Below are 144179 nucleotides of genomic sequence, written 5' to 3' on the forward strand. Positions count from 1 at the left end.
TGCAGTGAGGTGAGCTGAGATCACTCCACTACACTCCAGCCTGGGCGACAGAGCGAGACTCTGTCTCAAAAAAAAAAAAAAAACACAAAACACCAAAAAATACAAAAACAAAAAACATTACCTTCCAGATTGGTATGGTGGCTCATGCCTGTAATCCCAGCACTTTCGGGGGCCACGTTGGGCGGATTATGGTCAGGAGCTCGAGACCAGCCTGGCCAATATAGTGAAACCCCATCTCTACTAAAAATACAAAAATCAGCTGGGTGGGTGTGGTGGTGCACACCTGTAGTCTCAGCTACTCGGGAGGCTGAGGCAGAAGAATCACTTGAAGCCGAGAGGCAGAGGTTGCAGTGAGCCGAGATCGTGCCACTGCACTCCAGCCTAGGCGACACTGTGAGATTCTGTCTCAAAAAAAAAAAAAAAGAGGTTCTTGGCCAGGGATAGTGGTTCATGCCTGTAATCCCAGAACTTTGGGAGGCCAAAGTAAAAAGATCACTTGGGGCCAGAAGTTCAAGACCAACCTGACCAACACGGCAAGACTCCATCTCTAAAAATTAAAAAAATAAATTAAAAAGGTTCTAGGTAATCTTTTTGTATATTCTCAATTCTTAACACTAAAGAGTTGTGTTATCCCTTGATACAGATTAAGGCCTCAAGGTTTAGATAAGTTCACAAAGTTTGTAAATAATAAGGTAAACTTTAAATCCACACCTGAACTTAAGTTTGCCTTTAGACAACACTGCCTCCTCAAGTTCATGTGGAAACAGGCTAAAAGTTTTATCCTATGAAGTATGCAATTGTAGATTCTAAATACTAATCAAAGGATGGAATGAATACCATCAGAGGAGTCAGTGGCTCCAGAATAGCACCCATGTGTTAAAAATGTTTTCCTTATGTCAGAATAAACCTGAATGGGCAATCAATCTTAAGTTATAACTGAGGTACAGAGGGGTATTTTATCTAGAGAAAAACACAAGACCAGGTTTATTTCATACAATGTTATTCACACATTTTTCATTTTCTAATTTATACATAATATACAAAGAAGTGAAGTTAACATTATTTCATATGAACCAATAAGAGCCAGGACTTAGACAAACTGGTCCAGAAACAATCCCTATCAAAAGGAGACACTCAAGAGTAAAGCCTAGGTAGTTTCTGCCCAATTGTTTCTATATTCTGAAATGTGATTTTCAGATTTTAACAAAATTTCATGCGAACTTACTAAAAGGTAAAAATTGGGGTGGGCACCCAAAATGGCGGACTGTAAAATTTCTACAAGAAAGGTATTTTTGTAGAGCAGGCCTGAAAGTACTGGGAAGATTGGGTTGTCAGCACTGGGACACATGGGAATATCAGGACGCCAAGGAGAGGGTTTAGTTTCTCAATGTAGTATCTCTACTTGTCATTTTCTAAAATTGCAGATAATGCCTGTGCCAACAGAGGGCAAGGATGAAGGAAGACTAAGAATTCAACTGTACAAAGACAGGAAAACCACTACCAATCTCCAACATGACAGCTATGATCCTGAAACCATGGGCTGATACTGAGAACAAAAGTTCGACATGGGCTGAAATACTCTGAGGTTGGTAATGTAGGAAAAAGTGAGAGAGTGGCTTTGTGTGGGTTTTAAAAAAATGAAACACACACAAGGCGTTGCTGCAGTGACTGGGACAGGCTGATGACCCAGTGTGACCATGAGAAGGAACGGAGACAAGTGTTTGGATTTAATGGCCTCACCAAGGAATGTTGGGTTAGAAAACTAAAATAACTAAACACCAAACATGAAAAAGTATGCCTGGCATCCCCAAACTTTATGCCATTATTTTTAGGTTCATAATATGAATAACTAAGTGATAAAACCTTTAGATTCCATATTGTGCTCAGAAGATTGCTTTTCTTCTGCAGATCTCTAGTAAAAAAGATTTCTTCCATATTCAGCTGACAGAGATAGCATGTTCATTTTAGTTTTCAGCACTAAACATAACTGGGTCAACATAAATGTTTATACAAAATACTGACTTCAACAAAATACAAAGCACTTTCTTTATCTTTCAGAAACTGAATATACACAGCAAGTTTTTTTCCAAAATATTTTCATAGGCAAAGGATTAAAAACGATTTTAATTATACACATATGGTCACAATTTTGCCTTAAAAAGATTGTTGGGAAATGTACATAAGGCCGCTTGTAAATGTACATCGTGTTACTGTTATGTCTTATGTCCAGAGAAAAAAATGTTATCATACAGATTTGCTCTTACTTGGGAGTAGGCTATTCAAAAATACAGTACTCTTCTGTACAAAGAAAAAAGTCACATCACATTTAATAAGATGAAAAAAGCATTGGCCTCCATGGTAACCAAATATCTCAGTCCAATACTTTCTATTATGCACAATACCCTGACTTCAATTGAAAGTGATCCAAATTCTAGCATGTCCATATTAACAGTCAACAACTATGTTATAAAACAAAATGATCTCACAATAATAAAAAGAAAGCTGGTTCATACTTCTGAAACCATATAAAGATAAAAAATTTTTAAAAAATCACTCTCGATTTGGAGAAATAAATTTACATTATACAACACTATATTGCCAGGTCAAAGAGGGCAGGGACGTAAATGTACACTAAAATGCAAATGTATCCCAAAGAGATAAAACAAATTCCATTTACAGCATGAAGGTTTACAAATGTACACCTGTACAACCAAGGAAAGCATCACTACTAAATTAGCAAGGCTTTTATAATAAACATTGAAACAAGATTTCCTTTCAAAGTGTAAACTTACATCTATTACTACACACACAATGCATATATTTATAGAAAGCAAAAAGAGCTATCTGAATATGTAATCATGCTTAAATGCTGAGCTATCAAATTCACTTTTCAGTGGCCCCTTTTCATCTCTATCTGGTTCCTACTTTCTGCCTCTATGAAAAAGCAAAATAAAGCTCAACACTTCCTCAACAAGTCTGTAATTCTATAAGCAAAACAAAATACAAATTTCCACTCTTTCTCATTGCAAACCAAACTGAAAAGTTAATAAGTGACTTAACTTTTCATTTAGTGCACTAAATTGGAAATGTCACCATGATTTTGTATTTCTTAACTCTTACAACAATTACATATGTAAGTATATACAATATTTCTGTACATTGCCAGAGACATTTTAGGGCAGTAATTGTATTAAAACCACATCTACTGTAAATAATGTTAAGTTCTTTTCATCTCAAACCACTTTATTCTTGTCTTACTTGCTCGTTATTTGCATGATAGTTTGTGAATTATCAAAATACAACTTAACTTTTTAAAATATTAATATTATTTATGCAGTTGATTGTTAATCTGTTATAAAAGGTTTCACGCAAAGGAAAAAAATAAGGACTATAATTCTATATACATCTCTATAAACCTGTTGTGCTATGGGGTTGTAGACCTACCAGACTGTGAGCCAGTTTATTAAAAGAATACTGTACTTTTTCCTTTAAAAACTATTTTTGTGACTTTACAAGGTAAAAATTTACAAAATATGTGACAGCTTTTTATTTTTGATACAGTTACATCATATACAGGCATTCTGTGCTTTGCCAGCAATCCAATCTGATAGGTCTCCACTCAGGGCTGAATATAATTTATAATTCATCCCCCACCCCCCAAATATACACAAGAACCTTAAAAAATTTACAAATGGATGAATAAAGTCAATAAATAGTTTTGCTTTAAAAAAAAAATTGAAGATTCATAGTTGAGTTGTGTTTTGATAATTCACACACAAAAAAAATTCTTTTCACATGGTTAAATTATCTTCTTTCTCGTGCTCCTGTAATTTACAGCATTCCATTTGGTGGTCCTCCAATAGGTCCTAGGTCCGGGCTATTCTTCAAATAATACTTTTCCAACTTGGCCAATATATGCTTCCCGTATGTGTATTTGCGCAAAGTAGTAATGTGAGGTCGAATCTGAAAAACAAATAATCTGCTTAGAAAATGTAAGTCATTTTAGTTTCTGATTTCTTAAAAAAGCACCCCCAATTTTGGGTAATTTAGAGGAATAATTGCAATTAAAAAAAATTTAAGTCCAAAGAAAGCCACTTTTTGCAAAAGCAGTTGTGATCCGCTCAATCCCTCCAAACATCTGTTCTCAAAATTGTTCAATGAATAAAACACTACATCTAACTATGTCACATGGAAACAGGCAGAGGCCCCAAATATAGCAAGTTACCCCGTAATTCCACAACCAGGAATTTATTCTACCAAAACAATTACAAAGAGACTTTTGTACAAAGCACTACTGATAACAAACAATTAGGGACAATCCAAATATAATAAATATGATACCAGTCAAATAATGTAGCTGTTAAAAATAAGATTGCAATTTTTTATATTCATTAGTTTACAGCAGAAACACTGAATTAAAAGATAAGTAGACACTTAGAGGCCAGTACTTTGGGAGGGTAAGGTGGGAGGATCACCTGAGCCCAGGACTTTGAGACCAAACTGGGCAACACAGTGAGACCCCATCTCTACAAAATATAAACAGAACTATGAGCGTGCATGCCTGTAGTCTCAGTTACTAAGGAGACTAAAGTGGGAGGATGGCTTGAGCCAGGAGGCTGAGGCTAGAGTCAGCCGAGATCACACCACTGTACTCCAGCCTGTGCAACAGAGACCCTGTCTTGAAAGAACAGAAGAAAAAGAAAGGAAAACTTACATCAAGTTGAAGAATGAATTTTAAAAATCAGAAGGCCAAAACACTTTTATAGATGGAAGGAATCCTAAGATATCATTTTTCTCTCTATATGAGGAGAGGATCAAAGGGGTTATGTAATTCGCTCCATGTTTTGTAAATGAATACATTAAGATCAAGAGTATTCAAAATAAGTGTTTCTTTCAGTGTTCTTTATAACAATGTTTTCCTGCTGCAATTACTAATTTCTTAAAAAATTACTAGATTCTAGGAGGAGGATACAGAGAGGAAACAGCTTAAAGGGAAACAATTATGAGTTAGTGCTACCCCCCACAACATAAACACAAAATTCTACTTGCACTGGCATGAACACAGACCACCGTAGCCTCAACCTCCAGGACTCAGGCCATCCTCCCATCTCAGCAGCCTGAGTAGCTGGGACCACACGCATGTTTATCATTATACTCAGCTAATTTTTCAATTTTTTGTAGAGATGGGGGTCTGTTGCCCAGACTGGTCTTGAACTCCTGGGCTCAAGCGATCTCTCACCACAGGCTCCCAAGTAGCTAGGACTAAAGGCTTGCACTATGATGCTTGTCTAACTTTTTTTTTTTTTTTTTTTTTTAAGAGGCAGGATCTTGCCACGTTGCTCAGGCTGGTCTCGAATTCCTAGACTCAAGTGATCTTGTCACCTCAGCCTCCCAATCTGCTGGAATTACAGGCAAAAGCCACCATGCCTGGCGTGATAACCTTAAGAATAAAAATGGAAACCATACCAATATATCTGCCAAAGGATATCCATCAATTTTAATTTTTTCCTCCAGTTACAAAGTACAGGAGGAAATGAAAGCCCAAGGAGGTTAAATGTGTAGCCTAAACATAAAGACAAAGAAAGTTATCTGAGTGTTATATCCGGTTATTACCTTGTGCATGATTATCTTTCTTTGAGCAGGTTCAGCCATATCAATCATCTTTTGAACCACATAATTGGCATACTGGTCCTTCATCATGGTGTATAAGGCACTGTGAGGACCATCATTCTGGCAGCAAACCTCGTCAATCAGTAAAGCTCTCTCAGCACGGGAGGCATGAGTAACACACTTTTCTACTACATTGCTAAAAATTAAAGCAGATAAACAAAGCTTTGTTATTTTTTTCTTTACAGCAAAATTTCCTTGACTTTTGAAAGAATTTTCTCCAATGCACGATAAAACGGAAGTCAGGATGGGATTCTCTTATGATTACTTTTATTTTATTTTGTTCTTTTTTTTGAGACAGGGTCTTGTTCTGTCACCCAGGCTGGAGTGCAGTGATGCTATCACCGCTCACTGCAGCCTTGACCTCCCTTGCTCAAGTGATTCTCCCACCTCAGTTTCCCTCACAGCTGAGACTACAGGCATGTGCCACCATGCCTGGATAATTTTTTGTAGAGCAAGGATTTCCTTCTATGTTGCCCAGGATGATCTCAAATTCCTGGGCTCAAGCGATCCTCCTGCCTCTATCTCCCAAAGTGCTGGCTGGGATTTACACGTGTGAGACACTGCACCCGGCCAACTACTTTTATAATAGAAATTGGTATCACGGAACGACCTACATAATTTTGACATCCACAAGTTTAATTATGGGTCTCTTAAAATTGTACTTCAAAAAAAGGAAACCAGATCATTAAAGCTGTGAGGTTTTCTTTTTTTTTTTTTTTTTGAGGCCGAGTCTCGCTCTGTCGCCCAGGCTGGAGTGCAGTGGCACGATCTCGGCTCACTGCAAGCTCCGCCTCCCGGGTTCCCGCCATTCTCCTGCCTCAGCCTCCCGAGTAGCTGGGACTACAGGCGCCGCCACCACGCCCGGCTAATTTTTTTTTTTTTTGTATTTTTAGTAGAGACGGGGTTTCACCGTGTTAGCCAGGATGGTCTCGATCTCCTGACCTCGTGATCCGCCCGTCTCGGCCTCCCAAAGTGCTGGGATTACAGGCTTGAGCCACCGCGCCCGGCCAAGCTGTGAGGTTTTCAAGAACATGTACTAAATAAATCTGCATTTCCGGTGTTGGGAAAAATTATTTTCCAAATACAGATTTCAAAAATGAACATACATGGGCAAAACAAATTTGTTACTTTTTTTTTTTTTAAAATAAAAGCAATGTTCTATAGATGCATTTTAGTGACACCAAAAAAAAAAAAAAAAAAAAAAAAGACTATAGTTTAATGCTACGCTCTACATGTATTTCTGTGATAACTAATAAAAGTCAATGAATTGAAAGAATTGACCCCTGAAATTACAACGTATCCCAATACCTGGCAAATTTGTGTTGACTCAGGGCTAAAACCTTTCCTCTGATTTCGGAAACAATTTTGCTCTTGTCTTCAGGTCGACCGTGTTCCAGTACATGCTGAATAACATAATTGCCATACTGATCCTAAGACAGATATTTAAAAATTACTTTCCCCAAGTCATTCCTTAAGAATGATTATTCTTTAAAGACATGTTAACCATTTCGTCTAAAAATCCAGTAGTATAGTTAGGAGAATACAACTGGCTTTTGTCTCACTCTTTCTATAGTGTGTTTAATAACAAACTATATTTCTTTTAAAAATTAAAACAAGTTCCAAAAATATATAAACATTTCAAATTATTAGGTAATGTATACCTGTACCAACTGCTCTGTATGTTGGTGGAGTTCTTCTAAGATAGGTAAGGTCTGTTCTGCAGTGCAATGTTCTAGGATGCGCTGAATTACCCTACAGCCATAAGGATGAGTTGAAAGCACAAATACCTGAGGACAATTAGAAGAATTAAAATTTGTATTCTCTGACATTTTTGCACAGTTCTATGAAGCAGACTGTTTTTTTTCTTTTTGACACCTCAAAGTAATGTAAAATAGAAGGGTGATGAACTCATATTTAATATGACTACCACCATGTTAGCAAAGACTGGAGAGTGGGGACAGGGAGCACCCCATTTAGGAGCTGAAGATATTTTGATCAAAAGGAATCTAATCAGAACTTTACCTGAACCTGAGTTTATGTAACAATGGGAATGAATGGGTGAAAAGAGAAAGGGTAGTTTAGCATTAAGAAATATTAATTACTAGGGTATTAGTTACAAATTGCTATATGTTTTCTGTCTTATTATACAGTCTTAAGTCTTTCTCCAAACCTCCTTCCCTTCTCTGAGAAAACCTGATAACACTGTTGGGTATAAATAAAAAATAATTCTAACAGTGATTACTTTTACTTCTTGAAGTAATGTGATTAAACTCTTATTTCTGTTTTGTAGCTTCAGAAAAATGAAGCTATCTACTGACTATGAAAGAGGAAGACATTAACGTACATTTACTGTTTTGTATCCTATTTTTGTATACAAGTGCTGGGTATTATCTAGTGACTTACGAAAAATGTGTTGATACTCAAAATTTTAAAATAATGCCCTGCTAACAAATTATAAGCCAAAACTCAAACATACTTGTCCCTTGAAAGCATCAATGATGAACTGCAGTGACTGTGGCTGAACACATTCGATACATTTTTGTACAACATGGTTTCCATTCTGATCTTTCACACATTTGAGCACATGACCATCCAGCTCCTTTACCATTTCACTCTGCAAAAGACAGGATGTTATTTAAATAATTACCTAAAACGAGAAAATACTAGTATATTTTATCTCAGTATTAAAAAAAATATTAAAAATAGTACTGAGATGGGAACAAAAATATATTTAAACATTATTTCCTGTTTGTCATGAGTTTAAATATTTTTCTCTTGCAGTATAATTAGCAGAAACCATTGAAAAGTGAAAATTACTAAAACATACTGCAGGATTACAATGTAAATGATCTACGTTGAAACAACGTAGTGATGCTGAATTTGCTGTATTTAAACTGTCTTCACCGTGTAAATCATCTGTTAGTATTTATCGGTGGTAACTAACATGACTAATCCAGAATTCTACACTTTTGCCTTACTTAGTACCACCTCCACCACCAAAACAATTATTTTTAATGGCTGAGTGAGTTTATCAAATACATAGAAAAGGGTAAGAAGTTGATGACTACTTATGGGCTATGTGATTTTTACATAGTACCTCAATAATTCCCTAAGGGAAGAATTAATGTCAGACTTCTTTGTTCTTTTATAAAATGCTGTTATAATAAAGTGCTTAGGGGCAGGTGAGGTGGCTCACACCTGTAATCCCAGCATTTTGGGAGCCTGAGGCTGGTGCATCACCTGAGCTCAGGAGTCTGAGACCAGTCGTGCGACATGGTCCCGGCCACTACCAAAAATACAAAAAACTAGCTAGGTGTGGTGGCGCATGACTGTGGTCCCAGCTACTTGGGCGGCTGAGGTGGGAATTCCTTGAGCCTGGGAGGCAGACGTTGCAGTGAGTTGAGACTGTGCCACTGCACTCCAACCTAGATGACACAGTGTGACTCCGTCCCAAAAACAAAACAAAAAAACTGTAAAACTTCATATAGCTTTTAATATTGATAAAATAATCTGTGTGCCTTATTAGAGCAATAAAAAATAGTACTGTGGAGAAATGGAGTACACATACTCAGTCTAAAGGTATTCACATTTAAAATATCTTTCACCCACAGGACTTTCAACTACATTTTGAAGCAACTGCGGTGAATCCTGTTAAGTCAAGCTATAATACAGATGTTTAATTACGAACTAAAATCACTGGGTGCGATAGCTCATGCCTGTAATTCCACTCCTTTGGGAGGCTGAGGTGGGTGGATCACTTGAGGCCAGGAGTTCAAGACCAGCCTCGCCTTCATGGCGAAACCCCATCTCTATTAAAAAAATACAAAAATTAGTCAGGTGTGGTGGCTCACGCCTGTGGTCCCAGCTACTCGGGAGGCTGAGGCACGAGAATCAATTGAACCCAGGAGGCAGAAGTTCCAGTGAGCCGAGGTCGTGCCACTGTACTCCAGCCTGGGTGATAGAGTGAGAGACTGTCTCAAAACAAAACAAAACAAAAAAGCCTAAAATGGACTAAATTACAAAATAAAACATGCTTAAGAATCCAAAGGCTGGCGAGGTGGCTCACGCCTGTAATCCCAGCACTTTGGGAGGCCAAGGTGGGTGGATCACAAGGTCAGGAGTTCAAGACTAGGCTGGGCCAACATGGTGAAACCTCCTCTCTACTAAAAATACAAAAATTAGCTGGGTGTGGTGGCGCGTGTCTGTAATACCAGCTACTTGGGAGGCTGAGGCAAGAGAATCGCTTGAACCTGGGAGGTGGAGGTTGTAGCGAGCCAAGATTGCGCCACTGTACTCCAGCCTGGGAGACAGAGCGAGACTCCATCTCAAGGGGAAAGAAAAAAAAAAGGAATCCAAATACTGTTATTCATTAACTGTATCAACAAAGACTTACTCCTAATGCTTTTATTTTTAAATATCAGACATTTAAAAAATATCTATGCCAATTAGAAACTTGTGGCAGAAGTTTCTAAGCTTTTAAATAATTAAATGTGTTTATATTTCTCCATTGTCACATACCTTAAAATTACTGTAAAACTCAGAATTTCCTTTGGAGGAATAATAGTATTTTCTCACAGATTTTAATGCAGTGATGAATATATACACATATATAGCCATCCATCCATATATTACTATTTATTGAAATTTACTTTTATTGTATGAGTCAAAGACAATCTCTTTCCAAACTTAAACTACCATTATCTTTTAAGAAATAATTATATCCTTCAGTCTTATGCTTTCATTGTAATAAATAAAGCATATAGTCAGAAAACTGTACTGATTTGGGGCTATAAATTTCTTATTAAAAGTCTGTTTAATCTTATACAATAACCCCACTCATTAGTGTTGCTTCAGTGTATTTTAAAAATCTGGTGGATCAACATTTATCTTCATCCCCTACTCTCAATATTCTTGTCTATTTCAAATGATTTAAAGCATTATTTTGATCAATAATTCCTTTATTAATGTAAAATATTTAGACTTTCCATCCAATAACACAGAATATTTCTCATTTAATTTATGTGTTCTCGTTTTTCTCAAAAAATTATACCTTTTTAAAGAGAATTCTTAAGTTACTTTTTTGCTGGGCTATATATTTACTTAAAAAAATTTTCATATATATAAATAAAACTGACATATAGTAATGCTATTGGTTTCAAAAATTTTCTTATAATAGAAACATTAGACACCATCAAAATATACACTGGAAAATAGTAACATGCATTCTCACATTGCAGAAAATCAAGTAAGCAAGTAGTAATAAAAACACTCATCATTTAACATTCTGCTTGCCACATAGGTGCTAAAATATCTTCATTTAGAAATTATCTACTTTGTGACTTCTAATTAGTAGTGTGCTATTTAGGACACAGTAACAATATTTTAGTCTAGTTGTGGAAATATTTAAGTCATTTTACTTCAAGATTATTGTAAGATTAAAAATGTAATAATTTAAAAATTGAATAAAATAATACAAAAATTTTGTCTTAACTTACAATTACCTGCTGGTCAGAAGAAATAGATTCTAATGCTTTCTGAATAACGCGGCAGCCATACATCTGCAAGGCTAAGGGTAGAACATGACCACGAATACGAGTAGCCAGGGCTAGTTTTTGATCCAGACTCCCAAACTGACAGAAAAGATATAACATTAATAACAAGTGACCTTAATATTGCTTTGTTGAACTTGAGTAAGGCAGTGTTTGCAGTCTATTCAATCTATTAGTAATTATGCAGGGCAGGGGCTTTAAGGTAGAAGCTAATTAAGATAGACCAGGAGATGTTTGCAATAATAATTTCATTACTTTTTTGGGTTAAGTCTTACTACAATTTCCTTCTTACTAATATGTTAACTACCTTTTAAAGTAACACTTTTAAAGTGAACATTTTTACAAAACCCTTCATCTTTAATATATAACTTTCTTAGCCACATATTGACCACCAAAACTCTCACCCAGATAATCATCAAACTACATTCTGATATGATTGAGGAAAAAAACTTTTAAGTCAAGCTACAACACAGATGTTTATAGATTTAAAAATTGGCTAAACTGTAAAATAACACATATCTATAAATCTAAAGACTGTAGTGTTATTCATTAACTACTTCATCAAAGAGTGACTACCAATGCTTTATATTTTCAAATATGAATTGGGATTAAAAGGAAATTTTCATTTAAAGTGGTTCATGTTAACATTTTTTTGTGACAAACTATGTCATTTGAACCATTTCTAGCTAGGTGATTCAGTAGCATTAATTATATTCACATTGTTGTGCAACCACCATCACTATCTGTTTCCAAATCTTTTCCGTGGCCTCAAACACAAATGCTGTATCCATTAAACGGTAACTTTCTAAACCCTTCTTCCTCTAGGCCCAGTAAGCCCTAATCTTCTTTATGCCACTATTAGTTATTCCAGACATTTCATACTGGTAGATCAGTATCAATGTTTGTCTTTTTGTGTGTGGCTTATTTCATTTAAGTTAGTATATTCAAGGTCCATCCATGTTGTAGTATGTATCAGAACATCATTCCTTTTTATGGCGGAATAATATTCTACAATGTACACATATACCACTTGTATTTATCTATCTGTTGATGGATGCTTGCTTGGGCTGTTTCCGTCTTTTGGCTATTGTGAATAATGATGCAATGTATACTGGTGTTCAAGTTCCTGTTTTCAATTCATTCTGGTATACCCCTAGGAGTACAATTGCTGGGTTGTATGGTAATTCAATATTTAATTTTGAGAAACTGCCAAAGTGTTTTCCATAGCAGCTACACCATTTTACATTTCCACCAGCAATTTATGAGGGCTCTAATTTCTCCATATCCTCATCCACATTTGTTATTTTCTGATTTTATGTTTTTTGATTACAGCCATCTTAGTAGGTATAAAGTGCTATCTCATTGTGAGACTGATCTGCATTTCCCTGATTAGTAAGGATGTTGAGTGTCTTTTCATGGCCTATTTGGCCTTTTGTATTATTTTACATAGAGAAATGTCTGCGCAAGTCTTTTGTCCATTTGTCATTTGGGTTGTCTTTTTGTTGTTGACTTTTAGGAGTTCATTATATATTCTGGATAAAATGTTTATCAGATATATAATTTGTAAATACCTTATCCCTGGCTTATTATCTTTTTTATATGAAAATGATTTTAACCAACTTTCAGAGCTTTTCTTAATATCAAGTATACAACAGCTGGATGGGTGGATATACAAATATGCATGAATCCTTACCTCAAAAAACTTCTGTATAACATAGTTGCCAAAAACATCAGTCATTAATTGATAGGCTGCTTGCAGAATTTCATTAAATACCATCTGTCGCTCAGCTGGAGTAGCTCTCTCTAACTTTTGCTGTATGAATCTACATGGGGAAAAATTTTAATATGATAATATGTTTTTTAACTCTTACTTGAGTATTATACCCTACCCTTCCACATATATGCACTGCAAGTTATTTCCAGAAATATTAACATACTTTATATAGTGGACAGCTAACTTACAGCAAAAAGGACAAAAGTTATATAGCATTTCTTTGTAACACTTTATCTACTAGAGTGACAAAAAACTTGGATTTTTATCTTTCCTAGGTTAGTTTGGTTACATTATAATCAATAAGAAAATTACATACATTTTGCTGTTTATTCATTCATTTTTTGTAATATACCAATGTATTACTAAACATCTAACTTTTAGAACATAATAAATGAAACTCTTAGAAGTAAAATTCTTCCAACATGAATGAATTCCTAACCAAGATAGCCATTCTGGGTGATACAAGGCTCATTTGTTACTCTGAAGGAACTGCCAACTAGTCATGCGTTGCTTAACGACATTTCAATTGACAATGAGCCACATATACAATGGTGGTCCCATAAGATTATAATGGAGATAAATTCCTATTGGGTAGGAACTGTCATAACATCATAGTACAATACATTACTCAGGTGTTCATGATGACATAACCCTACTGCACTGTCAGTTTATAAAATCATAGTATGGCTGGGTGCAAGTGGCTTACCCATGTTATCTCAGCACTCTGGGAGGCCGAGGTGGCCGGATCACCTGAGGTCAGGAGTTCGAGACCAGCCTGGCCAACATGGTGAAACCCTGTCTCTACCAAAAATATAAAAATTAGTCTGGCATGGTGGCAGATGCCTGTAAGCCCAGCTACTCAGGAGGTTGAGGCAGGAGAATCACCTGAACCCAGGAGGCAGAGGCTGCAGTGAGCCAAGATCATGTCATTGCACTCCAGTCTGGGTGACAGAGTGAGACTCCGTCTCCCAAAAAAAAAAAAAAAAAAGTATAATACATACAATTGTGTACAGTGCATATCTGATAATAAACAACTGAGTTACTGGTTTGTGTATTTAGTATACTTTTTATTGTTATTTTAGAGCGTGCTCCTACTTGTTTAAAAAAAAAAAAAAAAAAAAAGCAAAACACCCTCAGGTAGATCCTTCAGAAAGTATTCCAGAAAAAGGCACTGTTATCATAGGAGATGACAGCTCCATGGGTGTTGCTGCTAAAGATCTCCTAGTGGAAGAAGACATGGAGTTAGAAGAGAGTGATATTGATGATCTTTACTCTTTATAGGCTAATGTGTGCATTTGTGTCTTAGTTCTTAACAAAAAGTTTAAAAAACCGATAAAAAGAAAAAGTCTCATAGAATAAGCATATAAAGGAAACATCTTTGTACGGCTGTACAATGTGTTTCTGTTCTAAGCTAAGTGTTATTACAAGAGTCAGTAAGTTAGCTCAAATGTTACAGTAAACTCAGCCTGGGCAACATAGTGAGACCCTGTCTCTACAAAAAAATTTTAAGTAATTAGCCAGGTGTGATGGTGCGTGCCTGCAGTCCCAGCTAGTCGGAAGGCTTAGCTGGGAGGACTGCTTGAGCCCAGGAGGTTGAGGCTGCAGTGAGTGATGATCATACCACTGTATTCCAGCCTGGGCAACAGAGTAAGACTCTGTCTCAAAGTGGGGAGAAGTTACATTAGGGTTAATTTATTATTGAAGAAAAAAAGTTTTAAATAAATTCAGTGTAGTTGAAGTGTACAGTACAGTGTTTATAAAGTCTAGAGGAGTGCAGAGTAACATCCTATGCCTTCACATATACTCACAACTGACTCACTCACTCACTCACCCACCCACCCAGAGCAACTTCCAGTCCTGCAAGCTTCATTCACAGTAAGTGCCCTACACAGGTATATGATTTTTAAATCTTTTACACTATAGTTTTGCTGTATCTTTTCTGTTTATTATGCTTAGGTATACAAACACCATTGTTACAAACGCCTACATTATTTAGTACAGTAACATGCTGTACAGATTTGTAGCCTAGGCGCAATATACACAGTAGGTGTGTAGTAGGTACACTCTGTAATGTTCACACAACAACACATTTTCTAGAATGTATCCCCATCGTTAAGTGATGCATGACTATATAGAGAGACAAAATTTGTATGCCATCTAATCTAAAACGACTTAAAAACTTGAGGTTTACCTTAAAGCTATAAAAAGAGAAAATATCTTAAATTTATTAAACGTGCTACAATTCTATTTTCCTTTCTAAGCTATCTTGACAATGTTCACTCAGATGTATCTCTCATGTATCACATTCGTTTTAATGTAAAAAGGCACCAAATTTTCCTATAACAAATGTGAAATATTTCAACCTAAGCCAAGTCACACTGAATACCAACCTATAATGCAGCACAAAGGCATTTAACATTGCTTGCTGTATTTTTTAAACACACGAGGGTCACTTAAGCCCACAAATGTAATACAGAGCTGATGTAATCAAAATAACCCAATGAAGGGGGCCCTGCTATATTCTCATCATAACAATATTCACACTATAAAAAACCGGAAAACTATAAAAAATTAAAACCTGTATTTTTATAATTTATCCCAACATGAAAGAAAAAACATATAATCCAAACTGAATTTTAGCTCTTAAAAGCTGCCAATTTTAATGCAGACTAGGCTAAGGATAGTTCAGAAAAATTTAAGCTTTTATAAGGTAGCAGTTTCCAAAGCAAAAATGAAGTGAGAAATATCATAATCACCTACCTAGAACCATGCTGGTCTTGAGAAAACTCAACTATATGTCCAATCAAGTCTCTAAGTTGAAGGTTCGGGAAGCGGTTGTTTCTGAAATCTTCCAATAATCTACTGCGGCCAGAAGGCATAATATCAGACCTATTATACCGAAGCCGGGAAGGAGGAAAGAGCTGGCTGCTGGAGCTAAATAGACTGGAAGTGCTTGAAGCACTTCGATATTTTGCTTCTGCTCCAGGTGCTGCAGAGATATATCGACCACTACCATTTGTCAGTCCTCCTACAACAAAGCAGCTATGGTCAGCAAGTATTTTTGACAAGTTATTCCTCAAATAAAATTTACTTTAGCTACAAATTCAGTCAATAAAGAAATATTTCCCCCCACTAATTCCTACTTGTTATGAAAGAAAATTAAAATTGGGAGGGGAAAATCTCACCCATATACCTCATGTATGTGGCTATATGATAAAGAGACTAGAAAACATGAGAAAAATAAGTATTTGTTTTTCAGCAGCTTAGTTTAGAACTTAATTATATGATCTAGTGTCATATGCACTCTTATCAATGCCAGAACACTGAAACCACCAACAAAATTTTCAGTTACATTAACAAGCAAGTTTAAATTGCTAGCAAACTTACATTTTAAGCCACTGAAATAGACTGAAATTCATTAACATTATTAACACAATAACACTGACTGTTAAATCTGTACTTTTTGCATTCGGTCATATATACTTCCATGTAAAGATAAATCAATTATTAGTTAAACCACGGATGGTATGAACTTTAAAAAGCCACAATATTAGGTAATAAATCTAAATTATACACTATTTTAAGATTTAAAATTTTTTATTTAAAATATTTGACATAAGGTCGGGCATGGTGGCTCATGCCTGTAATCCCAGCACTTTGGAAGGTCGAGGAGGGCAGATCGTGAGGTCAGGAGTTCGAGACCAGCCTGGCCAACATGGTGAAACCCTGTCTTTACTGAAAATACAAAAATTACTCAGGTGTGGCGGCGGGCGCCTGTAATCCCAGCTACTTGGGAGGCTGAGGCAGGAGAACTGCTTGAACTCAGGAGGCGGAGGTTGCAGTGAACCAAGATCACACCACTGCACTCCAGCCTGGGTGACACAGCAACACTCTGTCTCAAAAAAAAAAAAAAAAAAATATATATATATAATATAAAATGTATTTTAATATATAGTTATATATGAGAATGACATAAAGCCACTATTTCACAAACCAGAGTATTAATCAACAGCAGTTATTATTCCTAGAGCCTTATCATTTACAAATGAATAAAAAACATCTTTAACTTATGTTCCATTCCAAGAAAGAAAATCAAAGAGCAGTCAATAGAAATAAAAATAAATACATGCAGGAAATTTTTAAAATTACAATTAACAGTTTAAAAGTACTTGACAGTGTCCTTTTAAAAAAGAAAAATGTATAGATAGTTGTACAATACACATTAGTGGAGTTCAGAAAAACAAAATGCACTACCAGCATCATGCTATTATTATATGCAAACTCTATGCAGAGTAGTACTATATATATGCAATCCAGGCCACAGGGTAGAGATGGTCCCAAGGACACACTGTCAGTGCAAAGCTAAATGGAAGTATTAGAGGTTGAAAAGAACTACAAGGACAGAGAGCAGTAAAATAGTCAAATCCTGGAGGGTAAATTGGGTTAGAACATTCCACTTTCACTTTCTGCCCCTATTGTCCTAACTTTACTTTTCTTCATTGAACTTCCCATTACATAGCATAACATGCATTTATTTATTTGAATCCCCAGTACCATCTCCAATACAAGAGCCATAAAATTACATTAATCTACATGCTAGCTACCTGGTGCCTAGAACAATGTCTAGACCAGCCTGACCAACATGGTGAAACCCCATCTCTACTAAAAATACACAAAAAATTAGCCGGGCGTGGTGGCGTGCACCTGTAATCCCAGCTACTCAGGAGGCTGAGGCAGGAGAATCGCTTGAACCCAGGACACGGAGGTTGCAGTGAGCAGACTGTACCACCGCACTCCAGGCTGGGTACCAGAGCGAGACTGTCTCCAAAAAAAAAACAAAAAAAAAAAATAGTATGTAATTTAACAAGCTATCTTACACACCAAAATCTCTAAGATCAAATTCTTGTTTGGTCTAGTTATATATAACTATCTCAGCACCCATTTATGATATTCAAAACGCTCAAGAGTTCAGTGTTTCAATACGGTCTCAAGACTGCCAGTCTTTCCGCTTCCATTATTTGTTTACATATTTCCAACTGTTCATAATAACTGATCACTAGCCCATCTGATTCTTTATAATTGGGTCCTTATCACATCCTGCACAGCCACTGGGTTTTCTCTAGCATCCTTGTCCTTTCTGAAGGGCAGGGGTGCTTTTCTTATCATTTCAATCTGGTTAAAATTTTTTTTTCTTAATCAGCTGACTTTCAGATTCACCAATCCATTTTTATACACACCAACTGTATTTTTCCTTTCAAAGGATGTCACTTTATGATAAAAACCTACAGAATCCGGATACAGTATATGCTCTAAGATCTTCAACCTAGTTTTCAAGTCATTACTCCAAACCTATTTTTCACACAAATTTCTTAGTAGTACCCTAACTGTTCATACCCCCCGCCCACTTACTCGTTACTATTTCTTATCATTACCTCAAACATACCCTTAATGCATTAAAGATTTTCGACACCAAATTCAAAACACATACTCACCCCAGGAAATGAAGAAGCCGGTTTCATTTGGTACCTTCCAAATATCCTGCCAATAAGCAACAGGAATTTCTCCCATATCTAGGTATTCTTTGATTTAAATTCTATCAGCTCCTAACAACAGAACTCCTGTGCACATGGTTCACAATATCTATCTAATACTACACTGTCTTGAATTTTAAAAAACCTTAGACATTCAGTTCTACAAGACTAAGTGGTCTTCTCATACACGAAATTCACAAATTTGGTGGCTCACGCCTATAATTCCAGCATTTTTGGGAGGCTGAGGCAGGCATATAGCTTGAGGTCAGGAGTTTGAGACCAGCTTGGGCAACATGGCAAAACCCCATCTCTACAAAAAATACAAAAATTAGCCAGGAGTGGTGGTGTGTGCCTGTAGTCCCAGCTACTTGGGGAGGGTGAGGTAGGGAGGATCGCTTGAGCCTGGGAGGCAGAGGTTGCAGTGAGATGAGACTGTGCCACTGCACTCCAGCCTGGACAACAAAGCGAGACCTTGTCTCAAAAACAAGACAAAACAACAACCCCCACCTGCCCCCCAGCAAAACAAACAAAAAAACAAAAAAAGAAAAGAGAAAAAAAATATTATTCTCCAGAAACTAATTCACTTTCACCCAGGGAAGCATATCTTTTCTCTTATAAATAAGTAAGTATGTAAAACCCAATTTAAAACATACATTAGACATCTTAAATTTCGTTATCTAAATATTGAAAGCAGGTCATCTAAAATATCTGGAGATTGAGGGACATTCTATAAAACAGGCCTATACCCTTTAAAAATGTCAAGGTCATAAAAAACAGAAATAGTTCAAGAAAAGAGCAGTGATGAAAGTAATCTGTGATCCTCAATTTGACAATGGACCCCCAAAATCAATCTCCCTTTCTCTTTCTTATAAAGGTAATCAGTGAGGTAAGTAGCAAAGTTAGAATAAAGTTGGCTGTTTGATTAGTGGTTTATCAGTGTTAATTTCCTGACTTTAGTAATTGTGGTTTTATATGAAAACATATACTTACTGTCAACAAACATACACTAATGTATTTGAGTAAGGGACATCATGCCTGCAACTTCCTTTTTTTTTTGAGACAGGGTATCACTCTGTTGCCCAGGCTGGAGTGCAGTGACGCAATCTTGGCTCACTGCAATCTCTGCTTCCTGGGTTCAAGCGATTCTCCTGCCTCAGCCTCATGAGTAGCTGGGATTACAGGTGCGCACCACCATGCCTGGCTTGATTTTTGTATTTTTTTAGTAGAAACGGGGTTTCACCATGTTGGCTAGACTGGTCTCAAACTCCTGACCTCAAGTGATCCGCCCACCTTGGCCTCCAAAAGTGCTGAGATTACAGAGGTGAGCCACCACGCCGGCCCACCTGCAACCTCCTTTCAAAAGTAAGCCCAAATAGTGTTGTGGATGAGGGGAAGAAGACAGGGAGAGAGAATCATACAGCCAATGTGATAAAAGTGGCAACATCTGGAAAACGTGGGTGAAGGGTATAGTTTTGCAATTTTCCCATTAGTTTCAAATTATCCCAGAAATAGTTAAAAACACACACACAAACAGATCATCATATTCATACTTCTGCTGCCGGTAGTCTAAAAGCAGTTATCTTCTGCACCAAAAGTATTAAAGAGATAAGGTCTTTTCATCTCATCATTCAGTCCCCACTACCATTCATGACTGTTTAATCACTATCTGCCTAAGAGTGTATATAGGACATGTAGATCAGTACTATAATTTCACAGATGAGGTCACTATGGTCCAATGGTCCAAAAGGTATGGGACATGCAGCTAGTCAGCCAAGACCCTTAGGCCAGAGCTTATCTCACATGACAGTGTGCCAATCTTCTGTGCTATTTACATCTTTCATGTTCATTCATGAGAACTTTAAAATAAAGGCAAACACAATTTTATTAGTAGAAATAACATGACTTTACAGGTTTTCATAATTTCTGAGAAGTCTGTTTTAGAATCCTTCCCTATTAAGTATCACAAGTCAAAGAGTATTAAAAAATACAGTTGTCTTTCAGTATGCATGGGGGATTGGTTCCAGGACGCACACAAAATACCAAAAATCTGTGGAAGCTGAACTCCAGCAGTTTGGCCCTATGTCACCTATGGATATGAACGGCAAGACCTCCGTATCTACAGGTTCCGCCTCCTAACCAAGGATGCAGAATCTGTGGAGATAAGGCAGGTCCTCTGCGGGGCAGGGGGTAGTGGGAGAGACTGTAAGTGAAATAACCACAAAATAATTAAATCTATCTAGCCTTCATTTTTCATTGTTTTCTACCCTCTGGGATTGGAAAGACAGCTACTCAATCTATCAGGCCTGTATATTCTTCTAAGAATAGAGATTCCTGGCCCTTACTTAAAACATACATAATTACTCCTTCTGGATAAATTAAAAAAAAAAAAATCTACCTGAAAGATATTCTGATATAAGAGTATGGGGACTAATTAATTAGAATAAAAATAATTTAATGTTTCATTTTACAACAGATTTTCAACTACTAATTGCAAATAAAAATGAAAATAAGTATGCCCCACGCGGTGGCTCAGGTCTGTAATCCCAGCACTTTGGGAGGCGGAGGTGGGCGGATCACTTGAGGATGAGTTCAAGACCAGCCTGGCCAACGTGGTGAAACCCCGTCTCCACTATATATATATATATATATTAGCTGGGTGTGGTGGCGTACGCCTGTAGTCCCAGCTACTTGGGAGGCTGAGACAGGAGAATTGCTTGAACCCAGGAGGCAAAGGTTACAGTGAGCAGAGACTACACCACTGCACTCTAGCTTGGGCAACAGAGCAAGACTCTAAAATAAGGGGGGGGCGTTCCTGAAAAGGATACAACTACACATAGGCTACTAGGTAAGAGTTTATTTCAGAAGCCAAGGCTCTGGAAATCACAATAAATGGAAAGATGATAGCTGCAGTAGCCAAAGAATCAAAGATACAGAAGGAGTAGCTGGGAACGTCTAAAATGAGGACAGAGTATTGTATAGCATTTAGCTACTTCTACTCCAAAAAGAGGGCAACTTAGTACTTTTAGTTCAGTATTTTCTGATTACTTTTCAAAACTATATGCATGTTGCTTGGCTTTAGTGGGAAAACTTAAAAGTAAAGTGGGGGAAGACGGAACAGTGCTTCTCAATATGCACACCAATCACCCAGGGATCTTGAAATGTTTCTAAATCCCCACAGTTGGTACTACATGCTAGTCCTTAAACGTCCATGGCATATAGTAATTAACTATTTTGTTGAAAAAGAAAAAGGCAACTATCTGTGAGCCTAGCCCACATTGTTATCTGCACATTAATATGGTCGTGTATACAATAACTTTTTAAAAGGTAGCTACCATTTGTTGAAGATTTTGTGTTGGATACTGTGATATGCAAATTTTGCGTAAAATGCTGTACTGTGTTGTAGCCTCCAAAAAGTCAAGTTTTTATAAATGTTGTAAGCCATCCAACTGAGGACAAAAATTTTTTCTATTATGTGGCTCAAAGTTCTTCCAGCTTCTATCCCATTACTTAACTGGCTAAGACTTTGGATTCAGACTTGGGAAATCAGGCGGCAAACGGGACAACAGTCCCTCACCAAATACATATTCAAGTTTTAACCCCCTATACCTGTGAATGTGACGTTCTTTGGGAAAAGTGTCTTTGACTAGTGTCTTTATAAGAAATGGAAAATTTAGAGATGCATGGGGAGAATGCCATGTGATGACGGACACTGATACTGGAGTGACGTATCTATAAGCCAAGGAACATCAAAGATGGCCAGCAACTACCACCAAAACCTAGGAAGAGACAGAAAGGGTTGTCCCCTAGATCCTTTGGAGCATGGTCATGCTGACATCTTGATTTCAGATGTACAGTCTTCAGAACTGAGTTGAATAAATTTCTATTGTTTGAAGCCACCTAGTTGTAGTCATTTGTTACAGCAGTCCTAGGAAACTAATACAAATGTCACTTTGTTTTCTTTGATTCAAGAAAATCAATCATATATTAGCTTGAATTTTTTTTATTTTTTTTTAAAAGAGACAGAGTATGGCTCTGCCACCCAGGCTGGAGTGCAGTTGCACGATGTTGGCTCACTGCAGAGACCTCTGTCTCTGGGTTCCAGCAACTCTCCTGCCTCAGCCTCCAGATAGCTGCAACCACAGGCGCATGCTGTCATGCCCAGGTAACTGTTTTGTATTTTAGTGGAGACGGGGTTTCATCATGTTGCCCAGGCTGGTATCGAACTCCTGAGCTCAGGCAATCCACCCGTCTTGGCCTCCCAACGTGCTAGGATTAAAAGTGTGAGCTACCGTGCCCAGCCTAGCTGGAATACTTAATGTCATATACATTTAATATAGTTCGTGTACACAGAGTGAATGCTAAAATAAAAATATAAAACAAGGTACAGATAGGTAACATTTCTTTCCAGATTAATATACAAATGACTCAAATCTATGGGGCAATTTCATTTTTTTCCCTTCAGAATTTAAAATTTTTTGTGTGTCTATCGCATTTAAAGTATAAATCGTTTTTTTATGTTTCTGAAATTGGCAGGTGGTTGCACTATTATTTTATGATACATCATTTGTAACACTGCTGTATGAGAATGCTATCCTCTTAACAGCCTATGAGGCAGACATACCGCCATTTTACTTGTGAGACAACAGCTTAGAGAAGCTAAATAACTTATCCAAGAAAGCACAGCTAATAATTAGGCTGAATTTTTGTTTACCATTATGTCTAAAAATTTCACGTAAAGTTGTCAGTCATACTCTGCTATGCTTCCTGGAAAATGTTTACTCTCACATGCCATTCATAAGTCTGCAAAATGACTGAAGCTACATGAGGTATACACTGAATAAAATTTTAATACTTATTATTAATTACACATTTGCCATATAAAGACAAAAAAATTTTATTGGAGGAAAGACTAAGACTACAACGAGTTTAAAAAAACAAAGTAGGCATATATAAAAGTATAATCTTCCACATCATTTTAATAGGCTAATATAAAAATATAAACATGTCAAACATACTACCTTAAAATTGTTAATTTTATGACAATATGCAAAACAACAGTAGATGCAAATGACAAGCCAAGTGCTCTAAAATATAAAATAAAAATCTGTTGTTTCCATTTCTATTGCTTGTGATTCTTTTCTATAAGCAATTTAAAAAAATCTTACCTTTTATTATAGTCTCTACTGGTTAAACTTAAAAAAATAAAGGGCAGACTATCACCATAGAAGGTATTTAATAATCTTCCCTCATTCATCAAGGAGCATTTAAACAGACTAAGTGATAACATACTTAGTTAACATAACATACAGTCTTCAGACTAGTTATGACATCATTTCAATCAATAACCCACCCTGTCAATTTCCATTACACTATCAAAAGGGGGTAATGTTGTATAGTTTCAAAAATTGCCTCATTTTTTATCTTTAGTGAAAACTACCTCTCTTGTGACTGATGGACATGAGAACATTTTTAAAAACTTACCCTTAACCCCGCAAAAGACAGTAGTAGTGGGGTAAGTTCGAGTAGCCTAATAGGAACCTGTTGGTTTTTCCCTGAATATGTCATATAACCCTGTCAGATGTGGCCTAAATTCTTTTCTTTGTTACATTTGGTAACAAGTTAATAAACGAGCAAGCCATATCTGAATTTCCTTTTAAATATTCCAGCTGAGATTTCAAGGCCAGTTGCCTTTCTAATTGGAGTGAAGAAAAATTATAGGAGCTGGGATTGTTTTCCTTAAACCATAATTACTAAGGATTTATGCAATCCTAAAGCTTGCTTCAAAAGTTATGAATACTGGAATAAATTCTGATCCTACACAAACATTATGGGTACATTTATTATCTCTCTTGATGGGGTCATTGTGGTGGTGGGAAGAAGGCTGAAGAACTGGGAAGGTAAAAAACAAACACACACACAAAACAAAAACTCCACACAACTGACTGTCAAAACTTTGTTTTCATAGTGCAATGTTCTAAAGAGCATGATCCTGGCACACTGAACAAAGAAAACACTGATTGAGAACAGCCAAATAATGCTTTAATATAGTAATCTATGTATGATACCAAGTATTTTTTAAAAAGGAAATGTCCTTACTCAATAATAAATTCATCAATAAAACAAATAAACAAAACCGCTTGAATTCAATTACCCAAACATTCAGTGAAATCTGAGTATTTTTAGTTGTAGAAAAAGGCCTGGGCTTTCTTGTTTCTAATTTAGTGGAGAAAATAAACCTAGAAACAATTCTATTGTAATCCAATGTATGCTAACTTTGGTTCAAAAAACCCATAAAGGAAAATAATTCCAATGAAATCACTATGTTTCTATAGAATTATTAAATACAGTGAAATAAGACAAGAACATTAAAATCATTATACTGTAACTGCTGTTTTTGTCTGTATTTACCACAAAGCTACAAACGCGATGACAGTGAATAAGGATGGTGTTTCTTCTCCTAGTCAAGCAGAGGCTGGCTTCAATATTGTATTGAACATAGGTATTCAATATTGAATAAGTAAAAATTTTAATCACATAAAAATTCTAAAAAGGAGTCTAATAAAACTACAGAAAAGATAAAATAGCAATTACTTTCAGTAATTAGAAATAAAATAAAAACTTGCTATTTATATCCTATTTACAGTATTTTTAAATATTACAAATAAGATTCTTTTTTTTTTCTTTTTTTTTGAGACAGGGTCTCGGATCTGTCCTGCCCAGGTTGGAATGCAGTGGCACAACGTTGGCTTACTGCAACCTCCATCTCCTGGGCTCAAGCAATCCTCCCACTTCAGCTTCTCAAGTGACATGGACTACAGGCACATGCCACCACACCCAGCTAATGTTTGTAATTTTATTAGGCTGGTCTCAAACTCCTGAGCTCAAGCAATCCCCCTGCCTCAGCCTCCCAAAATGCTGGGACTATAGGTGTGAGCCACTGTACCTAAGATTCTTATCTGATCAGTTTTAACTTAAAATTAGTAATGAAATATTTATAAGACCCTTAAAATAGTATTTAATTTGGATTAAAGATCAATTATTAGCAAGCGAAAAACCACAAAGAAGCCAATACACTGACATTTGAACTCACTTTTTCCACAAAGTCACAACAGGTTAAATTATATTTTACTACAATTTTATAAAAAGTTTACAAAGATGTGAAACATAGGAAACATGGTCCTTTTAATTTATTCAGATAGGTATTAGAAATAAAAGCATCCTGGGCTGGGCACGGTGGCTCACGAGGTCAGGAGATCGAGACCATCCTGGCTAACATGGTGAGATCCGTCTCTACTAAAAAATACAAAAAATTAGCCGGGTGTGGTGGTGGGCACCTGTAGTCCCAGCTACTCGTGAGGCTGAGGCAGGAGAATGGCATGAACCCGGGAGGCAGAGGTTGCAGTGAGCCAAAATCACACCATTGCACTCCAGCCTGGGGGACAGAGCAAGACTTTGTCTCAAAAATAAAAAAAAAAAAAAATAAAAAATAAATAGAAAAGCATCCTTTGAGAAGCAGTACAACATCTGGAGTAAGCCAGATAAATGTGGCCTCAAAATTTTGGCTCTGCCTCTTACTAACTTCATGAATATATGTCATGTAATTTCTTTGAGAATAAAGTGTGTTTGTGTGCATATGTGTATGTGTGGTGTGAAACAAGTCAAAGTTCATTCCCCCTCATTTGGATATTCAACTACTCCTGCCCAAGTCACTGAAACACCCATTCTTCTCATATAAGCTGCAGCAGCAACTTGGTCATTACGGATCTAAATGAGTAGGTCTATTTCTGGATGCACTACTCTGTTCCGCTGTTCTATTTATTTATCCTTGTGCCAACAGTTTTAGTTATTGTAGCCTTCTAAGTTCTGGTATCTGGCAGTATTAAGTTTTCTAACTTTGCTTTTCAAAATTGTCTTCACTACTTTTGCTTCTGCTTTTCCATTTTCATTTTTTGCATCAGCTTATCATTTTTTTTTAAACCTAATTTTATTGATAGCATTCAATGTTTAGATCAACTAGAAGAAAGCTGGTATCTTTATAATAGGGAGTCTTTCAACCTAAAATACGGTATATCCTTCCATTTATTTAAGTCATCTGTAACTTCCGTCAGCATTTTATAGTTTATAATGTAAAGGATCTTGCCCTTCTTCCACTGGATCCATTCCTAGGTATATCGCAACAGAACAACTCCAGTGAAAATATTCTCTACATATAAGAAACAATTTTTCAATGCCATTCCAAGAGATATATGCTACTTTCATTTTTATGTTATTTGGCTAACACTGCAAATCTCTCATGAAGCACATCTGCCTGTATTTTAAAGGATACTTTTTGATCCTTAGGGTGCATTATAAGCATGGTGGAATGGTGTAAATTACAGGTGAATTCTTGGTAGATTAAAAGAATTTTTTATTTGATTTTTTGAGACGGAGTCTCGCTCTGTTGCCCAGGCTGGAGTGCAATGGCGTGATCTCGGCTCACTGCAAGCTCCGCCTCCCGGGTTCACACCATTCTCCTGCCTCAGCCTCCCAAGTAGCTGGGACTACAGGCGCCAGCCACCACGTCTGGCTAATTTTTTGTATTTTTAGTAGAGACGAGGTTTCACCATTCACAGGATGGTCTCGATCTCCTGACCTTGTGACCCACCCGCCTCGGCCTTCCAAAGTGCTGGAATTATAGGCATGAGCCACCGCGCCCGGCCGATTAAAAGAATATTAAGAGTAACTACAAATTACTTCAAGTCAGTGTCTCCATGTGGAGGCTACTGAAAATTTCAGTGGGACGAACTATTTTTGTGCTGATTATGCAAAGTATAACATCTGGCTGCCAGGCATTTAATGCCAATGGAATCCCCACAAGCATTGTAATGAGCAAAAACTGTTGCTGCACATTTGCAAACTGTTCACATCCTTCTGAAGTCTACTACTAGGCATTTTAAACAAGTGCCCCAAGTGATTCTGATGCCAAAACACAGAATCGGATCAAGTATTTTCTAGTCTTAAGTTTGTGATTATCTTAACTAAGTAAATTAACTGGTGAAAACTTTCTAAGAAGTTAGAACCACAATGTCACTGATGTTATTAAAGGATAATAAATAAAAAATTAGTAACCCAAAAGAAGTACAACCAAGATGAAGACATTTTTATACAGAAAACCAAACATCACAAATTCTTCCATACAACTAGTAATATAATTTCTCCATAACATATTTCCTACTCATCAGCAAATAAATTACTTCTAGGTCTACCAAAAGGTTGTAGCTGCTTTTCAATTTATATTAACACGAGAACCTGTAAGATTCTGTTGAGAGTAGAATCTTATAGAATTCTGCTCTATACACAGTCCCTAAATTGCCTGCCTTAGATTAACAAGTATTCTTATTTCAAATAAGAAGTAGTACAAATATAACATGTGCTTAGACAAGTATTTTTATCTAAATCTCAAGAATAACTAAACTGAGACAGGAATCTAAAAAGCTGGTAATCCTATACATACTTTAACCAAAGAAAAGCTTAATTTATACCATCATAATGAGGTAATCATTAGATTCTGAGAGGCTAATTAGAATAAGTTATTTATATACTTCATAAAATTGTTCAGTTCCCTATAGAATAACATAATGGAAAAAGGAAGAATAGTATCAGGAGTCAGAATTGGATGCTTAGCCTTAATTCTGTTATTTACTGGTTTGGGAAAGTCTCTTAATCAATTGATCTTTAATTTCTTCATCTTTAATGAACAAACCACTCTGACAGTCTATGCCAACAATTAGGATGAAATGAAATAATGAATATGAAGGTGCTTTAAAAAAAAACTATCAAATGCTATTCAGTTACAGAGAACTGTAATTGATAAAGGATAACAGTATTTTCAGTGAATGCTTCAAATAATTCATACTGTTTTCTGCTTTCATTAATGATTATATGTGAAACTCAGAAAAATGGCAGGTGACCTTACTAATTTTACTTCTCTGAATATTTTATTATAAGAGAAGCACAGGACTACGTCTGCCAAAGGCCAGCAATTGTAACAGAATGATTCTAAAAATTTACAATATCTTGCCTGTTACTAAAATTTTCTGTAATTGGAAGAAAAGACAGGTTATGAAATTTTATTATCCACAGCAAACTAAAGCACAGCCATTTACTTGCTGAATACATGACATTCTTCAGACTAGATAGTCCCCTTTCTTTTTTATTTTTATTTATTTATGAGATGGAGTCTTGCTCTGTCGCCCAGGCTGGAGTGCAGTGGCGCCATCTCGGCTCACTGCAAGCTCTGCCTCCTGGGTTCACGCCATTCTCCTGCCTCAGCCTCCCCAGCAGCTGGGACTACAGGTGCACGCTGCCATGCCTGGCTACTTTTTTTGTATTTTTTTAGTAGAGACGGGGTTTCACTGTGTTAGCCAGGATGGTCTTGATCTCCTGACCTCATGATCCTGCCACCTCAGCCTCCCAAAGTGCTGGGATTACAGGCATGAGCCACCGCCCCTGACGATAGTCCCCTTTAAATACATTTTACTGAGTTCAAAGCCCACGTTACACTTTAGCACCCTTTTTTCTTAAGGAAAAAATAGCCAGTTCAAAAATGAAGAGGTACAGGGCAAGAAGCCATTAGTTTGTCAAAATCTAAGTTACATAACAAAAATACGAACACTGCTTTATACCTAATAAGTTCCACATCAATCAAATTACTATGAGCATAAAGATTGGAGTTAAAAAAATTATCAACACTGTATTTTAAAAGTTTATTAGAAGAAAAAGAAGGAAAACAAGGAAAGAACTAGCCGGCTAGCTCCAGGTAGAAAAATAAGGCAATACTAGAAATAGTTAATGTTCTCCATAAGGAGTGAAGTATCTCAAAAAAAAAAAAAAAAAAAAAAAAAAAAAAAAAGTTGACTTCTATCCTAGACAATGATGTATAAAACAACTGTAGGTAGACTGCCCCCCTCCTATAGATTAATACAACATGAGAAAATAACTCAATATTTAATATTGAACCTGAAGCCCAGAATTTTATATTGTTCTTTGCATTTCAGGGTAAAACCTAATCTCAAAATTATTCTCTCTCCAAGTTGTTGTCAACATGAAAACCAATAAAAAGGGGCTCCAAGGGGCCAAAGAAGGTGTAATTTTAGAATCAAAAATAGATATAAAATTGATGTCTTACACTGCAATGAACTGAAACATACCAATTATCCCCAACATCAACCCATTTGTAGATAACAAGGAGAATAAAAACACGAGTCACCTTTAAAGGTTGCTGGGCATCAAAGTTATTCTGAAAGTAAAGGAAAGAATCATGCATTCTTCTGACTCTTACATGAACTATCTTTCAGGGTAACGGATGAGGGATAGTTGTTATTCTTTACAGAAAAGTTCCAGATAATAAATGAATAAAGAATGACACAATTAACACATCACCATTTTGCAACCTCTGAAAAAAAAAGATGATCAAAGGCTGCCAAAACCATTAGGTGGATCAGGCTGGTCATCTCACAATGGAGACAACCAGACACGTGTCTCCTGATACGGTACAACAAAAAGTAACAGAACCCCATGTTGTCAAAATAAACCAGCCAACTCATAAACTATCTGACCAAGCCTCTAGATCAAATTCCAGTTTACAGGAAAGAGATATAGGAACATTTTAAATACCACCATGGGGAAGCAATCAGCAAAGTCAAGAGTGTGGGAAAACCAATAGGACAAAGTTTCTTCATCAAATAAATGGAAAGGGGAAAAAAAGATGAAGAAAAAACAATTACACATTAAGACATATCAAACAAACGCAATGTATGAACCTTATTTTGACTGTGATTCAAACGGAACAATTGTTAAAGACATTTAAGTCAATTAAGGAGATTAGAGTTAATAAGAAATTATTTAAAAATATGAGATATACTGTAGTTATTGTTTTAGAAATAGAACCTCAGATATCACACAATAAAAAATGGAAGAATAAAATTTTTTCATGCGTCTAACTTTATTAGAATAAGCAACAGAGTTGCAAATTTGAACAAGTGTTTTAGATTTTAATGAAAAAATCAACACCCCAGAACTATGCACTGAAATTCTTACACTTCAATCAAAAAGTGATTACTAGTCATCCTGCTAAAAATACATGTGTTGGTTACGTGCCTATCTTAAAAAATGAAAAAAAAATTTTTTTTGGAAGACAGCAGAGAATGTTGCTACTGGGCATTTTCTGTGAATCTCAAATAACTAACACTAACAAAGGAACATACTTTGGGGATGCAGATCTCAAGCTTTACATGTAACTGTAATGGTTCTAACATTCACATCTTAAAATCTCCCAGGAAAATAACCTGGAATTAATTCCAACCAATTCTAATGAGAATTGAGAGAACTTATCTCTATCTTATGATTTCATATTCTTGATATGTGAGATCAGTAAAATTACTTAAAAATATGCAAATTCCATTTCCATAGGTCTTTTATACCATCAGCCTTGAGACTTGCTTCATAAATAAATTCACTTCATGGGTACATAATTAAAATACTTTTCTTTTTTTTATTGGACAGCATGAAAGTCTTGCATCATGATCCATTCATAGGGAGGTGCAGAGTAGATTATTTCCATGAATAGTATGCAAAGAGAACATTTATGAAATCCTTCAAGTTATTTTCAACCTGGTATGGGTCTATTCGTTGCTAACAATGTTGCCAGTCATACTACCACTAAAGCTATGGGAAATTGGGGGTCACAAAAAGAAAATAACACAGATAATTACTAATTTCAATCAGAGGTGTATTAAAACAGCATATTTCAAGCTGAAGCTATGTTAGTCTACAATGCAGAACTGCTGGCCCAGTGGTGATTATTTCCCACAACTGACCAGAATTCCTTCCCTAAGCATCTATTAGGCTGGTTTCTTTACAACCTAAAGAAAGAGAAGCACATATCTAGACTGCTCTTTAATCACAGAGACATCTAAAAAGTCACTTATATCCGATTTCTAAGCAAGCTATGTAGAACCTATTTACTGCCATTTATACAGGCACTAAAGCACAACACAGCAGTAAGAGCTGAACAAGAATCTGATTTGAAACTTACCTATGAAAAGATGACAGGACATGACAAATAAAATCTTAACAATAAAACAGAAAACTATTATGATAGATCTAATCTTAGGTTTATTATGTTCCAAATTTTTGTGTCCATTTCATAGGCATGTCTTATGAAGGGGGGATGCCTGAGCAGTAATAACAGAAATCAGGAGCTGAGCAGCTCCTGCGACTAAGAATAGATGATAAATGAAGAACGGTATTAGGCTAAAGACTGGTAAATCTACACATCTAGTGCTGCAAAGTGGATCTTAGCACTCCATCTGAATAGATTAATTGGTTGTATATGTTCAGTATCCCCCAAAATCCTCAAATGAGCAAAGGCCCAGAATTTGGGGTGGAGGACCAGAGTCTTTAAAAAAGAAATCTAGTCCACTGTGTGTGCAATAATGTAAATCAAAATGAACAGTGCAACAGATACCTTTGTTACATGGACATTTATTGTATTAACAAGTTTTTTTTTTTTTAATAGCTATACCCATGTTAATTGGAGGGGGTGGTCAAACATGATCACTAACTTACAGTACATCTGCTTACAGTAGCAACATTACTTTTTAAAACACAAGCTGATTTAAATCTTTCCAAATACGTAAAAGCTGTCAATAGAATCCCTCAGTTTCAGCTGAATAACTAGAATTATAAAAATTCAAAATAAAGTTTAAAAAATAATTTCTTTGACAAGATAGGGATTCATACACAGCCTCTGATGTCCAAAGCCCTTCAAAACGTATTATCTGCATGGATAAATACTTCCTGGGGAAGGAAAAAAGGTAACCACCAATTTAATTATTTGGGGGTGGGAACAATTTTAATATACAAATATAAACAAAGTTCTCAATGCTCCAACTTCAGGGGTACAACAAGCCTAAAACATTTTTAACATATCCAAAAGAGAAGTATATGGCCTAAGCCCATAAGCTTCCTTAAGTGACAAATATACTAAATTCAAATTCACTGAAATAATTCTCTGGTAAAATGGCCAAGCATTGAAAGACCAAAGCAAAAACCAGTGTACTAACCTAGTTCAGTAGCTATGTAACTAATGTTTTTCTTATGGTGTGCAAATCTTTTGAGAGTGAAATTTCTCTTTCACTATTATGTTTAAATAGTTGACTTTTCAGATGCTCTAAAACACACAAATCAAAAGCACAGACAAGAAAAAACACACCATTATATTTCATAAAAGAAACATAAGAAACAATGGGGGGGGTCTTTACCTTATTGTACATTAGACCCTCACTTTTAATTTTCATGAAAGGAGAACTTTTTCAAAAGACTAATATCTAAAAGCAAAAGCAATTTGGCATGTTTTATCCAACATTAAATATTTTACATATATTATAAACACACACACAAACACACATACATGTATACATACAAATAAAAAGGGTTTTGGTTTTTTTTTTACCTAAATGCAAACTGGATGAGGATCCATGTGATGAAAGTGATGGCGGTGGCGTAAGTGAATGTCCTGGAGTTTGGCTTGGCAGAGGCATGCCTATTGGACTTGGAGAGGAGGAAAATCCCAGACTATTGTAAAATGGTTGCCCTATGGGTGCTAGGCTGCTACTAGATCTTTTGTACAAGTCAGAGCTAGTAGATAGAGACTCTCTCCTTGTGGCACTACTACTTGCAGAACTGCCAACTGAAGAAGAAATAAAAAAAACCCTAATTACATACAGTGTTAACTGAATAAAACCTATCCCCAACTCTCGCTGGGCAATAACAGAAGTGATCACAATAATTATTTTTAGAAACATTTTGGAGAAGATAATTACTGTGATAACTATATATACTAACTTATTAATCATAAAAGGGTATAAATGCACCCCAATAAAGAACCAAATACTTAACAGAGCAGTCATATGTTTCATTATTTCACACATATTTACCACTGACACACCTGATTACTGTGCTTTAATACCCTGGTATGATTTATAAACCCTGGAATTGCAAGTTGTCTGCATTAGGACACGCTAGAGATTAAATTCCATTAAGTTTAAATTCTGGTAGTATCCTCATCTCTGGAACCTGCTTCTTAGACGTTAACTCAATGCCAAGAAAAGATTATATGAATAAATAAAATATTAGTACATTTCCTTCACCATTCATATGTAATTTGTCGTCTAGCTGTGTTCAAAACACAGCCCTTTAAGTCCATATTGGCCCGAATATTGATCAGTTGTGAAATACAGAGAGCAGCTAACTCAACAGTATTTTTCATACTACACATTCTCCCTTGTTCTCCAACTACATTACAAAATAACTCAACTTTTAGAAAATTAATAGCACTCATTGTTATCAAACCAAAGACATGCTTTCACTTATCCCACAGGACTCTTCCACTCCTAAGATGCTAGTACTGCCTCCTGAGTCCCTTACTCAAGGCTGATCAGGTTTTTGTCATTAGACAATACACAATTTCTCTTACTTCACATCCCTTAATACACTGCATACCGAATTTTTACTTAATACCAAATGTAACTATTATCCTTCTAATCCTTTTTCCTTTTATAGTGCAGAAAATAAAGGCCATGTAGGTCCTGGTGAGCTATACATGCTTAGAAAAGCTAATTAAGATCTGGCTGTTAATCAACACCTGTCTGGATAATCAAATTCCACTGCATGCATCTCTAAGGGCTGTCCAAAACTCTCAGTTCTCAAGTCTCATTTAAAGCCCATATATTCAAGTATGTTTCCTTCCTATTTCTAAGCACTAGCCTCTTTTAACTGAATAACTTTTACATCTAAGAAAATTTCAAACCACATTTCTGAACCTGCCAAATACATTTTTAAATGACAAGCTCTATATTCGGACCAATATGGCAATGCTTTCCAAGGAATCTGTAAGTTTCTATTAATCTTATTTAACCACAAGTCATATATAAGTAGGTCATACAGGGTATAAAGAAAAAAATTAAGGAGTGTACATCATGGGTAGACCAAGGTAAGAGTATAATACAGACAGAAAACTTAATTACGTTGGTTTTGCCACATTCAAAATTCTATAGAGGGGTAAAAAGAAAAAACACAAAAACACAGGCTTATGCTACCACATTAGGCAAAAGATTATAATGCTATTCAACCTTTTATACCAGCCAATGCAGTTTCTGAGACTGACCATGTTTGGTTGAAAATTTTACATTTTAAGATATCATAGTAAGAAAATACTAGAGGTGTCTATATGCATTTTTATTGCAAAAATGTATTATAAGCACATGTAATAAAACAGCTATTTTTGAGTTGGTTTTGGCAAAACTGGCAATGTATGCTACATTAACTATGCTAATTTAAAAGGACACTGTCAAAGTGATTTTTCTAAAATATGGCTACATTTTAAATTCCTATTTATTTCAGAAAACAATTTGACAATGAAAAAGACAACAGCTCTCTAATGAGAGCAGCATTATTCCCCTGACAAATAATCCAATAAACCAGTTTTGACATATGCAATATTATTTTCCTCCAAAAAGGAAAAGCCAAGCCAAACATTTAAAAATAATTCAGAAATAACCTTAAACATAAAGAAGCTGGCTCTTTAAGTTTTACTATATGCCTAAATTATCTCCAACAGTATGACTATGAGATATGAAACAAAGTGTACCTAAAATATCTAAGAGGGTAGACGGACTGCTAATCATTCATTGACTGTGGAAAAAAAGGCTAAATTATAAACTTTCAATTGTAACAACTCTTTAAAAAAATAACAGGTCATAGAAAAGATGCTTTAAATTATATGTTACGACGTTTAGGCTTCTTGGCCAACTGTATCATAAAATGGGGTATTTAACACTGTTAAACATTAATAATTTCATCACAAAGGTAAGAGAATGATTGTGTATGTTACTTATATATGTGCATACAGGCACACAACCACATTATGTTTTAGAGTTCATATAAGTATGTAATTGCCATAATGTGAAAAGGCAGTGGGCAAAGCTGTAAGAGTCCATATGCATAGCACTTGAATAAACTCCCACAAAATGCCCAAGAGAAGGGAGATGATGGACTCTTTACTGGCATTCAGGGGTGGCAATCACTAATGCTCTCTAAAGCAAGGTAAAATGAAGCTCTTACAGATTGGAGTCAGAATTGAGTAAGCCATGCTTGTAAATAACTGAGGCGTGAAGGTTAGTTTTGGGGAAACGGCATCTGTAGGGGACAAAATGTTCATGTCAATTCTTGAAAGGGGGAAAGAGCCTTACCTAAGAAACAAATGGAAATTTGAAAGAACTGAGTAGGAGCCTAGAAATCTGTACCAGACCATCAGTGACATAGTACGTGAGAAAGGAAACATGGGGTTTAATCAATGCTCTTTTTTTTCTGAATTATTTAGGGCCTACAATTTATAATTTAGAAACTATTTCCACAAGTTTTTTATGTTACTTGTTCTTCCAGTTTTCCTCAGAATATTTAGGATTCTTTGGAGAAAATGTCCCAATTGTGTTAGAAACAAGGAATGAGTACTATGGGAGTGCGTGAGGTGGACAAAGAGATACACAACTCCAAAAGCAATGAAAAAACTCAAGTACAAAAATGAAAAGATTTAACAATCCCCATGTTCACTGGATTTTCCCTCAGAAATTCTTATGAGCAGCCTTTATATAATTTTGTGTCAGTCAAATATGACATTCACTTATTGTATTTCATGACAATAAATGAAGAAAGATTCTGCCATCTAAAAGTTTATGGCTGTTCTAGACCATCCTTCCTGTATATATGAATGATAAAAGTTCAGAAGACACTCCCCTAGAAAACTGGCAAGCATTGTTAATAATGCCTGGCATGTGTTAGTTCTGCCATTTTCCACACCAGAAAAGAATATAATTTGATGTGGTAAGAAAAGAGATGAGAAACAGATATTAAGGACTGTAGCAAGTTATGTTATAGAAACAGAAAATCTCTTGAGGTCCAAATAGCCCTATCCTCATGAAGAAAAGGCTGCCAACTGCACCAATAGAACTGGGTCAGCTGTTTTTTCCGTAATGTTTCCTGAGTACTGTGGAAAACTCACAGAATACACCAAGTGTATCAACAAGAAGTCAACGTGGGACTCTTCTGATTTCACTTAGTTCTTCCTCTACCACAGGATCCAGGAACCAGTTTGACTGGGTCAATTATTTAGTGAAGCTATTTAAAATTTTGATTTCTTAAGTGTCATATAAAGCTAAGATACATGAATAGATACCCTTTTTAAGTAAATTTTTAGTGACAAAGGCTAACTTATTTAACCTAAAAAAAGATAACCATACTGGTAGTTTCTTAGGGGATTCTGTTGAGAACATTTCATTATTTATACACACACATATGTATTTTTTTATATCAGGCCAAATTTTAAAACTGTAATAAACTACCAGCATTTAATAAGAATAAACCATCTAATAAGCACACAAAGATAACTGCTTTAAAATACCAAAAATTTAAGATGGCAAAATATTTACCTCCACAAACATTAACATTATGTAGTGAATGAAGATGAGCTAATAATTAGTGAATAATATATTGACCCAAATAACCTTACTAAAACAAAAATTACAGTAATCAATTCCTAGAGCCAGGGAAAAAGGAAATGTATTACATGAGTTAAGAATAGGCTGCTTGTAATGAGTTAAACATTGGTGAGTGTTAAAAAGATTTGCAGGATACTTTTTTCCCTACAAAATTAAACCAGTAGTCCAATACTTTATTCCTGTCCTTCCTATACTACATGCTATTATTGCTTATTTTAATGTTAAACACACTCATATACCTCTTCCACTTAGCAGAGTATGCTCATCGTAAAAAAAAACTTACCTGATGAACCAAATCCACTGAGGGCTGAGCCTATAGCAGCACCCAAAGAGTTACCACTTCCAAAGCCAAGAGATGTACTTCCAGGTTGACCAGGTCCATGAGAAAATAAAGAACTACTCTGGGAGCTATTAGTCAAAGAACTGCTTCCATAAAATGAATTAGATTGCAGATTAGTGCTTGGCTGCTGTTGCTGCTGCTGCTGCGGTGGCTGAGTGCCAATTGGCCGAAACAGACCATTTGTGCTGCCTGTAAGGCTACTTGCAGTTCCTCCAGCTGCTGCTGCCGCTGCTGTAAAATAAATTTCAGATACTTCTTTAAACCAGCCAGGAAATTATTCTGTATTTAAAAAACGAGATCTCAACACCAGAAAAATATTATCCTAAAAATGTCAGTTACACTTACCAGCTTGTGCTGCTGCTGAACTAATTAAAACAGGTGTTGGAGCCATTAACCGAACTGGAGTTCCAAGGCCAGTCCTTGCTCCAGGGCCAACCACTAAGGCACCAGTCTGATCATAATAGGCAGTTGGAGCTAATACTTGATAGCCTAAATAAAATAAATGTTCACTAATGAAAGCACTTATTACAAAAACATGCATATTTTTTTTCCCCTGCATTTGTATTTTTCAACTAGAAAACACAGCTATTTGTATTATTACTATAAAATCCTCAGTTAATACAGGCAATGCAACACATTTGACAAGGTCTTACTAAATATATGAAAAAGTAATAGACTGTCATTAAACACTTTTTCTCTAAATTTTACTTAGGGGCCACAAAATGAAGAGGTATTTTCCTTAATATAGAAACTACAGGCTATGAAAGAAGGGCTGATATTAGAAAAAAATACCACCATTTAGTCCTTCGAAGAGGAAGGATTAAAAAAACTGGGAATAGCAAGGTAGAACACTGTATGAAATGTTTACTATGCAATTTCATTGAAGTTCAAAACCAAGTGCCTTATTACCAGCATTCCCTTAGATTTTCATTTATAACCATCTCTTTAAAAACTTAAGCCAAACATTCTATTTGTGAAGATTCTCAAGCTAGAGTTTAATTAAAAATCACACAGGCTTTAGTTTTACTGTAGCCTTAAGCACAAGGTAGGTAAATCTGCAATCTTCACAACTAGTGGAGAATAAAGTTAACTTTTTAGCAGACTTTCTCAATGGAGATTCCCTGTTGAACCAAAAACACAGAAAATGATTTAAGTAAGTATTTTGTTAATTCTCCTCAGGATGATATATAACAAGCATCACTCTGGAATCATAGGAGAGAAGTTAACTATATACACTGTGGACACTTTAGAATAATAAGAATAAGGCTTTATTCTTTTCTGGAACTCAGCTGAGAAAGGTTGCCTCATAAAGCAAAAAAACTGAGGCCCAATAACCTTACAACTATCAGCAAAAAATGTACTAGCAACTGTTTTTTCCCTTAAAGAGTGCTGTCTTGCTCTGTTGTCTAGGCTGGAGCATAGTGGCATAATCATAGCTCACTGCTGCCTCGAACTCCTGGGCTTACATGATTCTGCTGCCTCAGCATCCTAAGTGGCTGGGACTACAGGTACACGCCACCAGGCCTGGCTAATTTCTTATTTTCTATAGAAATAGGGCCTCACTATGTTGCCTAGCCTAGTCTTTAATTTCTGGGCCACCGATCCTCCCGCCTCAGCCTCCCAACTGTGTCTGGCCCTTTAAGAAGTTTTTAAAAACACACACTATATTGAAATACATTCCAACATCAATTTTAGTCTTATTTTGTTAACACTATGCAGAAATCAGAGTTATAGTAAAATTAGTGATAATACAGCATGAGCGTTTTATTGCCTTTAAACACAGTAGGCTAAGTTCAGCTCAAATATAATAAACAACGCTCAGATAAACACTTTACCTGTAAGACTGAAACTTCCACATGCATATGTTGTTTTCAGTAAATACAGTAATTCTGACCAAGAATAAGCATTAGCATGCTACTAATAAAACATCCACATTACTAGTAAATTTCAAGATGTATATACCAGTCAATAGTCTTAACTAGTATTTGTGGTCTAGTCCTAAATCCAAGGCACACAAAAAATATTCTTGTTCAAAAACATTGTCATTTACTTAACATCTGATTTTGAATGAAAAATAAAAGTAAATCCATTTGGACATTTGGCTATGAACACTCTACTGACAAATCAAACAGCACTTAACTGCTACTTAACTAAATTTTGCATATATAAATTCCCAGAGACAAAATAACCCACAGTCAACTCATCTCTGAAGGCCTGTTCATTTACCTTCTAAATCTTTCTCAAATCTATCCATTCTTGTGATGATTACTTTCCTGTCCAACCAGATTATATGGTCTGCCCTTGCTCTTTTGTTCCGTGTCTATAACACATTCCCCACAGAGACTGTGGTCTGAGATTGATATTAAAAGATATCAATCCACACTCTTGCTCCAAACCTTCCAAAGGGTTTGAAATGAAAAGCAAAACTCTGAATATGGCCCACAACGTGATCTGGTTGGTTCCTGGCTGTCTTTCTAGTTTTACCTGGTATCCAAGTACCTATTTTATGTTTTGGGAAAAATGGGGGTTCAAACTCCTCAGAGGCACCATGCTTCCCCTCAGCACAGGGGTTTGGTGCATTCTGTTCCTTTGTCACAGAATATTTTTTCCCACTCTCATTCTGTACATAGCTTAATTTTTCATTAATTCATCAATTTGACAAATATTTATCAAGTGGCTACCACATGCCAGGCCCTATTCTAGGTACTGGGATAAAGCAAGGAAAAATAAGGAAAAATATCCTTAAAGGGGATTATTTTCTGCTTCAAGTGAGATAAATGAAAAATAAGTAAAAAGGTACGTTAGACAGTTTTACATATTAAAAGGAGAGAAAAATCAGACAGGGAAAGTGGAGAGAAGTTATTGGGCAGTGACAATAGTGTTAATAATTCGAAGCTGAGGGTCCTGAAGAATCTCCATAACAAGATGACATACGAGGAAAAATCTAAACTGAGAGAACTAGTGAAGCAGATATCTATAGGAAGACATTTCCAAACAGAAGGAACAGAAAGTAAGCCAGTACGACTGGAAGAGAGACAGAGGGAAGAGTAAGACAGGCAACAAGGGGCCAGATCCTTACAGGTCACTATAATAACTTGAGCTTTTACTTTGACTTCAGGCAGGAAACCATTAGTTTTTAGGAGAGGAGTGAATTACTTTGACGTTTCTTACTTCATTTACTTCAGTTACTGAAGTAACATGGTATGTTTGGATAACTTCAGTTACTTCATTTACTTCAGTTACTGCGTAGAGAGAGGACTCCACAGGGGAGAAAAAAGGGACAAGAAGATATGTGAGAACCCAGATGGAAAGCTAATCCAGAGAAGTAATTAGGACCAAGTCAAAATAGAAGTGATGGTAGAAAGGTAGCTGAATTTGGAGAGCCCTCAAGATTTGCTGAGATTAGACGTGGAATGTGAGGAAAAAAGGAATCAAGGATTCCCATTATTTTTTGGCCTAAGAATTATAAGAACAGAGTTTCTATTTATGATAAAGATGGACATCATAATTTATCCAGTGTACATTTTCTAATTTACTATCATGAGATTGTTCCTAATAGCTAATGACCGTTTAATTTTCCTATTATTGGTTATTTATGCCTTCTCTGTTTTGATGAGTCTCTGAGGTTATCGACTTTATTGTCTTTTCAAAGAGGTGGTTAACTTCACTGTCTTTTCAAAGTAATTTCTGGGATAATTATTTTGTTTGTTCTCTATCTCATTCACATCAGCTCCCATTTTTATTATGTACTTCCTTCTACATTCTTTGGTTTCATTCTCTTTTTTTTTCTTTTTAGTTTCTGGATAAATGCTTATCTCATTCATTTCCAGCCTAATGTTCTAATGTAATCATTAAAACCTATATATTCTCTTATGTTCTGTTTTTGTTCTAATCTAGAAGTTTAAATATGTAGCATTTTCACTATAATTCCATTCAAAAGCTGCTAATTTCCATTGAATTATTGTTTTATCTATGGCCATACAACCCTGATCATGCCTGATCTCGTCTGAATTATCTTTTTGCTACTGAGAAAGTCTGTGACTAAGGTTAGGTGAATGTATCAAGAGTGGGAAAAGGAAAAAAAAAAAGACGTAGGGAAGAATGATATAGAAAGACAAGACATGGGGAATTGAAAAACAAAAACTAAAAAACACGGTCCTCATACTCAAGAATTATGCAATCTAGCAGAGAAGGAAACACACTCCTTAATTCTAAAATGCCACTGACTTTAACATATGACATAGATCTAACAACTTCCCTTCAGAGTAACAAAACTCTCTAACTTTAAGACATTTCCCATCTACAATCACATTAAAGTAAGTGTTGTAGAATGGTGAAAATAAACCACAAATAGCTAAATGAAATGCAAGGCATACAGAAGTACTAAAGAAAGGTGCGAGTAATACGCCAAAGAGAGCAGACAAGGGAATAATTATCAATGAATGAGCACCGGGAAAGATTGAGGAAAGCTTCATGAAAGGGACCATATTAAGATGAGAAGGAAAGTTAATCATAAAATGTCTATGGGCTGAAATTTTAAAAAACAAACACTATATACACCAATTTTGTTTAAAATTTATAAAGGGGTATTTTAAGCTAGAAAAAAAAAAAAGGAACATGAGCTAGGACTAGAGTCATAGAAGTGCATGGTATGTTTGGATAACAGTATATGGTCTAGTGCATTAAAGCACAGGACTATAAAGGAATTCGAGACATTTGGTAGGCCTATAATCTCAGCACTTTGGGAGGCCAAGGCAGGAAAATTGCTTGAGGCCAGGAGTTCAAGACCAGTCTGGCAACACAGACACCGCCTCTATAAAAATAAAAATGACCATGAGGCAGAATGGTAGAGAATTGGTAAGTCATTGGATGTGGAGGCATAGAAGAAAACCAATAGTTACAGATAACTTTGAGGTTGAAGCTAAGAGTTTCTAGTTCTAAAGAATAGTAGAGTTAAGTGAAACAAGGTAAACAGTAGACAGGAACATTTGGAAATGTGAGTTCATTTTCTGATATTTTCAATTTGAAGAGTGCCTGCAACATAAAAGTAGAAATGTTTGGTACAAGGACAGACATGTATGTATTAGGTGTTCAGAAAAGAATTCAAGATGCAGATGTAAACTCACAGGGTTGACAGTTGAAAGGATTAATGAAAATATACTCTCCTAAGGAATAAGCGTAAAGGATCTCCATTTTTCCTATCTGAAACCAAAATTCAAAGAGGAAAATAACTTGGGCATGGTTACACAATAGCTATGTGGTGGAAATACAGCAAATCTAACTCTGAAGAAGGTAGCCATTAAGTCAGACTGTCTTTTATATTTAAGGATATATATAGAGGAAGCAGAGACTAATAAAAAAGCAATGAGAGGTGAAAAGGCTACCAGTGAAATACCACTCAGCAGAAAGGAGTTACAAAGAGTTGGACAGAGTCAACAGGGTGAACTGCAACAAACTGAGCATAAAAAGATACAGAGGAAATTATAGTTTGTAACTGTCTCTAACTTATATTAGAGACACTACAAAGGAATTATGGAGGCAGAATTTAAAAGAGGTATGGGGCAGAGTATAAATTTTGACTAATAGTCCATGAGAGAAGCAGAGTAGAGATAAAGCTTTTTAGGACTGAACAGGCAGAACAGCACAGTGGGTTGAAACGAAGGACTGGGAGGGGGAAAGACTTAAGATTCAAGATAGAAAAACAATAGCACACAAGATAAAGCAGAAGAGTTAAGAACAGGACAGTAACTAGGGATCTGATAAAGTACTGAAGAAAGCTAGAAAGAAGAGTTAAAGTATGAGCCCTGAAGGAACATCGATTTTCTCAAGTGAGCCCTTTTTAGTATACACATTAGCTTTATAACTATGTAACTATTTGGATATGGAAAACGAGAATTATTTCATCGTCACAGTCTGGGCAGAATGAAGTAAAGAAGGCATCAAAGAAAGTTTTAGTGTGAAGGGATGATGTGAACAGCCCAAAAGTCACAGAAACATACAAATACAAATTCTAGTAAGGCCCTTCTTATGAGAGTGGTTTTTACATTTATATTTCTAAAAAGGGTAGGGCTGCGTGCAATGGCTCAGGCCTGTAATCCCAGCATTTGGGAGGCCAAGGTGGGCAGATCACAAGGTCAGGAGTTCAAGACCATCCTGGCCAACATGGTGAAACCCTATGCCTACTAAAAAGACAAAAATTAGTTGGGCTGGTGGCAAGTGCCTGTAATCCCAGCTACTTGGGATGCTGAGGTTGCAGTGAGCCAAGACTGTGCCACTGCACTCCAGCCTGGTGACAGAGAAGCCCCTTCTCTATTAAAATTACGAAGTTGGGCATGATGGCACGCACCTATGAAGTCCCACCTACTCAGGAGGCTGAGGAAGAGGAATCGCTTGAACCCGGGAGGCAGAGGTTGCAGTAAGCCAAGACTGCATGCACCACAGCACTCCAGCCTGGGCGACAGAGCGAGACTCTGTCTCAAAAAAAAAAAAAAAAAAAATTTACCTATTTTCATCATCACTCAAAAGATATAATCAACTGTTTTTAGACAAATATAGAACAAAAAGTTGCTTTTTTCTAGAATTACTAACAGAATTCACTGTTGAACAGCAGCAAAAGAGAGGAAAAAAGAGCTTTCTCAAAGAAGGGAAAGAAGAAATATGAATATAAAACTAAATTGTAAGATTGAAATTAACAAAATTAAGAGCAAAATACTTTGATTTTATTTGCTCAGTGGCTCATGCCTGTAATCCCAGCACTTTGGGAGCCCAAGGCAGGTGGATCACTTGAGGTTAGGAGTTTCAGACCAGCCTGGCCAACAAAGTGAAACCCTGTCTCAACAAAAAAATACAAAATTTAGCCGGACATGGTGGTGTGTCCCTGTAATCCCAGCTACTCGGGAGGCTGAGGCACAAGAATTGCTTGAACCTGGGAGGCGGATGTTGCACTGAGCTGAGATTGTGCCACTGCACTCCAGCCTGGGTGACAGAGTGAGACTCCATGTTAATAAAAAAAAGAAGAAGAAGAAGAAATAAAACTATGAGCTGAATATAAAGAGCAAAGGTATTTATAAGAAATGAGTAATAGGGCCAGCATCAAGAGCCTAGGAGGATCAATGGGTTATAGGACACAGCAAATACATGCAGGCCAGAGGCACTCTCTTAATTCCAGGTTCCACAGAGAAACTAGTTAAGCAGGAAAAATTGTTGTACTCCATAACTCCTCTCCCCGTTCTACATATAGCTGAAACCTAAGAAGAACCTAAAATAGTCTTAGTGGCCCTCAAAAACTCCCAGCTCACTTCTTTTCAGCCCAACATCCATGTGCCTAAAACAACTTCAGCTTTACAGTCCACTTCTCAAAAGTCTGCTTTTGCCAAGGTCTCTAATCCACAATGACTCCATGACAGTAGAGTCCAGGAAGCAAAAATATATGGCTGGCGTATAAAAAATAAAATAATGAGAATGCCACCCACTGTACTATCATTTCTACTTCAGGGACAGCATGATGAAAATCTTCTCTTTATCCCGTGAACCACACAAGATGATAAATTCAGATCTTAGAATTCCAGAGAGGAATAAATGTAACTGAAATAGAAATCCTTCAAACAACATACCAAAGTATCTACAAGTACTTAATATATAAAAGAAACTCTCAATCATGCAAGTCATTTTTTCCAATACACTGAACATATTTCTTAAATGATCTGAATAGAAAAGTAAACTGCATTACGATTAAATGGAAATTGGAACTCAAATATTATTAATAAGTAACCCACTGATATAGGGACAACCACTGATATACCAAACGTGAAAAAAAGCATACTTAAATCTTCAGAAAAGAATGGCAAGTTATGCCTTATCTGTTGATATTCAAATATAGCTTTAAAGTTTAAAAACAAGTGCTGCATTTTTTTTCTTAGAAAACAACCTTCCTTCCTCCATTATTATTAGTGATCGTTTCACAAAAAAAGTACTTTGTTGCCCTTTCCCAAAAGTTGTACAGTAGCAATAGGTAGAAATTTTATACTGTCATTTTTTTATACTAGGCTTTCATAGACACATTATCGACATTGTTGCTATTAAGTTATAAATAATAGCTTTAAATGCTATAAATGGGCTAAACAAAATTAAACAGGGTTCAAAGTAAAAAACATTTGCTGCAAACTCTTCTGGTATTAACAACTATTCTTACAAGGCAGGAGTGGCAAATAGGTTCTGTCTTGCATACCAACTCTCAACAACTGTTTTACTTCTTGAAGCAATATACTAAAAATTCTGGGTTAGGTTTAGATAGATGTTATAAAAAATGGCTGCATTGAGAATTCTGATACATATTTGCCATTCCTGTCATTGACTCTCACAATCAATACTGATTTCAATTATTAGCATCTGAGTTCTAAATATTTCGTTATAGGTTGGCAAGATTTTAAATACAGTTTGATTTTTTTTCAGTCTTCAGTGTGAGTACCTACACTTAACATTTTAAATCTATTCAAATTTCCACAAATGACCAATTGTATACCTGGCATGCCAGTAGCAAGACCCTGACCAAAAGCCAAAGTTGGATTTGCTGCTGCAGCTGCCGCAAGTGATTCTGCTTGCTGCCCTTGCTGACCCTGATTGGGAGTAAGAGGACGCTGACCTGCTCCAGCACGGAGAACCTACAAAGGTAAAACGATTTTCTTAAAATCAATATAAAATAATGGATAAGTAAATTTATCTTGGACAACTGTGTATTTATTACAAACAGCATTTGGATATTCTTTAAACATTTACATGCAAGGAAATGTAGATTTAGCATGAAAAATCACAAAATACATTAACATCAAAAACAATAACTAGCTCTTAACAGCTAGAACAATCTATAAAGCAACATGGGAGGTTACAGAAAATCTTTGGTTAATAACTATTTCTAATATTCGTGTTCTTTAACAAGGTAGTTTTTTTAAAAAAATAAATAATGAGCTTTTATTATTCTCAACAACAGAGAAGACTCCAGACTGTCTTCCACCTGAACTGAATCCACACTGTGGAGGGCACAAGCTGTGTCTGGGCCTGGAAGACACGCCTCAGAGATTCCCTCAGTCCTGCCACCTTGTGGAAGATTTTTCAAAAGAATGAATGGTAAACTCATGTGACCAGCAGGGAAGACAACATGGAAGAAACTTTCCTGCCTAAAATCAGCCTCCGTCCAGAGCTAGCACATGGAAGGAGACACTCCTTCTCCTGGGGTCACATCTTCACCAGAAGGCGGGTGGGAGCTCACTGCTGTGAGCCACATATCCTCCTCTCTCGGCCTCTCTATGCTGGTACTTTATCTGACTGCATCTTCCTCTGTTCCTTGGCTACAGTGTTTAATTCTTGAGAAGAGAATGTTGAACAAGTCAAGTCCTTGTCACCCTTAGTCAGAACTCTCATTTGACTTGGAAGATTTGTGCTTCCATTTTTTCTTCTCCTTCTTCCTTTTCTTATGCTTTTCTTTCCTCTTCTTATGCTTTTCTTTCCTCCTCTTTTTCTTGTGTTTCTCTTTATTTCAGAGGAACTGGAGCTGCTCCCATCTTCATCTGAGGTAGAATCCTCCAGTAACTGTTTTAACTGCTGTATCCTTACATCCTTTTCATGTCTTTTATTGCCTCGTATGATGCCATACATGGGATCTCCATGTGCTGCTCTGAACTGTTCTAACTTTTGGTTGCCTTTGATTAAAAAAGGGCATTCTTTGTCGCCGTTTGGTGACCATACCATTTGCAACGCCAACCCAAGCATCCTTTAATCTTGTTGCTTTAGGAATGAATTTTCCATCATCAAGAAATTTTGAAGCAATCCAAAGAAAAGTAACTTCTTAACTTTGATTTCTTTCCCCAGTGGCATCCAAAGTCCCAAAGTCCTTTAGTTGGTGTGTGAGCCAGAAATTCCCTGTCATGTTCATTGCCTGGTACATCTGGTATGCAGTCTCCTGGCTTAGTCTCATCTTCCTTGATAAGCCCAGGAGGAGGTTTTTTTCATAAAAGGACTCCAAGTGCATGAACTGCGTTGTGCCACTTTTGCTCCCGGCGCCACTGTCCCGCAACTTGCCCAGGAGGTGGCCAAAATCCTGGCCTCGGCCACTTGATCCCCGCCTCCCCGCGGCTGGCCCCACGTCAGTGCACCAAGCCCCCAGAGCTCAGTGCTGTAAGACCTGTTGCTAACAGTCGGTAGTTGTTTTTTTTTTTTTTTTTTTAAAGATTTGTTTGGGAGTAGGAAGAATGGCAGAATCTTAAAGACTTTAAAATTAGATTTTTTTCTTTTTTTTATCCTTTGTTTTGAGACGAAGTCTCGCTCTGTCACATAGGCTGGAGTGCAATGGCATGATCTCAGCTCACTGCAACCTCTACCTCCTGGATTCAAGTGATTTTCCCACCTCAGCCTCTCCAGTAGCTGGGACACGCCACCACACCTGGCTAAGTTTTTGTATTTTTAGTAGAGATGGGGTTTCACCATTTTGGCCAGGCTGGTCTCAAACTCCTGACCTCTGCACCCGGCCTAAAATTAGATTTTATTAAAATTATTTTCTAGGCTGGGCACGGTGGCTCACATCTGTAATCCCAGCACTCTGGGAGGCCAAGGCGGGTGGATCACCTGAGCTCAGGAGTTCAAGACCAGCCTGACCAACATGGAGAAACCCCGTCTCTACTAAAAACACAAAATTAGCCAGGCATGATGGCAAGCACCTGTAATCCCAACTACCTGGGAGGCTGAGGCAGGAGAATTGCTTGAACCCAGGAGGCGGAGGTTGTGGTGAACTGAGGTCACTCCATTGCACTCCAGCCTGGGCGACAAGAGTGAAACTCCATCTCAAAAAAAAAAAAAAAAAAAAAAAAAATTTTCTAAGGCTGAAAACGGAAATATGAAAAGATTCGGCAAATAAAGTATGAATTTGTTACGAGACTGCTGTAGACTAAATCAAGTTTTCAGGATTCAGAAGCCTTAATAAGAGTAAAAGCTGCTTTTAAACATAATATTTTAAAAAGAACACAAGATTGTATCAAAACAAGGTGAAAACTTAGTCTGGTCAAGGTTTGCTATTCTGGAATACATAGCTGTTGTAGCAATCATATACAAGCATGATAAACTTAATCATTAATTTTACACTACTCAGGACAAGAGGGAGTCATTTTAAGTCCCTCTCTGTAAGAATCAAACACAGGTGTATATATTTTAAGCTAATGTGACATTACGTTTGTCCAGAGATACAGATTAAAAAATAATTTATTAAACAATGAAGTGATATGATGTCCAAGGACTGAGCCAAAAACAGCTTCAACAGAGCATCTTATTTAGAATCAAAATACATTAGCTGAGGGCGGTGGCTCATGCCTGTAATCCCAGCACTTTGGAAGGCTGAGGTGGGTTGATTACTTGAGGCCGGGAGTTCAAGACCAGCCTGGCCAACATGGTGATACCCCATCTCTAATAAAAATAGAAGAAATTAGCTGGGTGTGGTGGTGCACACCTGTAATCTCAGCTACTTGGGAGACTGAGGTATGAGAGTCGCTTGAGCCCGAGGTGGAAGTTGCAGTGAACCGAGATCATGCTACTACACTCCAGCCTAGGCGACAGAGTAAGACTGTCAAAAAAATAAATAAAAATAAATAAATAAATAAATAAATAAATAAATAAATAACATATATTAAAGGAAATTCAGAATAAAGTTTAACTGCCAAGTAATACCATGGTGCTTCTTTGGTATAAATATAATGAATGTGACAGCCAGAATCCTGATATATAGTGTTTTTAGATTTATCAAGTTAGTTCCTTTGAAAAAGGCTGAAATTTTAAAGATATAAACATCTTTATTTTTCTAGAAATTAAAGCTAACCTTTAGTCAAAATATATTATCATTTCTTGCTTAAAAATATAAAATACCTACTAATCTCTTTTTACTGGTCAGAAACACGTTAACATTTAAAATTGTAATTTAAATACCTGGAAAAATATGGAAGAATAATTATATTGATAGGAACATTATTAACATACTAATAAGTGAGGAAAAGAAATTTAGAAACTGCTAGATTTCAAGATCGCAAAATAACAGAAACACAGAAACTGAATACAGCCTAATCTTTTAAATTCATAAAATAGTGAGTAGGAAAAAAAAAATCCCACGCATAAATACTTGTGTATCAACTATATGCCAGGTGTCATGTTACCCAGTGAGGAAACATAAGTCGAAAAACACAAATCTTAAACATTAGGGGCTCAAAGAATTTCAAAGAATACTTGGTATTACTTTACAGAAGGAAGGCCTACCTGTTGCTGTCCAGGCTGAGCTTGTGATGCTGCTTGCTGATTGGCTGTGTTATTTGCCGCAGCTGCAGCTTGCTGCTGAAATAAGTTGGCTGGATACACCCCCCATGGAACGCCGTAATACTGAGGTGGAACCACTGCTGGACCTGAACCCCACACCCGACCCCCGAAAAAAAAGTTACTAGATTTTACAGAGACATGAGGTTAGTTACCTATGAGACATGAGGTTAGTTACCTATCATTAGATTATAAAAGGGGGCAGAAAGAAGACTTAGAGAAGAACACGTCTTTATAATAAAAAACAAAGTATTGATGGGTGACAGCAATGGTCTTAAAAGGAAAAGATGAGAATCCAACCTCAAGGCTACCAATAAACTGATAGGACACTTAACCATCTATCCAACATTTAACAAATGCCAATTTTTGGGTCTGACACTACACAGATAAGATATTCAGAGAACACAGCTTCCATAAAACTAAGAGTTTTTAAATGCTCAATTCATTACTTCTCTCAGAATTTTGACTACTGAGATAAGATTACAAAATAATTTTTAAATATTTTACTTTCCAATCTATAACACAAAACTGAGGAATATTCTGGTACCAAGCATCCTACAATGGTAATTGAATTGAAAACCTTAAAATTTAAAATATTTTTCATATTTCGCAGTTAGTCACAATTCTCACAGAACAATTGCAAATTATAAGAAAACAAATGAGACGTCAGCATTTATGTGGCAGGAAAATGAAACCGAGTCAAGACAAGAAAGCACTAGATAATACAAGCACAAAGAAAAACAGAAGGCAAACTAGGAAAATAAGAATAAATTGTTCCTGCTCTAGTCTACTTTATTCAAGATAATATTTGATTCCTGGAGAGTAAATAGTTTATGTACAAAAAGCTTCACCATTAAAATAATGAATAAAATGTCATGATTCCTGACTTACATAACAAACATGTCCTAAAATGTTATCAGTGGAATTTTAGGACATCTTTATTTGTATTAATATATTTTTAAAAGTCAAACTCTCGGTTTCACGTTGCATTCAAAGGGGAAAAAAGCCCAGTATATTTGACTGAATCACTAAAATAGAAAGTTTTTATTTCTATAGATAGCCAGGTAAGCTGAACCTGAAATGAGGACTATTAAAACACTGCATAGACTTTACAAAAAAAGGATACATTGTACAAATAAAATAAAGATACACTAAAATAATAAAAGGGTACACTGTAAAAATAAAACAATGAAAAGGATACATTTTAAAAATAAAATAAAAAGGATACCTTGTAAAAATGAAAGGATACATTGCAAAAAATAAAAGTTTTGTAAACTCTATTAATGACATCTACCTAGAAACTCATCCAACCTAGCCAGAAGCCTGAATTTATTAACATGCTGAAATTATAATATTTTGGATACACTGGGACAAATTAAAGAGTATTATTGAACATAATTTTATTGTTTTTTACTTTTATAATGTGGCTACTACAAAATCTTAAACTACATTTTCTGGCTCACATTGTATTTCTATTGGACAATGCTGGTCCTAGAAAACCTAAGTCCAAAATACATAGAATACTTATACACAAACTAAATGATCTCTTAAAGTTACTTCTATCAGACCCCCAGTTTAGTGGTTCTCTGTATTATACCAACACTTTACGTACTAACATCCAGTTAAATGGCACCAGAAAAGCTCACATCCTTATAGAATCACATCCAAGTCCACACCAAAAGCTAATGAATGACAGTTTAGTTTCATTCTGGTAGCTCAGATATCAAGTATAAATGTGAAATTTCTTCCCCATTTTTTAAAACAAGATCTTGACTTTAAAAGTAAGTCTCCTAGGAAAAGACTGACTGTCAGAAGTAAATTTCAAACTGATTAGTGACAGTATTTCAGTGAAGATATCGCTCAAAGCCAAAAAAAAAACCAGCCACAGCCTCAAGTTTTGAAGTCAGCCTATTAGCAGACTCATTCCAATAAACAAAATTCTAAGGCAGACATCAACCTATTCTTGCCTGTATAATCAATATAAACAATGCCTCAAGACTAACTCATTTCTGTCTTTGTAGCCACCTCCACCTAAAACGAACTCTTCCCAACAACCCTAAGATCAGCCAATTGCTTTGTTCAAATAAGACTGTGTCTGATCAGCACACAACTTTTCCTTACTTACACAGACAATAAATACAGCTTTTTTGTTGTTGTTTTTGTTTTTAGACAGTCTCACTCTGTCGCCCTGGCTGGGCGCTTTGGCATCCCAAAGAGCTAGGATTACAGGTGTGAGCCACTGCATCTGGACAGCTTTGGCTTTTATTTCAGATTCTGAGTGATAGTCTCAGGCTGGGCAGTTTTTAGTAAGTTCTTTCTAACTTGATCCAAACGTTTTGTCCCCCAGCTTGTTTGTACATTTTAGCATTGCTCGAGAAATTCTAGATACATATTTTCTCAAAATTACCATATCTGTTTAGCTTACTCTATTCTATCCCTGACCTATATATGCAGGACACCTACCTTTATTTTATTTTCTGAGAAGTAATTTTACTTTGCATTGTCTCTGTGGGTAATGGGGTTGGTCATTAAAATGGAGATTCATGGTTGACAATAGATTTCTAAAACTATAAAGCTGAAATGTAAGCCAATTACGTACAGGAGGAAAAGTTATTGCGTAAGCGTTTCCCTGAAGCATTACAATTGAAAAATAATACTAACTTCCTGGAAACTTTAGTTTATTCTGGATAATGTTTCAGTTTTTCTCAGAAATTTCAAATTGCCCAAATAGATAAAAATAAAGCTTACACCCAAAACTAAATACATTGAAAAGTAGCCATAATAAAGATAAACGAACAGTATGTTACCTGCTAATGTAGCTGCTGCAGCCAATCCTGCTGCAGTATATGGATCGGTTCCTGGAGGAGCAGCACTAATAATGTATGGATTTGGCACAAATGCAGCTGGAGCAAGGCCTGCTGAGAATACACCAGCTATATTTTAAAAGGGGAGAAACAATAAACAACAATGTGAAGTATGATTTTTTTCATTAGATAAAAACATTTCTACTCTGAATCTGGTGTGGAATGGGGACGGGGAGTAGAGTGGGCATAATGGTTACATTTTCACTAAGTGACCTTGGGCATGTACCACTAATTCTAAAGTTTTCATTTAAGAAACAGCTGTTTTACAGAATTGCTATGAGAATTAAATGTAATACCAATTATGACATAACTGTACTGTCTCTAGGGGTATGTTATAGAAAATAAAAATATAAATTCAAAAATAAAAAGTAAATGACTGCACAGTACTAGCACGAGACTGGTACAAAATAAATGTGAGAGCTAGAACTGCTACTGGTAAATAGTAGCTTTTCACTCAATCTTATAAAGTCACATTATGAGGCAGGGGTTCAGTGAGGCAGGAATATACAATCTGCCCTCACAAAGCATTCCATCTGTTGAGAAAAACAGGTATATTAGCAAACAGAATATAGCATATTAAGTGCTCTGGGCACAGAGAGGAGGAACATCTAATAAACTTTGGAAGGGGCGAGTAAAATGAATGAGGTATAGTGTAAGATAAAATAAAACTGGAGCTATAACCATCATGAAGACCAATGAAGAGCTTCCTGGCTCATGCTAAGTAGTTTGGACTTTACCCTACAGTCAATAGGGAAACAAGAAAGAGCTGAAAGGCCAGTTACACTCACTTTTGAGTGTAACATATGTTCACCATATGAATTTAGTAAAGGCTGAAAAAGATCTAAAAATATATATTTGCAGTACTCATTCAAGAGAGAAGAAACTCTCAGATGTTGAGGAATTACTGTGTAGGTCTTTCAACCATAGCTACTGGAAAAAATTACTTCACGAGATCCTGTCTCAAAAATAAATAAAAAATAATAGGCCAAGTGTGGTGGCTCGTCATGCTTGTAATTCCAGCGCTTTGGGAGGCCAAGGCGGGTGGAACAACTGAGGTCAGGAGTTCAAGACCAGCCTGGCCAACATGGTGAAACCCCGTCTCTACTAAAAATACAAAAAAATTAGCCGGGAGTGGTGACAGACGCCTGTAATCCCAGCTACTCAGGAGGCTGAGGCAGCAGAATCACTTGAACCCGGGAGGCAGAGGTTGCAGTGAGACGAGATCACACTACTGTACTCCAGTCTGGGCAAGAGGGTGAGACTCCATCTCAAAAAAATAAAATAATAATAATAATAATAAAAAATAATAATAGTAATATTTTTAAAAAGTATTCAAAAGGAAAATATATCTTACTAGGCCTTAAAATCAAAATTCAGGCTCCTGAAGGGGGGCACGCCCAGGGAGGGCATGGAAGCTCCGCACCCCTTCCTCCATACCTCGCCATACCCAGCAGCTCTGTACACCTGTATCCTTTACAGTATCTTTCGTAATAAACCAGTAAAAGTAGGTGTACTGTGAGGCACTCCAGCAAATCAAACCCAAAGAGGGGTTTGTGGGAACTCCAACTTGAAGCCAGTCGGTCAGACGTTCTGGAGGCCCAGACTTGCGACTAGTGTTGTGTTGGGGGTGGAAAGCAGTCTTGGAGACTGAGGCCTCAACTTCTGGAATCTGACACTGTCTCTGGGTAGACAGCGTTGGAACTGTATTAGAGGACACCCAGCTGGTGTCTCCTGTTTCGTGTGTGGAGAAAACCACCCACACATGGGTCACAGAAGTAAGTCTATGTTGTCACGGCTTGAGAGTAGAGGAAAAACAAGGTTTTAGGCCAGGCATGGTGGCTCACACCTGTGATCCCAGGACTTTGGGAGGCCGAGGTAGGCGGATCACTTGAGGCCAGGAGTTCAAGAGCGGCCTGGCCAACAGTGAAACCCTGTCTCTATTAAAAATATAAAAATTAGCTGGGTGTGGTAGTGCATGCCTGTAATCCCAGCTACTCAGGAAGCTGAGGCATGAGAATTGCTTGAATCCAGGAAGTGGAGGTTGCAGTGAGCCAAGATCACACCACTGCACTCCAGCCGGGCCAACAGTGTAAGACTCTGTCTCCTAAATAAATAACAACAACATAGTTTTAGAGTTTTCCCTACACAAAATCATTGTCTATAGCCTATTTAATTAAAAAAAATACAAGCCTCAACACTGATTTCATGTCTAGGCACAACACAGTCATTTAAGAAACCTGCTTTTATCTATGAAAAGAGTCAAACTCGGTGAATTATTTGAAGAGATTTATTCTGAGCCAAATATGAGGGCTCTAGGTACATTTTAAAATTTTCTGGTTGACAAATTGGTTGAGTTTATCTAAAGACCTGGGATCAACAGAAAGGAAATACTTGGGTTGCGATAAGAGGTTGTGGAACCAAAATTTTATCATTCAGATGAATCCTCCAGGTAGCAGGCTTCAGAGAATAGACTCTGTTCCTTATCAGACTTAAGGTCTGCGTTGACATTAATGCTGGAGAGGTATAATGAAGCATGTCCAACTCCCACTTCCCATCATAACCTGAACCAGTCTTTCAGGTTAAATTTTTTTTTTTTCCCCCGAGACGGGGAGTTTTGCTCTCGTTGCCCAGGTTGGAGTGCAGTAGCATGATCTTGGCTCACCGCAACCTCTGCCTCCCGGGTTCCAGTGATTCTCCTGCCTCAGCCTCCCAAGTAGCTGGGATTACAGGCATGTGCCACCACACCTGGCTAATTTTGTATTTTTAGTAGAGACGGGGTTTCTCCATGTTGGTCAGGCTGGTGGCGAACTCCCGACCTCAGATGATCTGCCTGCCTCGGCCTCCCAAAGTGCTGGGATTACAGGCGTGAACCATTGCACCCAGCCTCAAGTTAAATTTTAAGAGCACCCTGGCCAAGGAAGAAGTCCATTCAGATGGTTGCTGCGGGCTTTAGAATTGTATTTTGGTTTATACTTCTTATGAAGAAAATATGAGTTAAACCATGAGTTCAATAAAATCCTTTCATTTTAAAGTCATGTGTTGAGTCCTATTTTTAACTATGCCTAGGTCAAAAAGGTTGCAAGATTCCACTCAGGTTAGTGAAAATAAATCTCCCCAAAATCACCAAGCCAAAAAGAAAAGTTAAGCTGGGAACTGCATTGGGCAAATCCTGCCTCCCATTCTATTCCTAAATAAGATAGCTATAAAGATTGAAAGAGAGAGAAAAAAGCTACATATCTGCCTCACAGTTTGCCCGCAAGAAAATTCCTCATGGACAAAGGACAGGCAGAGCTCAAGGTCATCCCTCTGCTTACATGAGAAAAAAGCATATCTGATTTTTTCACTAAGCCAGACTAACGCGTGATTATTCCTGTAAATTGTGCATTCAGTGAAAAACTCATCAGAAACTCAAAAGAATGCAATCATTTGTCTCTTATTTACCTATGCCTTGGTAGCCTCCACCCAGCTTCCAGTTGTTCCATATTTCCGGACCAAACCAATGTACATCTTAGGCATACTGACTGGTATCTCATGTCTCCCTAAAATGTGTAAAACTAAGTTGTGCCCCAACCACCTTGGGCACATGTTGTCAGGACCTCCTGAGGCTGTGACATGGGTATGTTCTTAAACTTGGCAAAATAAACTTTCTAAACTGATTGAGACCTGTCTCGGGTATCTTTTGGTTTGCAGCTTCATCTATCATGAATTATCTTTAGCACAAAAGTAGAAAACAATGTATTAGGATTCCTGTTCTACTTATACCACTAAAAAATCTAAAAGTCAGGATAATTTAATATTTTATAGTTTTATGATAAAAAGATTGTTATTAAAAATTCAAATACTGGAAGATATAAAGAGGAAACTGAAAATCCTCATGTAACCTTTCCTGATATGTATACATACTTTTAAATGCTTACATACTCATACATTTTATACTCTAATCTATAACAGTACTTTAATACACTTTTTCACCTACTAATTAATCCTAAATCTGTCTATAGATACATACCTAGCTCATTTTTTTTTTTTTTTTTTTTTTTTTTTTGAGACAAGGTCTTGCTCTGTCATCCAGGCTTGGAGTGCAGTGGCATAATCATCGCTAATTTCAGCCTTCACCTCCCAGGCTCAAGTGATCCTCCCACCTCAGTCTCCTAAGTAGCTGGGACCACAGGTACGCACTACCATACCTGGCTAATTTTTTTAGAGACAGGGTTTCACCATATTGCCCAAGCTGGTCTCAAACTCCTGGGCTCAAGCGATCTACCCTCCTTGACCTCCCCACAATATTGGGATTACAGGCATGAGCCACTGTGCCCAGCCACTCATTCTTTTTAATGGCTACATATTATGTACTCTTCTGTATAGAAGGAACATGATATTATCAGTCTACTACCTTTACATATTTAGATGGTTCATAATCTTTCGCTATAAACAAATAATGCTATTATCCCTTTAGATACACAGGTGTGTACATTACTATATCCTTACAAAAATTTACTTCAATGAACAAAAACAAGTTCTCTTTTTTAAGACATGATGTCTCACTATGTTGCAGAGTTCATGCTGGTCTCGAACTCCTAGGCTCAACTGATGTTCCCGCCTCAACCTCCAGTAGCGGAGAATAAAAGCAGGTGCCACCACATCTGACTTTTCTGTTTTTGTCATATAAATTATTGATCCACTTTTCTAGATTATTTTCCAGGAAAACTGTAGCAGTTTAGATTCCAAAAGTATGAGTGCCACTTACACTCCTGCCAAAACAGAATATTATCAAACATTTTGAAGACTCGCCAACCTAATAGGTAAATTAAAAATTAAATCTTTTATGCTTTTGTTTTTCTCATTAAAAATTTCAATCCATTAGGAATGAGACCCAATAATCCCCACAAGCTATTTTCCAAATAATCATTCTTTTGGCATTGATTTGAAATTCATCTCACCACTCTACCCTAAACAAGCAAGCATGCACACACAGATCTATTTCAAAGTAATCTTGTTCAATGATCTACTCATGTATTTTGAGTCCAGTACCACACTATTTTAAGTCATAAGTAATAATTGTTTTTAAAAATTCAAACTGTGCTCCAAAAAGTTAAAGAAAGCAGTGATTAATGAAAATTCAAAGTAATCTTGTTCAATGATCTACTCATATATTTCGAGTCCAATATCACACTATTTTAATCGTCATTAGTAATAATTGTTTTAAAAAACTGAAACTGCGCTCCAAAAAGTTAAAGCAGTGATTAATGAAAATTCCTGAGTTTGCAGGATGGCAGATATGAAAAGAATGAATTTGTAGAAAGAAATGCAGAAACTCTCTGCTTATAAGATAACACAACTGGCTGACATCAGTTAAAACCAACATGGCCGACTGCAGTCTGTGCAGAACAAGCTTGCTGACATCACAGCCCAAATTTCCACCATGTTTCATACTAACTCTCCTGCAATCTGCACATGCGACCCATCAGGAGGCATGAAGAGATAGCTGTGCATGCTAAGGACTTTCCAGGCCTCCCTTTTCTTCCACCAATCACTAAATAATCTCAAAATCCACCCCCTAAGGCCTTTTTAATAAAAATTACTCCCTTAAAGCCAGCACAGAAAGATAAAATTGAGCTGGACTCCTGTCTCCTTGTTGGTTGACCTACAAAAAAAGCTTTTCTTTTCTCAAAAACCTGGTCGACAGCATTGCCTTCTACTGCATCAGGCAGTGAGCCCTTTTGCTCGGAAACAGTATGGTTGAGCAAGTCCTCCTCTTCCACTTTAATTTTAGTTTTCCATTAATTTTCTAGTTTTTCTGGGAGGATTGCTTGAGCCTGGGAGGTCGAGGCTGCAATCAGCCATGATCATGCCACTGCACTCCAAGCCTGGGTGACAGAAAAGTACCATTTACTTTTCTGAGACAAACATCAAAATCAAGCTTTCAAGTTTAAAAAAAAACAACCTGCTGGGATTCTGACCAAAAGTATATTAAATACACACATTAATTTAGGGAAAACTGACATTTTTATAATGCTGAGTTTTGCCCAGAAAAAATCACGTGTCTCCATTTATTCAAGACTTCTGGGAAAGTTTACAGTTTTCTTTACAAATACTTTGTACATTTTTACTTACTCCCTAATTCATTCCATAGCTTTTCATTTCTCCTTTATATATCCCACGTCTTCATTACCACAGGGAATTTCAGTGTTCTGGGCGACCAACTACGTTTTATTTCCTAATTCATTTAGTGGTAGGTGATAGCCAATAATGCAGCTCACCTAGAACTATTTTTTCAATGACTTATTTACAAGACCATGAAATGGCTCCTTTTCACAGCAGTCTGTTAAGACTTTTGATGATCTCTGATGGCTCACACATCCTTTATCTCTTAAGGTTCGAAATACACTCTTATGTTCTTTGCACAACTTTAAAGTTCCCTTCCCTATCTTAGAACCCTGCGACATGTTTTCTGGCTCATCTTTCTTGTTTGTACTGTCATTTTCGTTTGGAACATTATCTTACATGAGAGTTTCTTGTGCACTCAATTGTCCATTATGTGGTATCAGAATTATTGCCTCAACTACATACTACAGGATCAAATCTCCAAGCCAAGTCTTTTATTAGCTGGAGGAGTTCTTACATGGTTACTATAACTCAAACCCCAATGCCTGTACTGCATAGGCCCATTTTGGTTTGTTTATTCCTCTTCTAGCCATCTGCAGGTCACCTGGCTTTATTCCCAATTTACCCCCATATGGATTCTCCCTCAACTCCTCGTACTCTAGGAACTCCACAATCAACTACACAACCCTGCCTTTTTGTTTTCATTCTATCCTATCTATTATTTCTATCTGGTCGAGTACATGGGTTAAGCCTGTGTCTTACCTATTTTTGTACAAACTAGCTAAGAATAGTTTTAGTATTTTTAAATGGTTCAAAAAAATAAAATTCAAACACATGAAAATTATTTCAAATTCTTATTTCAGTACCTATAAGTGAAGTTTTACTGGAACACAGCAATATTTATGCATCATCTAATGACCATTTTCATGCTTTACCAGCACAGTGGAGTGGTCGTGACTGAACCCATATGGGATGCAAAGCTTTAAATATTCAACAGCCCTTTGTAGAGAAGACATTTGTCGACTCACACTCTAAAAATTTTCCACATATAGTCACTGTGCATTTAAAATGTGACTAGTTTGAGATCAGCTATATTCAAAGCTGACTTGAGATCAGCTATATTTCAAAAACAATATGAAGAAAAGAATGCAAAAATTCTCATCAGTAAGTTCCATACTGATTATATTTTGCAATATTTTGGATACGAGCTAAATAAAATATTCAAATTAATTTCATCTATTTTTAATTTTTAAAAATGCGATTACTAAATAACTGCAAATTATATGGTACATATTATACATTTTTCTATTGACTACTCCTTTTCTAAATGAGCTACTGGCCACCTAACAGGTGACCAGGCAAACCTGGATCAAAAAGATTGTCAACAATGAATACGCTTAACTGTGGAATTGAGTTAAAATGTGGGGTCAATTTTGATAAATTATGCTTTCTAGGTTTTCAAATTTATTTATATTAGGTTTCACACACAAAAAAGTTCTGCCACATCTTTAAAGATTACTTGTCCAGTATTATTAAAATACCCTAAGGCATTAAAACAAAAGAGAAATAGCTGGGCTGGGTGCAGTGGCTCATGTCTATAATCTCAGCACTTTGGGAGGCCAAGTCAGTGGATTACTTGAACCCAGGAGTTTGAGACCAGCCTGGGCAATAGGGTGAATCCCCATCTCTACAAAAAATGCACCAGGCATCGTTGGTCCAGCCTATAGTCCCAAGCTACCTTGGAGGCTGAGATGAAAGGATTGCTTCAGCCTAGGAAGTTGAGGCTGTGCCACTGCACTCCAGTCTGGGTGACAGTAAGACGCTGTGTTGGGCCGGGGGGGGAGAAAGACCTATCTAAAATTATTTTTGTGAAGCAAGAATGCTGACACCAAAAAATGTGAAAAACCTGCAAATACAGAGACTAATTTCAGCTAACTATATAGATGCAAAAATCCTAAATGAAATACTAGCAAATTAAAAGGGTAATGTTAAAAGAAATAATAATTGTTATATACAAGTCTTTTTATTCCAAGAATGGGAAGATGATTCAACTATTTTAAATTATCATTCATGAAATCTGATATATGGTACTTGAGTTTTCATAGATAACACTTTAAAGCTACAATGAAAGACAGGAAGAAAGTCATTTACGATAACAAAACATAAAATAAACTTAAAATATGCAAACCCATGTAAGAAAAATTTTAAAGTACTCAAATGACACTACAGTAAACTTGAACAAAAATAAAGACACATCATGCCCTGGACAAGAATACTTGATGTCAGCAGGGCACGGTGGCTTACGCCTCTAATCCCAGCACTTTAGGAGGTTGAGGTGGGTGGATCACTTGAGCTCAGGACCAGCCTGGGCAACATGGTGAAACCCTGTCTCTACAAAAAATTAGCCAGGTGTGGTGGCGTGCACCTGTGGTCCCAGCTACTCGGGAGGCTGAGGTGAAAGGATCACTTGAGCCCAGAAGGCAATAGTTGCAGTGAGCCAAGACTGCACCACTGCACTCCAGGCTGGGTGAAACAGTGAGACCCCTTGTCAAAAAAACAACAAGAACAACAACGACAACAAAAGCTGATGCTTGATGTCATAAAGATGTCAAATTTCCCTAAGTAAACTACAAAATTTAACCCTATCTTCTGGAAGTAGATAAGCTAATTTTGAAGTTCATACAAAAAAGCAAATAAGCAAGAACCAAAAACTTAAAACTCCAAAAAAAGAAGAGTAATAGATGTTTAGCCTGCCAAATATTATAACATAAAGCCTCAAGAAATAAAAACTGTTGTGCTATCCATGAATAGACAGGAATCAGTACATTTCTAACATAAGAGGACAAATGAGGGATAAAGGGGGTGGGGAAAAAAAGAGGAAAGAGAGAGGGAAAAAGAGGAATGAAACAGGGCCAGAGTACATGCTATAATTGGCACTCATATATATATGTGGACTTGTTTTTGTTTTCTGAGCGGAGTCTATCTCTGTCACCTAGGCTGGAATGCAGTGGTGCAATCTTGGCTCACTGCAGACTCTGCCTCCCAAGTTCAAGCAATTCTCCTGCCTCAGACACCCAAGTAGCTGGGATTACAGACTCCCACTGCCATGCCCAGCTAATTTTTCTAATTTTGCAGAGACAGGGTTTTACCACGTTGGCCAGGCTGGTCTCGAACTCCTGACCTCAGGCGATCCACCTGCGTCGGCCTCCCAAAGTGCTGGGATTAAAGGAGGGCACCACCGTGCAGCCTGACATTTTTGATGAAAACAAAAAATAGGCCAGACATGGCGACTCACACCTGCAATCCCAGCACTTTGAGAGGCCAAGGGGGGGGTTGATCACCTGAGATCAGGAGTTCGAGACCAGCCTGGCCAACATGGTAAAATCCCCGTCTCTACTAAAAATACAAACATTAGCCAGGTGTGGTGGCAGGCACCTGTGATCCCAGCTACTCAGAAGGCTGAGGCAAGAGAATCTCTTGAACCCAGGAGGTGGAGGCTGCAGTGAGCCGAGACGGCGCCACTGTATTCCAGCCTGGGTGAGAGTGAGACTCTGTCTCCAAAACAAACAAACAAACAAAAAAAACCGAAAAATAAAAATTAGGGCTTACGAAGCCTTACTGCACTAACATGGAACAATATGACATTAAGGAAAGAGAACCCCCTTCCACAGACTGATGTTGAATAGTATTCATACAAACTTACCCAAAATCAGACCGGCTTTTATAAAAATGGTTACACAAATCTACACGTGATAAACAATATCATATTACTGTTTTTGATACTGTACTATAATTATTTAAGTGTAGCCATTAGGGGAAACTGGGTAAAGGGTATAGGGAAATTATTCCCATATTATTACTGTGGGAGGTAGGGGGGAGACCCAGTACAGACAACATAATGTACCAAGCTTAAATACTAGCAGATTAAAAGTCAAAGACCAAATAACTTCGTGGAAAAAAATATTTTACGAAAAAATTTAAATGAACATACTGACTTGATAATGGACACAAATAACTAAATTTGAATTTCCAGGTGTTTGACTTTCTCAACTTCACATTGGAGAAAAACTTACGTGATGACAACTTTTATAAAATTACAGATTTTTATTTAATTTAACTAGTGATGCAAATAATAATCAGAAACAATTCCCTAGTTAATGAATACCTTTGTCATACAACCTATTACTTGTTGATCTCAGATGTTTCAAAAAGTAACAAAACTTCACCAATCAGTAAATGAGAAGTGAAACATCCTAGATATTTTAACAAGACTTTGGTCAAAATGACGAAGACTCACCTATATGTGGCTGCTGAGCTGCTGCTAATGCATATTGCTGCTGTTGAGCTGCAGTTAACTGCTGAACTGTTAGTGCATTAGTCCTCTGAAAGAGCTATTAGGGAAAATATTTAACACAAAGATTAGTGTCAAAATCTTTCATTTCTAATTAGAAATCTGAATAAAACATTTTAAACTTTTTTTTTTGGGGGGGGGAGCACTTTCTCAAATACAAGGACACTTTAATCAATAAAACATTTAGTACTCAAACACTCCTACCATTCTTTCAATGCCACATAGCACTTCAGGCTAAACCAGTATATAACTAAGAGGACCTTCTTAAAGAAAGAGCATGCTTTTACCTGCTGCTGGGAATTGTAGTCAAAAAGGCCTACAGTAGCTCCTGAAGAGTCCATTGGTACCTGATTACCAGGATAGTCAAACTGTAAGGATTCCAGACCAACTTGTTCCATGGCATCCAGATTCTGAGTTTCAGGATTTGAAAATTCTTCAACAAGTGGTTTATTAGCTGTAGGATTAGGAAGAGGCCCCAGTCCTTCTGAGGGATTAGTATTGGGGCCCAAGCGCTCAACTACTTCAGTTGGAGAGGCTTGACGACTTCCAGGAGTACGACTACATAAAGAAAACAGAAAAGCCTTATAAATAAAAGTAACAAGTCAAATGGTGAAATGGGAAAATAGAAAAATCATGAAGAACAAATGGTTATAAAATACAGTGAATAAGGCATTCTGGGTCACTATGCCATCTTATTGCATTTTTTTCTATTTAATATAACTTTCCTCTTAAGAGCTGGCATGATTTGAGGATTTTAAAAATATTATTAATGATTACTCTCTTCAATCTGAATAACAAAAAGATATAACGCAATTTTACAGATTAGAAAAACTGGCCAGTATCACAACTTAGGCTTATACTACCTGAAATCTCTGTCTCAAGTCATACTCACAAAGAACAGTGTATAAACAGCAGATTATTAAGTGGCAAATACGAAAAAGCTCAAAACCAAAACCTACTTACCATACTGCTGCCCTGCCCCGCCAACACATAATTTTGCCATAACATCCTGCTTAATAATACTTAAGAAAAAAATTTGGCCATAAGAGATCATTATGGTCTTCATTATTTAAGGGGCCAAAATGTGGGATGCAACAGGAAAAGGGTACCATACATGGTAAGTCAAAAGGCTGACTCCTGACTTCGTCTTTTAAATATGATTTTGAGCAAGCCATGTCATCTTTCAAGCAGCAGTTTTCTTACTTAAGAGATGACCTTTTGATTCCAACTAATAAGAACAAAAGAAACTATTTGTGAAAGTCCTCTATGAAAGCCCTCTAAAGACAATGTTTATTATACCAAATAGTTCAGTTGAAACCATCAGAAAGATATGGAAATGTATGACATTTATCAAAAATTAAGTATACACAACAAGAAAAGGATCTTTCTACATAAAAAATAGAAAAAGGGACCTTACTACTATATGGCCTCCTTAATTTTCACCAGGAATTAATTAACACTGGACTAAATTTTAAGTACTGGCTTCTCTTTTTACTAACCACCTTCATGGTCTAAACTTACATTTCTAGCTCATGACCAATCCTCATTTATAGCTTATCTTATACATAAATATTTTATATAGGATCCTTTCCTTTGTAAGAAAGAGTTTATTGTTCAGAGTAACTATGCATTCAACAGGATATTCAAGCACGAGTACATTAAGTAAATGGCACTGTTCTACCTGGCTTTTAATGCCAGTTGCTACATCTATCTAACTCTTCCCAACTTCAGGTGGTCTGGATTGGAATAAATTTGCTAACATATAGTTTACAAAGCAATTTCTTGATTACAAGAATTGTTCTCTATAGGTATGTAAGCAAACTTAACATTTCATTTAAACATCAACCATTTTGTCCTTGCAAAATCAGATTTCAAACTCCTTTCCCTTTAAACCACACCTAATTTTGTATGTGAACATTCCAAAGGCTCATTTTGCATTTGGAACATATGGAAAGAAAAAACTAAAAGGATTTTCTTTAAAATCAGCCAATTTTTCTTTAAAAAAGTAAGTGTCCAATAGTTATGTTATTGATTTCTGTTATACTCCAATAATGTACATATTGATGACATATCAGTTAATGTAGAAATTAATGATGTGCTGGCATAGTGACCATATGACCACAGCTGTTGATTGTGTTAATACATTTTAACACTGTCAAGTAATAACTAATACTGTATCTAAAATAATTAGTAATTTAAAACACATATCTAAAACTTAATGGAATAAAATTAGAATGCTAATAAATGTAAAATCCACATTAATATTTCAGGGGAGAAGTATAACCTCTCACACAAAGTAACTCATATAAAACAAAAATAGAGGACATTATGAAAAAAAGTAATGCTATCAGTGGTGCTATTTTCTTGCTATAGTTAATGGTGTATTAACACTTCAATTATAAATGTATACTCTGAAGGGTTTATCATCAACTGAATTTTAAATGCATTTCCTTAACTAAAACTTAGATTAGGTAATAGTGAAGAACAAACTCAGAATAAAGTTCTAAATCTGAATAACATTAAATGTATTTCTTGTCAAAAGAGGTTTACTGGTTTTGGATGCTTTTTTGCACTCAGAACAGATAGAAATGGCACTGTTTTTAAGAAGCATTGTTACTTTGCTTTTGATAATAAAAGGCAATAAATGTAAAAGAATACCACCCACCATATACCTAATACTCTTTTATGTAAGATTCCACGGTCAGAGGACCTCAAAGAAACAGCTCATTTTCAGATACAGGCTCCAAAGCACCTCATTATTGAAATATTACAGAAAATCAATACAAAGAAACAACTCCCTAATATGTAGATAAAGGTATACTAAGACCAAAGGCTAAAGTACTTATTTAACTGCCATAAAAAGACAATAAAAAGCTACATAAAAAGACAACAAAAAGCTATAATATAAAAAATTATGAGCTTAAAGCTAACTTTTAAAAGTTTCTAATATGCTTCCCACTTGCGATTTGCAGGAATAATCTTAAGTACTAGCACAAACTCATATATTGTAAGAAAGATTACTACTCCTAAGATAATTTTGTCTCCTCTTTTCTAAGATTAAAAGTTAAATGGGAGGCAGGGCATAAATACTCAGAAGGAAGAAAACTCCACTGAAAGGTGCTCAAAAGCACTCCCAAGAGGGAAAAAAAAATCAGAGTAAACCTACACTTCACTAAAATTTAACAGAAAGCAAAAAGTTCAAATTTGGACTATTATATTAACAGAAAAGTAAGTGCAGCTTCTAACATTACTCCTTCAACAGAATGCACTGTTTCAGAGGCTGGTTTGAATATTATTTTTTTTAAATGGTTCATAATCACAAATTTTCTTTATAGTAAAAAAATAAAATTTGTCCAGATTAACACAAAGTTCAAAGGAAATAAACCTAAATGATGAAAATGTCTAAATCAGTCACATCAACTAATAGTAGTAATCCCTAAAAAGATACGCTTTTCTTCTTGAGAAAGTTAAAATCTTACTTAAAATCTTTGCAATCGGCATCCATTCCATTTGGCAAACCTCTGCCATTTATTTTAGAATCATCATCATCTCCTTGTTTAAGATCTCTGTTTTGGTCCTCCTCAAATGGAGAAGCCTTGCCTTTTTGATCTCCTTTCTCAGGTCCATCTGTTTCAGCATCTCTAGTGCCCTGAGGAAAAAGAATCTGTTTGATTCTGAATATTTAATAGAACACAAAAATAAAAGGCACCATAAGGTGACCTAACACTACACTACAGTGCATGTAAACAATAAAAGCATTGAATCTTATTTAATTTAGTAGTCAATTAATTCATCAAAGGCCCAAAAATTGAGTACAAACTAGTTATTTATAACAGAAGGGCTAAGGCAACCTTAACTATAGCGGTGCTGGAAAAGCAGTTAACACCACAAACTAGATTAAAATAATGCGTAGAAGATTTTGTTTAGCTACTTTCACATCAAGCACTACCAGGAATAAGCAATTTTAATTTTGCAGATTATGTTTTAAAATTAGTATGATTTGACTTCTGTAACATGGTTCAAATCATACATATTTCCAATGGTTCTATCATTTCACCTTCTTCAAGTGGCTAAGCAGAAAAATAGCAATAATAGTTACAAAATTTCCCTTAGCTATAGGAAGGGCACAGAAAAATAAACTGAATTAAAAATAAAAAGTAATGTAACCAAATAACTCTCAAGTAAATATTAAATATTTCTTTATTCAAAATACTTACAAAATTTCCCTTCCTAAATCGAGAATCCAATTTATCAGCAGGAGAAGAACTTAATACATATTCTACCATGCTCACACCAAGGCCTCCACTTTCTGATCGCGGAGACAGTATTGCATTTACTTCACTGTTTCCATGAAAACCCTGTCCAGATCTTCTCTGTACCATAATAGGCTGGGACATTGAATGGTCTGTTTGGAAGAAAAAATACAATTACATACATGTACTTTTAAGTTAAACAAAATGTAGTTACACAAATTAATATACTGAAGAAAAATCAGCACATTGCTTTATTTTCAATGTTATTACTATAATCTTTAAAGTTCTTCATAGGACACAAACAAATGGAAGAACATTCCATGCTCATGGCTAGGAAGAATCAGTATTGTGAAAATGGCCACACTACCCAAGGTAATTTATAGATTCAATGCTATCCCCATCAGGCTACCACTGACTTTCTTCATAAAATTAGATAAAACTACTTTAAATTTCATATGAAACCATAAAAGAGCCCATACAGCCAAGACAATACTAAGCAAAAAGAACAAAGCTGGAGGCATCACGCTACCTGACTTCAAACTATACTACAAGGCTACAGTAACCAAAACAGCACGGTACTGGTACCAAAACAGATATATAGACCAATGGAACAGAACAGAGGCCTCAAAAATAACACATCTATAGCCATCTGATCTTTGACAAATCTGACAAAAACAAGAAATGGGGAAAGGATTCCCTATTTAATAAATGGTGCTAGGAAAATTGGCTAGCCATATGTAGAAAGCTGAAACTGGATCCCTTCCTTACAACTTATACAAAAATTAACTCAAGATGGATTAAAGACTTACATGTAAGACCTAAAACCATAAAAACCCCAGAAGAAAACCTAGGCAATACCATTCAGGACGTAGGCATGGGCAAAGACTTCATGACTAAAACACCAAAAGCAATGGCAACAAAAGCCAAAATTGGCAAATGGGATCTAATTAAACTAACGAGCTTCTGCACAGCAAAATAAACTATCATCTGAGTGAACAGGCAGCCAACAGAATGGAGGAAAATTTTTGCAATCTATCCATTCAACAAAGGGCTAATACCCAGAATCTACAAAAAACTTAAATAAATTTGAAAGAAAAAAACACCCCATCAAAAAGTGGGTGAAAGATATAATCAGATACTTCTCAAAAGAAGACATTTATGCAGCCAACAGATATATGAAAAAATGCTCATCACCACTGGTCATCAGAGAACTGCAAATCAAAACAACAATGAGAAACCATCTCACGCAAGTTAGAATGGCGAGCACTAAAAAGTCAGTAAACAATAGATGGTAGAGAGGATATGGAGAAATAGGAACGCTTTTACACTGTTGGTGGCAGTGTAAATGAGTTCAACCATTGTGGAAGACAGTGTGGCGATTCCTCAAGGATCTAGAACCAGAAATATCATTTGACTCAGTAATCTCATTACTGGGTATATACCCAAAGGATTACAAATCATGCTATTATAAAAACACATGCACATATATGTTTATTGCAGCAACCCAAATGTCCATGAATAATAGGCTGGATAAAGAAAACGTGGCACACAGACACCATGGAATACTATGCAGCCATAAAAAAGGATGAGTTGATGTCCTTTGCAGGGACATGGATGAAGCTGGAAACCATCATTCTCAGCAAAATACCACAAGGACAGAAAACCCAACACTGCATGTTCTCACTCATAAGTAGGAGTTGAACAATGAGAACACATGGACCCAGGGAGGGGAACATCACACACCTGGGCCTGTTGGGGGTTGCGGGGCTGGAGGAGGGATAGCGTTAGAAGAAATACCTAATGTAAATGACGAGTTGATGGGTGCAGCAAACCAACATGGCACATGTATACCTATGTAATAAACCTGTGCTTTGTGCACGTGTACCCTAGAACTTAAAGAATAATAATAATAATAAAAAGATAAAAAATAAATAAAAAGCTCTCCATCTGGTTGAGACTAACTGGCTGGAGCACATATCTTGAAAATACAGATGGAAAGAGCCATTTGGCAATAAACAGATAAAAACCTATGTTAAGAACAGTACAACCAAAAAGGTCAATAAAGGTAGACATAGTACCCAAAGGATACTACCTGAAGGATCAGTTGCTTATAAACATCATTTTAAAAAGTTAACCTTCTTTTGACAATTTATAACGATTCATAACATAAACCTTCAGGGATAAAACCTAGAAGAGGCTGGACAGCAGGGGCTCATACCTGTTATCCCAGCACTTCGGGAAGCTGAGGAGGATCACTTGAGCAGAGGAGTTTAAGACTAGCATGGGAAACATGTTGAGTTCCCATCTCTACCAAAAGTTTAAAAATTAGCCAAGCATGGCAGCACAGGTCTGTAGTCCCAGCTACTCAGGAGCTGAGAGCTGAGGTGGGAAGATTACTTGAACCCAGGAGGTTGAGGCTGCAGTGAGCCATGTTCACACCACTGCACTCCGCTCTGGGTGACAGAGTGAGATTCTGTCTCAAAAAAAAAAAAAAAAAAAAAAATTGCCAGAGGCAGTCACTCACTCCTGTAATCAGTACTTTGGGAGACTGAGGCAGGTGGACTGCTTGAGCTCAGGAGTTCAAGACCAGCCTGGACAAAAAGGCGAAACCCCATCTCTACTGAGAATACAAAAATTAGCTGGACATGGTGACAGGCACTTAATAGTCCCAGCTACTAAGGAGGCTGATGAGGTGAAAGGATCGCCTGAGCCAGGGAGGTCAAGGCTTTGGTAGGCCTTGATTGTGCCACTGCACTCCAGCCTGGGTGACACAGGAGACTCTGCTCCTCACTGCAAATAAACAAATTAAAATAATAAAATAAAATAAACTTTCAATTTGGCAGAAACACTTCTCAAGTTCACAGTTATGCACTGCATAGAACAGAACTCATGACTGTAACGCTATAATCACAAATGAGTAAGTCCGGAAAAATCAGTAATACTACAGAATTTTCTATTCTTGTTTTTAAAAAAAACTAAATTATCTTCTAGCTTAAAAGTTTTCCATTTATTTTAAAACAAAATTATTCATTTGATATATTTTTTTCTCCATACTTTTGGAATGAAAAGTAAAGGTAGTATTTAAGATCTGAGAGTTAATGGAATACAAATACAGTAACACATTTGAGGCAACATTCAAACAGTTTTTGCTGGAAACTTTTTTGAAAGAACCCATAAGCTACCAGCTACCTCTGGATTGTTTGTGACAGGTATAATACTCAATATTTAAACTATTGAGGCTGAAATTTCATACTGGTAGCCAGTCATCATTTTATTAACTGTAACAATTTTGAAATGATTGCCATGTTTGTTAAACCAAATCAAAACATTTCCATTTCAGTATCTGCATCCATAAGAGATTAGTCATTATATCCTCTCTTTCAATCATTCATCCATTCATTATACAGTTGAAACATTGATTCATTCTCTTGTATGCGAAGCAATGACCTATATCTGAGGAATCCGAGAACAAAACAGTCTGTTCTCAAGAGTATAGGTTTAATAAAAGGCAATTAGAATAGAATAAAAGAGCTTCAACCAAAATATAATCCATGACACCATGAGATCTGAAAGATGGGCATTCAAGTCCAACAGAGCTTAAAGTAAAAAGTAAAATTTAAGAAAAAAAAAAAGGAAAAATAAGAAAGATGGGCATCAATCCTTCCAAGTCTTAGAATCAATGCCACCAAAGGAAGTGTGCTTCCTTTTTTTTTTTTTTTTTTTTTTTTTTAGTGGGAAGGTGCAGGGTCTTACTATATTGCCCAGCTGGTCTCAAACTCGTGGCCTCAAGCATCTGCCAGCCTTGATCTCCTAAAGTGCTGTAATTATAGATGGAAGTGATATTTCAGCTGATAATGAAGGGTTAAAAAAAAGGTAACCAATGGGGAGGTGGGAGTGACAGGACATTTCAGTTACAGAAACCAGAAAGTTCAAATGCCAAGAAGTGCTGGAGAACATAATGAACCTGATAATCACAAGTAATGTGGTTCTGCTGAGAGGGAGTATGTCAAGTCTCCTGCAGTCATAGAAAGAGACTCTCTTAGAAAGACAATTCCTTGAGAACAAGAAGGTGTTATGCATATTTCTATGTGTCTGGCATTCAATAAATGTTCGCTAGGTAAACAAAATTCCATTCATTTCTAATTTTCTCATGGTTTCTAGTAAAAGACAAACACTCATCTTCAAAATGTTATGAGAGTTGGGAGAAGAGGGGCACAAAAAATTGAAATCATAAATTTCACGGTTTCCCTATCATCTATCTTCAAATAATCTCTCTTTGTCATGCTGTGCTCAGGATGCTTTGCTTTTCAACACCTCAAAAAATCTTTGGTTGGCTGGGCACAGTGGCTCATGCCTTTAATCACAGCACTTTGGGAGGCTAAGGCAGGCAGATTGTTTGAGCTCCTCAGGAGTTCGAGACCAGCCTCGGCAACATGGTGAAACCCCATCTCTACCAAAAATATAAAAATTAGCCAGCCTTATAAGCTGGTCTTAGGGAAAAAAAAGAAGATAAAAGATTTTAAAAATCTTTGGTTCTCATTCTGGTAAATAAGTTGTGCATTCAACTTTCAAATCATGTCCATCAACCAAGTTATCGAGCACACATGCTCTCAGCAAGAAATATGCCTTTTGTAGCAAAGATATATCCCAGTCCAAATTACTAAATATTTAAAATTATGAGTCTAACCTAATATAGGTTAATTCTAATTCAGAAAAATAAAGGACAAGGGACCCTTGAGGACAAGCGTCATATCATTTATCTTTATATTCTCCAAACCTGGCATATTATGCATCACATATTAGTTGAACTCAAAGGAAATTTACAATATTTTAAGAAAATTTCTGTCTAAATTACTTGTTGCCAACATTTGCAACCTACTTTGTTGAAATCACCACATTTTCCAGACCTTAACCTTTTAGATTTTAGCTTTTTGGCAATTATTTTAACAGTAATGAAATGAAACACCATATAGAAGCATTAAATCTTCTAATATATTTTCATGATTTAGAGAATAAGAAAATATCTCGTGATTAATACTGAAAAAATAATGATAATTGGGTAATTATCATGCAAAAATTTGTTTTCATTATTACTTTGGTCATTCTGCAGAGCTTAAGCAAACTGTATTAACTTAAATAAAAAAAGGAAAATATTTGTAAACTACATGATCTAGCTGGACACCTCTCAGATTTTACTAACTAGAAACATTTTAAAATATAATCAGTAAAAAGATATGCTAACTACTTTAACACAACTATGGGCCGAACAAGGTGGCTCACGCCTGAGGCAGGAGGATCACTTGAAGGCAGAAGTTCCGAGACCAGCCTGGGCAACATAGTGAGACCCCATCTCTAAAAAAAAAAAAAAAAAAAAAAAAAGTTTTAAAAACTAGCCAGACCTGGCCAGGCATGATGGCTCATGCCCTAATCCCAGCACTTTGGGAGGCTGAGGCGGGCAGATCACCTGAGGTAAGATTTCAAGACCAGCCTGGCCAACATGGTGAAACCCCGTCTCTACTAAAAATACGAAAATTAGCAGGGTGTGGTGGCAGGCACCTATTATCCCAGCTACTCAGGAGGCTGAGGCAGGAGAATCACTTGAACCTGGGAGGCAGAGTTTGCAGTGAGCCAAGATTGGGCCACTGCACTCCAGCCTGGGCGACAGACAGAACGAGACTTCGTCTCAGGGAAAAAAAAATAAAGAAAAATTAGCCAGATGTGATGGTGTGAGCCTGTAGTCCTAGCTACTCGGGAGGAGGACGTGGAAGGATCTTTTTGGCCCAAAAGTTTGAGACAGCAGCGAGCTAAGATCGTGCCACTGCACACCAGCCTAGGCAACAGAGCAACACCCTCTTAAAAAGAAAAAAAAGCATTTAACTATGATCTTTAATTTGCCAACACTGTCACTCCTGCATGTTATACTCCTTATACACCAGCTAATTTTCCCTTAACAGTTTCTTAGACCTAAGCCTCTCCCCATTACTTATGAAGTCGAAATCAAAATATTTAAAGATCTGCTCCCTTTCTGGGAGCTCTATCTTACCAAGACAGTCTACTACTTCCTTCCTGGGTGTGGCAGATATCTAATAAAGCTAGGCTGACCTGCAATTAAATAAATCAGTCACGATCATCTAGCACAAATTAAGACTAAAAATTTCTATGGTTAATCTATCCTCCATTTTAAATGAAAATTCAGAATTTTATTATTTTTAAACTTTTATTCTAGATTCGGGGGGGTACATGTGCAGGTTTGTTATATAGGTAAATTCATGTCACAGGGGTTTGGTGTATAGATTATTTCATTACTCAGGTACTAAAAATAGTACCTGACAGGTATTTTTTCTGATCCTCTCCCTCCATCCTCTACTCTCAAGGAGGCCTCCATGTCTGTTGTTCTCCTCTTTGTGTCCCTGTGTTCTTGTTATTTAGCTCCCATCTAATAAGTGAGAACAAGCGGTATTTGATTTTCTGTTCCTTTGTTAGTTTGCTAAAGGTAATGGTCTCCAGCCCCATCCATGTTGCTGCAAAGGACATTATCTCACAACTTTTTTTCATGGCTGCGTAGTGTTCCATGGTGCATATGTACCAGATTTTCTTTATCCAGCCTACTGTTGATGGCCATTTAGATTTTTCCATGGTTTTGCTATTATGGAATAGTGCTGCTACGAACATACACGTATGTGTCTTATGGTAGCACAATTTATATTCCTTGGGGTATATACCCAAAAATGGGATTGCTGAATTGAATAATTTTATTTTTACTTCTCTGAGGAATTGACACAATGCTTTCCACAACGGCTAAACTAATTTACATTCCCACTACTAGTGTATAAGTGGTCCTTTTTCACCACAACCTCACGAGCATCTTGTTCTTTAATAGCCACAGAATTTTACGATCAATTAAAAAAAAAAACCCTTAATAAAATCTTACTGTGACAAATACTTCTAAAATTACATTTCTTAGCTGCCATTAAGAAAATGTGCATAGGGCTGGGTGTGGTGGCTCACGCCTATAATCTCAGCACTTTGGGAGGCCAAGGCAGGAGAAGTTCATGAGCTCAGTTATTTGAGACCAGCCTGGGCAACACAGCGAAACTCTACAAAAAGGCAAAAATTTGGAGACTCTGTCTGGAAAAAAAAAAAAAAGGTGCATATGACTTATAAAATGCTAAATATATTCATAATTCATATACCAGTAACTTACGAGAAGTTCCCCATGCAGTCTCTCTCCATTCATCATCCCCAAGAAATATGCCTTTTTGTCCATCTTTTGTTGAATCATCAGGTTCCCAAAACTTTTTGGTAGGCAAAAGCTATTTGGAGGAAAAATTACAGTTATTCTAATTACAAAGAATTAACATATAAGAAGTCTCAAACATATCAATTCTATGGATACATTAGTTTTCAATGCTAACGAAAATTCAGAATGACCTATTTTCTAAGTTGTTTTGTTAATAGTAAATTAACTCCCCACTTATTGTGGTGTGCTGGTGTTAATAATTCTAGACCTTAAACAAAAATCAAAATCTACTTCTGACTTTTCTTCACTTTCCATACATTTTTATTACAATGTAAATTTATTCAAAAGGCTTATTAAATTTCTTACTCAATAACAGATTTAATAATCACATCCATAGGAATGATTAAACTTTTTCCTTCACTTCCACATCTTCTCCCTAGACCACCTCCTATCATATCTTCCAGAATAGAAAATATTTTTTCATTCTTAACTCAGTTATTCAATGGAAGTGAATTTCACACCTCTTACTAGCTGCTGAGTACTATCTGTCAATCCCATAACAAAAAGCTATGGATGGTAGAAAACATGCATAGAAAAGAAACAATCTCAAGGCCCTGTGCTCTATCCAATACAGTGACATGCATAGCACATAAAAATTGTGTTGCTACAATCATTCATTGATTATTCAAAATGAACATTTTGGGCAATTCTTATTCTTTAATATTCATTCATATCTCCCTACTGTCCCTGACGCTTAGGAGGTGGCCAACTTGGATATGTTTGTTTGAAAAGAACACACTGGTTTTCTGAGAAGTGCACTTAGCATTTTAAAGCAGCATTCATAAGACACCATCACTCTCAACCCTTAATTAGGTGCCCAGTCTTTTCAGTGCTGACAATAAAACCTGTGTATACTTCTATTAAACTTATCACACTCAATTACCTGTATGTTTACCTCTTAAGGGCACGGTCTGCTCATCTTCAGAGAGCTTACAAACATATAAACTTAGAACTCGGTAATACCTGAAATAGGTCTAAGATAAGATGTGTGTGTTTGTGTGTGTGACGTAGTAAACCATCAATAAAGGCAAAACTTGAGAAAATGCACAGTGTGTAGAATAGGGTGTAAGATGAAACATGTGGCAAGGTCAAAAGTTGATGCTAGCAAAGCTAACAGATGCCGGCAGATCAGATTATGAGGACCCTTAAAGACATGCTAAGGAAGTTAGATGTTCTACTGAAGCAACAGGGAACAGGGAAGAGTTAGCAAGGGTAACACTAGGTATTACAAAAAACTCAAGTTGTAAGTTTTAAGAATAACAAATAGAACAAGGAGATCAATTTTGGCAATTTATAATAAGAGGGCCAAGAGAGCAAGAACTAAAAGAGGGTACTGGGTCAGACACAGTGGCTCACACCTGTAATCTCAGCACTTTGGGAGGCCTAAGCAGGTGGATCACGAGGTCAGGAGTTCAAGACCAGCCTGGCCAAGATGGTGAAACCCTGTCTCTACTAAAAATACAAAAATTAGCCGGGAGTGTTGGCCGGCACCTGTAATCCCGGCTACTCGGGAGGCTGAGGCAGAGAAGTGCTTGAACCCGGGAGGCAGACGCTGCGCCACTGCACTCCAGCCTGGGTGACAGAGTAAGATTCCGTCTCAAAAAACAAACAAAAAAGAGGGTACTGGCAGAGAAAGCTGAGAAAATAAAATGGATCTGACAGACACCTTGGAGTCAAAAGGATCCGAATACAAACGGTGGGGAAGGTAAGTAAAAAGAATAACCTGTTTAATAACTTAAACAGGTAAAAAGGTAAATGGCAGTGCTATTGACCAAAATAGGAAAACAACAACAAACCAGGAGAAGCAGCTTTAAAGAGAAGAGAAAATATCCAATGTGGGCATGTTCCTGAACTACAGATCTTTTGCTCAACTAAATTAAACTTAAAGTTTTAATTTAAAAATGTTAATTAAAATGTTTAATGTAAATGTTTTAATTAAAAAAAAAAAGAACTCCATTTTTAAAAAAAAGTTTTTAAATGCTAGGATGGCCCTGGGCTGTAAATGATTTGAATTTATGAAGAGCAGATATTTTAAACAAAAATCTGCTCTAATAAAGATCCCAGTAAGTAAACTATAACCTCTATTCCTTCTATTTTAAAAATCTCGAGGCCGGGCGCGGTGGCTCAAGCCTGTAATCCCAGCACTTTGGGAGGCCGAGATGGGCGGATCACGAGGTCAGGAGATCGAGACCATCCTGGCGAACACAGTGAAACCCCGTCTCTACTAAGAAATACAAAAAATAGCCGGGCGAGATGGCGGGCGCCTGTAGTCCCAGCTACTCGGGAGGCTGAGGCCGGAGAATGGCATGAACCCGGGAGGCGGAGCTTGCAGTGAGCTGAGATCCGGCCACTGTACTCCAGCCTGGGCTACAGAGCGAGACTCCGTCTCAAAAAAAAAAAAAAATCTCACCATAAAAGATTCACGTAAATATTCAACAAAACATAAACCTAATAATATGAATACTAAAGCACGATACTTGATGTATTTAAATAACTGAACATTCATAGTTAAAACCCAAGTTAATCCCTTAAAAATACTGTATAAATAAGCCATTCCAAGCAGATGAAAATAATTCCTGAAAGAATAAAGCAATGCTTTTATCCCATACTTCATGAAGAAAAATGTCTCAGTATCAAAATAAGAATAACAAATAAGTAATCTAAAATAAAGTTGTAACAACTAATAAAGCATTTATCCCAGACACAGAAGTGGCTAAAACAGACTAATCTTATGAGGTAGTAAAAGTAACAGCACCCCTTTGAGACGATTCTAAAGTCTTTTGGGATTAAAGTTCTGGGAGTTCTTTCACAGATCACTGTTTTAAAAATGCAAACTGCAGTGCGCACCTGTAGTCCCAGCTACTCAGGAGGCTGAGGCAAGAGAATCGATTGAACCTGGGAGGCTGAGGTTGCAGTGAGCTGAGATTGTGCCACTGCACTCCAGCCTGGTGACACAGCGAGATTCCGTCTCAAAAAAATAAAGGCAAATTGCATACCTAGGTGGGGAGGGGGGGAAGTAGGGAGTCTGTAAACCACTTACCAAGTGTGTCTACCATGGCCAAGCACTATACTATGAGTACGTTCATTTTCAAACATTTAGTAAGTTTTTACGCACAGGAAAATTTAATAGTTGAAATTAACACTCTACCAAAGGCCTTCACTGATATTCTAAAAACTATTTGCTCTGACAGTTAAGATACTGATTCAAATACTTTTAGGGGATCTACTAGCCGGTGACTAAGAACAGGTTAAATGAACTACATGTAGGGGAAGGCAACAATTCAGAATAGAACAGTTAAAGAGGGGGGAAAAAAAGGTTAAACAATGCATTGATTAGAAAAGCAATAAAAATAGGAGATTTGCCCCTGGAGAGTCTTTTACTGTAGTAGAAATAGCAACCATACAACATTACAGAAAACAAAATTAAGAAACGGTTAAGATCTATAAAATATGTTATCCAATACCACTTCATATTAGTTCCCTACTTCACAAATTCTAAAGGAAGGTCAGGCAACTCAGTGTTTCTTATCAATCTGCTCTTCTATCCTAACTCCAATGTTTGAGTGAATATACAGTGTCTTTTCCTTCAAAAGTATGTATGGCTTGCTTTCTCCATTTCCAAAGAAAACAATCAGCACCCAGGCATACTGCATCAAAAACAAAACAAAACAAAAAAAAATCAAACTCCCACTCGGGCATTTACATAAGTACACCTATACCTCAGACTTTTAAAATTGTTATGGAAAACCCTTAAACCAACCAAATAAACATAATCCCAAGACTTAAAAGGATTTAAAATGTAAATTATGTTTTAAATTATTTATATAACTTATCATCCCAAATGGGATATTTCTGCGAAAAGAGATGCTATTAATAATTATGCCATGAGAAGATACAGATCTGAGCTGTCCTGGGCAAATCAGAATGTAAAGTCACTCTACTTATAATGGAAGCTCAAAAGAGGTAAGAACAGATCCTCAAAACTAAGTTGTAGCAGGGAGCAGAGACTCATGCCTGTAATCCCAGCACTGTAGGAGATATGAAGATAATTTGAGCCCAGGAGCTAGAGAACAGCCTGGCCAACACTGTGAGACCCTGTCTCTTTTTAAAATAAAATAATTATAAATAAATAAATATAAAATAAATTAGCCAGGTGTGGTGGCATGTACCTCTAGTCCCAGCTACTTAGGTGGCTGAGACAGGAGGATAGAATGAGCCTGGGAGGTTGACACTGCAGTGAGCTATAATTAGCTGAGGCAGGCAGACTGCTTGAGCTCAGGAATTCGAGACCAGCCTAGGCAACATGGCAAAACTCTGTCTCTACAAAAAATATAAAAATTAGCCAGGCGTGGTGGCGTGCACCTGTAGTCCCAGATACCGGGGAGGCGGATATGGGAGGATCACTTGAGCCCAGTAGTCAGAGGTTGCAGTAAGTTGAGACAATGCCACTACACTCCAGCTTGGGACACAGAGCAAGATCCTATCTCCAAAACAAAAAACAAACCAAACAAACAACAACAACAACAAATGGAACATAGAGAACATAGAGAACAAAACACAAAGTAACTCCATAGAACACAAAAATGGTGCTTTTCCAAACTTTAATCTTTTCTGTTAATAAAAGATATTAACATTTTTATTTTCTCAACTCATACCACTTCCCCAAATCCTTGGTATCAACAGCAAACATTACTAAATATCGTCAGTTCCAACAGGAAGTAGTACTGTAAACACTCAAGACTTCTCTGAGTTCAAACTGCTCTTCAAGTACTATTATGTGGCCTTGGACTAGTTTTAATGAACCTTTTCTGAGCTTCAGTTTCCTCATCTGTAAACTGCTTAGAATGACATCTAGGGCCAGGTGCAGTGGCTCATGCCTGTAATCCTAGCACTTTGGGAGGCCAAGGCGGGCAGATCACAAGGTCAGGAGATTGAGACCACCCTGGCTAACACGATGAAACCCTGTCTCTATTAAAAATACACAAAATTAGCCAGGTGTAGAGGCACGCGCTTGTAGTCCCAGCTACTCGGGAGGCTGAGGTAGAAGATCACTTGAACCTGGGAGGTGGAGGTTGCAGTGAGCCGAGATCACGCCACTGCACTCCAGCCTAGGCAACAGAGCGAGACTCCATCTCCAAAAAAAAAGAATGACATGTAGTACATAGCAGACACATAAATATTAGGTATCTTCACTACCAACAGTATGAATTCTTTAATGTTATCAAACACGACTTAACTTACTGACACACAACATTCAACTGATTATTTCAAATATTATATTATTCACTATAACGATTTTGTCTATAGCTGTTTGACTTTTCTCTTGAGTTGGTTTGACTACCCTAGGGGGATGATGAAAGCCCACTACTTAGAAAGAACAGTTTACTACTATAGTCACATTTTGCATAAGGAAAACTGACCAAGGTTACATACACAGCTGGCAAATGTTAACAATGGGATTTGAACCCATATCTATCTACTTAATTCTAAGGCCCTTCTCTTCATACTTAACTACCATAAAAGACAGTTCTTTTCAATCATATTTTAATTCATCATGATTTCTGAAAATTTCCAGTATTATTCTACAGATATAGACTAGCAAAAAAAAAAAAGAAAAAAGAATCCAGTATTACATCACCACTGGGAATAAAAAAAAATAAAAAGGCTTAAAATATTATCGTAATATTCTTCCTATTACAGTGGGTAAATTTTAAGATAGAATTGTTTAGAGATTATGTAGACAAACTATGATCAGCTATTTAAACACTATTTGAAATGGCTGGTTTCCATTCCAGTTATCCCTAAGAACTTAGATTAAAATAAGAGCATTTGAGAGATGTATGTGATTCATACAAAAGGTTATTTTTATTACCGTTTTTAAAGTCAGTCAGTCTTACTCAAGGTCATAACACTAGTGAGAGATCTGAGAGAAAACACAAGTCTCCTTACTCGCCTACCTAGTAAGTCTTCAACTTCACCACACTACATAGAATCTTAGCACACAGGCTTTCTTTAATGCTTTCTTTATATATTAGTGTGTTGGAAAGACAGGAGAAAGCACTGTTTATCATACTAAGCTATAAAGACATTCTCAAAATAAAAGACATTAATTCAGTGATTTAAAGTTAGATTCTGGATTTTTTGAAGAATATCAGACAGGGCCCTCTTTTCTGTTATTTAAAAAACAAGCAGAAACCCAGCTATATGTGCCCCCAACAACCTAGAGAAGCTAATAGTTATGAGCCTATGCAATGTGTCTGACTTTACACTAATAAAGCAGGGTTCAATCCCCTATAGATTAGTTTTGCTCTTTTTAAGGCACATGACATAAAATGCAAATCAGTAGGTCTTTCAACAGAAACATAGTATCAGTGTAAAAACAGAGAGGGTAAGTTTACGAATAGGTGAATATAAATCTGCTCTTATTTCTGGATGCCTTCTGATGATGGCTCAGTAAAGACATCATGATCTATAAAACAGTAAATTTGAAATTAGTCCTATATGTAGATGCAACACTTTGTACATTAGAGATTTACAAAACTTAAGACATAGTAAGCAAAAACTATTTTTAAAGAAAGTCAAGATGAGGGCAATCTATTTTAAAAAGAGTTTTGCATTAAAAAGAAAAAAGTATTTTTAGAAAACTCAAGAGCCAGAAACTCAAGGCTGCTTTTAATTTATTCCAATGAATGAATTCTGGGATATTAAAAAAACAAAAAAACCTCACCTGTCAAGAAAGGAGGAGAAGACTGGTGAGAGAGAGACAGGCAAAGAAGGAAATCCCAGAAGGTTCCCTGCTGCCTGTGAGATGAGGAAAGATAGAAAGGCTTGTGGGAGAGAGAACCCAGAGACAGAAATCTCAGTAGGTTTTTCTTAGCTATCTCTGAGGTGACAGTATTAGTGCTTAAACTGCTAAGAAATAAAACTAATGAGAACATCTTATTTTAAAAAATATTTTTACTGGATGAAGGTTACACAGATACACTGACATGCTGCTATCCACCAGGTAGCAGGAAGTCTAAACCCTGGTCACTTTTACTCTGCATATCTGACATGTCCAATAAAAAGTCTGGATTTAAGCTTTTTTCTCTTAATGTACCATTCAACCAAGCTACTCTTTTCTAAAAACCTCAGATATCCTTCCTCCATCCCCCAAATAACTAAACTCTTTCAACCACTGTTTCTGATTATGACATTTTTTTGCTCTGCAAAGCTAACTTTAGAATTACTAAATATTTAGAGAGTGAAAAAACACCAGTTTGAAAACATATACAATATACATCTAAGAAGTGATACAGGGAGTCTAAAATTAATGTAGGGGTACTACTCTCTTGTTCTTAAAGAATTATCGGCAAGTTCAAGTTTGTCACAGACAAGAAGGTTGAAGCACTGTTCAACCCTGCTTTTAACATATGTTATTCTGCTTTTTAAAGACCAAAGAAAACTAGTGGCCAGGAAAGAATAAAAGCTCTTTTCATCTGCCTCTTATTTGCCAATAGCATAAATAATGCCTAACCAGATATTGCACTGCAGTGAAGCTATAGATTTTGTTTAACAAAAAAAATCCAATTTCTTCAATTTTTCTTAGGGCTGAGAATTTTACCTTATGCACTGGTCTAACAAGTTTATTTTGGCAATACTTAAGCTTAAGCACCTTAACTCACCCTTAAATCAGTCCTTTGAAAATGACATACTCTTTGGAAAACGCTGTTCTGAAGAAGGGGAGGGTTAGCTAGCTGCAGGGTGCCCTCTTGTGGCCCAAAGGAGAGACTTGGACTCTTTTCTGCATCTGAAGAGCACAGCATTGGATGGAGTGAGTCTCATGAAGGTCTCTATTCTACCAAGGTAAAATAATCTCCAGGAGCAAGCAGTTAATTACACATCTTAGGTCTGTTCACTGTTATCTTCTATTATCAAAGTCTATGTTAGTAGTACAGAACATGACAAAATACAGATGTCACCACAAGAGTTTCCATAATCAAAGTTCTCTAAGTATTCATTAGCTATATAAAAAACTAAGTATTTGATGCCTTAAAATATGTAATGATGAGGTTAACTTTGGTGCCCCAAAGAAAAACACAGATTAACAAGAACGATAAAATCTATTAAGAAATGCAAAGTGTCTACTATGCTAGGCATTCAAAGCTAATAATTTATAGGGGAGACAAGTGTAAAACAAACTGTAACCAGCAATATAATAAAAGACTGTATAAAGAACTAGAAGTCAGATGAAGTGCTTAATTCTATGGCAGATAGCAACTAGACAATAGATACATCACAGCTGAGTCTTGTAGAAGATTAGAAGTTTGTTAAGTAAACAGTTTTGGGTGAACAAGAGATTTTTGGAAGGGAGAATAGTAAAACAAGTATGACTAAAGTAAACACAGCATACATATATAAAACAGCAGAACAAGGCTAGATTTTTTTTTCGAGCAAAGCTAATTACAGTTCATTACCGAAATATAAGAAATTATCTCACCAAGTCAATCAAATCACCTAGACACAAATAATCACACTAAAAATTACTGCTAAAAGTTTTTTTTTTTTTAAAGCCAAAATCACAATAGAATTGTACAATTTGAAATTTAAACCCCTCCACATAGTTTGGAATATATGACCACTATTTCCAGGAAGGCTGATGGTTAAAAAAACAAATTAAGTTCCAATGGCTCAAAATAAAGTGAGGTGTAAGTTCTTAGTATTTGTAAACATTTACCTCTCCCATTCCCCGAGATTCTAACGCAAGAGCTTGAAAATCATGATTCATTTCATCCACAGATCAAACCTGTTGAATAACAAAAACAAAAATTAGTACAAAGAAATGTTTAAACGACTTCTTCAACTATTTTATTATATTGCTGTTATGACTAATATTAGCATGATCTGAGAAAGGGAAGCACTGATTTCTCTATGGAGACAGGTTTTCCCACAGTTCATGACAGCAACCTACCTTAAAACCTATGGAAAAACATGAGGTCAAGGGTTCTTGAATTATTCTGTGTGCCAACAACTATGTGAAGGCAATAAAAAACAATTAAAGCCCAGAAACTGGAGAATAGTCTACCCTTTAAAGAAAGGAGTAGCACAGAGTAAGATTTTTTGTTTGGTGGTTGTTGTTTCTTTTTTTAAATGGCATTTCTGCCTGAGGGAAGGCCTGGATGTGGAAGAAGGGTCCTTAAGAACCCAGCCTTAATGGCCTGAAGAAATCAAAGGACAGAGTCTGGAGCAACCAGAGCTGCTGGAAAGTAAGAAAGGGAATCCCAGAGAGGACACACCATGTCCCGTGTATAAATTACACCGGGATTTTTAGATGACACCTGAACTGCACATATGTGAGACAGACTCCAAGGAGCTCACTTAAGGCTAAAAGAATTGAGCAGAAATTTCTACTGCTGACCACCACAAAAGTCACAGAAATTTGGAGGTTGAGTCCCAACAAAACCCAGCATTTGGCTAGGTGTGGTGGCTCATGACTATAACCCCAGCACTTTGGAAGACCAAGGTGGGCGGATAACTGGAGGTCAGGAGTTTGAGACCAGCCTGGCCAATATGGTGAAACCCCGTATCTACCAAAAACACAAAAAAATTAGCTGGGTGCAGTGGCACGCGCCTGTAGTCTCAGCTACTCGGGAAGCAGAAGAATTACTTCAACCTGGAACGCAGAGGTTACAGTGAGCCAAAAAAAAAAAAAAAAAAAAAAACCAAACACACACACACACACACACACCCTCCATCTTCTCCAAAGAAACAACAGAATCTAGAGCATCTTCAATACATTAATCATGAAGTCTGGAATACAATCTGCAATTACTAGACAGGTGAGAAAAAAGGAAAATGTGACCTAATGGAAAAAGTCAATTAATAAAGAACCACTCCAAGATGACCCAGGTTAGAATTAGCAGACAGGAATCCTAAAGCAACTACCATAGCTGTGTTCAAAGATATAAAGATAAATATGCTCCTAAAGAATGAACAAATGCGGCCGGGCGCGGTGGCTCAAGCCTGTAATCCCAGCACTTTGGGAGGCCGAGACGGGCGGATCATGAGGTCAGGAGATCGAGACCATCCTGGCGAACACGGTGAAACCCCGTCTCTACTAAAAAATACAAAAAACTAGCCGGGCGAGGCGGCGGGCGCCTGTAGTCCCAGCTACTCGGGAGGCTGAGGCAGGAGAATGGCGTAAACCCGGGAGGCGGAGCTTGCAGTGAGCTGAGATCCGGCCACTGCACTCCAGCCCGGGCGACAGAGCCAGACTCCGTCTCAAAAAAAAAAAAAAAAAAAGAATGAACAAATGCAAAACTTCAGCAGAGAAAGAAAAACTACAAAAATAACCAATTCTAAAACTGAAAAAAATATTTTAAAATTACACTGGATGCACTTAGCAGATTGTAAAACAACAAAAGAAAGGGTCAATGAACTTGAAAATGTATCAACAAGATTTCTAATTTGAAGAATGGGAAAATAGTGGGAAAAAAATGAACAGAGCTTCAGTGACCTATAGAACGTCAAAGCCAAATAAAACAGAGATGACTTTCTAAATTGAAAATGCTGTATTTAGGAAGCAAGAATCTAATTTAGGTGCAGTGGCTCATGTCTATAACCCCAGTACTTTGGGAGGCCAAGGTGGGTGGATTATTTGAGCCCAGGAGTTAAGAGATCAGCCTGGGCAACATGGCGAGACTCCATTTTTACAAGAAATTTCAAAATTAGCTTCGCACACATTGGTGCATGCCTGTGGGCCCAGCGACTTGGGAGGCTAAGGTGGGAATATCGCTTGAGCCCGGGAGGTCAAGGCTACAGCCGTAAGCCATAATTGTGCCACTGTACTCCAGCCTGGGTGACAGAGCAAGACCCTGTCTCACAAAAAAAAAAAGGTAAGACCTTATGTTCTCCATATGGTCCTATTTGGTCATAGGTAAAAACAATGTCTCTACAAAAAATACAAAAATCAGCCTGCTATGGCAGGGCATGCCTATGGCCATAGCTACTTGGGAGGCTGAGTCCCAAGCAGGATCGCCTGAAGTCCAGGAAGTCAAGGCTACAATGAGCCGTGAGTGTGCCACTGCACTCCTGCATGGGTAACAGAATGAAAGTCCCCCCGTCTCAAAAAAATAAAAAATAAAAAAAAAGGAAAATAATGTAATTTGGAGCATATGTATACACACTGGATGGTCCTGGGTATGTTTGAAGAACAAAGAGAAGACTGTAAGTTATTAGAGAAACGTTACAGACTGTTTTGACAGATTGGTACTAGAGCAGCTTTTGAGAACTGGCAAGCTCTGACTAGATGAAGCTGGTCTCAGAGTAGTGGCAAGGTGCTTCCGGTGCTACTAGGTAAAACAGGTCTCAGGGTTACAGTGGGCCATTTCTATAGCTGGAAATTAAATTTTCTTGTTGAAAATTTAATTTTTGGATCAGATGTTAAGTGCTCAAGTGCCTTTTTCCTCTGGACCCTAGATTCTGATTTAGTTGGGTGTTACAAGAATGACCTAATGTATAATTTTCACATGAACAATACCAAAAAGTACAACTTACATGTAACTGGAGTTCCAGGAATGAACAGGGTGGTAAAAATATTGAAGAAAACAATGGCCAGAATCCCCCCAAATTTGGTGAGAGTCAAATTTACAGATTCAAGAAATCCCGTGAACACCAGAGGATAGATAAGAAAGAACAAACAATTCTACACCTATACTCATTATAAAAACACTGAAAATCAAAGATAAAAAGTCCTGAAGATTGCCAGAAAAAAAACAACACATTACATAGAGAGGAACAATGATATATGAATGACTGCTAACTTGGAACCAGAAATAACGGGGCCCAGAACATAAAGGACAAGATTTTAAAGTGCTGAAAGGAGTGCCAATCCAGACTTTTACACCTGGTGAAAATACCATCTTAGAATAAAGGCTGAAACTGTAATACTGTAAAATGTATTTTTGGCCTTTGTCCATTTCCTGGCAAAAAGCTCCTAAAACCCCTGGAATCGCTGGAGTAATGAGTGTCTTCTGCATCCTAATGAGCTGACTGACTGGGGGCTGGTTGCCAGGGGAACCATCCTTTTGATTACAGAGTTTGAACTTTCACTTCCCCCTCCCACTTCCAGAGAGTGACTGAAAACTTAGTTATCACCAAGGATTTTAATACCTATGTAATGAGGTGAGGCTTCTGCAAAATTCCAAAATGTCTGAATTCTGGGAGCTTACAGATAGCTGAACTCTTGGAGGTTCCTGGAGAGTGGCCTGCCCCATTCTCCCAAACCTCATCCTAATGCATCTCTTCCATCTGGCTATTCTCAACGGTATTCTTTGTAATATCCTTTATAATAAATGGGTAAATTTAAGTAAAGTGTTTCCCTGAGTTCTGTCAACTGTTCTAGCAAATTAATTGACCAAAGAAGGTTAGAGGGACACCTGATTTACAGCTGGTCAGTCAGAAATCTAGGTAACAACCTACGACTTGTGACTGGAATCTCAAGTGGAGGGACAGTCTTATAGGCCCAAGCCTTCAGTCTGTGGGAGCTGATGCTCTCTCCAGGGAGACAGGGTCAGAAATGAGTTAGAGGACATCCAGCTGGTGTCCACTGGAGAATTTGCTGCAGGACAGATTGCTTGATATAGCATATCAAGTAATACATGTGGGATCACAGAACTGATCTGTATTGTAAGGGTACAGTAGGATAAACTGTGTTTTTATCCTACAGCCTTACATTTGGTGTCAGAAGTGGGATTTGCTAATGTACAGCCCTGGCTCACAGAAATGTGGTTTGTTCAGACAACTTGGGGAGAAAAAAAGAAAAGAAATACGCTGTTTGGGAATAGAAAGAACGAAAGGATAGGGGATGAGAAACTTTTGATTCCTAGGTGGCCACGTGGTCCCTCATGGTATGGAACGGGAGTTGGGCTGCACTCAGTTACTAAGGGTAAAAGTTACCAATGGAATTTAAAGATGGACTTAACTTTCACAAAGTAAATGTCTAAGAAAACGCACACTAATTTTAAGGAGAAATATTCAATCCCTTGGTTACTGTTATCCGTAACAGCTAAAATAAAGTGCTAGATCGGACCTTAATACAAGACCAACCTCAGATTTCAGTGACTGAGCTTTGGCCAGCAGCCTTAAAGCTGCCCCCCAAAGAGAAAAATTATGCAGAGACCTCTAATCTAACAGCCATGGTTACTAAGAAGGTAGTCAATGTGGGGAAAAGGCAAACCCAAGAAAACTGTTAAAACCAGTATCTAAAGCAGAAAAAAAAGAAAAGAAAAAAAAAGAAAAAAACAGTATCAGTAGTAGACATGAATTTTTCTCAAGAGTCAAAGTAAGCACTAGAGCTTTACCTTTTTCGCTTACTTTCAGGTTTTTATCAGTGGTCCAAATAGATGAGGTCATGTAAGTTAAAGAACCTCTGGATAATTTTGAGAGGTCTCTTAGCTCTTTGGATCCATTCTTACTGTTGGGATAAATCATGCCCCTAGTGTAGGAGTCAACATTTTAGGCTGTGCAGGCCATATGACCTCTGCTGCAACTACTCAATTATGCCCCTGCAGCACGAAAGCACCTATAGACAATACCAAAATGAATCAGCACAGATATGTGCCAATAAAACTTGATAAACTGTAAATTCTGAGTTTCATGTGTTTTTCATGTATCACAAATTTTTCTTCTAAAATTTTTTCCAACAATCAAAAAATGTAAAAACCATTCCCATAGAGTGGGCCATGCAAAAACAGGTGATGGGTCAGATTTGGCCTGCAGGCCACAGTTTGCAGACCTCTGCTCTCGTTCATTTTCTCTCTTGACTGCTCCCCAAAACTCAAATACACAAAATCCACTTCCAAATATGAGTATACCGAAAGTTAAGCATCAGGGCTTTGCTTTCAACTTTTTCACTTATACTACTAGAGTGTTTTTTTTTTTTTTTTTTTTTGCCCCCAACAACTGGGGGTTACGGATCGTATCTAAATGGAGGTGATATTATTATCTTTCAATAATCAGGGTAGTCATAGTAAAAAGACTTAAAAAAAACCCCACCCCACCAGCATGACTTAAGCTTGGCTTTTCTGTTTAGTGTGTTACTGTTTATTTCAATTATGAGAAAGAGAATGAAGGAGAAATTGGGCAAGACAATGGGGAGACAAATAACTTTTCCAACTTCCATGCAATAATCACCATACAGACTATAATAAAGTTGAAGGGATGGGGAGACAGTTGCCCATATGCCACTAAGTGGGACTCCTAAATTTCTGAAGTACGTCAATCTGCTTTCTCTTAAACAGCTACAAATGCTGGTGTCATCTGATGGCAATAAAAAAGTTAGAATTTGGATATAAATTTAGTGACTTTATCCGAATGATTAAATCTTAGGGAGGAAAGATCTTTTCCAACAAGCAATAGAACCTACTAGCAACTGGTTATATACTATTTCACTGTTTCTTTGAAAAAAATGTATTCAGGAGTTATGGTACCATGTACTGCTTGGGGTATAAATTCTATCTTCAATTTTTTTTGGTCTGCATTATTAAGGCTCAAATCTCCAATATTATTTTCTTTAATAAATAATTAGAACTTACCAACACAGAAAACATATGACAGAAACTTTTCTTTGGCCAAGACCCAGTATAATCTTATATTTGAATTAAAAAGTCATTTTTGAGGTTATGACTGTTTCCTAGCAAAAGAAAAGAAATGACAGTGTCTTATTTTGCTCATTCTAAACTTTAACAATATTAGCTAATTTTTCTATAGGCAGATTGTTACTAACGATGTGAGGAAAAATAGGTGAAGTACTCATATAACAACTTGATTTAACTCAGTGACAGTTTTCCTATTTACTAGTGCATAATCCAAAAAGTCAACAACTGAGCACAGTGCCTCATGCCTGTAATCCTAACACATTATGAGGCTATAGTGGGAGGATCGCTTGAGGCCAGGAATTCAAGACCATCCTTGGCAACACAGGGAGACCTATCTCTACAAAAAAATTAAAAAATTAGCTAGGCATTATGGTGCACACCTGTGGTCTTAGCTACCCGAGAGGCTGAGATGAGAGGATCGCTTGAGCCCGGGAGGTTGAAGCTGCAGTGAGCCATGGTAAGAGTAAGACCCTGTCTCAAACAACAACAACAACAACAACAACAACAACAAAACAAAAGCCAAAAAATTGATAAATAGCTTGTGTAAAGAACCAAAAAAAATGCATTAATATAGGACATTTACATCATTAAAAGTTATCTGTTTTGGCTGGGCAGGATGGGTCATGCCTGTAATCTCAGCACTTTGGGAGGCCAATACAGAAAGATCGCTTGAGCCCAGGAGTTTAACATAGTGAGACCCTGAGATATGGTTTGGATCTGTGTCCCCACCCAAATCTCATATCAAAATGTAAACCCCAGTGTTGGGGGTGGGGCCTACTGGAAGGTGACTAGATCATGGTGGCGGAGTTCTCATGAATGGATTATTGCCATCCCCTTGGTGCTATTCTTGTGATAGTTTTTCTAAGATCCAGTTGTTTAAAAAGTATGTAATACCTTCCCCCCCTTCCTCCTGCTCCAGTCACATAAGAGATGCCTGCTTTCGCTTCACCTTCTGTCATGATTCTAAGTTTCCTGAGGTCTCCCCAGAAGTAGAAGCCACTATGCTTTACGTACAGCCTGTAGAACCATGAGACAATTAAACCTCTTTTCTTTACAAATTACCCAGTCTCCCAAAAAATTTTTTTAAATTAAAAATATTATTTATTCCTGGATATCTGGTCCAACTTCTTACCATATACCTACCATTAAAAATAGGTGGGGAAAGCATTTGGAGATATAATATATGGTATTAAACCACTCTACCGCCACATGGTACTAATCACACTTTTATAATCTTATAATTATAAATTAACGCCATAGTAGAAATTAACCTCTGGGGTCAAAGGGATTAGTGACTGTCTTAGCTATGTCAAATGTTCAACATTTAATGAATAAAAAAAACATTTTATGCAATGTGAATTTCGATCATAAAATCAATTAGTATCTGGATAGTGACTATTTACATGTCTTCATATATTAATATACAATGCTCATTTTAACATAAGGACAATGAACAAGGCTTTGCCTTAGACTTTTTGTACTGCTGAAGACATTTACCAACACAAAATGACTAATGATTGCAACTTCACATGGGCACTACTTCTCCAAGTCTGTCACCTACAGCCTGGAGACTGTATTTATTACAAAGACAACAAAATTACATAAAAACCTAGTTGAGTCACAAATAAGTCAATACACAGAGTGACTTAAGCTTCTTAGGACATATTCTTCGTAATCATCCTCCTTGGACTGTTTTTTTTTTTGGGGGGGGGGACAAAGTCTCATTCTATCACCCAAGCTGGAGTACAATGGTGTATTCTCAGCAATCACAGCTCTCTGCATCCCCTCACCTCAGTCTCCGGGAGTATCTGGGACTAAAGGTGCACACCACCACGCCTGGCTAATTTTTGTATTTTTTGTAGAGACAGGGGTCTCCCTATGTTGCCTAGGCTGATCTCAAACTCCTGGGCTCCAGCAGTCTTCCTGCCTCAGCCCCTCAAATTGTTAGAATTAAAGGTGTGAGCTACTGCACCCAGCTGGACTGATTTTAAAGAACATAATCGTTGAACATTAGTGGTATCTACGGCAAACAAACAAGTGCTGAATTCCTAAAGAGTACTTTCTTCTGCTCAGCAAATTAAATCACTTTATTGCAAATCTACCAACAAAATTTTTTTGTTTAGCAACGCCTTTTCTCATTCACATGACAAAAGTAAATCTAAATTCAGGTTTAGGTATTTGTAGCAGACCATTAGCCTTCAAAGATTTAACAAAGTTTCTACTATTCACACCAACTCTCGGTAATTTCTTATTTTTCTGAGGGCATACATTGAATCATACAATTTTTTAGTGATGATGAACAAGTCACTTAGCTAGTGGATCAACCAAGGGCTACATCAACAGTCTGTTTTCTAGTTTGTCCAAATACTTTCATGGGGGAGTTACCTCTGCTTGCTTTATCAGCAAGGCAAAAAACTCTATAACAAAGAATAGTATTACTGACTCAACTATAATAAGAAAAAGTCAAGTTTTATGTTTTGAATGAAATTTGGCATAAAAATTAGTGTTGTCAACGTACAGACTTACAGAAATAAAAAATCTCCTTGCAAGACCCTATTAGCTCAAAGCTCAAATACTTTAATTAAATGTTTTATTCCAACCTCATCATTTAGACAAATCTACATATGTGCAAATATAAGACTTCTGTTCCATTAAAATTCTCTGAAAGGGGAATTACCATATATTTGGGCCTTTACAAAAGTCTCTCATCTTATAAGGCACCGTCTCAACTGACTTATTTGAAGAATCAAAATACTGCTGAAGAAAAGTTGCCTTATTTTGAAAAATATACTACTTAGAGAAGATCTACACACTAAACGGCCTCAATCTATGCTGGGTTTTGATGCTTTAGGTATTGCCTGAAAGAAGCAGGTCAAATAATTGAGATGGAAATGAAGATGACAAGCTTTAGAAAACTTTACATAACACAAAAAGTGGTTTTTTGGGGTTTGGTACTTTTTTTTTTTAAGGCAGGGTCTCACTATTGCCAAGGCTGGAGTGCAGTGGCATTGATCATGGCTCACTACAGCCTTGAACTTCTGGGCTCAAGTGATCCTTCTACTCAGTATCCTAAGGAGCTGGGGCTACAAGTGCATACCACTACGCCCAACTAATTTTTGCATTTTTTGTAGAGACAGGGTTTTGCCATGTTGCCCAGGCTGGTCTTGAACTCCTGAACTCAAGCGATCTGCACCTTGCCTTGGCCTCCCAAAATGCTAGGATTACAGGCATGAGCAAATGTGCCTGGCTTAAAAAGTGGTTCTAAAGTCAAAGATACATTATAATTTTTTTTTTTAAGAGACAGGGTCTTGCTCTGTTGCCCAACATGGAGCACAGTGACATAATCAGGGTTCACTGTAGCCTTGACCTCCCAGGCTCAAAGGAACCTCACATCTCAGCCTTCTGAGTAACTCGGACCACAGGTGCCACCAGGCCTGGCTAAATTTTGGGTGCATGTGTGTGTGGTACAGATGGGGTCTCACGATGTTGCCCAGGCCTATCTTGAACTCCTGAGCTCAAGGAATCCTTCCACCTCGGCCTCCCAAAGTGCTGGGATTACAGGCATGAGTCACTACACCTGGCCTAGAATTCCTGAATTATTTTGTTATTTAAAATGTGACATCATCCTAATAGTGGAGTAAGACATTATATGACTCATAATGTAATGTAATATGAAACAGTACCACCACATATGAAGAACTGCCTTCAAAAAACACTAAGCTTCAATCTAATATTATAATAAAACTACTGATCCAAATACATATTTATGACATAAAATTTTGAAAGGGGGGAAGCAGATTACATAGACTGTGGTATAGGACTAAATGTCAAAAAAAACTGTGTAAGCCTTGTTTGAATCCTGCTTCTCACAAACCAGCTATAAAGACTTTTTTGAGAAAAATTAGAGAAACTCAAATATAGAATGAGTATTAGATAACAGTAAGGAATTCTATTAGTTACGATACTAGCAAGAGGATTGGGTTTGTTTTTTGTTAAGTCCTCATCAGTGAGAGCATTTATGCTTGAAACGGCATATTGCTTGGGATTTACTTTGAAATACTCCTTCAAAAAGTAAAATATGGGTATAAATAAGATTTCACACAATGTTGCATACGGAGGGTAGCTCTCAAGGGTTCACAATACTTACTATTCTCTCTATGTGTTTGAAAGCTTCCATAATAAAAATGCTAGGTGGTTAGAAAAAAATAAAGTTTAATAAAATACATATAGTTGTCTGACAGAAAGCCACATAAGGCAGGTATGGTATCTAAGCTGGGCCTTGAAGGTCAGTTACACAATTTGGACAAAAATTGTTTTAAAACATTTATAAACTGCAATTTTATAAAGGGGGTTACTCTTTATTCACTTAGGGTCCAAGCCTTCATATAAACTTAATTTCACTTATTACTTCCTCAACCATACTTTTGACTAGTGTATGAAAATGTTTCCTAAAAACTTATTTCCAAATGGGTACAAATTTTAGAGACTAATTTTTAATCAGACAACTTTCCCCCAAAGAGAATAACAACAGAAATTTTATTGAGCGCCCCATTTTATGCCACAAATTGTACCAGGCACATTATATATAATTCTCACTACAATCCAGCAAAGTAGATACTGTATCATTACTTTGCCAATTTCCCTACCCTAATATACAAAGCTACTAAAATGGTAGAGAACATAATACTACCAAAACTCCAAAGCCCATGCTCTTTCCCATACCAACCAAGCATAAGCCATCACTCAAGCTAATGCCAATTACACTACTCTCCAAAAGCCGTGGTGGCTCATGCCTGTAATCCCAGCACTTTAGGAGGCTGAGGCAGGTGGATCACCTGAGCTCAGAAATTCGACACCAGCCTGGCCAACATGGTAAAATCCTGTCTCTATTAAAAAATACAAAAATCAGCCGGGTGGGGTGGTGTGTGCCTGTAATCTCAGCTACTTGAGAGGCTGAGGCAAGAGAATCGCCTGAATCCCGGAGGCGAAGGTTGCAGTGAGCCAAGATTGCGCCACTGCACTCCAGCCTGGGTGACAGAGCAAGATTCCGTTTCAAAAACAAAACAAAACAAAACAAAACCACCTGGACAACTCTTTACCATTTATCCCTTCATGTGCAAATCCCACAAATCCCTCAAAGTCTGGCTCAAATGCAGCTTTCCCTAAAACTGACCCCATACAATCTTTCTCTTAATTCACACGGAATTTAACTGGTATGTTGCCGTATTACTAATATATCTTGCCCATTAAATTTTAAAACTTCTCTAAATCATAACTAGGAAAGAAAAAAATTACACACAATCTCACCAACTGTTCTGGTTATGCCAGTGTTCCATGAAATGTTCCTAGTTATGAGGGAGGTCAAAAGGAATACTAAGAATATAGTAATAAGGAAGGGAAATGATACAATACAAATATTCCAGGTTATTACATGAAAAGGGAACGTGAAAACCAATCTCTGCTCCTATCATCCTAGTTTTGTAAAAACAGGATGCAAGCATATATGCGCCGAGTCACACGTAACCATTAATAATGGTCACACCTAGAAAAAGGATATGCATTATTTTTACATTACATTTGATAGTTCTTAACTCCTAGAATGTTTTCCACACACTAGTTATAACTTTAGAAATACTTAAAATACATACATGATAAAATCACAGCACATTTATATAGTTCTTATAGTCATGTTAACTTGGAAATCAATGGCTTTATATATGGTAGCACCCAAATATTTAATAAATTAATAATATGCCACATCTAAGCACTAAAAAATAAGTCATTTCTATAGCTTATTTCAAAAAAAAAATGTTTACTACAATGTATGAGCAAGACTAGATTTTTCCTAAATACACTTACATACAGGATATGTATCATGACTTGCAAATAAATTACAGTAGTTATGTAATTCTGCATGCAAGGTGGTACATGTCTGTAATCTCAGCTACTTGGGACACTGAGATAGGAAGTGGGACACTTGAGACCAGGAGGTGGAAAATGACCAGGGTTAACTCATCTCAAAAAAAAAAAAAAGGAAAAAAAGTACAATAAAATATCTAAACAAACATCACTTAAAAGAAAAATATTTTCAATTTTCATTTCAGTCTTGTTTGAAAGCTTCCAACCATTTTAGAATACAAAAGAATTTACGTGTACACTCAATATCTACTACAGTAAATATCATTAGCCTTACTTTTATGACACCAGGTTTTTAAAAAGCAAAGCCCAGTTTGTAGACATAAATATTCTCTCACCATCTAATTTAAAAGAAAAAAGAAAAGCAGACCGGACGTGGTGGCTCATGCCTGTAAGCCCAGCACTTTGGGAGGTCAAGGCGGGTGGACTATCTGAGGTCAGGAGTTCAAGACCAGCCTAGCAGACATGGTGAAACCCTGTCTAGTAAAAATATAAAAATTAGCCAATTTTGGGGGCACACACCTGTAATCCCAGCCTCTTGGGAGGCTGAAGCAGGAGAATCACTTGAACCTGAAAGGCGGAGGTTACAGTGAGTCGAGATCATGTCACTGTATTCCAGCCTGGGCGACAAGTGAAACTCTATCTCAAAAAATAATAAATAAAAGAAAAACACAGGATAAGTATTTACAAATGTCATTTCATCTAGGTTAGTTCTATCCTACTCTTGATAAATTCCTCAATGTAAAAAAATTAAAAAAAAATAAAAATAAAAACAGGGCCAATTAAATCATACATTTAATTTATAGTCAATATATTTGACAGTATGCTGTGATAAACATGATTTATGTATTTCTAGCTTTCAAAGTATTTTAGTACTGTCCTTTGCTTTGTAATGTATTCTTTAACAGGTTAGGGAAGGAAGAAGTGGTTAAAAAAAAAAAGTCATTACTCCTATCATCCAAAAATATTGTTGATATGAATTCAGAAAATACCAATGGAGGTGAAAATATGCCAGTTCTATAGAATGCTGCATTTCACTCCAACAGCAATGTAAGATAGGATTAATCACAAAAGAAAGCTAACTCTTTGGTGCCAAAGTTTAACTACCTGGGTAAAATACACAACGCTAAGATGCGGAATGGATCAGAGTTCCATCTTTCTCAGTACATATATGGTGAGGACCTGATAACTGACTCCCAGAAGACTAAATGCACTAACAGATGTAGTCTGAAAACTCTTCATGTACCCCTCAGGGATAGGAGCACCCCAATTTTGAGATCACTAGTTCTCAAACACTTACAACACACATCAGAGTCCAGGTAGGAGGATTTTATAAACTACAGTTGCTCAGGTCCCACCTGCCAAAGGCTGGCTTGAATTAATCTGGGCGGCAAGACAGGCAGAATTTTCTTAGTATTCTTTAAGCTCTCCAGGTGATGCTTCCCCTGTGCAGATAGGGTTGAAACACTCATACATCACCATATGGCTAAGGAATGTATCCACAAACACCCTAGAAGTTTCCCAACTAAAAAATTTTGTTAGTATCAATCATCATGGTGTAACAGAAATCAGAATCAAAAGACCTAGCATACAGTTCCAGGTTGGCCACTGACTAGCTAAATGAACTTGATCTCATTTGTCCGTTTGCAAATGGAAACAACAATGCCTCCCTCTTAGGGCTGGTTGCAAAGATTGAGGTAACACATGAAACTGAAATGCAAGTGCTTTCTAGAGAATTAATGACACATCAAACTGAACTTTTTATTTGTTTAAAAACCAATATAAAATTCTCTGGACTGGGCACAGTGGCTCATGCCTGTAATCCCAACACTTCGGTTGGCCAAAGCAGGAGGACTGCTTGAGTCCAGGAGACCAGCCTAGGCAACACAGTGGGGGCCATAGCTCTTACCTGCACACCACCCACTCCCCATCCCCGCAAAAAAAGAAAATATTTTGACCCAGAAGTTTCTCTTTTGGAAATTTACCTTAAACAAACAGCACCAACACAAATGAATTAACTATATAAAGATATTTACTGCAGCACCACTTATATGGTAGTACAAAATTTAAAAAATAAGCTAAACTCAACAACAGAAAAAAGTTAAAACAATGAGCCATTACAAAAATTACAAGTAATTAAAGTTATATGTAAAATGTCCATGATATTAAGTAAAAATACCAAGTTGCCTAATGTGTATCATATGATCCCATTTTTGTTCAAAGAAGGAGCGGGGCAATGTATGACTATATATGTTTGTGGGAAGTATGAAAAAATAAACACCTCACTCAACTTTGGTAAAGGAGAAGGTACTGTTGGCTTTATCTTTGTATTTCTGCATGTTGCTAAGACTTACTAAAGTTAGCAAAGTAAATTTCTTAAAATGTCCTATATAAATACAGCTTAACTGCATTACAGTTTGGAAACTATCGAAGTACAAAAGTTATTGTGTTACTTTTTGTTCCTATTAGTATTAGGCTGAGAGTTCAACAAATGAAGACTTGTTTCACATGGCTCTTAGTAATTTACAATTGTTACATGCTATCAATTAGAATTAATACCTCACCAAGGAAAAACAACTTAAGAGATGTTAACTAGAGGCCTGGTACGGTTGTTCAAGCCTGTAATCCCAGCACTTTGGGAGGCCAAGACGGGTGGATCACTTGAGGTCATGACTTTGAGACCAGCCTGGCCAACATGGTGAAAGGCCGTCTCTACTAAAATACAAAAATTAGCTAGGTGTGGTGGCAGGCACCTGCGATCCCAGCTACTAGGGAGGCTGAGGCAGGAGCATCGCTTAAACCCAGGAGGTGGTGGTTGTAGTGAGCAGAGATTGTGCCACTAAACTCCAGCCTGGGCAACAGGGGAAGACTCCGTCTCAAAACAAAACAAAAACAAGAAAAGAAAAAGAAATGTTAACTAAATTGTAACAGAACTAAAGGAAGAAATCTGAATGCATGGTCTGAGACAACTGGAGAAAAATAACAATTTTAAGAAGCAGACTTTAATGCAGTTTCTTTAGAATTTTCCTAAGTATGCTCCTTATTCACTAACTCAGTGTTCTCAGAAATAAGTGGTCCCTTGTCCGATACATTTCAGGTATGCTGCTCAGTAGCACCCACCTCCTCTTTTGCAAGCTCTGAGTACATGTTCAATCTTTCCTTCCTTCTGTTACTGGCTCCAAGAAATTCTACAATTAAAACTTTAACCTTAACCCAGTATTACCATAACTTTTCTATAAATGTTAACACAAATACATTTTATGTAGTGTTTCTAGTCATTTCCAAGACAACTTAAAGAAAAATGAATGTGAGGTATGAAACATATTCAATTTTCTCATAACACTGGGTAGAACAGAGATTTAATTTTTGTCTAGGAAAACCCTAACTTATGGTTAAAAGCTTTGAAATATATTTAGTTTGTTATGACTTATGAATGGTCTAAGAAATATATATGAATTGGATAAATCTTTGAAGTAAAAAGGAATCATTTAGGTGATTAGTATGCATTCTGGTTTTTAAAGTTCCTCAAGTAATCAAGAAAAGCTTTGAACTGGTTAACTTTAAAGTGAGATGAAATGACCAAGCCAATTTCCTAAAGATACTTAAGTTTTAAAAAGGCAAGTAGTTACATCAAAAACACCACCAAACATCTAGGTAGAAATGTATGAAGAGAAACCAAATCTGTGTTAGTTTCAAGGATTAAGTATTAAATCATATATATATTTACAGACAGGGTCTTACTCCGTCTCCCAGGCTAGAGTGCAGTGGTGCCATCACAGCCTCCAAACCTGGGCTCAAGCAATCCTCCTGCCTCAACCTCTAGGGTTACAGTAGTGCCACACTATGCCCAGCTAAATTATATATTTTTAAAAGGGTCTATGTTTAAAAAAAAAAATCTTCAGTATAATTTAAATAAAACTTACTTCATTCACTTAAGCAAATGTTTGGAAGATGGCAGACTACCTTAAAGGAAATACACAAAATAACAAACAAAAAAATTAGCTGGGCATATTGGTACATGCCTGTGGTCCCAGCTACTCAAGAGACTGAGGTGGGAGGATCACTAGAGTCAGGGAGGTCAAGGCTGCAGTGAGTCATGTTCACACCACTGCACTCCAGCCTGGGTGACAGAGACCTTACCTCAAAAAAAAAAAAAAAAAAAAAGAAAAAGAAAGTTTCTAAATAAAAATAACTAAACAATTTATTAAATAAAATAGCAAATAAACTAGTAAGTTTAATGCTAACTAGTTGTCCTAGTAATTGTACAAACAGTGGGTATGTACAATTCTCATTATCCAGAGAAAGAAGTCATACCAACCCCTTAGATGCAACCTTATTCTTAACACTAAGCTTTAAAAGAAATTTCTGTTGGGCATGGTGGCTTGGACCTATAATCCTAGTATTTTAGGAGGCCAAGGCAGGAGGATTGTTTGAGTCCAGGAATTCAAGACCACCTGGGGCAACAAATTCGAGACTAGCCAAGGCAACACTGCGAGATCTTGTATCTACAAATAATACAAAAGTAACTAGTTGGGTATGATGTTGTGCGCCTGTAGTCCCAGCTCCTCAGGAGGCTGAAGTGAGAGAACCGCCTGAGACTGGGCAGTTGAGGCTGCAGTGAGCAGTGACTTCGCCACTGTACTCCAGCCTGGGCAACAGAGTGAGACACCTGCCCTCACCCCAGTCTCAAAGCAAAAAAAAGCAATTTCTTAAGTGGAGCATTATTGAGGCAATAGAGTTGTAACAGAAAATATCTTCAACATTCCCATTAACAGATACAAAGTTTCATAGTCTTGTTTTTTTATTTTACTTTATTTTGTTTTTTTGAGACAGGGTCTCACTCTGTTGCCCACGCTGGAGTGCAGTGGCTCAATCTTGGCTCACTGCAATCTCTGCCTCTTGGGATCAAGAGATCCTCGTGCCTCAGCCTCCCAAGTAGCTGGGACTACAGACTGGAGCCACCATGCCCAGCTAATTTTTGCGTTTCTTGTAGAGATGGGGTTTCATCACGTTGCCCAGGCTGGTCTCAAACTCCTGAGCTCAAGCAATATACCTGCCACGGCCTCCCAGTGTTAGGTGCCCAGCCTCATAGTCTTTCTTATAGTCAGTTCCTCAAGGAAAAGTCAAATACCTAACTCCTAATATAATCCAGGAAAACTACACAGTAATTCTCTAAGGCTTTCCAAGGACAGCATGATTGTCTAAATCATCCTAAATTACAATCCTGGACTGTCCATATTAGATAAAGGACTTCAATCTGGTGGGTTTCTACCTATCTCTCCTTTGTCATCCTCCTCCCTATAACTGCACCTTAAGCTCTGCCATTCCCCCCATCAGGATTACTACAGCTATTAATCCCTCTGGCCGAATGCCACTTCACCCATCTCGGGACTAAATTTACTTCTATAATATTTTAAGATTCCGCTTTACCTCCTGTGGAAAGTTTTTCCTGTTTCTGCAGTCTCTACCTACATGTGTCCACAGCACTTTTTGGGGGGGGGGGAAGGGGGGAGACAGGGCCTCTGTCACCCAGCCTGGAATGCAGTGGCATGATCACAGCTCCCTGCAGCCTCAATCTCCTGGATTCAAGTGACCCTCCCACCTCAGCCTCCCAAATAGCTTGGACTATAAGTGTGTGCTATCGTGCTGGACTAATTTTTAAATTTTTTGTAGAGACAAGGTCTCCCTATGCTGGCCAGGCTGTTCTTGAATTCCTGGACTCAAGTGATCGATTGTCCTGCCTCAGTTTCTCAAAGTGTTGAGATTACAGGCATGGACCCCTGTGCCCACACCACAGCACTTTTATAATACCACCTCTGTGGCAGGCTAGCATGCTACACTGTAATCACAATTTTAATCCTCTTTCTCTCTACTTTCCTATAAAGGCCTTAAAAACAAGGACCACATATCACCATTATCACCAACACCTAAGGACAGTGTGTGGCACATGATATGTCTGCAACTCTCAAAAAAAAAAAAAAAAAGTGTGGGGCAGGGCACAGTGGCTCACGCCTGCAATCCCAGCACTTTGGGAGAACAAGGTGGGTGGATCACTTGAGGTCAGGAGTTCAAGACCAGCCTGGTCAACATAGTGAAACCCTGTCTCTGTTAAAAACACAAAAATCAGCCAGGTGTGATGGTGGGCACCTGTAATCCCAGCTTCTTGGTAGGCCGAGGCAGCAGAATTGGTTGAACCTGGGTGGCTGAGGTTGCAGTGAGCAGAGATCACGCCTTTGCACTCCAGTCTGGGCGAGAGCGAAACTCTGCCTCAAAAAAAAAAATTGTGCAGGTTTCTGGTAGTCTAGCTTGATGAAAAGACAACATGTTAATATTCAGACTACAAATGGACTGAATATCCATACTCCATGAATATTTTCTCAGCCACGATTCTGAAAGAACTGGCAAACAATTTACCTTTAGCAAGAGCCTAGAGCACTCCTACTTTTGCTAGTGCAGGATGCACATAATTTAGATACTAAAACGAGGGCACCTAAGACTCTTCTTTGGATAAAAATAAATTACACTTCCATGGAAAGGTGGCCCAAGAAAACACCTATAGGCAAAATCTGGAGCCATTATCCTCTCACCTTCAAAACATAATTATGTTCATGTTGAATTGGTTTTAAAGATTCAAGTTTTATCACAGATAACTGAATGTTTTTGCATGTAATTACGCTAAAAGTACTGATAAGCTACTATGGAGATGTTTTTAATAAATTAACTTAAAAATGACGTGGTCATCAAAATGGAAGATACAAGCAGTTCCCATCTGTATACATTTTTGGTATTTATAAAATCATACAATACAATCCACATTTTTTTCTTCCTACAGTTTGCTTCATTTGACTGCCTAAAAAAGACCTATACTTAGGGGCACTCTGCCTCTAACACTCATTTGCCTTCTTTAATGTCTGAATGCATAAGACCAATTGCATCTTTCTCTCACTGATCTTAACTGTTTCAGAAACTGCCTAAAGTCAGGGATCACCACTCTGAGATCCAGAACTTGTTACTCTTGTCATAAGATGGCTACTACAATAAAACAGATCAAAGAGCTATCCTCAAACCAGGTTCCCTACATTAACGTATTTTTCCCCAGAACTAAAAAAAAATGTAAATAATCCTTCCCTACTGCCCTGCCATGACCACACTGTATGTGTGTTGGCAGTCAGCTGCAGGTTCCATTTCCCCAGGCAGTATTGACTAGGTGGTTTTGAGTACAGTTTCACAGCCAATTGCACCAGGTCCCTTCCAGGAAACATTTTAGGGTGCTACTGTGGTCCCAACATATTTTGCTCCAAATAGTGATGACTACTTTTTTGTTTCCTGTCCCATTTGCAGTCAATCAAACCATCTAACAATTCAATTACCTCCCTTCTCCTTTTACACTTCATGCTACTTCTTTTTTTGCACTTGCCAGCTACAGAGATAGACATACAAGGTGTGTACATTTGGATATTTCCCAGTACTCTATTCTAAAATCTTTTATTCCTCCACAAGAGAATGGTGAGAGAGTAAGAAGTGAAAATCTACAATACGCAACCTGAAAATGGATGGGATTCAGTAGCTAAACTTGCAGAATAGAGCTTAATGAAACTATGCTTTTGCCAACATGCTTAAATAAACAATCTTTTAAAAAATTCTTTAAAGCACTTAAGAATATAAAAAGGAACCAAGCAAAGGTCAAACAAAACTTTTAATACTTGTGTTTAATTAGGCATGCCTTGATTTTTCATTTAAAAAGATAAATCTCTTTATCTTTGTTATTTGAAGAAAGTCACTAAGGGAAAAAAAAACACTTAACATGTCTCTAAACATAATGCTACATGAAATTCCAAAAGCATTTATCATGCACCTACCTAATAATTCTATACAGCATTTCACTCACTGGAAAAGCTTGAAAACAGAAAACTTTTTCAACTACAAAAGCAATTAAGTTTTAAATAAAAACTGTCTCCTGTCTATATTGCCAAATATAAAAATCACTATTAAAATATTAGCTCCTAAATGATAGGGTTTGAGGAAACCTTTTTCCACACCAGAATTCAGAACTGACTGAAAGACACAGTAGCTGGACTTGTGCTAATCCAAAGATTTCCTTTACTACCGATAAAGTCACAGTGGAGGCATAATTTAGACCTAGGCCAAGAGGGCGTCCTAACAACACACTCCATAATTATTTTAACCCAGTCACAAGTAGCACTGGACAACTACCGTCCTCTGGAAATGAGGAGTCTAACTTTGGTATTCTCATGAAAAAGCAGGGCAAATTAAGTGCTTTCTGCAGGGAGAAGACTCCTAGAGAGAGAGAGAGAGAGAGAGGAAGGGGCTCAGCCATATTTCATCAGCCTTCCCTCTTAAAAACTCATCAAAGCGAAGTGAGAAGGTAGGAGAAGGTAGGACAAAAGCAACAAGTTAGACTATTTTAATGCATTTCCTAAAAACAGCAAGGGTCTGTCACTGCGGCTCATGCTTATAATCCCAACATTTTGGGAGGCCAAGGCGAGAGAACTGCTTGAGCCCAGGAGTTTGAGACCAGTCTGGGCAACATAGCAAGTCTCGCCTATATTTAAAAAAAAAAAAAAAATTAAAGAAGAAAAGCAAGAAATATACTTAATATGCCACAAACCAATTTACCTGGTTATAAGTATAATTTTTATCTTAATCACACCTGTTAGTAAAATGGTCTCAAGCTGTGACTGCAGCCATGCAGACAAAGCCATGTGAGAATCAAATATTTGGATATTTTAAGTACCTGCAAATTTTAAGAATATGAAAAAATACAAAGTGTTTCCATATCCTGGAAACCCAACAAAGTATTTAAGTTAGGAAGTATGTAGAACTTGAGTTTAGGAGACAGGAACCCACTTCCACTTAAAATTATGCAGTTCATGTTAGGTTCTATAAAAAGGAGACAGCTTGGTTACTGAAAAAAATGGGCTGTCGATTTCACACCTGGCCTGAATCTCTGGTCATAATTACTTTTGTTAACTAAGATAAGTACAAACTCAGGAAGGCAAATTATCTTTCAACACCAGAAAGGTTTATAAACAAGCCCGGTGCGGTGGCTCACGCCTGTAATCCCAGCACTCTGGGAGGCCGAGGCGGGAGGGATCGCTTGAGCTCGTGAGTTGAGCCTAGGCAACATAGTGAGACCCTGTCTACAAAAATGCAAAAATTAGCCGGGCGTGGTGGCATGCGCCTGGAGCCCCAGCTACAGCTACTCGGAAGGCTTAGGTGGAAGAACAGTTGCAGCCCGGGACGCGGTGGCTGCAGTGGGCCGAGATCTCACCACCTGCACTCCAGCCTGGGCGACAGAGAAAGACCCTGTCTCAAAAAAGAAAAAAAGACTTATAAACAAGTATGGAATGCTTAAGAGAAACAAAATCCAAGTATTATGTGGTAATTCATATACAGTATTTGTAATGCCTGAGAATTGAGTCTAAAGTGACAGCTTTGTAAGAACAAATTAAAAGTCAGTAATTTAGGCTCTTTTTAGAAGTTGAAATCTTGCTAAATACTGGAACACCTAAGAGAACTTTGGACTCAAATTAAGGAAAGCATGTGTTAAACACAGCTTAAATTGTTGGAATATGCTTAAGATTGTTACTGGCAATTATAACTCAAAATAGCTAGACCTGTAAACAGAATAAAAAACTGGACCTAAATCCTCAAGAACCAGGTTTCTGAAATATAACTTTATTTTAAAAATTATCGTAAACATTTTCTGCATACAAAAACTGCCCTCATGGACACCAAGAAAATTCTACACAATGCAATTTCACCAAAAATCGGAATTTTAAAGAAATTCTTGCAGCACGGAAAATGCCATCATTTACTCATGATGATTGAGCAAATGAAGTAAATCATTGTTAAAAGGAGGCTAAGAATAGAAACAAATCGAAAATATTCATTTTTGTTATTTTTTTCTTTACAGGATTCCTTAAGTCATCTTCCAATACTCCAGGTCACATGGCGAAGAGTCACCTATTAAACACGAAATCTAACCATTAAACAAGCTTTAAAAATCCTTCGGTAACTCCCTTTATTAAAACTGTTTTCTTGACATACAATACCTTTACAGGTATTACATTTCTCTTCAGCGTGTACAAACATTTTTCTCATGTTTTCCTTCACCAAACATCTGCCCCCAGTTTTCTCAACAAGTAAAAATTTCGAAGTACTAAGTCCTAACATGATGCTTTCAAAAGTTTACGTATGTTAGAATAAAAAGCTAAGTTAAGTAGGTTTTCTCTAGCTGTGTTCTCAGAAACAACACTTTTACACGTGTTTGGGCACAAAACTTTAAACATCTTCCCCAAAATCTGACCCAATTCAGATACAAAACTACTGCTCAAATAGCAGAAGCCGCTAATCTTGTCTTTGGTTACAAGTTACATATTTTTCTATCGAAATCCGTTCCTATAGTAAAACATCACCTAAACAAGGCGAATCCAAGTCACTGCTTCATACCTACATCTGTCCACGGCAAGCTTTTCCCGGACACACTCGGGCCTTTGAAAATGCCCACACTTGTTTTCATAAACCCACTCCTTCCTCTTCACCCACTTGCAATCCGCATGCTTCTCTGGGGCCACCCGGCCTCTCCCCTACTTTCCGAAACCCAGGGCCGACAGCTCAGTCTCTAACCTCCAGTCCGCCGAATCTAGGGGAGAACGGGGTCGGCGCCCCAGGCCCCCCAGGCGGCGGCCCAGCGGAGGGAAGGAAGCGGGAAAGCGGTCGGACGGGAGCCCCCTCCGCCGCGCGCGCACACCCCCTTCCGGCACCCCTCCCCCTGCATTGTGCGAGCTGGCCACAGGCCGCACCGGCCCGGGCACTCAGCAGGCCCCGTCCGCCCTCCCACTGATGATAGGCTCCCGCCGACGCTGCCGCACAAAGCCCAGGGAGCCACCCCGGCAGCGCCACAGGACCGGAGAAAGAGCGAGCGCGGACTGACTTACAGGGCTGCTGCGGCCGCGCTGCCTCAGCCGGGGACACCGACCGTTGGGCACACGGCGGCGTCGCTCTTGGCGGTCCTCCCCCTCCTCTGCCTTCGGTGGCGGCAATGTCTTCTTTCTCCACCTACCACCCTCCCCCCCCACCCCACCTCCTCCTTCTCCTCCCCCTCCTCCTACGAACCACCGAAGTACCGAGGGTGAGACACAGAGACTCACAACAACATGGCTGCCACCGCCGCCTCCCCTCCCCTCCCCCCCGCCCACCGGGCGCCCGCAATGCATCCCGGGAGAAAGGGGAGGGGGAGCTCTCACCGAGGCGCGGCTCCTTTCAATGCCTTGCGTCCCAGCTCCCGCGCTACTGCCGCGCGGGCCGGGGGCGCCCTGCGCGTGCGCACGTTCTCCGCGCTCTCACGTGTTCGGCCGCCTCTCCGGCGTGCCCTCCCCCGCCCTCACCTTGCGGGCTCGCGTTTCCCCCCTGGGCTCTGCCGCGGCGCCGGGAGCGCGCGCCGGGCTGGGACAGCGCAGGCGTGCTGTTGCCAAACGCTGTGTTCGACTGTCTTACCGCGTGGGGCCTCGACTTCTGAATCTTCTCACTCTCGGCTTCCTACCCGGTTGCTCATTGTTTTCCCCCAACTGGGTGTGCGGGTGTCCGCGCCCGCGCCACCCACCTTGGGGTACTCCTGGCATTTCGCTTCCGGAGTGCTGGCGCCCGCAAGAGCCGGACGTTAATTCAGGCCTTTAGCTTTCACCCAGTACCTCCGCACGAGACGAGGGAGATGCATTTGGAGGTAGAAGATTGTACCCCGTGAGAGGGCTGTCACTCTTCTCGTCGTTGCACCCCAGGCAGGTGGAGCCAGCTCTCAGCAAATTGTCGGCCCCCCCAGTGCTTGGTCCCGGTGCACACAAAGGAAACTCATGTCGTTCTCCAGCTGGGCCAGTGATTCTCACTCGTTGGCTGTTTCTTTTTCTCGGGTACCAAGCGCTGTTTCCTTCCCGATTTACAGGCTGGTTGGAAACCCCAAATCTGCCTTGCTGTCCTGGCCCCCCGTGCAAAGCAGTGGTGATTCCAGGATTCTAACCTAACCTGCTCCAGGTCACACAGCTGTAATAGGCACCGTGTCTGATATGTTCTTGATGGTTTGCACAGCTCCTGGCTCTCCTGACATGCTGCAATTCGTAAAGATTCAGGACCTCCCTTATACTTTGCTTAATGTATGTATTCCCTGGGCGACTGTGAGCTCCACGAGGGCAAGGACCTTGTGTTTTGTTTTACACTGTGCCCTCAAGTGCCTGTTGAATACATGGGCTCTTCGGTTTTTAACTATTACTGAAAAATGTCTGACATTGAAATCCATCCCAAGCCCCTACCTTAGACTCATATTTCAGGCTTCTAGATATTTTCACTTGAATGTTCTTGTCGCCAAGCATGTTAAAAACTGAAGTCACACCCATCCCCTACCCCCCACTCTTGTACTGTCTCTATAGTTGGCAGTGCCACCACCTATTCATTCCCCAAATTACCCCTCTGAGAACCATCCTTGTCTCTTCCTTTTATCCCCGACTCCAAATATAAATAACTTACCAAGCCTCGCAGATTTTTACTTCCCAAGTAATTCTGGAGACAGTCTCTTCCTCTGCCTCCTCACTAATACTAGCCTTGCTTCCCAGGTCTGGATTTCTGTAGCTGGCTCTTAATCAGCTTTCCTGTCTCCAGTCTCACTCCCTCCAATCAGTTCTGCTCACTGCTATCTAAAATGCAAATCCAATTCCTGGCGCTCAGGCCTCTGCTTCAACCATCTCATTGCTCCCCATCACCCACGACAGCATTTCCCTAGTGTGCTGCGTTCAGTATTAATAGATATTCCTTTAAGAAATGTCTCACAATCAAGTAAGAATGGGAGATACTGGGGTGTACACATTTTGCCTTCCTTCTCCTTTCCCCTCCATTAAGCTGATAATAGCAGAAGGGTCTTTATATACAGTTGCTTAGTGTGGGTGAAACTAGATAAATCCATCACAGGCTGTCCCTTAGAGTATGGAATTAGGACTAAGACCCCAACCTCCAAAGTCTCTTGGACCTGGGATCCCTTGGGCAGACTCGTTCCATCCTGTAAGACAGGGAACCTGTAGAAAAGAGTGGAGTTGAGAGAGAAAAGGAGAGTGCTGACAATGTCTCTCTGTCACATGTTCCTGTGTCTGGCTGGCTGCCTCTACCCTTGGAGTCTGAGCCACATTCCTGGATCCTTATAATAAATTCTGCTTCTTTACTTAAGCTAGATGAAGTGAGTTTCTGTTACAACCAAGAGTCCTACTAAAAGCCATGTGTATGCTATAGTTATTTGTTTGGTGCTTACAACATGCAAGCACCAAAGCACTTTCCATACATTGTCTCATTTAGTGTTCCAGATATCCCCATGAACAAGGCCAGCTTCAGCACAGACACGTGACCTGTGCAGTTGCACAAGGCCTAGGGGGTGTCTAGAAAGGTTCTGCGATTGGTTTAATGCTCTGATGTCACCATGTAGAAAGTCTTAGTGGTTTTTGACAAAAGGGCCCCTCATTTTCATTTTGAACTGAGCTCCACAAATTACCTATGAGGTGTTATCTCTATTTGACAAAAGGTTTATTTTCTGCCAGACTTATTAGTGCCTTTAAAATAAAAATATGCATTGTAAATATCTAAGTGAGGGACATAATATGCAATGTGTCCCAACCAAATTTGACCCTAGAAGGTGTTTCTTCATGAAGAATCTCTTACACGTTTGGTGCTCTGCAAGACACAGATGAAGGCTCCACCCTTTAGTGATCTGACTCTGCCTATGTCCCTATCTCCTCTCCAGCTCATGATTCCCTATGCACAGTGAGCAGTTTCTTGCTTCTGTGCCTTCACATATGCTTTGCAATCTGCCATGCTCATTAAGCACTTCAGATTATAATTGGCTTCTCTTTAGATTTACCTACAATGAAAGAATACACTCCTCAAGCTAATGTAAATACCTCGTGTGCTTGGTAGTCGAGGTGGACATTGTAATTGACACCCCAACAGCCATTCTAATCACCTGGGAACTTGTTAGAAATGCAGAATCTTGGCACCATGCCAGATCAGCTGAATCAGAATCTACATTTTAATAAGATTCCTGGGTAATTCCTATACACAATAAAGTTTGAGAAACATTAGTAAGCCAATCACAATAATTCCATCCCACTTGCTAGAAATTGGTTCTGTAATGGGCGTGCCTTATCCATTTTGAGCCAGTGAGACACAAAGAGGTGCTAACTCAGAGCTTCTGGAGGAAGAAAAGCCAGTCCTGTCTCTCCCCTGAATGTAAACAAGAAAACATGTTGCCACAGTTCCCGCTGACAGGCATCTTATGACCACAAGGGAAATCAGACTGCCAGTAGCCTATCCAGTGTTCATTCTCCCCTTCTACCTTAACAACTGGTCCTGGTGTGTATGCCCCTATGGACTGGAGGAGGCACAGAATGGAGTGTATTGAATTTCCAGCCACAAGCATTGCGTTTGGGAATGTGTCTCCTTGGCCTGTTGAGTTCAGTGGTTCTCAACCAGAGTTGCACATCAGAATCACCTGGGGCGCATTTAAAATATATTAATTCCCATGCCCTACCACCAGAGATTTGGATTTAATGGGTCTTGGCTGAAGTGTGGACATGGGTGCTTTTTAAAAGCTCTTCACAGCCAGGCATGGTGGCTCATGTGTGTAATCCCAACACTTTGGGATGCTGTGGTGGGTGGGTCACCTAAGGTCAGGAGTTCGAGACCAGCCTGGCCAACAGGGTGAAACCCCGCCTCTACTAAAAATACAAAAATTAGCCCGGTGTAGTAGTGGGCACCTGTAATCCCAGTTACTAGGGAGGCTGAGGCAGGAGAATCACTTGAACCCGGGAGGTGGAGGTTGCAATGAGCTGAGATCACGTCATTGTACTCCAGCCTGGACGACAAGAGCAAAACTCCATCTCCAACAACAACAACAACAAAAAGCTCCTCAGTAGTTATAAAGTATAGCCATGACTGAGAACCACCAATTTAGATAGATCACATCTTAAAGCATAAATCTTAGAGCATTTTAATATTCCTTATGCAAATGGTCTTTTCCACTGAGACTGTGAAACTCCTTGTAAACTCTTTATGTAACCTTGTCGATTTGATAAAAGTAATACAAGCTTGGTTGGGCACAGAGGTCCACAACTGTAATTCCATCACTTTGGGAGGCCAAGATGGGAGGATCACTTGAGGACAGGAGTTCAAAACCAGCCTGGGAAACATAATGAGACCCTGTCTCTACAAAAAAATTAAAAAACAAGTCCTTTAGAAAATTTTTCAGAAATAGAAAGCAGTTTAAATCATCCCAATTTTAATATCACAGAAAACGAATCACATTTGGTGAACACCAATCACATTTGGTGAATTTATTATAGGCATAAATACAGATTTAAGGATGAATGGAGAAATATACAGGTAGAGTAACATGAACAATAATAGGTTCTTTCTTCACATATTATTTTTAAAGCAAAGTACTGTTTTAAATACAGTATTGAATTTATTTTCATTTGAATTTGACAAAAGAGAAAAACAGAAGGAACTGATCAGATAACGGTTACTTCATAAGAGAAAATGATTCATAAAACATTTCTCAGGCTAAAAATTTATTTATTTATTTATTTATTTATTTATTTATTTATTTATTTATTTAAAATAAGGGTCTTGCTGAGGCTGGAATGCATTGGCTGGACTGCATTGCATTCTGCAGCTTTGAACTAGAATGATTCACGTGATCCTTCCACCTCAGCCTCCATAGTAGCTGAGACTATAGGCATAAGCCACTATGCTCAGCCTCAAAGGTTAAAATTATAAAAATCATTCATAGGACATTGTAATTTTTCAAACTGTATGTTTCAGTATTGATCAGTGCTGAATTCCTTTCCATTAAAGATAGATTAACAGTCTGACTTTTGCTGGGCGCGGTGGCTCATGCCTGTAACCCCAGCACTTTGGGAGGCCAAGGCAGGCGGATCACGAGGTCAGGAGTTTGAGACCAGCCTGGCCAACATACTGAAACCCCATCTCTACTAAAACTACAAAAATTAGCCGGGCATGGTGGCATGTGCCTGTGGTCCCAGCTACTCGGGAGGCTGAGGCAAGAGAATCACTTGAACCCAGGAGGTGGAGGTTGTGGTGAGCTGAGATCGCGCCACTGCGCTCCAGCCTGGGCAACAGAGTGAGACTCTGTCTCAAAAAGAAAAAAACAATCTGACTTTCTACCACCTCTTCCCTGTCCTTCCTAATTTTTTGCTTATAATTTTTTATTATATTAATATTTTGTCGAAAAATACTTTGTCAGATTTTATGATATTTACATTCTATTTTATCCATGATTTTCCTATTGATTTGTCTTAATTTCAGTATTTAAGTGTATTCATTGTTCACTGCTCTATTTCTGACCTGTTCATTTTGATTTGCTTATACAGGTTTCATCACGTATCAGTTAGCATTTACTTGTGTTACAAACTACCCCCAACAATCATGTGTTTATTAGATCACAACCTGTGGGTTGGTGAATTTGGCTGGGTTCAACTGGGAGGATTTGTGGATCTTTCCTGGCTCCCTTATGCAATTACAGTCAGCTGGTGGCTTAACTGGATGGTTGAGGTTTGGTGATCAGCCAAGGCACCTTGTAGCCTCTCCAACAGGCTAGCTCAGGCTTGTTCACGTGGTAGCAGACTAAGAATGGAAGCTGCAAGGCCTCTTGAGAGGCCTCGGCGTGTAACTCGAATAGTATCCTTTCCACCACAATTTATTGGTGAAAACAAATCATAAGGCCAGCCCAGATTCAGAAGACTATCTTTTGATGGGAGGAATTACAAAAAATTTTTGTTCATTCCATGCTATCCTCATATTTCAAGTTATTTCATGTTTAAAAATGCCTTCCTGGCCAGGCACAGTGCCTCATGCCTGTAATCCCAGCACTTTGGGAGGCCAAGGAGGGCGGATCGCTTGAGCTCACACATTCAAGACCAGTCTAGGCAACATGGTGAAACCCCATCTCTACAAAAAATACAAAAAAATTAGCCAGGTGTGGCGGTGTGCACCTGTAGTCCCAGCCACTTGGGAGGCTGAGGTGGCAGGATGGTTTAGCCTGGGAGGCAGAGGTTGCAGTGAGCCAAGATCACACCACTGTGCTCCAGCCTAGGTGAGAGAGTCAGACCTTGTCTCAAAAAAAACAAAAAAACAAACAAACAAAAAAAACAAAAAATAAAACTTAAATAACACCTATACTCGGGTTTTGCTTTTTTCTTCTTTTATGTATTTCTTTTTTTTTTTTTTTTTTTTTGAGACGGAGTCTCGCTCTGTAGCCCAGGCTGGAGTGCAGTGGCCGGATCTCAGCTCACTGCAAGCTCCGCCTCCCGGGTTCACGCCATTCTCCGGCCTCAGCCTCCCGAGTAGCTGGGACTACAGGCGCCCGCCACCTCGCCCGGCTATTTTTTGTATTTCTTAGTAGAGACGGGGTTTCACCGTGTTAGCCAGGATGGTCTCGATCTCCTGACCTCGTGATCCGCCCATCTCGGCCTCCCAAAGTGCTGGGATTACAGGCTTGAGCCACCGCGCCCGGCCTGTATTTCTTTTAATTTTATAAAAATGTGGAATGGCCAGGCACAGTGACTCATGCCTATAATCCCAGCATTTTGGGAAACCGAGGCAGGAGGATCACTTGAGCCCAGGAGTTCAAGACCAGCCTGAGCAACATAGCAAGACCCCATCTCTACAAAAAAATTTTAAAACTATTAGCCAGGCATAGCGGCATGCCCCCATGGTCCCAGACACTCTGGAGGCTGAGGCAGGATGATCACTTGAGTCCAGCAATTCAAGACCAGCCTGGGCAATATAACAAACCCTGTTAAAAAAAAAAAAAAAAAAAAAACAACAAAAGATTATAAGAAGAAATCTGCAAGCTACACCTCTTATGAGCTAGTTCTCTGTTAGGCTCTGCAAATAGTGGGCAACTGGAAAAAGATTAGAAGGCAGAAGAAGGCTGGGCACTGTGGCAAAAAGATAGAAGGCAGAAGAAGGTCAGGCACGGTGGCTCACCCCTGTAATCCCAGCACTTTGGGAGGCCGAGGTGGGCAGATCACCTGAGGTCAGGAGTTTGAAACCAGCCCCATCAACATGGAGAAACCCCATCTCTACTAAAAAAAAAAATATATATATATATATATATGCCAGGTGTGGTGGTGCATGCCTGTAATCCAAGCTACTCAGGAGTCTGAGGTAAGAGAATTGCCTGAACCCAGGAGGCAGAGGTTGCGGTGAGCCAAGATCGCGCCATTGCACTCCCGCCTGGGCAATAAGAGTGAAACTCCATCTCAAGGAAAAAAAAAAAAAGAAAGCAGAAGAAAGGAGAAGTCTTTTGCTCCTTCCTGTTCACATGTAATTTTTATCAGAATGACCCCAGAACAGTATGTAAGCCCAACTGCAGCAGCTGGTTCCAGTTTCCAACTTCCCTTGCATTCTCCTATTAGAATAGAACTAGCCTTGTTTTACCCCCTCAGAGGAATAGCAGCAGCAGGACTGTACCCCTCCCTAGAGGCCTAAGACCCAGCTCCACAGGGCCTCTTCTTCGAACTCAGGGGCATCCAGAGTACCGCTTCCTCAGAGGTCCATGTCCCAACTCCTTGGGACTTTTCCTCTGCATGGAAAGTTCAGCTAACGTCCACCTCTCCCCTTTATTTCCCTTTATTCCTTTATTTCACCAGGGGTGGTGGCTGCTTACTGCAGTCGCTCACTCTGTGTTACCTCACTGACCCTTTTTTTTGGCCATCTCTTGAATGCATGTTTAACCAATTCCCTATGTCAAATTCTCTCTGTTGAAATAATCAGTGTGGTTTCTGTTTTTCTGACCAGACCTCAACTGATGCATCATCTTCTGGAACTTGTTTTATTGAAGTCATGTTGTTATATTCTTTTCTATCATCAGCAGTTTCAGAAAATGTGCTTTGTGTCTTTCTGTAAAAAATCTTTGCCCATGCCTTGTCAGATTTTCTGCATCTTATTTTGTTTGTGTTTAAACAAGTTTGTTTTAGATAACATTGTTAGTTCTAACATTTTAAACAGATTTATTGAGATATAATTCACACACTATACAATTTATCCATTTAACATATACAATTCAATGGTTTTTAGTATATTCGCAGATATATGCAACCATCACCACATTCAATTATAGAATATTTTTATTAATCTTATTTTGCAGTCTTTTATTGAATGGTGCTGCTCCTTGTGGAGTAGGGCTTAATTCATGGGTTATGCACCCAGCATCTACACAGAATATTTTTATCATTTATTTTCTTTCTTTCTTTTCTTTTTCTTTTTTTTTTCTTCTTTTTTTTTTTTTTTTTTTTGAGATGGAATCCTGCTCTGTCACCCAGGCTGGAGTGCAGTGGCATGATCTCGGCTCATTGCAAGCTCCGCCTCCCGGGTTCATGCCATTCTCCTGCCTCAGCCTCCCAAGGAGCTGGGACTACAGGCGCCTGCCACCACACCCGGCTAATTTTTTGTTTTTGTGTTTTTAGTAGAGACGGGGTTTCACTGTGGTAGCCAGGATGGTGTTGATCTCCTGACCTCGTGATCCACTCGCCTCGGCCTCCCAGAGTGCTGGGATTACAGGCATGAGCCACTGAGACCAGCCTTCTTTCTTTTCTTCTGAGACAAAGTCTTGCTCTGTTGCTCAGGCTGGAGTGCAGTGACACAATCATGGCTCACTGCAGCCGCAACCTCACAGGGTCAAGCCATCCTCCTACCTCAGCCTACAGAGTGGCTGGGACTACATTTGTGTACCACCACGCCTGGCTAATTTTTGCATTTTTTGTAGAGATGGGTTTCTGCTATGTTATCTAGGCTGTACTCAAAATCCTGGGCTCAAGCTCCAAAAGTCCTGGAATTACAGGCGTGCACTACCACGCTGGCCTGTTTTTATCATCTTGAAAAGAAACCACATACACTTAGGCTGTCACTCCCTTATCCTTCTATCCCCTAGTTATCAGCAACCACCAATCTACTGTTTGTCTATAGAGATAATTTGCCTATTCTGGACATTTTATATACATGGAATCACGTAATATGTGCTTTTATGTGACTGGCTTCTTTCACTTAGCATAATGTTTTGTTTAGTTTTTAATTTTTTGTTTGTTTGTAGAGACAGGGTCTCCCTGTGTTGCCCAGGCTGGTCTCAAACTCCTGAGTTCAAGTGATCTTACTGCCTAGGCCTCCCAAAGTGCTGGGATTAGAGACGAGAGCCATACCGTCCAGCCCACACTTAGCATAATGTTTTAAAGATTCATCTATGTGAGAGCATGTATCAGTACTTCTTTTTTATGGCCAAATTATATTTCATTGTATGGATATACCACATTTTGTTTATCTGTTCATTAGTTGATGCACATTTAGGTTGTTTCTACCTTTTGTCAAATATGAATAATGCTGACATAAACCTTTGTGTATGAGTTTTTGTGTGGAGGGCCTTTGTTCTCAGTTGTAGTTTCTTTCAGACTGGGTTCTCTCCCTTTTATGTGATGTGTTTCTTCCTCGCTGCCTGTAGTGTGTTTACCTAATGGAAAGGTCACTGTTTTCTTCTTTTTTCTTTTTTTTCCTACTCAAGGTTATCATGGGCAGACCTAGAACATTTTCTTGGACTTTAATGCGACCAAAATCTTTTTGATAGCTTTCTCATTCATTTGAGACCAATGTGTCTTCCCTTCAGAGCTATAGTTTAGTGCTGGGTACAGTTCTGGGCATAATCACTTCTCTGTAGTCTGAGGAAACCACAGTGGGTGAGGGAAGGAGCTTAGTCAGCACTAAGTTGAATTCTTGCTTGAGGACCTGGATTCTGATCACCAATGAAGATCCTCTTGACTGGGCGCGGTGGCTCATCCCTGTAATCCCAACGCTTTGGGAGGCTGAGGCAAGTGGATTGTTTGAACTCAGGAGTTTAAGACCAGCCTGGGTAACATGGTGAAACCGCATCTCTACAAAAAATACAGAAAATTAGTGGGGCCATGGTGGTGTGCACCCGTAGTCCCAGCTACTCAGGGGACTGAGGCAGGAGGATTGCTTGAGCCCAGGAGGTCGAGGCTGCAGTGAGCCGAGATTGCGCCACTCTACTCCATCCGGGGTGATAAAGTAAGACCCTGTCTTCCAATCATGGGTCTATCCTACTTCCATGAGCTTCAGCTTATTGTGTTGACTAAAGAAGATGGCAAGCTAGGAGGAATGCTTTGCTTCCTGGTTTATCCTGTCATAGCAGTCACGTCTGTTAGAGTCCTAGCTCAGTGCTGGAATCAAGCAAGAGCTCTGAAGCAGCCTCTGTAGAGCTATCGTAAGCCTCCTTCTTGTCCAGGACAGAATCCAATTTCTTAAGCAATTGTGGAGGCATGGTTTATATCAACTTCTCATTTTCAAAATTATGAGGAAATTTCTTAGTATTCGTAGTCTGATGAACTTACATAACACTAACTAATACCTTGTTCTTCAAGTGGAACACTTAGTCTCAAGTGTGAGATTTCTCCAAAGCTGGCTGGGCTTGGTGACTCATGCCTATAATCCCAGCACTTTGGGAGGCTGAGGCAGGAGGATCACTTGAAGTCAAGAGGTCGAGACCAGCCTGGCCAACATGGCAAAACCCCGTCTCTACTAAAAATATGAAAATTAGTTGGGCATGGTGGCAGGCGCCTGTAGTCCCAGCTACTTGAGAGGCTGAGACAGAAGAATTGCTTAAACCTGGAAGGCAGAGGTTGCGGTGAGCTGAGATGGCATCACTGTACTCCAGCCTGGGCAACAGAGCAAGACTCCATCTCACAAAAAAGAAAAAAAAAAAGATTTCCCCAAAGCTATTATTTCCAGTCTTGAAGGTTCTGCAATTTTCTTCCATCATTCTCATCGTATTTTAAGGAACAACATGGCTCATGCAGGCTTGAATCCCACTCTATCGCCCAAGTGCCTGTACAAAATAAACACCCCGCTGTTAGCTAAATATTGACTACCTGTTGTTCTTCCATGAAAGGCAATGAAAAATAGGGATCTGGATTTCAGTATGCTCTGGGTTCTGGGAATAATTGTTGTAGTTTAGAAAAATTGTGGTGTCTGTGAGTTTGTTTGCTTGAATTCTCTAAATGTTTGTGCACGAGGCAAGGGCTTTTATAATCCTAACATGTTTGGCCCCAGTATTTGTTCTCACACTGCTATAAAGAACTACATGAGGCAGGACATGGTGGCTCACGCCTGTAATCCCAGCACTTTGGGAGGTCAAGGAGGTGCAGATCACTTGAGGTCAGGAGTTTGAGACCAGCCTGGCCAACATGGTAAAACCCTGTCTCTACTAAAAATAGAAAAGCTCGTCAGGCATGGTGGCACACCCTGTAATCCCAGCTACTTGGGAGGCTGAGGCAGGAGAATTGCTTGAACCCAGGAGGTGGAGGTTGCAGTGAGCTGAGACTGTGCCACTGCACTCCAGCCTGGGCAACAGAGTGAGATCCTGTGACAAAAAAACAAAAAGAAGGAACTTCCCGAGACTAAGTAATTTATGAAGGAAAGAAGTTTAATTGACTCACAGTCCACAGGCTGTACAGGAAGCATGAGTGGGAGGCCTCAGGAAACTCACAATCATGGCAGAAGGTGAAGGGGAAGCAAGCACATCTTACCACAGTGGAGCAGGAGAGAGATAAAGAGCAAGGGGGAACAGCCACACACTTTTAAACCATCAGATCTCGTGAGAACTCACTCACTGTCATGAGAACAGCATGGGGAAACCGCCCCTATGATCCAATTACTTCCCACCAGGTCCCTCCCGTGACACATGGGGATTACAGTTCAACATGAGATTTGGATGGGGACACAGAGCCAAACTGTACCAGCCCCTGGAGAAGGGGCCAGTTGAATATCAGAGGGAGAGCCAGAGGCATTTTCCTGAATATGAACATGCCTAGATAGGATAGGCTTCTCCCAGCAGTGTTTTGGTTTCCCAGAGAGAAAATCCTGGCTACTCCTCACACTTGGGCATAAAGCAGGAGGCTTTCTTTGGCTCAAAATAAGAAAAGTAGACCAGGCACGGTGGTTCACGTCTGTAATTCCAGCACTTTGGGAGGCTGAGGAGGGTGGATCACTTGAGGTCAGGAGTTCAAGACCAGCCTGGCCAACATGGCAAAACACTGTCTCTACTAAAAATACAAAAATTAGCGAGGCATGGTGGCGGGCACCTGTAATTGCAGCTACTCGGGAGGCTGAGGCAGGAGAATCACTTCAACTCAGGAGGCGGAGGTTGCAGTGAGCCGAGATCATGCTATTGCACTCCAGCCTGGGCGACAGAGCGAGACTCTGTCGGGAAAAAAAAAAAAAAAAAAAAAGAGAAAGAAAAGAAAAGAAAAAGAAAAGTGGATCTTAGAGACCAGGAGATCTATGACTTTGTGGCAAAACTGGACCAAGAAGCCCTGTACTATTCCAGGCATGCCACACTTCCATAATGCCCAGGCCTGACCTGCATACCACAGGGGTGAGTCTGAGCCTGGGAGAAGGTGAGTCAGGGAGTCAAATTATGCAAAGAAGTATCTGGGTGTGGTGGCACACACCTGTAGCCCCAGCTACTCAGGAGGCTGAGGTGGGAGGATCTCTTGAGCCCAGAAGTTTGAGGCCAGCCTGGGCAACATGGCAAGGGCTCATCTCTAAAAAATTAAAATAAAAAAATAGGCTCATGCCTATAATCCCGGCACTTTAGGAAGCCGAGGCAGGAGAATTTCTTAAGCCCAGGAGTTTGAGACCAACCTGGGCAACATGGAAAGACCCCTCTCTACAAAAAATAGAAAATAAAATAAACACAAGTAATTCACCATTTGTTTATGATATCAAAGAAAATCTACTGGTATCTTCTACTTTATAGACTGCCAAGAATGTCAACATTGTGCTATGGGATGAGAAAATGAGAAAAAAATTAATTAAAATCGACTGCCAAGAATGGGTATTTTGAAAGCATTTTTGTGCTTTCTTATTTTGTCACTAATCCAGGGATATATTGTTACAGAAAAAATGCATACAAAATCTTATTGCAAACTTCCTGGTTGTGCCACAGGCTCTGCCTCAGTGTTCACAGTCTGCCGTGTGCGGTGTGTGAGAGTGACTTCTTAGAGGGGTTTAAGATATCCATCCTGTTGCTGAAGCTCACAGGGAAGGCTGATCCCAGAGACAAATACAGCATGGCAGGGAAAGCAGAACTATCCCATCATGTGGTTGGCTGAAACTTGAGCTGACCTTCAGCATTTTATAGACATTAGACAAAAACAAATACTCTTTGAAATATGGATGTAAGCAAAAATTAAGAATTCTTGACCATGAATAGGAACAAATAGTTTGAGGCAAGAAGTAAACAAGGCAGGCTGGGCGCGTGACTCACACTTGTAATCCCAGCAGTTTGAGAGGCCAAGGTGGGCAGATCACCTGAGGTCAGGAGTTTGAAACCAGCCTGGCCAACACGGCAAAACCCTGTCTCTACTAAAAATACAAAAATTAGCCTGGTGTGGTGATGCACACCTGCAATCCCAGCTACTTGGGGGGCTGAGGCAGGAGAATTGCTTGAACCTGGGAGGCGGAGGTGACAGTGAGCCGAGAGCATGCTACTTCACTCCAGCCTGGGAGACAGAGCAAGACTCCATCTCAAAAAAAAAAAAAAGAAAAAGAAAAAAAGAAAAAAAAAGTAAATATTGCAGAGCATGGGCTAGGCCTGGTGGCTTATGCCTGTAATCTCAGCACTTTGGGAGGCTGAGGTGGGCCAATCATTTGAGCCTCGGAGTTCAAGACCAGCTTGGGTAACATGGTAAAACCTCATCTCTACAAAAAATACAAAAAAATTAACTGGGTGTGGTGGCACACACCCACAGTCCCAGCTATTTGGGAGGCTGAGGCAGGAAGCTCACTTGAGCTTGGGAAGTCAAGGCTGCATTGAGCTGTGATCGCACCACTGCACTCCAGCCTGGGTAACAGAGTGAGACCCTGTCTCAAAACAAGACAAAACAAAAAACAACAACAAAAAAACCAAAACCAAAACAAAAGCATTGTAGAGCAAAATTCACCATGTGAGACAATCAGTGTGGGCTCATCAAGGGGTATCTGCAGGCATCCTTGGCTGGAGGAAACCTGAGAGGGAAAGATTATACTCTTGGTTGCAGTAGTTACGGATTTTCACCAGCTTACCCATAAGGAGAAACTGGAGCCCGAGAACAAACTCTTCTACACAGAATCTATAATTTATTGTCTACGATAATTCAGAGTAAACTGCTTGTATTAATAGTTCTCATTCCAGGCTCTGGGCTTCTCATGCACCAAGTCCCAAATAAAACCTCAAAGTTTTGCCATTGGCGGTTTTAGAACCAGATAAATCTTACTGAACAATTCAGTCAAAAGTCTAGTACATACATTAGTTAAAACGGGTGAGTGACTGGGTGCAGTGGCACACACCTGTAATCCCAGTACTTTGGGAGGCCAAGGCAGGCAGGTTGCCTGGGTTTAGGAGTTTGAGAACAGCCTGGGAAACATGGCAAAACCCTGTCTCTACAAAAAATACAAAAATTAGCCAGGCATGGTGGCACATGCCTGTAGTCCCAGCTACTCAGGAGGCTGAGGTGGGAGGATTGCTTGAGCCCGAGAGGTTGAGGCTGCAATAAGCTGAGATGGCACCACTGCAATCCAACCTGGGTGATGGAGTGAGAACTTGTCTCATTAAAACAAACAAACAAACAACAACAACTACTACAACAAAACAAGGTGGGTAACAAGACTTCACCTGAGTGTACTGTGCAGTACATGCATGTTCTAACACACACCTGAAGTGGCACCCTACCTGTACAATGCACTCATCTGCATTTGTACCCACATGCCTACCATCAGCGTCATGGTCCTCACTGTGCCCCTTTTGTATCTATGTGCCCATCAGCACGCACATTTGCAGGGTCGACAACTTCAGTCAACTATGATCCCTGTACCCTGGTCCTTAGCATGTCCTTTTCTTGGTTCCTTATTTTCATTTTCTTTTCAGAGAAATGCAAGATGCTGAGTTGAAGGCATTTCCCCATGGTAGCTGCATTCTTCCTATTTGCTCAGCTCTGAGTTATTTCAGGAGTCATCTTTGACTTTCACCTTTCTCTAAAGCCTTACATACAAGTCATCAGAAAATCTGCCTTGGAGATATATCTATGAGATAGATTCTATGAATTTCCAGGTACTTCCACCACAGCCACAGCTGTGGTCCATGCTACTATCATCTCTCAGCTGGGTTACTGCAAAGCCTCCTGTCTCCCTGCTCCCACACTTGGCCAAATCTAATTCACTTTGTAGCCAGTCAGTGTGTTCCTTTTATAACTCAAATTGGATCATGTCACTTCTCTGCTAAGAACCCTTTAATTGCTCCTCATACTACTTGGGAAAAATCCAAAATCTTTACCATATCTTCATGACCTGGCTCCATGCTGCCTCTCAAATTGCTTACCCCTCTCACCCTCACTTGAGTCACACTGGATGCTTTGTTGTTCCTCAGACACACCAGACACACTTACTTCAGGGTCTTTGTGTTTTTAATTCCTCTGCCTGGACCATTTTCTCCCAGATACACACAGACATCACTTCCTCACTTCCTTCAGTTTTCTGCTCAAATTCATTGTATCAGGAACACCTCCTCTAAAAACTCTTCCTTGGATAACACACATTCATATCCTTCCTAGCCATTCTGTGCCTCCTTACTCTGATTGGCTTTTCTTCAGAGCACTTATCACTACCTGAAATATTATTTGTTTATTGGCTGTCTTCCTGCACTAGAGTGTAAGCTCCCTGAGAGCAGGGACTTTGTTCTGTTCATGGCTTGCCTCAACTTCTAGAACAGTGCCTGATATGGGATAAGCCCTTAAGAAATAGGTGTGGGGCTGGGCAGGGTGGCTCATGTCTGTAATCCCAGCACTTTGGGAGGCTGAGGCAGGAGGATCTCTTGATCCCAGGAGTTCAAGACCAGCTGGGGCAACACAGAGGACCCTGTCTCTAATTTTTTAATTAAAGAAAAAAACAAAAAGAAATAGGTGTAGAATGAATGAGTGGACTCATCACAGGAAGGTGTCTGCTCACTCTTGCCTAAGCACCTCTGGGAAAGGAGCTTTGAAAGGCACTTCCTCCAGACCCTCTGAGAAGATGCAGTGGAGGAAGGCCTTGCCCCCATGCAGTGCTATCTCCCTTTGTTTGGGTCCTCACCACAGCTGGTGGCTGCCCCAGGAAAGGGGGGTTGAGCTGTGGGAGAGAGGACGCTGTGTGATATTATTTTGAGAGATGATGCTGAGGTGTTTTGAGTGGATGACCCTGTGAAATGTTATTTTGAGATGCTGGTGTTGTTTTGAGGGATGATGCTGTGAGGATCCTGTTTTGAGGAATGTGGGCTTTGTGAAATGAAGTCATCCAAACCAGTCTAACAGGAGTGATAGCAAGCTTCTGGCCAGGTTAGTAAAAAATGTTTAGCCCTGAAACCAGCAGCTACAAGTAAGTAGGCCTCACTTTCAGAGTCCTCCAGTCATTTGACAAACACAGATTGAATATGTGCTATGTGTCAAATACCACTTTAGGCCCCAAAGGGACTGTTCTAGAAGCTGAAGGTTGTGGGGATATGGACCACAAGGGCCCTGTACTAGTCTGTTCCTACACTGCTATGAAGAATACCTGAGACTGGGTAATTTATAAAGATAAGAAGTTTAATTAACTCACAGTTGTGATGGCTGAGAAAGCCTCAGGAAACGTACAATCATAGCAGAAGGTGAAGGCGAGAAAGGTACCTTCTTCACAAGGCAGCAGGAAAAAGGAGTGCTGAACAAAGGGGGAAAAGCCCCTTATAAAACCATCAGATCTCATGAGAACTCATTCACTATCATGAGAACAGCATGAGGGAATCTCCCCATGATACAATCACCTCCCACTTGGTCCCTTCCATGACATGTCGGGGCTACAGGAACTACAATTCAAGATGGGATTTAGGTGGGGTTATATCCAAACCATATAATTTCACCTCTGGCCCATCCTAACTCTCATGTCCTCACATTTCAAAACACACTCATGACTTTCCAATAGTCCCCCAAAGTCTTAACTCACTCCAGCATTAACCCAAAAAGTCTAAGTCCAAAGTCTCATCTGAGACAAGGCAGGCTCCACCTATGAGCCTGTAAAATCAAAAGTGAGTTAGTTACTTCCTAGATACAATGGGGGTATAGGCATTGGGTTAATATACCCATTTCAAAAGGGAGAAATTGGCCAAAACGAAGGGGCTACAGGCCCCACGAAAGTCCAAAATCCAATCGGGCAGTCATTAAACCTTAAAGTTCCGAAATGATCTCCTTTGAGTCCACGTCTCACATCCAGGTCATGCTGATGCAAGAGGTGAGCTCCCACAGCCTTGGGCAGCTCTGCCCCTGTGGCTTTGCAGGGTACACTGTCCCTTCCAGCTGCTTTCATGGGCTAGCATTGAGTGCCTGCAGCTTTTCCAAGTGTATGGTGCAAGTTGTCAGTGAATCTACAATTCTGGGGTCTGGATGATGGTGACCCTCTTCTCATAGCTCCATTAGCCAGTGCCCCAGTGGGGACTCTGCGTGAGGGCTCTGACCCTGCATTTCCCTTTTGCACTGCCCTAGCAGAGGTTCTCTATGAGGGCTCTACCCCTGCAGCAAACTTCTGCCTGGACATCCAGATGTTTCCATATATCCTCTGAAATCTAGGCAGAGGTTCTCGAACCTCGATTCTTGTCTTCTGTGCACACACAGGCCCAATACTATGTGGCAGCTCCCAAGGCTTGGGGCTTGAACCCTCTAAAGCAACATACTGAGCTGTACCTTGGCCCCTTTTAGCCGTGGCTGACACTGAAACAGCTGGGATGCAGGGCACTATATCCTGAGGCTGCATAGAGCAGGGGGGCCCTGGGCCCAGCCCACAAACCATTTTTCCCTACTAGGCCTCCAGATCTGTGATAGGAGGGGCTGCTGCGAAGTTCTCTGACATGCCCTGGAGACATTTTCCCCATTGTCTTTGTGATTAACATTTGGCCCCTCATTAGTTATGCAAATTTCTGCAGACAGCTTGAATTTCTCCCCAGAAAATGCATTTTACTTTTCTATTGCATGGTCAGGCCACAAATTTTCCAAACTATGATGCTCTGCTTCCTCCTGAATGCTTTGCCGCTTAGAAATTTCTTCCATCAGAAACCCTAAATAATCTCTCTCAAGTGCAAACTTCCACAGATCTCTAGGGCAGGGGCAAAATGTCACTAGTCTCTTTGCTAAAGCATGGCAAGAGTCACCTTTGCTCCAGTTCCCAAGAAGTTCTATATTTCCATTTGAGGCCACCTCAGCCTGGACCTCATTGTCCATATCACTATCAGTATTTTGGTCAAAGCCATTCAACAAGTCTCTAGGAAGTTTTACACTTTCCCACATATTCCCGTCTTCTTCTGAGCCGTCCAAACTGTTCTAACCTCTCCCTGTTACCCAGTTCCAAAGTCACTTCCACATTTTCAGGTATCCTTATAGCAGCACCCCATATCTGGTACCAATTTACTGTATTTGTCCATTCTCACATTGCTCTGAAGAACACCTGAGACTGGGTAATTTATAAAGAAAAGAGGTTTAATTGACTCACAGTTCCACATGGCTGGGAAGGCCTCAGGAAACTTACAACCATCGCAAAAGGCAAAGTGGAAGAAAGGCACTTTTTTCACAAGGTGGCAGGAAGGAGAAGTGCCAAGCAAAGAGGGAAGAGCCCTTTATAAAATCATAAGATCTTGTGAGAACTAACTATCATGAGAATACCATAGGTGAAACCACCCCCATGATCCAATTACCTCCCACTAGGTCCCTCCCATGACATGTGGGGATTGTGGGAACAATCCAAAATGAGATTTGGGCAGTGACACAGCCAAACCATATCAGGGCCCAAAGAGGAGTTGATGGTTGGCTCAGGAGAGTGATGAACCCTTTAATTTGACATCTTCTGTTTTTCTCCCTGTAGGAGGTAGTGGCAGGCATGGGGCACAGCTGCCTCTCCACATCCAGTAGAGATCCATGCTGCCTGTGGCACTGAGGCTACTGGTGACCCAAAGAAGCAGTAGGAAGCCTCTGGAGGTTCCTACTACTGCTCTTCATCCCAGGGACACCCCTTAGTTCATTTCTCCTAATTGCTGCTAACTCCCTGATAGACTCGTAGACATACTCACCACCTGCTACCCTGTGCTCTGACCCAGAGCTGCACCTGCTGATGGGCCTCCCTCCCCTCTTTATCCTGGAGCCTACCCCTGGTCCTAGCTTGTGGCTTGCTGGGGCCAAGGAAGAGAACTGTGCCAATTGGGAAAGCAGAAAAAGAAACAAGATACTTTGAGGGTGATGGCCAGGACTGTGGTTGATGAGGTCTTCAGTAGAGGCAGGTGAGGGTCAAATTATAAGCCAGTCCTTCTGAGAATTTGGAATGGAGCTCAGGCCCTGAAACTGAAGCCCAGGCACTGATGCAGGGGCCCATCCCTTCTCTGGCAGAGGTGCTACTGGGTGTCAAGGACTGGGGGCAATGGGAGATCCACCTTTGGAAAGGCATGACAACGATTGGGGTTCAGCAAATGATTTCCCAAAATATGGTGCTTGCTGAGGGCTTTTGAAAATTGAAAAGTCTCGGAAACAAGCCTCAAAATCAAGTTCCCTTCAACCTTGTCTTCTTCGTCATCCCCTGGGCATAGTGAGGGACTCTGTTCAGAATTTTCATTTCTGACTATTATTTAGTTAATTTAGTTAATTAATTTCTTAATTAAGTAAAATCTTACCAAATGAAACACAGTGGCCTTATATCCCCTCCTGTTACCTCATTATCTATTTCAGAAAAGGTGAATAAAGAACACAACCACACCTGGATGGACTTTTCCGCAAGATATTACTTGCCTCTCAGGCTCATTCAAATTCCAGAAATAATCCATTTACAAGTTAATTTCTATTTCTTTGATCCATTCATTCTCCCTAATAATCATTTACTGCCCCTCAAAAGAATTGTCTACATTCTCCATCTCCTCCCTTGCCTATGAAAAAGAGTATATACGTTCCTGGGCTGAGTGTGGTGGCTCATGCCTGTATTCCCAGCACTTTGGGAGGTCAAGGCAGGCAGATCTCTTGAGCTCTGGAGATCAAGACAAGCCTGGGCAACACAGTGAAACCCCGTCATTTAAATTGTTTTAATTGTTTTTTTTTTTTTTTTTTTTGAGATGGAGTCTGGCTCTGTCGCCCAGGCTGGAGTGCAGTGGCCGGATCTCAGCTCACTGCAAGCTCTGCCTCCTGGGTTCACGCCATTCTCCTGCCTCAGCCTCCCGAGTAGCTGGGACTACAGGCGCCCGCCACCTCACCCGGCTAGTTTTTTTGTATTTTTTAGTAGAGACGGGGTTTCACCGTGTTAGCCAGGATGGTCTCGACCTCCTGACCTCGTGATCCGCCCATCTCGGCCTCCCAAAGTGCTGGGATTACAGGCTTGAGCCACCGCGCCCGGCCAAATTGTTTTAATTGTTAAAAATACAAACATTAGCTGGGTGGTGGAGTGTACATGTAGTCTCAGTTACTTGGGAGACTGAAGTAGGAGGATGGCTTAAGCTCAGGAGGCAGAGGTTGCAATGAGCTGAGATCGCATCACTGCATTCTAACGTAGATGACAGAACCAGACCCTGCCTCAAAAAAAAAAAAAAAAAGTTTCTCTACCCCACTGAGGGGTGAAGTAATCACTTTGTTGTTCTCTCCTGAGCATATGTTTGTATACTTGTTTGCCTTTTGTCCTATTAATCTGCCTTTTGTCAGTTGACTTTTCAGCAAATGTTCAGAGAGTGAAGAAGTTTTTCCTTGGCCTCTATAGTTTTGGTGCTGTGAACAGGATACCAAAACTCTGCTTTTCTGGAAGCTGCAGCCAAGGGAAACCAGGACCTGACAAGTCATCAGAAGGGTAGAAAATTCTTATGAGCCAAAATCCCAGCCCCTCTCTCTGGAATCCAGTTGAGTGGACAGTAAATAATCACTGTTGTTTTTTCCTTAACAAAATCTTGATTAATGGGTGAAAAGGATTTGTTTGACTGGTCTGGAGTGTAACAACTCTGGTGTGCTTTTTTGGTATGAATATTCACACTGTCTGATATTTTTCCTCCCAGAAATAGTTTTTCCCTTTATCTTTGTCTTTCTGTGTTGTTCTGTCATTAAGAGCGGTACCATAGGGTAGAACACGGCCCGAAAACCCCTATAAGTTTGTTGTTTGAACTGGCTTGCTGACTGATCAGTTTTGCAGTTTTGACCAAACTGGTGTCTATTTAGACAAAGTTTGCTGTGGGTCCCCAATTTAAAAGCTGGACGAGCTTCCCCTCTGGTCTTATTTTATGTTCTTGAGAGCTTGTAACCAAGAGGGAGCACTTTCTCTTGGTCTATCTCATCTGGAGGGACATGACTTTCAGGTCAAGTCTAGTGATCCAGTCTGAAAAGATTGGGAGTCCCAAGGCATGGACCATTTTAAGTTCTGGATGTGCCAAGCTCTTAGGGATGTTTATTTTAATAAAAAGTATTGGGCTGGGCACAGTGGCTCAGGCCTGTAATCCCAGCACTTTGGGAGGCTGAGGCAGGAGGACTGCTTGAGCCCAGGAGTTCAAGATCAGCCTGGGAAACACAGGGAGATTTCATCTCTACAGAATATTTTTTAATTAGCCAGGAGTGGTGGCATATGCCCGTGGTCCCAGATACTCGGGAGGCTGAGTTAGGAGGATCACTGGACCCTAGGAGATCCAGACTGCAGTGAGTTGTGTTCATGCCAGTTCACTCCAGTCTGGGTGACAGAGCAAGGTTCTGTCTCAAAAAATTAAAAGAAAATAAAAAAGAAGTCTCATCATAAGGGGCCTTTGTTAAAGACACTTGTACATGCATGTTTGTAGCAGCACAATTCACGATTGCAAAAATGTGAAACCAGCCTAAATGCCCATCAGCCAACAAGTGGATAAAGAAAATGTGTTGTGCATACATCATGGACTACTACTCAGCCATAAGAAGGAATGAAATAATGGCATTCACAGGAACCTGGAATGGAGTTGGAGACCATTATTCTATGTGAAGTAACTCAAGAATGGAAAACTAAATATATGTTCTCACTTATAAGTGGGAGTTAAGCTATGAGGATGCAAAAGCATAAGAATGATATAATGAATTTTGTTTTTGTTTTTAAGTGAAAGCAAGTTTATCAAGAAAGTAAAGAAATAAAGAATGGCTACTCCATAGGCAGAGCAGCTGATATAATGAACTTTGGAGATGCAAGGGGAAGGGCAGTGGGGGCAAGGAATAAAAGACTACAGGTGGGGTATGGTGTACACTGCTTGGGTGATGGGTGCACCAAAGTCTTAGTAATTACCACTGAAGAACTTAACCATGTAACCAAAAGCCACCTGTTGCCTAAAAACTATTGAAATTAAAAATAATAATAAAGTGCCTTTGTCATCTCAGTGCTTATTGCCTGGTTAGTCCTGGGAAAGTCCAATTCCAGGAGGGCCTACTCAGTGTCACAGATGAACTGGTCTGTGATGGCAACCCCCAACAAATTTGTGGGATATTGGAGGCACTATATGCACAAACTATCCTTAACTATCTGTGGCAATTAGAGTCTCTTGCTATCATAGCCTATTCCTGGGGATGGATTTCTTTTGAGATCATTGGAACTTCCCTTCCTCTGACCTCTCCAGAAAACACCTTTTGCTTATATGGTAAAAACTTATTCTAAACATGAAAAATTTCTTCCCGGGCTTAACATGAAGAGGCTTATTAGATTGACTCACTTTTGGAAGAAGTACATCATTGGAAATTGTTGTGTGACTTTTGACTTTTTGGAGTACCCATTTGTCATTAGTCCTTTTCCCTTCCATGGACAACTTTTGATTTCCTGTATTCTTCCAACTTCAGGGCACACAGGCCTTTTGGGCATTTTGATGCAGAGGGTTAGCTGAGAAGTTGAGATACTAGAGAATATGGCTAGACAGAAACGTGAGTTTTATCCCATTTGTGGCTAGAGAGCTAGAGAAACTTTCCTCTCTTTGAACTGTCTTTGGAGTGGTTCTGCATCTCACAAGGAATGCTTTGCCTGAATAAAATTGTTCTCCTTTTATAATCCTGTGGTAAATTTCAATAATTTTATGTTACTTTGGCATCCATTTATAATCTTCCTCTAACACATACAAACTCCTTTAAAAAAGCTTAAATTCTCTAACTTTAAATGAGATGTAAAAATGTGCTACCCTGCTTTCTCCAAAACTTTGTTAGTGCTTTGGCCATGTGGTACAAATGAACTTAAACTTATTCCATTTAAAAAATCATTGTTTTATCCCAACCATCCTTTAAAACTTGAGAGTTTTATCTGTCTCATGGTTAAAATTTTAAAATCAAAGTTATAAAATCTTTGTTTATATTTTTATGTAGACAAGTGTACATGTCTGAGTTTCTATGTTGTCTACATTGTACCAAATAGACTTATAAGTAAATAAGTGCTCATAAATTAAGTAAATAAGCCCTAATACTTTCTGAAGTTCATATGATTTTAGTAATCCGTGGTAAATAGAACCAGTTTTTAAATTGTTGAGAAAATAAAATAAAAACATCTTTAGAATTTTAGACATTTTTGCCTGGGTCTACTGGTCAGACAATTTTTTATTGTTGTTGAGGGTCTCACTCTGTTGAACAGGCTGGAGTGCAGTGGCATGATCACGGCTCACTGCAGCCTCAACCTCCTGGGCTCAAGAGATCCTCCTCCGTCAGCTTCTTGATTAGCTGGGACTACAGGCACGTGCCACCAAACTTGACTAATTTTGTAGTTTTTGTTTTTTTAGAGACCAGGTCTCCCTATATTGGCCAAGCTGGTCTTAAACACCTGACCTCAAGTGATCCTTCCACCTTGGCCTCCCAGTGTCCTGGGATTGCAAGCATGAGCCACCATACTTGGCCTGTTAAGACAAATTTACACTGTCTATGCTAGATGCTTTAAGGTCATAAAACTGTTACTTCTGTGATATTTTTTAACTTGCTTCACTCGTCTGTGAGTTTATGTCTTTGGTTTTCAGACATTACATTCTGGGCTCTAGGCAAGTGGCCATGGTAGGGCCTGGTGATGTGTGTGTGTTCACAGTACCTGGGCCACTAGCTACAGGGAAAAGCCAAGCTTAATATGTCCTCCCTGTCCCAGTTGTGTCTTGTGGCCAGGTTGGGAGAGATTGTATTCTGCAGATATTTGTCTTCATAGCTCTGTCCTTTGTCCTGGGCTCTGTACCTGGTATATAAAAATTAAAATTACTTACTTCCAGTTTTTTCACTAAAAATTAAGGTGGGAGAATCACTTAAACCCAGGGGTTCAAGACCATCCTGGGAAATTTAATAAGAAACTGTCACAAAAGTAAATAAATTTTAAAAAATTAAGACTGGGTATGGTGGCTCACACATGTAATCCCAGCAGTTTGGAAGGCTGAGGTGGGAGGATTGCTTGAGGCCAAGAGTTCAAGATTAGCCTGGGCAATGTAAACCAAAATAAAATTTTAAGTCCCCTAACTGACTGAATGGGTCCCCTCTCAGCCAAGGGATTTCAAAGAAACCTGCAAAACTAGTCCAGGCCATGACAGGATGAGGGAGTTTGGACATGCCTCATTATACTTCTCCCTTTTGGAGTTCTGGCACAACTGAGCAGCTTTAACATTAAAACAGATATCTTTTTAAAAAATAAATTTATTGGCCGGGCGCGGTGGCTCAAGCCTGTAATCCCGGCACTTTGGGAGGCCGAGACGGGTGGATCACGAGGTCAGAAGATCGAGACCATCCTGGCGAACACGGTGAAACCCCATCTCTACTAAAAAATACAAAAAACTAGCCGGGCGAGATGGCGGGCGCCTGTAGTCCCAGTTACTTGGGAGGCTGAGGCAGGAGAATGGCGTAAACCCGGGAGGCGGAGCTTGCAGTGAGCTGAGATCCGGCCACTGCACTCCAGCCCGGGCGACAGAGCAAGACTCCGTCTCAAAAAAAAAAAAAATAAATAAATAAATAAATTTATTTATTTATTTATTTATTTATTTTTATTTGGTTTTCTTTGAGATGGGGTCTATGTTGCCTAAGCTGGTCTCAACATTCATGGCTCAAACGATCCACCTGCCTCAGCCTCCCAAAGTGCTGGACTTATAGGTGTAAGCCACTGCACCTGGCCAAAACGGAGGTGTTAATATTAAGATTGACAAAACAGGCTCTTTATAGCAGTAAGATACCAAATTCCAACCTGACTCTAGTATAATATCACCATGACAGATGAAGAAGGAAATCAAGCCATTTTATCCCAAAATATGTTTCTTTGCCATGTTTTGAAGTGCCCCTGCAAAGCCATCTTTTGTGGGGGAACATTTACATTGTAAAGGATGTCTATTAACATAACTAGATCTTTCCCCATCCAGATCCTCCTAGTCCTGAAGAGATTAACTGAGAGCCTACCACATTTTAAAGGTCTAAGTAGGAAATATTTGCCATTTATTGTCTCTAAAGATGGCTACCTTGGAGACTTCATCTATATAATAAGAACCTTGGTCTCTACAATTCCTTATCTTAACCCAGACAATCATTTCTATTAATTCCAGGTCTTTAGATAATAACTTAACTCTTTCAACCAATTTCCAATTTTCCAAATAGAAAATCTTTGAGGGCTGGGCACAGTGGCTCATGCCTATAATCCCAGCACTTTGGGAAGCTGAGGTAGGTGGATTACTTGACCTCAGGAGTTCGAGACCAGCCTGGCCAACATGGTGACACCCCATCTCTTCTAAAAATACAAAATTAGCCAGGCATGGTGGCACATGCCTGTAATCCCAGTTACTTGGGAGGCTAAGGCAGGAGAATCCCTTGAACCCAGGATGTGGAGGTTGCAGTGAGCTGAGATTGCACCATTGCACTCCAGCCTGCACAATAAGAGCAAAACTCCATCTCAAAAAAAAAAAAAAAAGAAAGAAAGAAAGAAAGAAAATCTTTGAATTCACCTATGACCTGTAAGTCCTGACACTCCCCCTCATAATCCTCATCCCACCCTGACTTCAAGTTGTTCTGCCTTTACAGGCTGAACCAATGTATATCTCGTATGTATTGATTGATGTCTTATGTCTCCCTAAAATGTATAAAACCAAGTTGTAACACAACAACCTTGAGCATCTGGTCTCAAGACCTCTTGAGTCTGTCCCTCAGTGCATTGTCACTCATATTTGACTAAGAATAAATCTCTTTAAATATTTTGCAGAGTGTGGCTTTTTTTTTTTTTTTTTTTTTTTTTTTTTGTCAACAGCAACATAGCAAGACCCCATCTCTACAAAAATTTTAAACAATTAGCCAGGTATGGTGGCATGAGCCTATTGTTTTAGTTACTTGGGAGGCTGAAGTTTGAGGATTGCTTCAGCAAAAAGTCTGAGGCTGCAGTAAGCTATAATTGTATCACTGTACCCCAGCCTGGGCAACGGAGTGCATGAGGGAAACTGCCCCCACGATCCAATCACCTTCCACCAGGTCCCTCCCCTGACGTGTGGGGATTATAATTCAACTTGAGATTTGGGTGGGAACACAGAGTCAAACCATATCATTCCATCCTGGCTCCTCCCAAATCTCATGTTCTCACATTTCAAAACATAATCATGCCTTCTCTACGGTCCCCCAATCTTAACTCCTTCCAGCAATAACTCAAAAGTCCAAGTCCAAAGCCTCATCTGAGACAAAGAAAGTCCCTCTGCTTGTGAGCCTGTAAAATCAAATACAAGTTAGTTACTTCCAAGATACAATGGCGGCGGGGGGGGGGGTAGCGTACAGGCATTGGGTAAATGCTCCCACTCCAAAAGGGAGAAATTGGCTAAAATAAAGGGGTTACAGGCCCAATGCAAGTCTGAAATCCAGCAGGGTAGTCATTAAATCTTAAAGCTCCAAAATAATCTCCTTTGACTCCACATCTCACATCCAGGACACGCTGATGCAAGGGGTAGACTCCCAAGGCCTTGGGCAGCTCTGCCTCTGTGACTCTGAAGGGTAAAGCCCCAGCGGCTGCTTTCACAGGCTGATTTTGAGTGCCTGTGGCTTTTCCAGGCACACAGTGCAAGCCGTCAGTGGATCTACCAGTCTGGGGTCTGAAGAATGGTGGCTTCTCATGGCTCCACTAGGCAGTGCCCCAGGGGGCCTCTCTGTGGGGGCTCCAACCCCACATTTTCCCTCTTCACTGCCATAGTAGAGGTTCTCCATGAGGGCTTGGCCTCAGTAGCAGACTTCTGCCTGGACATTCAGGTGTTTCCATATATCATCTGAATTTTAGGAGAAGGCTACCAAACTCTTGCCTTCTGTGTACCTGCAGGCCCAAAACCAAGTGGAAGTCACCAAGGTTTGGGGCTTGCACCCTCTGAAGCCATTGCCTAAGTTGTACCTTGGTCCCTTTTAGCCGTGGCTGGAGCTGGAGTGCCTGAGACACAGGGCACTGTGTCCTGAGGCTGCACAGAGCAGCAGAGCCCTGGGTGTGGCCCACAAAACCATTTTCCCCCCCTAGGCCTCCAGGCCTGTGATGGGAGGGGCTGCTGAGAAGATCTCTGAAATGTCCTGGAGACATTTTCCACATTGTCTTGGCGATTAACATTCTGCTCTTCTTTACTTATGCAAATTTCTGCAGCTAGCAGCTTGAATTTCTCCCCAGAAAATGCATTTTTCTTCTCTACCACGTGGTCAGGCTGCAAACTTCCCAAATTTTTATATTCTGCTTCCTTGTTAAAGATAAATTCCAATTTCAGACCATCTCTTTGTGAACACATACGACTGTGTGCTGTTAGGAGTAGCCAGGCCAGTTCTTGAATGTTTTCCTGTTTAGAAATTTCTCCTGCCAGATACCCTGACATGGTTTGTCTGTGTCCCCACCCAAAGCTCATCCTGAATTGTAGCTTCTATACTCTCCATATGTCATGGGAGGGACCGAGTGGGAGATAACTGAATCATGGGGGTGGGTTTTTCTCATGCTTTTCTTATGATAGTGAAGAAGACTCAAGAGATCTGAAGGTTTCATAAAGTGCAGTTCCCCTGCACATGCTCTCTTGCCTGCTGCCATGTAAGACATGATTTTGCTCCTCCTTCACCTTCTGCCATGATTGTGAGACCTCCCCAGCCATGTGGAACTGTGAGTCCATTAAATCCTTTTTCTTTGTAAGTTACACAGTCTCAAGTATTTCTTCATAGCAGTATGAAAATGGATTAATATATACCCTAAATAATCTCTCTCCGTTTAAAGTTCCACAGATCTCTAGGGCAGAGGCAAAATACAACCAGTCTCTTTGCTAAAGCATAGCAAGAATGACCTTTACTCCAGTTCATAATGAGTTCCTCATCTCTATCTGAGAACACCTCAGCGTGGACTTCATTGTCCATATCACTATCAGCATTTTGGTCAAAACAATTCAACAAGTGTCTAGGAATCTCCAAACTTTCCCACATCTTTCTGTCTTCTTCTGAGCCCTCCAAACTGTTCCAACCTCTGTCCATTACCCTGTTTCAAAGTTTCTTCCACATTTTCAGGTATTTTTATAGCAATGTCCCACTCTCCTGGTATCAATTTTCTGTATTAGTCCATTTTTCATCTTGCTATAAAGAACTACCTGAGACTGGGTAATTTATAAAGAAAAGAGGTTTAGTTGACTCACAGTTCCACATGGCTGTGGAGTCCTCGGGAAACTTACAATCATGGCAGAAGGTGAAGGCGAATCAAGGCACATCTTACTTGGAGGCAGGAGAGAGAGAGCGATGGGGGAACTGCCACACACTTTTCAACCATTAGCTCTCATAAGAATTCACTCACTCTCAGGAGAATAGCATGAGGGAAACTGCCCCCATGATTCAAACACCTCCCACCAGGTCCCTCCCCTGACACATGGGGATCTGGGGATTGCAACTGGACATGAGGTTTGGATGGGAACACAGAACCAAATCCAATCAGTCTCTAAAAAACAAAAGTAAAAATAAATAAAAAGTAAAGTTACTAAGAGTTAAAATTAATGTATATAATTAAAACTACTAGATATAAAATAATTTATGTAGAAAGTATATTTTTAAAAATTAAGATGTATTTTGGAAAAATAAGATTATGAAAAGACATAAACGTGTTTTTGTTTCCAAAAATAATTGTGACTAATTTAGAGGTTGTTTAACATTTGTTTTAAATTAAAAGAGTAAACAAAAGAATGATAAAACTAAATAGATATAAAAAGTTGGGTAAAATATGGGAAAAATTGTGAGGCACAGCAGCTAATACTTGTAATCCCAGCACAATTGGGAGGCCAAGGCAGGTGGATCACTTGAGCTCAGGAGTTCAAGACCAGCCTGAGAAACATGATGAAACCCCATCTCTTCAAAAAAATACAAAAATTATCCAGACTTGGTGGTATGCACCTGTAGTCCCAGCTACTTGGGAGGCTGAGGTGAGAGTATCACTTGAGCCCAGGAGGTGGAAGGTGCAGTGAGCCAAGATCACACCATTATACTCCAGCCTGGGTGACAGAGGGAGACTCTGTCTCAGAAAAAAAAAGCCGGGGGGAGTTGTAAAAGGTTGTAAAAGGTTTATAAAAATGTTGTGTGATCAAAGCTGATTGAGATTAGATAAATCTCTGTATAAGATTTTATTAAGATTTATTTAGCATCAATAATACACTGATGTAAAGGTTAAATATGGTTTTCACTTTTAAATAAGACTTTCAGGTGGTATTAATGAAAAATAGTATTTTTGTTTTTGTTTTTTAGTGAACTGGAAGAAAATGAGGGAGGAGTAAAGAGTATGCATCATGCCATCTTTATTTGGTCTTTTTCTGTTTGATGAACTGAGACTCCTCTCTATCAAAGAGTAAAAGTTTTTATTTTTTGAAACCTTTGACTTATCACTTTGGCTAAATGAATGACTATTATTTTACAGTGATCCACGAACTTATTTTGATCAAGTGTTTTAAACCTTTGATATTAGTCATACTTCCACAAAACAAATTTTAAATTATAAAATTAAGTCTTTCTGACCTTCGACTGACTTTTACCTATTCCAAATAGGGTCCCTGAAAGTCCAAGAGAGGCATATTAGACTTATTGGTATGTTAAAATTGCACAGGAAGCATTGTCAAGTAAGAATGGTGTTTAATTTTCTTTGAATTATATTTGTACAGATATGTTATTAATAGGCATTCCAAAACTGTATGTGATTTTCAAAAATCGATTTTCTTGGTATATGAAGTAAGTTGCTTTATTCTGATGCTATTTATTTATTTATTTATTTATTTATTTTACTAAAAGCTTTTTGCAAATCCTGAAGTGTTGTGTTTTTGAGGAAAGTCATAGAAAAGGCTCTGACAAGTACTCTTGAATATGAGTTTCTGATAACTTTGAAGATAATACCATTGCACTGCATAAAAAATTCCAGAATGCTAATGAAAATTCTAATGGGATCATGAAAATTGCTAACCCTACTTCAAGCGGAAAAAGAATTAATTACATGGGACTAAACTAATGGAGGACTAAAATAACCTTTTAATAATTTTTTAAAAAAACATTACTGGTTCTTTTTCTGTTTTGTTTTCCAGAGTCAAGACTATTTTTTTCTTTGAGCTAGTGAAAGGTTACAATAATTGAGTAAATTATACTTTTGTGAGCAAAATGAAAACAAATTTACCTTTCTCTCTACCTGATTTCTCTAGAATCCAGGAACTATTTGTGAACCCTTCCTTCCTTCCTTCCTTCCTTCCTTCCTTCCTTCCTTCCTTCCTTCCTTCCTTCCTTCCTTCCTTTGAAAAATAGAAGTGGGGTCTCACTACATTGCACAGGCTGATCTTGAACTTCTGAGCTCATGCAATCCTCCTGCCTCAGCTTCTCAGGTAGATGGGACTATAGTCATGCACCACCATACCTGGCTTGTGAATATTCTTATTTCATGTCAGTATATTTATTTGCATGAGTTCTTTTGTAACAGGACACATTAGAAACACTGGTTATTTCACCAAATCTTTGACTAGAATGTCATTTTCAAATGTGACTAGACCACTTTGAGGCATTGAGGTTGCCTTCATAAAGCCAATAAACTTGAAAGATTGGACTGATAACTTGTCTACACAGTTGCTTTACAGGGTTTCTGATGTTGCAGCAAGTAAAAAATGTCACCGTCATTCCTGACAGGTGCAGGAATCTCAAGATATTTTGGGGACCTCAAGAAGAGAGGAACTTACTCAATTCATACAAATATTATAGGCACAGTCTGATGGCAAATCCTTGACTTGGCTTCATATCCTTGAGAGGTTTTCAAAAGTATAATAGATTCCTTATAAAAAAAAGTTATAGGCCAGATGGAGTGGGCACATGCCTATAATACTAGCACTTTGAAAGGCTGAAGCAGGAGGATCACTTGAGCCCAGCAGTTCAAGACCAGCCTGGGTAACATAGCGAGACCCTATCTCTAGAAGAAAGTTTAAAACAAAAATTAGCCAGGTTTGGTGGTGTGTGCCTGTAGTCCCAGCTACTCAGGACTCAGGAGACTGAGGTGGGAGGCTCATTTCAGCCCAGAAGTTTGAGGCTGCATTGAGTCATGATTGTGCCACTGCACTCCAGCCTGGGCAACAGATAGAGACTCCAACTGAAAAAAAAAATTTCAGCAAGCCCAACTTTTAAAAAGTCTAGGCCGGGCGCAGTGGCTCACACCTGTAATCCCAGAACTTTGGGAGGCCGAGGCAAGAGGATCATTTGAGATCAGTAGTTCGAGACCAGCCTGGCCAACATGGTGAAACCCCGTCTCTACTAAGAATACAAAAAATTAGCTGGGCATAGTGGCACACACCTGTTATCTCAGTTACTTGGGAGGCTGAGGAAGGAGAATTGCTTGGACTCGGAAGGTGGAGGTTGCAGTGAGCTGAGATCATGCCATTGCACCCCAGCCTGGGTGACAGAGCAAGACTCTGTCTCAAAAAAAAAAAAAAAGTCTGTATGGCTAATCACATTCTTGCTGCACTTTATGCAAATTATCAGGCCAAGTATAATAAGACTAAAACATATTTTACAAATAAATTGATCCTACTATGATTTATCTTCAGTTATAATGGGGGACTAGAGAGAAAACATTTATATTTTAGAAGCACCCCTGTTATTAGAGAGTCTAGCCCTGACTAATAATTTTTTTTTTAAGATGTGAGGTCTTGCTATGTTGCCCAAGCTGGATACTCACATGCCTGACCACAAGTGCACTATAGACTCAAACTCTTGGACTCAATATATTCTCCTGCCTTAGCCTACCAAGTAGCTGGGACTACAAGTATGCACCACTGTACCTGGCTCTTGACCATTCTTTTTGAGTTTTTATTTGCCTACCATTTGGACTGAATCTGGAATTCTTTCCTGGCTACAAGTGCCTAAACTAATGTTTCCAAATTTTCTTCAATCTTTCTGACTTGAATGCATTCAAATTTTAACTAGTTTTTTCCCTGAAGCCCTGCAACTAGAATCTCATGTGTAAACAACCTTGTGACATACAAACTATAGACCAAAAAAATCTGTCAGATTGCCACTGTCTACTTCCACTTTAACTAAAGGAGTTTCAAGTCTAACTTCTAGACACCTCAACTGACTGCCCTCCAGACTCTAAGAAAACTGATTTGTAGACTATTCCAAACATGAAACTTTATTTTTTCTTGTTTGAGAGCCTGTCTGCCACGTCACCTCATGGAATGAGACACAACTGTTTAAATTGGGCTGGCCTAGTCCCAGAAATGGGAAACTGATTTAATGGGATCCTTTGTCACTCAGCTACTAACTCACATCAATAGTCACTGATATGGTTTAGCTGTGTCCCCACCCAAATCTCATCTTGAATTGTAGTTCCCATAATCCCCAGGTGTGGTGGGAGGGACTCAGTGGGAAGTAATTGAATCACTGTGGGTGATTATCCCCATGTTGCTGTTCTCGTGATAGTGAGTGAGTTCTCAGGAAAGCTGATGGTTTTTTTAAAGGGCTTTTCCTTCTTTTGCTTAGCATTTCTCTTGCCTGCCCCCATGTATGACATACCTTTGCTTCTCCTTTGCCTTCTGCCATGATTGTGAGGCCTTGCCAGCCATGTGGAACTGTGAGTCTATTACACCTCTTTTCTTTTCTAAATTACCCCGTCTTGGGTATGTCTTTATTAGCAGCATAAGAATGGACTAATACAGTCACCAACCCAGGTTTTAGTGTGTGAAACTTCTAGGGAAATTTCAGACAGGGGAATATTGAGGTAGAGAAAACGATTCTCTAAAATCGGGCGCTTGGGCATGCTGCATGCTTTTGGTAATTGGACATGCTTCAGGGATAAGCCTCATGAAATAGGCCCGTTAAGCATTTAAAAAAAAAAAAGAAAGAAATTTATAAAAAGAAAAGAAAAAGAAATCAGCCTCAAAATCAAGCTCCCTGTAACTTTGTGTTGTCCCTTGTCCCCCATGCACAGGGCAGGGCTCTCTCTAGAATTCCCTTATCTGACCAGAAAGCATCTTACCAAATGAAACATAATTGCCTTCTATTCCCTCCCTGTTACCTCAATTATCTATTGCAGAAAAGAAGACTGAAGAATGCAGCCACACCTAGATGGACTTTTCCACAAGATATTACCTGCCTCTCGGGCTCATTCAAATTCCCAAAACAATCACTTACAAGGTAATTTTTGTCTCCCTGATCCATTCATTCTTCCTACTAATCATTTCCTGCCTCTCAGAAGAATTGTCTGCATTCTCTATCTCCTCCCTCCTCTACGAAAAAGGGTGTATAAGCTACTGTAAACTATTGGTGGGGGGTAAGAGCAATCACTGTGATTCTCCCACATGCATGTTAATAAATTTGTATGCTGGCTGGGAGTGGTGGCTCACGCCTGTAATCCCAGCACTTTGGGAGGCCGAGGCGGGCAGATCACGAGGTCAGGAGATTGAGACCATCTTGGCTAACATGGTGAAACCCCGTCTCTACTAAAAACACAAAAAATTAGCCAGGCGTGGTGGCGGTGCCTGTAGTCCCAGCTGCTCAGGAGGCTGAGGCAGGAGAATGGCATGAACCCGAGAGGTGGAGCTTGCAGTGAGCCAAGATCGCACCACTGTACTCCAGCCTGGGCGAAAGTGCGAGACTCCGTCTCAAAAAACAAAAATTTAAAAAACAAACAAACAAAAAAAACCAAATAAATAAATTCATATGCCTTTTCTCTTGTTAATCTGCCCTTTGTCAGTTGATTTTCCTGCAAATATTCACAAGTTAAAAGAGATTTTTAATTTTTTTGTGTGTATGACAGTCTCTTTCTGTGTCATTCAGGCTGGATGGTGTGCAGTGGCAGGATCACAGCTCACTGCAGCCTTGACCTCCCGGGCTCAATGATCCTCCCGCCTCAGACTTCTAAGTAGCTGAGACTATAGGTATGTGTCACCACACCTGACTAATTTCTTTAAATTTTTTTTTTTAATAGAGACAGGGTCTTACTATGTTGCCCAGGCTGGTCTCGAACTCCTGGGCTCAGCTGATCCTCTTGTCTCAGCCTCCAAAAGTGCTTGGATTACATTGGCTCACTGCATGAGTCATCTTACAGGAGATGTCCTCACTGCAGGATTGTGAGCTGGGACATCGATAAAGGGGAGCAGGGGCAGGAGGAACAGGGGGGTGAAGATGGTTGGCATTGACAGTCACTGACAGACTGGTTTGTGAGTACCCATGAGGCACCTCCTGAGAATGCCCCATAATACTTGAGGGAAATTTCCAGTGCCCTGAAGTCCAGAGTGGGCAAGCGGGAATAAGAACAGTGAATCTGACTTATGGATGCAAAAGAAACTTCTCCCACTTGGGTCTGGCATGGGAGAAGGGCTGTGGGAGGACTGGTTTAGGGCAGCCATAGCCAGCGAGCCTCAGCCTTCCCAGTCCTCCCAGACCAAGAAAACCCTGAAGCTGGGCTCAGCCTCAATGCAGCTGACTTTTTCCCCCTTCCCTAGTGTTTTCTTCACAGTTCTAAGATCTCCAACCTTACTCTCTACCTGCTTTTTCAGGGCACAGGCTCTGCTGACCTTTGGAGTCAGCCCAACTCATATCCCCATCTTCCTATGGATTTACGGGTCATAGAAGGCTTCTGAGTCTTCTGTCTCACCATGGGCACATTAGTAAATCCTTACCAGGGAGTTCTTAGAAATTGCTAGTTTCTTACCTCAAACACTAGATAATTTTCGTTTTCTGTTTACCTCATTCTATCCCTCATTTCTCATCTACTTTTTTCTTTCTCTGTCTTTGCTCCCCTCTCTGTTAATAACCTATATGCTAAGAAATCCCATGGGTACTGGTCTGAAGAGAGCAATGCCACTTCTAGCCTCTAATACGCCTTTTTTTTTTTTTTTTGAGACAGAGCCTTGCTCTGTCGCCTAGGCTGGAGTGCAGTGGTGCAATCTGAGCTCACTGCAACCTCTGCCTCCTGGGTTCAAGTGATTCTCGTACCTTGGCGCCCCAAGTAGCTGGGATTACAGGCACACACCACGAAGCCCAGCTAATTTTCGTATTTTTAGTAGAGACGGGGTTTTACCATGTTGGCCAGGCTGGTCTCGAACTCCCGACCTCAAGTGATCCTCTTGCCTTGGCCTCCGAAAGTGCAAGGATTACAGGAGTGAGCCCAGCCAACCCTCTAATAGGCTTTTGTGAAAAAGGTTTAGGTAGGGGGCTTGGTGTGGTGGCTTATGCCTATAATCCCAGCACTTTGGGAGGCTGAAGTGGGAAGACTGCTTGAGGTCAGGAGTTTTAGACCAGTCTGGGCAATATAGCTAGACTTAGTCTTTACAAAAAAAAAAAAAAAAATTTAGCTGCATGTGATGAGGCATACCTGTAATCTCAGCTACTCAGGAGCCTAAGGCAGGAGAATCACTTAAGCAGAAGAGTTTGAGGCTGCAGTGAGCTATAATTGCACTGCCGAACTTAAGGCTGGGTGACAGAGTGAGACTCCGTCTCTAAAATAAAATAATAATTATAGTTTAGGTAAAGATAGGATCATTGGGAAATTCTGCTCCACTGGGAAAGTCATATGGCACCTCACTCATTCACAAAGCCCCTCAAATAAGCAGACACACTGGTCATTATTGGGCTCTAGTAATGCCCATCTGGGCGCAGCATGCCCACTCTGAACACCATCTGGACCATAATTAACAGCTGAGTTCACTTAACTTGGCTACACAAGACTCTAGAACCCTATAAATTTGACTTACACAAATTAAGAAGGGTTCTTTAATAATTTTATTTACACAAAAATAATTTTTCAGTTACCTGAGACAATTGAAAACTACCACAGTAATTCACACAGTATACCATTAGTCAATTAAACAATGACCGCAAATTCTATATAGCTGTACTGTCTAATATGGTAGCTGGAGTCTAGTGGCTTGAGCTTGGCTCACCGCAACCTCTGCCTCCTGGGTTCAAGTGATTCTCCTGCCTCAGCCTCCCCAGTAGCTAGGACGACCGCTGCATGCCACCACACTGGGCCAATTTTTTTTTTTTTTTTTTTTTTGAGACGCAGTCTTGCTCTGTCGCCCAGGCTGGAGTGCAGTGGCCAGATCTGCAAGCTCCGCCTCCCGGGTTCACGCCATTCTCCTGCCTCAGCCTCCCGAGTAGCTGGGACTACAGGCGCCCGCCACCTCGCCCGGCTAGTTTTTTTTTGTATTTTTTTAGTAGAGACGGGGTTTCACCGTGTTAGCCAGGATGGTCTCGATCTCCTGACCTCGTGATCCACCCGTCTCGGCCTCCCAAAGTGCTGAGATTACAGGCTTGAGCCACCGCGCCCGGCCCCACTGGGCCAATTTTTGTATTTTTAGTAGCAATGGGGTTTTGCCGTGTTAGCCAGGCTGGTCTCGAACTCCCGAACTCAGGTGATCTCAGCCTCCCAAAGTGCTGGGATTGCAGGCTCAAGTGATCCTCCTGCCTTGGCCTCCTGAAGTGCTGGGATTAATGGGTGTGAGCCACCACATCAGGCTGGCTTGTGCTTTTATGATGGCTTGTGCTTTTATGATGGCTTGTGCTTTTACGATGCCAGTGAAACTACCTTTGCAAAATTATGGCAGTAAGAGAAATCTGACATAGTTGACTTCATCTTGTTTCTGACCTCCAAGCTGTCTTTGGTCATTCCTGGGCACAGCAAGCTAACTTTGAGAGGAATTTGGTTTATAGTTTAACTGGAAAGCAAGGATGATTATACTCCCTCCCTAAAACTAACCCTCTCCTTACTCAGGGACTGAAAACTGCCTTTGCAAGACTAATGAAATTCCAGAAGATTATGGAGGGGCATGGACTCTGCTAAAATGCAGGTGTAGTTTATATAATCCCTTACTGCTCAGGAGTCATGTGAACAGAGGTTACAAGATTTGTGGCTTCCCCAACAGCTCCTATAGATAGCATCATATTATATTTTAGAACCTAAGATTGTTTTTATTTTTATTTTATGTAATCTTTCCTTCAAACCTCCTATCCAATATTTTTTTTTTAATTTTGTCAGACTGACTTCACCAGACTGGTGACTCATGACTCAACTGATCCTGTGTAGAACTGATGTTTGCACATGGTATGAAGTAAAATGTTATTTCATTTTTCGACATGGTTATTGAAAGTGGCCCTGCTGACATACAACGTTTCTACAAATGCATAGATTCATCTCTGGTCTCTCTTGTCTGCTACTCTCCTTTTTTTCTTTCCCCATAGCAAGATCACACTGTTTTAATAACTGTAGCTTAAGAACTCTTGCTATGTGGGCCAAGTCTCCTCATCTTGTTCTTTTCCTCCTCAAATTTTCTTGGATTGGATTGGATTACAGATTAATTTGGGGGAAATGAACATCTTTATGCCTTTGGTTCTTCCTATAT

General features: G+C 38.9%; 1 protein-coding gene and 1 pseudogene across 18 annotated transcripts; both read right to left on the reverse strand.

The window, feature by feature from the left end:
- Window positions 1-954: 954 nt before the first annotated feature.
- Window positions 955-108032, reverse strand: PUM2 (pumilio RNA binding family member 2). Of its 18 annotated transcripts, none has more exons than XM_025353601.1 (21): window positions 106498-106576; window positions 83392-83460; window positions 74580-74688; window positions 67340-67527; window positions 66602-66771; window positions 63410-63680; window positions 63069-63162; window positions 52610-52735; window positions 49749-49891; window positions 45982-46120; window positions 37806-37949; window positions 37404-37691; window positions 33019-33255; window positions 15754-16021; window positions 12913-13042; window positions 11172-11300; window positions 8147-8284; window positions 7332-7457; window positions 6979-7100; window positions 5614-5806; window positions 955-3963 (listed from the first exon to the last, which is right to left on the reverse strand). In XM_025353601.1, the coding sequence occupies exons 2-21, from the start codon at window positions 83440-83442 to the stop codon at window positions 3832-3834; spliced, it is 3198 nt and encodes a 1065-aa protein (XP_025209386.1). In that variant the 5' UTR covers window positions 83443-83460; window positions 106498-106576; the 3' UTR covers window positions 955-3831. The 18 variants fall into 18 exon arrangements, with proteins under 18 accessions (XP_025209386.1, XP_025209383.1, XP_025209396.1 ...); XM_025353598.1 differs by lacking the exon at window positions 106498-106576 and adding an exon at window positions 106189-106442; XM_025353611.1 differs by lacking the exons at window positions 33019-33255; window positions 106498-106576 and adding exons at window positions 82340-82464; window positions 106189-106442.
- LOC112605265 lies at window positions 46861-47458 on the reverse strand (annotated as a pseudogene).
- Window positions 108033-144179: the final 36147 nt, after the last annotated feature.

Source organism: Theropithecus gelada, chromosome 13, assembly GCF_003255815.1.
Source record: "Theropithecus gelada isolate Dixy chromosome 13, Tgel_1.0, whole genome shotgun sequence".
NCBI lineage: Eukaryota > Metazoa > Chordata > Mammalia > Primates > Cercopithecidae > Theropithecus > Theropithecus gelada.

Coding starts and splice junctions, on each gene's coding strand:
- PUM2 (XM_025353613.1), bottom strand. CDS start 83,442: ATGAATCATGATTTTCAAGCTCTTGCGTTAGAATCTCGGGGAATGGGA. Junction 33,256..37,403: donor CAGTGGATTTGGTTCATCAG/GTAAGTTTTTTT, acceptor TTTCTTCTTCAG/TTGGCAGTTCTGCAAGTAGT. Junction 11,301..12,912: donor TTATACAGAAGTTTTTTGAG/GTAAGGATTCAT, acceptor CTTTTCTGTCAG/TTTGGGAGTCTGGATCAAAA.